Below are 144179 nucleotides of genomic sequence, written 5' to 3' on the forward strand. Positions count from 1 at the left end.
CTAGGCTGACTGGTCAGTATCTACACATGCGGTATGGCATATTAGTTAATGCACTGTTTTTCTAGTACCATAAGTAAGCCTCTATTTATGGGTGACAGATAGCATCCCCTTCCACCCAAGTGACTTCATAGAGCCATTCTGCCAGGGTCCAGGGAAGCTTCCAAGTTGCATCTTCATTTGAAGCCTATTTCACAGTCAAGGATACATCAGAGCCCAGAGCAAGTGGGACATGGATGGCTGATTTTGCCTGTATCTGGTTCTCCTTCCAAATAGCATGGCTTTTCTCAGAAGCAACAATGTTCTTAGTTACTCATACACCTTCTGCCTTACTGACCCTGGTTACAAACCAAGAGCTCTGCTCCATCACTGAATAAAGCTTGAGAGTATGTAGATTGGAGGGAAGCCAATGAAGTGATCCCATGTGTAATCTGAGTGCAAGAGAATGCTTCTCTAGATGTAAATTTGTACTGATGCACAAACACTGGATTACTGGGGGGAGATGGTTCCTCTAGAGCTTCCCTAACCTGGCACCAGATTACAAGTGTGCTGAGCTACTGCAACTGGCAGAAAATTAAAATATTTCCAAGTTACTTTCATTTTAGAGTGTCCAGGACCCGTTCATTTTTTTGTTCCCAATTGCACTTCTAATGAGTTAAAAATTATATTGTTAAATGTTATCTAAATGGTTCTTTACATTTTTCATTTACTGAAAGCTTTCCCTAACCATTTTGATAATATTTTCTACAATATTGTCAATGAACTAAATTCCTTTGTGGCAAATGAAATTTTTGTTTTTACAATTTTTCATCCAAAAGTGTCTTTTTAAAAAAGGCAGATTTCCAACCAAAAATAGTTTGTCTGAAAGGTTTGCCAGTTCTCATCCAGACCTTATTAGCAGTCCATATCCATTAGGAGATGGCAAGACCCATCCCAGGGACTGCAATTGGGGCATGAAGGGAGCAGGGAATAATTCCTTTCCATATCCAATGGATGGAGGGAAATAGTTTCCTCCTCTTTTTTCTTCTCTTTTCCCAGTTCTGGTTGCTCAGAGGATGGCAGTCAGTCCAGGTTTTAAGGGTTTCCATTACTACTTTGCACATATCAGGCTGTGCACCCTAACACCAGTCTTCTGATCCTAGGCCAGATCCAGCTAGGATGAGGCAAAGACTGATGAGACTCAGAGTCTCCTCTGGTGGTATCATGTAGACATGTGTTTGGTGAGAAAACAGGAACACATACCCTGTTGTAGCCTATTCCTCAGTGCAACTTCATGTATGGTATTGCCTCCAAAGTATCAGAGGTCATGCCTGATCTCTGGTGTATGCTAGAGCAATCTCGTGAACAGGCTAACCAACACTTGAGGTGCCTACAGCCCCTGTGGGCATAGGCTCAGTCATTTTCACTGTTCTCTTCTGGTTCAGGGACTACCTCAAGGAGGCTGTTTCTGGGGCTGCTTCTTACCCTTTTATATTGCAGGAGTCCTGTGGAAATGTACAGTCTGGTTAATTCAAAATAATTAGTTACTGTTGAAAGGAATAACATGCTTGGCCTACGTTCCAGAAAAAACTGTTGCATATTGTCCCTCTATACGCAGCAGGGCATATTTCCAGATCACTTCACAGATAAAGCAGGAGGAAGCTGTGACATTTACACCCATCGCAGTATATCAAGAGACAGGGAATAAGATAACAAACATTTCCTCAGGGAGGTATGTGAGGCATTTAAAGCATAAAGGTTGCTTACCCTTCCCTCACAGATTCACAGAGGTTTAGGGCTGGAAGGGACCTCGTGAGATCATTGGGTCCAGCCCCCCTGCTTTAGGCAGGAAAGACTGCTGCGGTCAAACAGCCCCAGCAAGGTGTGTGTCCAGTCTCCTTTTGAAGATGTCCAGGGTAGGTGCCTGCACTGCCCCCCCCCCCCCCCGGGAGTCTATTCTAGAGTGTGGTCACAAGGTAGAGGGAGAGACAGAGAGAAACTCAAAAGTCTCTGGGCAATAATGCTGAAATATCTGACATAAACCCATAAAAGAAATGGAATTAAGGTTTAAGCTAACCCCACTGCAGGGAAACGTTCCCCGCAAAAACTGGGGATGGAAGAATGCTCCAGACACAACTCAAATGAGCAGCTCCATTTTGGGAGTCTTTGTAGCTCAATGCAGCAGTGGAAAATCGAGGCCAGACTATGGGGACTGAAGCTTTTACTGCACTTCTGGAGACAGAGGCCTGCGGGTTTCACAAGAGCATTCCAGAAAACCCGGATCTGCTTCTGGATTTAGAGTCTCATTCACATGACCAATGGGAATGGCATTGCTCTGTCATGCTGACAGAGGGCAGGAACAATTAGCTTTCCTCCTCTCATCAAAAGACTCTATTAAGGTTGGTTGTGAAAGCGCTGACAAGCAAGCAGCTTTAAAACCACTTTATTAATTTAATAACACCCTGAAACTCCCCCTGTGGTTTAGTGATGATGGCAGGCATGATAAATAAGAGAAGTGAGGGGAGAAAGGGTGAAGAGCTTTCCATCTCTGAAGTGACTGGCTGTGCTGAGGGCCAAGGGAGACAGTAACATCAGTAGTGTCAGAAGAAAAGCTCCTGGACAACATGCACTGAGCACTGAAGGAGGGGTTTATCTTAGATCTGCTGATGAAAATGGTTAGTTAAGAGCCAGGTGTTTTTAAATCCCAGTTACCACAGTATCCAAGTATCTTTAATGCATTTAATTTCACTGGGGATGCATCTACACACACATTTGGTCTGAGATCAGTTTACTTGCAAGTAAACTTCTCGTGAATAAATGCTCCCAGGCAGGCACCTATATGTCCAGGGACATGGGAACAGATTTGCTGCTCCTAACAGCAAACTACTCCCACTTCCTGAAGCCCTGCAATGGGCTCCTGCTGCTACCAAGGGGAGCTTGAGGCTCTGGCTGCAACTGCCAGCAGCCAGTAGCCATTTTGAAAAGCCAGCCCCACTCTCTGCTCCCTGTCCAGCTACTTCCCTGGCCAGGAGCAGCATACACAGTGCAGGTGTAGCATGTAGCAGTTGTCTTGTCGCTGCCTCTGCCTCCCCATGCCCCTGCTCTAGCCCCTGCCTCCCCATGCCCCTGCTCTAGCCTCTGCCTCCCCATGCCCCATGCTCTAGCCCCTGCCCCTGGCAGTAACATCCAGGGTCCTGGGCTCCTGCCGGCCACTGCACTGGCCATGCTGTTCTGCCACATCAACTGACATCTGGGCCCTACCAGCTCCCCCCGCCACAGTAACTGCCTCCCTGGCCACATGACACCATCCCAGGGCCTCTGGCGCTGTGCAGCTGACACCTGGACTCCGTCCTGCTTGCCAGACCCCCACAGGGATGCCAACAATGGGATTCTGGATGGCACCTCTGGGGGCACCCTTGTCCTTCTGGGCCTCCAGCCCTGACACATCTGAGCCCACCGAGCTAGCCAGGACTGGTGGCTGCACATTGTGCAGCGCACCTGGGAGAACAGACAGTGGCTGGAGGCATTCGGAATAACCCGGGTCACCTTCCTGGACCTCCTGGAGCACCTCTGCCTGCACCGGGAGTGGCAAGAACACTGCCATGTGGCCATCCCTCCCTGCAGACACCCAGCCGGCCCTTGACCTGCTGAAGCTAGCCATGCTTGCCAGCCTCCAAAATGTGGGCCATCCCTTTGGCATGGGCAAGACCATTGCTAGGCAGGTTGTCTTGGACATGCTGGGGCACACAGTGCTCTCAGCGCACAACCCCCTGGTGGTGGTGGTGGGGTTCATGCCTTGGGATTCCCCCAGTGCAGCGGGGCCCTGGAAAGGACCCACATCCCTGTCACCTGCGTGCTCCACAGTAACTACCCTTACTATAACCAGAGAGGATTTCACTCGGTTGTGCTCCAGGCCATCATCGACCACCAATGTGAGTGCTGGGTAGCTGGGCAATGCCCATGATGCCCTCATGTTTCAGAACTCCACCTCCACCCTGTCAGCCCTGGTGCAGAGCAGGTGCTTCACACCAGGGGTGGTGCCAGACCTGCAGCTGGGCACCGTGGTAATCCTGCCTCTCCTCACTGGGGGCCCCAACTACCCACTCCTGCCCTGGCTTCTGCAGCCCTACACTGGCCAGCTGGATCTCTGCCAAGCCCACTGTAACCAGTGCCTGGGCCAGACCCACACCCTGGTGGAGTGCACCTTCAGCTGCCTCGAAGGGATGCTGGCGCACCCTCACTGCCTGCTTCATGCTCACTGAGGGCAACCTCCCCTAGGTCATCATTGCAGCCTGTACGCTGCATAACATCGGTGAGGACCGAGGGGAGTTCTTTTGTGAGGCCTGGGTGGAGAAGGTGTGGTGGATGGAGGACACCTGGCAGCGGGAACACCAATTGCAGCAGCACTAACAGTGGCGCCTCTCCCCTCCCCACCCCTCCAGGCAAGGCCCCAGGTGAGCTGCACACCTGCCAGTGGGGCTAGGGTACCAGGTGTGAGAGACACTCGCCAACCACCTCCTCCTGCACTGCCCACTGTAGCTCACCTGAATAGCAACCAACGGACCCCCCCCAACCCCACTCACCCCCAGCACCATATTTATTTTAGACATGTCTCAGAACAACATTCCCCTCACATCAAACAGACCCCCTTCCCCCCAACAAACAGAGCTCTCTCCCCCCTCCCTCCCCAACAATAAAGCCTCTCCAACACCCAGCCCACCCACCACCAATAAAACAGCTGCTTCCCTGTTCAAACTATTTACAAGTGAAGTGCTGTGGTTGTGTGCATGCTCTCCCAGCATGGGCAGCTGTAAGGTGGAGGCTTCTAGGAGGCAGAGCCCAGGGACAGATGGCCAGGACACCAACCTCTGGCTGTTCCCCCGCGGATGTGCATTCTGCAGCAAGCCTGGCGGGTGGAGAGCTGACCGGGGGCAATGGTGGCTGCTGGTCCCTGGCATGGGCAGCTCCCCCTCTGGTCTGCCCAGTCATATCTTCGGCATCCCATCTGTCCTTCCAAGCAATATTCTCTGCCTGCCATGTCCATGTGTCTATCATACAGTCCTGTAACGCCATCACCAACCAGTCCAGGAGCATGTCCTAGAAGATCCTGTCCTGGGTCCTCCTGTGCCAGAGCCAGCACATCCGCAGGGCATGGCCTATGGATGGCAGTAACCCTGAGGCTGCATCCCACCTGCCAACAGTGGCCTCTCCCCTGCATGCAGCTTCATGGCCTGCAGAGCCATGAGAAGGAAGCTGTTTGTGTGAGTGCCCATGAACTATGGTAAATTGGGCAGGCAGGCCCAGGCCCAGGTCCAGGTGGCCACCAGCTGAGCCCCCTGTCCCTGCTCGCTCCCCTGGGCCCAGTGGATTGCTGGGTGTTGGCCATTGGCAGCCTGCCTCCTCTACTCTGTTCCCAGGGCAGGACAGGCCAGGCTTCTGGCAGCACCTGCTGCCATGGCTCCAGACCGTGCTGCCCCACCTTTTCCTCCTGCAGACCAGCCAGTCTCCTGTACTGCTGTGAAGCCTGGGGTGCCCAGTTTGCGGGGGGGGTGGGGCGCGCAGGGCTCTCAGACTACAGGGGCAAGGAGCTTCCCATGCCCCCACTCTTCCCCCAGGGGGCCTCTCTGGGGATGCACCCTGGGGCCAGCCCAGCCCCAGCCACACCGCACCCTGAGCATGCCCCTGCTACACGTGTCTCGGGAGCAGCACAAGAAGCTGTTTGTACAGACTGAGGGGTGCCCAACCCACTACACCCTGCTGCTGTTGATGGTTATGTTGCCTTAGGTGCACCCTTGCACCTAGCATGGGATCCTGAGCTTCCATGGTGCAGCAGGCAAGCCCCTGCTACCCCACAACCTCTGCTGCCACCTAGAGGGCTACCTGTGGTTGTGCTACATGTCCCTGCCTACTGCAGCAAAGAACGACATTGCCACAGGCACTGATGCATTCCTTGGTGTGTGAGAGGCCTGTCCTCACCTAGCTTCAGGGGCACAGACTACTCAGAAAAGTTTTTCACTTTCTCCCTCCTCTGTGTGTGCTGTGTGGGGGAAACCCAGGTGGATTTTTTGGATGGTGGGGCATGGTGTGCGGGTCCCTGGAGGAGCTGGTGGTGCTGGTGGCCAGCAGTGACAAGCTTTGGCTGGGATGTTATAGTTGGAGATAGTCCTGCTTTGAGCAGGGGATTGGACTAGATAACCTCAAGAGGTCCCGTCCAATTCTAATTCTCTGTGATTCTCTGTGATTCTATGATAATAAATACATGCTTCATGCCCCAAGGACTTTACAGGGTGCAGACAGAAGTTACATTCGTCAATGATTGGCCCTCTGAAAGCACTGCAGGACATGGCTGCAGACTGATTTAAAGTGGCCATTCATACGGCAAATAACCCTCATTAAATGAGGGATCAGAAGAAGGCACTCCACTTTGGAGAACCTTAAGGAACTTGTGTTTCCTAGAGTTAATTTGTTGTATGATTGGGGCTGGGCTACATCAGCCGAGCTCCACTTCTGGGATTGTCTACAGGGAGTGGAGAGTGGGGTGGGGGAGCAAGCTGTGGACTGCTGTTTGGCTGACCTTAGCTGGAGGTAGGGTGGGTGGATTGGAGACCCCCACCTCATGGCAGCCCTGCCCAGGCTTCTCCCCTTCAGGTCAGGCCAGATAATCCCAGTCTGCAGTTTACTCCCCCTCTGTCCCCTCCCCTCCTGCAGACAACACCAGAGCTGGGAGTTGGGGTGGGAGGCAAATATTTAACTCATCATGACTCTTCATGTAATATGTCATGAGTTAGAGCAGGGGCCTGCATGTCTGTCAGTGCAGGGAATACCTGTTCAGAGCATACTATGTCTTAAACTACATTAGCTACATCAGAGCCCATTTAGAAGAGGCAGTGGAATGCACACGAAAATAGGATATTTTGCATTATGGAGACATAATGTATTTTATTACATTTTTATTACAGATTGGCATACCAGTGAACTGTAAAAGCATAGTAAAAATTCTTTGGCATAGCACAAACTAAATACTTGTGGCATCAGATACTCAAATTGCCTTTTTCTTATCTATAGCATTCATTTTCCCTTTTCTCAGTTAATATAATTTACTAGTACGTAGGTTGGGAGCATGGTTTCATACATAAGTATAGTAGTATTTGCATTTTTAGGTTTCCTGAAACAAGTTAATATTTAACAGACAAATTGGTCTCTAACCCTGCATGATAAAAGTAGTTAGCAAAGGCACACAGGGCTACACATATTTTAAAACTTGTTTATTAAAATGTGCTGGATCAATGTGGACTTTGACATGTTTGTTATTTTTTCATCTGCCTGGAAGTAGAAACTGCAAGTAGTTTGATAGAGGGGCTTAAATATGATGTATTTGTGCTGTAAATACCAGTGTATGAGGTCATATTCAGAGTTTCACTGTAGCAGCCGAGGTATGAAGAAAGGGCAAGGATCAGGTCTTCAACTCACGTAAGTTGGAGTAATTCCATTTAAGTCAATGGGCCAGACCTGCAGATAGTACAAACAGAGGTAGGTCCATGGAAGTCCCCGGAGCCTATTTTTACAGGCTTCAGGATCTGGACAATGTATACTCAGGGGGTCTGCTTTCTTCTTTCTGTAACAGGATGAACAATGTCATCAAAAATCTGTGCTAGAACAGATGCTTTCTTTAACACTGATCCCAAATAAGTCCTGAAGTGGATATGAAGAACATGAATTTGTGCGTTCAATAGTAGGATACTGTAACCTTTCTTCATAACATGTTATGGAGCGAAACCCATGAAACTGTACAAAGGTCCAAACCCTTGTGGCTACAATCACATCAGATAAGACTTTATTCTGTTGAAACTGAAACTAATTGGACAATTAGATTCCACTCCAGTCAGTAAAGGAGGCACAATTTGGCCCAAAGCAACTGATTCCTTTAGATGTCTCCAGACTGCAAGAATAACACAGTTAATTTTGCTGGAAGGGTCTGATTCAGAGTCAAATTAAGTTGATGGAATGACTCTGCTGATTTTAACAGACTTTGTCCAAATAGTGTCCAGAAGTGGACAAATTTCTCTGACTGATTTATTTTTTCCCCATTTATATTCACTCCCATGTTTTCTTTTATTGACAATATTGAATAGCACATTTCCTTGTGTTCCCTTCACCATTTGCATTTGATATAGATTTTATGTACTTTACCAAAAGTTTTGTAAGATTTTCAAAAACTTCAGCCTATATTTTCAAAGGTATTTAGCTTTGTAACTCCCATTGATTTTCTCAGTATGGGCCTAATTTGGTCCCCACTGAAGACAAAAAGGAGCTTTACCTTTGTCTCCAGTGGGACCAGAGTCAGGCCAATGCTGAAGCCCTCACATTCCTAATTAAAAAACCCTCCATAAAAATGTAATTTAAACAACTAGACTCCACAAATACCTACTTGTTAAAAGCAGAACAAATCAAACGCAACAAAACAAAGCTTAACTTGGAATCAAGATTTCAAAACCACCTATCATTATCCATGCTGCAGTTTACCTCTACTTGAATGCAAGCCCCGAAGAAATCAGAAGATAGCATCAGGGCAGCTGTCCTCTTGTACTGGGACAGAGGTTTCCCTTTGTTACAGCAAGCAGAGGGGAGACAAAACTAGTGGAAACTTGCCCTGGGGTCAGAGAAGTGAAGGAATTAGGAACTACATAACCTGTTCTGTCCTTTTGCCAATCCTAGGAAGCCTTTCTGGTTTTTCATTCCAAGAGGGAATGGCTGGGCTTATGCAAAGGGGGTGTTTAGGGTTCAGTGCTGAAACAAGGCTTCCCTGCAATATTCCCCCACTGTTTACGCATGGGGATTTCCTTATGGCAAAAAGGGAAACTACTTGCCATTGGAGGGGTTGGGCTGTGGCCTCAATGGCAGGCAGCCAGAAGAAAATGGCTCTGAAAAGAAGCTGTTGGGCCCCGGGGGGGTTCAACACAGTGACCCTCAAGGCCCTCACAATTGCCCTGATATCCATGGGATTTCTTTGTGCTGTGTTCAGAGGGTTGCATATTGTTTTCACTCTCTTTGGAATGATTAGAAAGAAACACTTCTGGCACTTGCTGGCTCCCGCACACTTTTTTAATGCATCAAGGAGCACCTGGCCCTTAGAGAATGTTTTCTGCTGCTGTAATCTTGGTGGAAAAGCAGTTAGAGATGGAGGGAGGAATTTTAAGGGTTATATTGGGAAGTGCCTGAGGGGAGAGAACATTTTGCTTACGTACATTCAGAAATGGCTGAATGGGATAGCTACAAGTGTGTGATGATAAAAATGCCAAGAAAAGTACTGGTACTAACAGGGGGTGGAGGGAGCGGTTGGGAAAAAGGAACAGAATTTCCTGTTTTCAGACTCTACTTTCACTGCACTCATACTTTCTATAGGCTGGTTCATTTGAGACTCTGTGTGTGTGTGTGTGTGTGTGTGTGTGTGTGTGTGTGTGTGTGTGTGTGTGTGTGTGTGTGTGTGGGGGGGCTGTTCTGCGGGACAGACAAACTCTCCATCAGTGATTTGTGCATAGCTACATTCACAAAAATAGCTTAAACTGTCACTTCTCTGGAAAATAAGGAACAACCACATTTTAGCTTAGACTTACATGTTAGATGAATACTGTACACTACACAAGTCATAGCCAAATTGTGAGTGAAGGAAGCAAGCTTCTTGCAACTGGTGTAAATCATCTCATTGACATCTCACTGACTTCAGTGAACCTATCTTGATTGACACCGAAGTGAGAATGTCACTCTAGAACTTTATTTGCCCCTTAGTGCTCCATGACCTTAGCAATACAGGGTCAGCCCTAAAGTAACTGTTGTGGAAGTCTTGTTAAGAATGGATCCACATCAACCAGCAGCCTGCACTCAGTTCATCCCTCTCAGGGAATGCCTTCCCTGGCTGGTCTTAAAATCCAGTTTTGCTTTTTGGCTTAAGTTCCAACTTGGAAGTACAGTAGCAACCCTTATTACTGGAAACAACATGGCTATTTCAAGGCTTTTAACATATAATACTGTACCTGTTACAGCCACATAAAAGATAACTCATAAAAGATCTTATGTGGGAATGCGGTCTTGATTCTGACTTTAGTAGGGGCATATAGCCCCAGTTAAACACATACAGTGATGCCTGCTGAGCAGTCACAAAATAATGTAGAACTTTTAACTGAGTAATTTTCTGAGGTGGAACAAGGAGTCATGCTACAGAGATCCTGCACCACCTAGGCCAAGCCAAGACAATCCCTCTTGCTGCAGTTTAGCTAGAGCCCCTGGGCTCCTAACTGCACCAGGAGCTTCACCTTTGCCCTGGCTGTGTCTACACCAAAGAGCTTGAGGAATGTCCTCCTTCTTTGTCCCTTGTTGCTGAAGTACCAGGGAAGTGTTACAGCATAGTGCCACAGGTATCCTTAACCACCAAGCCAGAAGCGTAAGCCACAGAAGCCTGTCAGAGCAGGTCATGGTGGTAGTCCCACATTCAATCTATTCTAGCTTTCCAGTAGGTAGTAGGGTAGATGGGGAGCTATTACAATGACAGATAGCAGCAAAGAACTTCTAAAAAGCATAAGTGCCATCCAGGCCCATGAATCCTGCTCCTTAAAGCATCCCTCAGATGCAAACAAGAATGCTGAAATATCTTGAGAGACAGGAACGGAGATTGACAGTGAAGTCAGCAAAAACCCTTTCCCAATTGACTTACCTGGCCTGTAATTCAAGGAACACATTGTCACCCATCCTCCATGGCATGCAGTTGACTTGCCTCCACCCACCTGCTCCACATACAATTTGGCCAGTGCCAGTTCATCCAGGATTGTCTTGCTTTCAGAGCAGGGACCCATTAGAAGTCATGGATCCTCCCTGTTACATAAGGCTGTAGTAGCTGCCCAAGCAATCATCTCACCTATTTGCTGCCTAGCAAGCTTTTAACTCTGAACTATTATCCATTGGGAATGTTCCCTTGAATGTTTGTCATATTCAAATGTTCCTTAGTCCAGATCACTCAGTCAGCACAATAGTTTAGTAACATGTAGCTTCTTATGGTATGAGCTATAACAATAGGCTGCAAACACACTTAATGTCTACATAGATCACAAAAAATTGCTTTGTCTGTGTTAATTGTAGACTTCCAAAAAGCAAGGCCATTTCTCCTGTCATTTATTCCATGTCTGGTTCCTTTATGTCTCAAAATTAGTGAGAAATACTGTAATCATGATGGTTCAAGAAATTTAAGGATTTTTTTGTTATATGTTATTTACTTGCATACCACACATGCCTTCCCTCCCCTCCACTCCAATACTACCTGTCCAAAATTAGGCTGCATGTCTTAAATGGACAAGCTGACCTTTCTGCCCAAAATAGAAGAATGATGACACTCTAAAATGGCTCCTGCTTCTTTTCCTTCTCTTAACTCCAGCAGCCATGTGGAGGGAAGATCAGAGTTCAGCAGGGGCAGATCTGAGAAAGCAGGAATGGCAGGGGAGGGGTGCAGGAAGGCAGCGGAGCAGTTGCATCCTACATCCTAGTGATTCTTGCTTCACCTAAAGTTAAAGCCAACTGCCAGGCTGCAGCAGTGGCTTTTCTATTCAGACAATGCTGAGGGAGTCATTTGACTTCATGGCTCATTATAACTTGATTCCTGCTAATTGCTCTTCACTTCAAAGATGTTAATGCCCATCTCTCCATTTAATGGTTCTGATGTTCTACTAATCAAATTATTTCTTCACCAAATAATGAGTTATCCAGTGGTTATTTCTTCTTTCTTTTGCTATCTGTGAGATATTTCTGGTCTCTCTTCTCCTATTTCAAAGCTTTGAGCTCTTTTTAAAATCCTAAATCTGCCCATGAAGTCTAGTCTTCTGCAGCAGCTACAGTTTCAGCTTTTGGCTGAGTAACCAAGAACTGCTGTGAAAGGGTTAAAAGTGTTTTTTTTGTTTTTTGCCTGAGCTAAAGATTAGGCTGTGTCCCTGCTCTATGTGGCTTTAACTCCAGAAAAAAACCTTTTCTTCATTCTACCTTGCCCAAAACAAGGTGTCTGTCTTAACTGGGGACATGCAGTATGCAAGAACATATTGTATTTTTTATTGAATTAAATCTAATGGTTACTTTCAAAATGAAAACCTGACTTTGCTGAGATCAGTAAGTTATATCATTCTCCAAGGGCCATGTTCTTTCCTCTGATACAGTAACAGGGTCCAACTCAGCAGCTACTAACTTCATGGTAAGACTCTCATTGGCAATTGGACTGTACTTCAGTTCAGAAAAACAGGTAGGCATACACATAATTTTAAGTACATCGTTACATCATATTTATTACATCATATTTATTATATTGGGTATGTCTACATATGCATGTACATTGGATTAAATTCACTGCACAGTAAGCGGGAATAGGCTGGCATCTACACATGCAGGTATTAAAGCACAGTAACATTGTGTGTGGTCTGACCTGGGGCTAAAGTAAGTCCCAAGTCAGTCCACACACACAGTGTTATTGCACAGTAAGGCATCTATACATGTGTTACTGTACAGTAACTAATCGAGCATAAATTTACAAAAGTCGGTATAAGTCGTCATAGTTACTGCACTTTAACACCTGCACATGTAGACGTGCACTTGTACTGTGCACTAATTTAGCTAATTTAGGTTACCTTAAATTTAGGCATATTTCCTTACTGTGCAGTAAATGTGCACATGTAGATGCACTGACTGAGTAGGATTTAAGCATCTGCTTAGGTGCTTTGAATGACTAAAACTGACCCAAGTTGTTTGAGCTATTTTTAAATTATACTGTCCATACCTACACAGTGAACTGAATATGACCTGTAGTGGCACCCCAAAGATGCTGTGCTACTCTGCATAGGCTGTCCCCTTACCCTTAAGTAGGTTGTGTCTCAGTAAATGTCTACATCTGCACCCCTGTTAGGCTGGAGTACAATTTACTTCGCAGTAGGAGAATACTTGTAAATACTTGTAAAATAGTACTTGTGAATAGTACTAATTGCATATCTCATGCTCTGAATCTCACCATATCAAAAACTCGCAGAATATGTGAAATAGAAAATATTTCAAGCACTCTGAATGAAGGAACGAGTTGTGTTCAGGAATCAGACAAATGAATGAGATGCCTCACACACTATCATTTCCATGTACCTAGGGAGCAGTGCAAACACTTGCAAAGTGCCATTAGGTGGGTTGGGCAGCATGACTGTATCATGATATTTGCAGAGCTATAGAATGATATTATTGCAATTTTTGAACTAACACAAACTGATGACAACAAAGGAATCAGAGATAAAGCAAATTTTCCGCTAGAAAACCAAATGTGATTTCAAATTTATTATCAGCTTCATGATCACTGAATCACTATTAGGAATTACTCATCCATTGTCCAACAAACTTCAGAAAGTGAATGCTGAAGTTGTGCAATGTTATAACCAAGTGAAAGTATCAGGATGTCTGAAGATAAAATGTTTAACTCAAAAGATGAATTTACAGAAATATTTAATAACGCTCAGTCAGTCACAACAAAACATGGCATTGAGGTAAAATTACCTTGACTTTTAGCCCTGCAACAACACAGATGGAGTGTTCCATGGGGCAGTGCTGAGGACTACCTTTGAATTAAAAACTATATCCCATCTTTGGACTTAACGATTCAGGGACTTACACAGAGATTTACATTGTATGGCAATACTGTAACATCTAAGCATTTTAATACTTCATTTTTCAAGCCAGTATCCATCTGAACATCTTAGCGGTAATTTAGAGACATATGATGAAAACTTGTTAGGTAAAGGAAATGTAATTTTGGCAGAATTTCAAATGTAGAAGAAGGGGGAGGGCACGGAAAAAAAGAGAAGTGCCAAGCACAGCCATTGTTAGTCTAACACTAAGCTGTCCAACTGGCCAGCTGCAGGCCAAGTGGCTAGCATCCAGCCTGCAGGCCCCTGTAGCTGTCTCTTCAACTGCCATGTGGTGGGGGACGGTTCAGGGGGAAACTGCAGGTCACTGACACTGCCCACACAGTGGCAGGCAGGGGCTGTGGGCCTCTTGGACAGCCTATATGCAGGTGGTGTGGGAGTGTGTACTGCCCATACAAGCCGTGTCGAGAGGGGGCACTGTCATGCTGAGACATGGATGGCCAGGTCTAAGCGCCACTATGGGGTTGAAGTGCCAATCAGATTTAGGATCCTGAGGTTGAAACAACTCAGGAAGCGAGAGGTTCAGTCCAAGAGAGGGGTCTAGGAGTGAGCCAGGTCAAGAAGCCAAGGGATCAAACAGAGTGAGAAGTTTTTGAACAACCTGGGGCAAAAAGCTGGGAGGTCAAAAAGAGAGCAGAGGTAAGAAGCAAGCTAGAGGAAATGGCAAAACAGTCTTGGTCACATTGAGCCTTATTGCCCTGTTCTGGTTGAGGGGTTTGTCTGGGGAAAGTGGAGAGTCAGCTGACCCTGGCTAGACATTGCAATGGCAGAGAGTGGACAGATCCAGCCCGCAGATGGCCTGGGTACTGAACATCTGGCCCGCCGGGCAAAAAGGTTGAGCACCACTGATTTAGGTTCCAAAATCTTTGGGGCATGGACTGTCTTCTGAAAGGATCTTTTAAGGAAAGTGGTTGAGACGATGCACCTGTATCTCTTTAAAAATGAAATGGATAAGTTTATGGAAGGGGTGATATGATAGGACAGGGAGTTCTTGCTTACCAGTCAGTGTGTGTGATATAGAGTCGTGTGCTTGTTGTCCCTGGTTGGGGTATAAAAGAAAGTGGAAAGTAGAAGCTGGAAAGTGTCTAGTAATCCTATGACTCAGGGATTTTGTTGGTTGACAGTTGGAGGGGGAGGGGAAAGGTGAGAGGAGGGGAGTTTGCCTTCCTTTGCAGTATTGAGACATTTTCCCCACAGCTAAGTCTGAGAGGTTGGGGGTGGGAGTGGGTTGACTGATGTGCACTGGTACTGTTTTTGGTAAAGGAAAATCCAGAGGTTCCTGGTTAGAGGATTTTGCTTTCTGCTTATGGATATATCAAATTTGGGATCAGGAAGGAATTCTACCTGTAGGTGAGACTGACACAGACCGTGGTAGTATTTTGCCTTTCTTTTGTAGAGTGGACAGTCCTTTTTCTAGGATCTTCAGAGTATATATGAACCAACTACTTCATGGTTGTTGCATTGGTAGGGAATTGGCAACATCCCTATCTCCTCTGCTTTTACACACAGGCAGTTCTAGGGTACTTGATGGATATCATTCCTTGAAGTTGTGGGTGAAAGTTTGAAGGGGCAATTTGGGTGATTCTTCCGGTTAATGACTGCCTGCAAACATGGGGCTGGACTCAATGGCCCAAGAAGACCCATCCAGTTCTGTGTTCTAGTGGTCTTCTCATGGGATTCATGTAGCACCTACCATCGTGGGGCCTTAATCTTGGTTAGGGCTAACAAATGCTGCCTTAATAATCCTTCTGTTACACATGCAGCTTCTGCAGAATCCACACTGAGCCAAGCACAGAGACAACCATCCCTGTCCCTGAGTGATGCTTTAGTTGAGTGCCTTCAGCAGTGGCGAAGTGTAGCAGGTGCACGGGGATGCATGTGCACCCTCTGACAGGCACTCTCCCTGCTTAGGCGACAGGCAGGGGTGGCAGGCAGGAGCACTGTTGCCCTCCCTGCGAGCACTGGTTGGGGACCCCCCCTATTGTTGATTGGTTGCTGGGGAGGCATGTGCCCCCCCGATTAAGGTGGCACCAGTCGCCCATGGCTGCCAGGTTAATGAGGTAGATTCTTACACCACCTTCTCCTGATTCACTAAGGAGAATCAGGTCCATAGTCTACTTGTAGTTCAAGATTCAGTTGCTGTCATGGTGATTAATGACTGTTTACCCAGAACTCCTGACACGAAACCAATTTTTTTTCCAACCTGCATTGTAAAGGAGTCCCAAAGTGATTTCCCCATATTTATAGTACTGTAGGGACCTCTGCAGGTGTGAACCTTTACTATGAACAAAGATAAAAACATACTCTGAGTGTGATACAGTAGAACGCACAAATGTTGTCACAGTGACAAGAAACTGAGGACACAGGGAACAGGTAAAGGTCTGAGCTGCCACGTGCACCTGGGCCTGCTGAATATAGTGCTGTGTGGGTAGGATATATACTTCTCTACCGCACTATCTCTACATATTGGCAGCAATAGGGCTTCATGGATACTACGCAGGCCATACCAGTATTTGTGAATAATACCCAGCATTATCATTCTGTCTGCTGCTGCTGCTGCTATTTTTAATGCTTACATATTAAGGCAGTGGTTCTTTTTAGACTCAAGGTCCCCCTCAATTGATTCCAGTTCCCACTCAGAAAATGCCAGCTCTTAGTTTTCACTCCTTTTTTGCCTACAGCAATTGTTCTGCTGCAAAAGAATTCAAAAGATCATGACAGGTTGGAATGCTTTTTGACACTATGGATTCCTATTTGAAATCGCTGGGCCTGTCATAGAATCATAGAAAATGAGGGTTGGAAGGGACCTCAGGAAGTCATCTAGTCCAACCCCATGCTCAAAGCAGGACCATCCCCAGCTAGATCATTCCAGCCAGGACTTTATTTTGTGAAACATGTTTGCACACCTAACTGTGCTAACAAGGTGTGGCACCTCACAGTACCCCTGAAAGGATCTCAAGGCTGTGGCACCCTGGGTAAGAATCACTGTATCAAAAGCTGGATTCAACTACCCTAATGCAATTTAAGCAGTTCTTTTCTCTGAGAGACTGCTGAAATCAGCAGAACTCTGTGAGGATTAGGGCTTTACTAAGGTGAATAAAAGGGGCTAACTGCAGCTTCCAGCTTAGGTAGTTAAGTCATTCAACTGACTGTTCTGATGTATCATCCCAATTTATCATGATGACACTTTTCCCAGAAATGAAATATAGACAAATACAAACTTCATAACATGTAGTGATATGGACCTCATGTGACTACTTGCAAAAGGGACCTTTTGTCTTCTGGTGTGTTTTTACCATCAACAATGACCCTCTTACACCCTTTGTAAAATACTTCTTGAATGTTCTACTCCTGTTGCATGTAATTAAAAAGAAAATTACTAGAAGTGCATGAAGATCCTGGCCAGGGTGTTTGCCAAGGCCACAGCAAGCCTGAGTTCAACCTCTGCTCTTTACCTTGTCTCTGTGCCTCAGTTCTCCACATCTATGAGGGGGATCACAGCATTTGCCTGCCTCACAGGAATGATGTAAGGAGATACATACAAGAAACCAATGCCATTTTCTCACAAAGATGACCCACAATGTTTCTCACTGTGATCATGTATATTTGTTGGACCATAACCACAGCCGAAAATAATATAGATGGAAAGATCTGGAAAAGACGTGAAATATTGCCAAGAGCTATTTCACCTTCTGGGTACAATACTGAGCCATAAGCAGGAATAAAATTTCACAAACAGTTCTTAAAGTATCATGAGTCCCCACTGAGATCAATGGAAAAGACTTCTGCTGATTTCAATGCGAGTTACCCAAGAGCTTTATAATAATACACTTTCTGGTGTTCAAATAGCAAAAATAAAGTTGACTCCTTCAGTAGGTATTGCAATAGCCAAAGCTGTAATAAGTAAATGTAGCAGAGCACTGAGGTGCCTGCTACTGGTGAATCAGTAAGTAGGGAGCTCAGCTGCTGATTTGGCAAGAAAAAGGTTGGAGCCAGATGGTTTAGAGTTATGTTATACCCAAAGGGCTTCTGTTTTGTTTACTGTTTGACCGGAGGACCGGGTGAGGCTAGAAGGGAATGGAGGAGGCCTCATTGGGGAACCACGACAGTGTGGGAGCCCCAGCCCTGAGCATGGGCAGCATGAGAAGCCCCAGAGCAAGGGGGCACCGAGAGTGATGAGGGCCACAGGGGAGATGCCTTGTTGGACCTGGTGCTGGCCATGGGTGACAACCTGGTGAGGAGTCTGGGTGCTCGACCACTGGGGCGACAGTGATCATCGCCTGCTGGAATTCACCATCCAGCGCAAGGTAGCAAAGGCCTGCAGCAAGGCAGCAGCCCTAGATTTTAGGAGGGTGGACTTCAATGAGCTAAGGAGAATAGTTGGGGAAGCACCAAGGTCCTGGAGGTGAGGTGAGCCAGGTGTCCAAGAAGAGTGGTCACTCTTTAAGGAGACAATCCTCCAAGCCCAAAGGGACAAAATCCCAACACCGATCAAAGCGAGCAGGAGGGTGCAAAAGCCCCTATGGCTCACCAAAATCATCCAGGAATGTCTCCTAGCTAAAAAGGATGTGTACACCCAATGGAAGGGAGGGGCCATGACCAGGGAGGACTACACTGCAGTTGCTCAGGGATGCAGGGGGGGAGTCAGGAAGGCCAAGGTAGAGATGGAACTGGGACTAGCTACCCAGATCAAGGACAACAAGAAGTCCTTTTTTAAATACATAGGGGTCCAAAAGAAGGTACTGGGTAATGTGGGGCCCCTGCAAGACGCGCTGGGAAATTTGGTCATCACACCAGATGACAAAGCTAACCTATTTAATGACTTCTTTGCCTCCATTTTCCTGAGCAGGGACCGGAACAGCCACCCCCCCTCTGGGCCCCCCCCTCAGGCCCCAGGGGAGGTGCACATAGGCCAAGGGTCAGTGAGGATCTAGTCAGGAAACTTCTGGAGGGACTGGAAGTATTTAAATCAGCTGGTCCAGATGATCTCCACCCCAGAGTGCTGAGGGAATTAGCTGAGGTCATTGCAGGACCCCTGGCACGGTTGCGGGACCCCTGGCACGGTTGTATGAGCACTTGTGGTGCTCTGGTGTGGTGCCAGAGGACTGGAAGAGGGCCATCGTGGTTCCCATCTTCAAAAAAGGGAGGAGGGAGGACCCACGAAACTATAGGCCAGTTAGTCTTACCTCAATCCTGGGCAAGCTTTTTGAGAAAATTATTCTGGCGCATATCCACGAGGGGCCAGCGGGGGAGATTATGCTTAGGGGCAACCAACACGGGTTCATTAGAGGCAGGTCCTGTCAAACCAACCTGGTGGCCTTCTACGACCAGGTCACCAAATCCTTAGATGCAGGGGTAGCGGTGGACGTAGTCTTTCTAGACTTTAGGAAGGCCTTCGACATTGTCTCTCACCCCATTCTCATCAAGAAACTGGGGGACTGTGGTGTTGACACCTACACAGTCAAATGGGTCGCCAACTGGCTGGAGGGCCGCACCCAGAGGGTGGTGGTGGATGGATCATTTTCGACCTGGAGGGATGTGGGCAGTGGGGTTCCGCAGGGCTCGATCCTCGGGCCCGCACTATTCAACATTTTCATCAGTGACTTGGACGAGGGGGTAAAAAGCACCCTGTTCAAATTTGCTGATGACACTAAGATGTGGGGGGATGTGGGCATGCTAGAAGGAAGGAATAGGCTACAATTGGACCCAGACAGCTTACGGGGTGGGCGGATGAGAATAGGATGGGATTCAGCACTGACAAGTGCAAGGTGATGCATGTTGGGAGGAAGAACCAGCACCGTACCTACAGGCTGGGGAACTCCCTTCTCATCAGTGCAGAGGCAGAAAAGGATCTTGGAGTCATCACTGATGCCAAGATGAACATGGGCCAGCAGTGTGGGGATGCAGTAAGGAAGGCCAACTGCACCTTGTCATGCATCCACAGATGCATCACAAGCAGGTTCAGGGAGGTGATCCTCCCCCTCTATGCGGCACTGGTCAGGCCACAGCTGGAGTACTGGATCCAGTTCCGGGCTACGCACTTCAGGAGGGATGTGCACAACATGGAGACGGTCCAGAGGAGGGCCACCTGCATGATCGGGGGGCAGCAGGTCAGGCCTTATGAAGAGAGGTTATGGGACCTGAACCTGTTCAGCCTCTACAACAGCAGGCTGAGGGGGAATCTAGTGGCCTGTTACAAACTAGTCAGAGGGGACCAGCAGGCATTGGAGGAGTCCCTGTTCCTCTGAGCACTAAGAGAGGTGACTAGGAATAACGGTCACAAGCTGGCAGAGGGTAAATTCAGATTAGACATCAGGAGGAACTACTTCACTGTGAGAGCGGCTAGGATCTGGAACCAACTTCCAAGCAAAGTGATGCTGGCTCCTACCCTGGGGGTCTTTAAGACAAAGCTACACAATCACCTTGCTGGGGTCGTTTGACCCCAGTACTCTTTCCTGCCATGGCAGGGGTTGGACTTGATGATCTGCTCAGGTCCCTTCCGACCCTACAACTATGAAAAGCCATGTTTCCCAGGGCCAGCCATGTTTTCCATGGGTCTGTATCTGATTATCTTTAACCTACATCATATCTGGATTGGGAAACCTGTATTTCCCTGGCATGCTTCAGAGTTAAGTGGAAGTCACATACAGCACATTTACCCAACTGTAAACTTTTTAATTTTGAGAAGCATAAATACGAAAGTAATAAAAAACACATACCCACCAGGGAAGTTTAAGCAATAGATGAGAGGAAAGATCACTGAGCTAGAGGAGGCTGGTACACACTGGGCAGCTGGGACAATGAGGGAGGTGCAAACCAGCTGGTTTGGAGGACAAGAACCAAAGGGACCCAAGGCACCAGAAATGCCACAGGTGCCCTACGCTCCTCTGTAGTTTCTGTTCTTTTTTTCCTGGTGCCTTGTCAGTGGGCCAGTACCTCAGCAAACATTCACTCAGTGGATGACAGCTGTATATACTGGCATTGGAGATGTCTGGACTTGCTTAATTTGGAAAGTGAAATTTTCATTCTGTCCCTTTTCATTGTCACAGAATGACTTCTGTATAGAGGGTTGGGTAGGGAAGGAAACAAAAGGGAAGAGGCTCTTTCAGGTCTTGCTGGTAACTACTTCCTCCCTTGCTGCCTGACAGCAATGCCTGGGTCTCACTTAGATTGCAGTGAAGTAGCAGAAACAGTTGAGCACTACAGGTTGGCAGAAGCAGCTGAGAGAAAAGATAAAGGGAGAATGATAGAAATTAGTATCTCTAAAGCAGGAGGCAAGGTAGAGATGCACCTTCCAGACTACCTAGATCAGTTTTTTCCCCCAGAGCAGTTAGGGCAGAAGAATTTATGTTGAACATTATTAAGAGGAAGGACATAAAAATAGGAGAAGTGGTCAGGACGATGAGGGGGGAGGGGAATCCTCTGGAGAGACTGCCTCACTCTATGTGTGTGTGGCAAGAAGTGTGTGTTTGCAGGGGGATATGGCGGGGTACTGAGTCGACTGACAGATGTGGTGTTCAGAAGGTAAATTCTGGAGTGAATAACTGGCCAAGCAGGTTGGTTGTTATTTTCCACCATGAGTTCAGCAAAGCTGGGAAGGGCACTGATCAGCACAGCCACCAAAGCAGAGGCATAGTACGCCAGTGTCCATGTCAGGGCCCTGAATGCATTAACTAATGTGCCTCCTACTGCTGATGGGATGATTTTTGAAGTATGAGCATCTATAACAAGGATTCTATCAGCACATCATATTACTGTATGCAAATTTCATAGATTCATAGATTTCATAGACATTAGGGCTGCAACGGACCTTGGAAGATCATCAAGTTGAGCCCCCTGCCTCAGGGGCAGGAAGTCAGGTCAAATGATCCCAGCAGGATAGGCATCCAAATGTTTCTTAAAAGAGTCCAGAGTAGGTGCTTGCACCACCTCTGGAGGCAGTCTATTCCAGGCCTTGGGGGCTCGGACAATAAAGAAGTTTTTCCTTATGTCCAGCCTGAAACAGTCTAGGAGGAGTTTGTGACTGTCTGACACTTGGGGTGCTCTGGTGAGCAGGTGTTCCCTCAGATCCTGATGTACACCCTTTATATAGTTATAGGGAGCCACTAAGTCACTCCCACCTGATTCAGGTAGGGGAGCAGACCTTGGTTCCTGCCTAGAGCCAGAGCAGGTTATGTGAGGGAATTACATTAGCTAGGCTGAAACACAAAACAGGAGCCCAGAGCATGCAGGCCCAGCATGGCTGACTCCACAAAGGATCCATCATACTGTGTACCTCTTTTGTAGGGACCCTGAGTCAACTGCTCAATGACACACCTGTCTTAGGCACTAAGGGAAGCTGGTGAAATGCCGTGGGTCAGAGGTAACAGCACCCTCTTCTCCCACACCACCTGCTTCCTCCGTGGAAACTGCTCGTGGCTCTCACCCTCAACCACTGCCATGACCTATGAGTTCAGCTTAGCTGTGCTTGGGCTCTGAGGAGATCACAGCACTTGGTTGGCAAGGATGCACTCCTTGGAGGCATAAGGGCCTTTCATGAAAAGGCAGTGGAAAAATACAGCAAGCACCTCCTCTCCTCATTTCTTCTCTTCCAGACCTGTGTCACTTGGATGCATAAACCTTCCATTTGTACTGAAATATTCATTCAGTTTCTTTAAAGGAACTTTTCTTCCCTTAACAGAAGGCCTCAGATATTTTCCCCAGGCAGCTTCTCCAGGGCTGCCTGGCACCAGAGAGTAACCTGGAAAAGCACCTAACAATTTAGGTGTGCCCTGAGCACACCTACATTTCATGCCACAAAGTCTCCTTAGCCACCTCCCTGAGCCTTTTTGTTTCTATGCGCAGCCACACCCACAAAACAAGAATTAAGTGTGCACATCTCCAGGCACAGAGAGGCCACCTAGGCACATAATGAGCCTCAAAAATTCCAGCCAGGGTGTCTATACAGAGGTGGAACAAAATGTGTCTCTCTGTGTGTAAACTTTTTAGGATTATAAAGTCCTAGTGGCCAAACTAATACCATCCCCCCAAAACTTGGCATACAAAAGTTGCATTACTGTAGGGTTATATTCTGGCAAGCAGCCATTTGATGCACAAAGATTATTCCTACCAGAAACATACATAATCTGCATAATATGTACCTTGTGTGTATAGATCATTGTCAGTGAGGGGAGATATTTAGATCCTTTGACCTACTGGACCACCTTCAATTTCATGAGAGACTGACAGGAAATCCTCTCACCTGCTTTCTCTTAGCTGTGCATAAGGTCCTAGCAGGTGTTCAGTGCAGTAACCAATTGTCCATTTCTAAATTTTTCACGCATGTGTGAAACTAGTGTATGTTGGCAAAGCCACTCAGGACTGAAAACTAAAAGCAGAAATTGCCCTTCAAAGTGTGGAAAAATAAAAGAATAATCTAATACGTGAGAATATGGACAGTGGGAAAATTTGGTGAGTTTATCTTGAGAAAGAAGAGGACTGGTAGGTCAGGCAGATAGAAACCAAACCAATGGTTCTTGAAAAATGTTCACTACAATACCTAGAGAAAATGGATGGCAAGGGAGATCAGTCCAGCTCCTTACTATTGTATTAATCCTTCTGTGAAGGACAGGCTGGCTCATTTTTGCTGCTAAGGCATGTCTTACCAACCAATGCATGCCATGATGTTATTGCATGCATTATCTGATTGTCTAGAAGTCCTAGTTACAGACCTCGACCACACTGGCTGCCTATATATGTGCTCAGAGGTGGGAGGAGTGGGGGAGGTGTTTAAATTAGAGTGGTTCCCAGACAGCCGTTCTAATTAAAGTGTTTCACCATCACACGTCTTAAGCCCCCCCACATTTCGCAGTGGCCACAGGCGTGCTTTGGCTAAAGCTCATTTGACAGGGTTTAGTTAAAGCATCCCTGAGGCCATTTTGAAATGCAGGGTACTTAATATACACAATGGTGAGGCGGCACTGGCGCATTCTAATTAGAACACAAACAAGCACATCTATAGGCAGCCTTTGTGCCAAGCGCTCTATCTCTAGGAGTACTTATGACAAAAGGCTTGTTTCTGTTAAACTGGATTCTTTCATATGTACCTCATTCTTAGTATTAGCACTCTCAGTAATGTTACAAAAAACCCCGTAGCTTGCAGCCCTTGCTTAAAGGGAACACACATGAGTGAGCCCAGTTTTAAAACTGTGTACTTAATATTAGGCATCTAAATAGGGCCTTGCACATCATGATGGACATTTGAGCATTTTAATTCCTTTTTCTTGGAAGGGTCTAATAAAAGCTGTGAGCCAGGATTAGTGTCCAGCAGCTGAAATGAAAACCACTCTGAGTAATGTTCAGTATTATTAGCACCAACAATATTCCAAATATCAATCAGAAGCTGTAAAGTCCCTTAATTGTCATAGTCTTCTGAACTCATTTTCTTCCCATAGATCAGGAACAAATCTCCTGGTCTGAAGACATGGCTTAAACCTACTGGTAGGGAAAGGAATCAAAGAAAAGGAGTAATATTACATTGGGCAGTACAGAGAAGTGTACATTCCCTTTCACAATTTTATCCTTTTTTAATGCTGATATTCTATCCATTCCATGAGAAAGAAGCAAAATGTCTCTTTCCCCTGAGCAGAACTATATTAGTGAGTTTTGATATGAAATTCCATTTTCCACAGCAACAGGAGTCTATGCCTAGCACAATCAGACATCTCTATGCAAGGTGAGGTCTACCTGACAAGCCTGGCAATATGGTGAGTTGTTACAGGATGGAAGGGAAGGTCCAACATTGTCCACATAGTTAAGTGATCCTTTTTTTTTGGTCAAAACCAGAACCAACAATGCCCTGATATCTCATAGTCTGATATTTTATATTATTTTTCCATAACTGGATTATTTTTATTTTCCTTAGTTTAAATGATATCTTTTATGAATTATCCATTTCCCTTCTAAAGCTTTTAATACTTTTGTCCATTGTGGCAACAGAAGTACAGATCATATTGCATCTAGCATCTGCAGTAGTTGTGTCAGACATTTCCTTTTGGCCCAGAGAATACTGGGAAAACAGAAGATGGCCAGATTGGTTTTTGCCTTCAGAAATGCGTGATACCTAGAAGGCTGCTCCATCACTGAGATGTATTGTGCTTTTCCTTCAAAGACAAACCATGAGAACTTGAAATGGCTGAAAGCAATTCAGAGAAACAGTCTTCCACCACTAACAAGTGAACTGGAGCAGAGCAGTGGTAGACAGGAGGGTTTCTCAGATATTTTGACTCAGTCATATCATCCAACAACCTTTACTAAAGCAACATTGTCGTTCTCCAACATGAATGACGCCAGGCAGCTCTGCAGACATTCCACTGACATATCAACTATATTCAGTTCCCAGTGTTTCAGGTCATCATCCAGGCTCTGGTACATGCTCACATTGTGCTGGCACCAGTAGTTCTTTCAATTCAGAACCTCTACAGGCAAATTAGGAAGGGTCCCATGTCAGGCTCTCACAATGCCATCTCCCCAGTGCGGACTTTGTAAGGTGATTCTAACTTCCTGCATCTAAAATGGATAACACCATATGAATTTAAGCACATGCTTGTAGACCTGTAATATGCAAAGCAGAGCAAAATCCTGCTCATGAAAGCAATCACAAGGAAATCAGATTTGATAAATAGTTTCAAAACTATTTCATAGATTGATAAAGCATTTAAGTGATGTGTCAAGTCATACAATCAACAAGCGACAGTGCTAAACACAGATTTTTGATTCTCCTACTTTAACACATCGATAATCCTCACCACAATTTGTCACATTATTCAGAGGAAGATCACCTTTTTAAATTTTAAACCCTCGCCATGAAACTGGGCCATGCTTTGGAGTATTCTCAATGATTTAGAAATGTTTACAACACTTCTTATTCTACAGAACATACCTCTATGTTTTTTTCCCATACCTCTTTCTAAAATAGCAGTAGATTATGCCAACAATCCCACTCAGTAACATTCCAACGCCAATGCCCACTGCAATGTAGTGCTCATAAGAATCATGTGCAAAAGAATTTAATGTTAAGTGCTCACATCTCTCCCCATTGTAGCCTGCAAGGCACCTATAAGAAAAAAAATACAAGGCTATTCAGGAAATCTTAAACATGCAACTGCTGTACAATACTTTGAAGTTTGGATACGTTTTAATTGAGTTACCTCTGAAATGAAGAAGTAAACTGACTCCGGATATGAACAGCCTGTCACGCAATCAGAAACCTTTATTTATGAAAGCTGCCAGATGTCCAGATGTGAAGACATCCCTAGCTAGTTTAGGGACTGGTAGCAGTCTTGATGTGGCAACATGTTGAACAGCAAAGGTTAAGTATAGTCATTTTGAGGGTAGGTTTTGCAGCTTGTGTTGAGTTCCATCCTGGCTGACTGCTACCAGTACCTGAGCTTGCTAGTTCAAGGTGAAGACATAGTGATAGTGAAGACATAGTGATATGTCTTCACTATGCTGAAGTTATGCAGACATATCTTTCAAGAGGGAGGGTGCAGGCAAAAGACACTTAGCTTTGGTGATCCCATGGGTGGTTCTAATGAGCATTCGAACCATGGTAGTGTTAGAGAACTCTGCAGTACAGCAGGCACAGGCCTGGCATAAAACCTGCCCCACAACCAAGTATCCCCTTTGGTATCACCACTTCCTTGATGCCTCTCAGGTGGGTCACTCATGAGTACACTCTCTCCACGCACTCCCACACTCTGAAATGAGGCAGTGAAGCCTGCCACTCTCATGCTGTCAAGCTCTCTCTCTCTGGTATGCATGTGAAACATGGCGGGAGGCACCATTGACTTCAGTGGAACTGCCCACATGCTTAAATTAATGTTCCACTAAAGACCATCTAACACATGAGCACAATAATTACATATAACATAAAATATACAAGCTCATCTAACTGTTCTGAGAATGTGTATTTAAAAATGCCATTTATTTACTTGCATATGGGTTTCTTGAGTTCATTATGAAAAGCACAGAGACCATTAATACAATAACTGTGATGATCTTCAAGACAGGATTGCATAAGCTTCAGGAATACAGCTCCTCCTGTATGCTCTGCTGGGAAAGGAGAAAAATGAAAATTACATTTGGAGAAATAAAATTATCTGAAAATATTATTGGAAACATCAATAACGATTAAGTATTTGCAAATGAAAATACCATTGCATGCAAGCTTAATGTGATGTAAATATTGCTGACCATAGCAGAACAGAAATACCAGGATGCTTTAGTGTAGAGCCTTTTCAAACATGAGTTTTAAATAAAATATTTTTTCTAAATAAATGTTCATACACATAGTTCACATCATGAACACCTAGGCTAGAGACAAACATTACACATAAACCTGTTTAAGTAATCAGAAACTGGTTTAAGCCTGTAACACAGAGGTGGGCAAAATGCGGCCTGGGGGCCACATGAGGCCTGCCAGGCCATTCTATCTGGCCTGCAGGGCCCCTAAAAAATTTAGAAAATTAATATTTATCTGCCCTGGGCTGCCTGTCATGTGGCCCTTGATGGCTTGCCAAAATTCAGTAAGTGGCCCTCTGCCCAAAATAATTGCCTGCCCCTGCTGTAACAGAACAGATGTTCAGAGCACATAAACCAGTGTGAAAATGGCTGAAACCAGTTTGAGATAAACCTGACTGAATGTAGTGTCAGACTTAACTGATTTGGATCAAACCAGTTTATGCAATGTCTGTCCCAGACCCCTTCCTGGTTTAACTTAAACCAGAGTCCCCCAGCATCCCAGATGCTTTGAAGCCCTGGGCAGGGCTCTCTGCTCCACAGCAAACCTGGCTCCTCCTCTCTGCTCCTTAGCTGGAGCTCTAGCAGAAACTGCAGGTACAGTAGTATCTGGCTGGCTTTCCCCTGCCCTGCCCCCCACCAACCACTCCCTGCTCAAGCAGGTATTCCCCCCCACCTCTCTGCCACAACATGGATCAGAGCCAGCACATGCTTTGCTAGCTGATACAGAGAGGTGTCTGTGTAAGGCAGGCAGAACAGTGTCCACTTAGGGCTTTTTGGAGCTAAAAGAAGAGTTTTAATTAATGAGAAAGGCTTTTGTTTTCTTGATGGGCTGATAAGCATTGTGTAACCCCCTGCTGTGCAAGTAAATACTGTGTAACTCCCTGCTGGTTTTGCTGGCAAGGAGCAGCAAGGGGTAGTGCGGGGAAACCCCTCTCTAATCAGAGAGTCCTGCTGGGGCCTGGCCATGCCCCCCTCAGCTCAGGTAAGCCTGGCCAGGTTACACTAACCTGGTCAGATTGAATCAATTCAGGCTCAGGCTTAACACCGTTAAGACATTAGGATCTTAACAAGCCCAGGGACGCATAGTTCAATCTCTCAGTCCATGCTCCTAGTCTAACTTGGTAGGATTGTTTTTAATCAAAAAGAGAAAATGCTATTGCATTTTTGTACTCCTATCAGTGCATTGCAGTGGTAAAGCAAACAAAGCTTTTCTTCTCAGTTTCTGCAAACTAATATTTGCCAAATGTTCAACCACAGCTCCTCAGCTTCCACCAATGGCAACCATTATTTTCCAGTGATCTCTCATCCATACACAAGTTATGATCAGAATTGCTTAACTTTGAAGAACAAACAGATCAGGTGCATTCAGTCCAGCAGGGCTGTAGGTATGCTGCTGCATTAAGATGCCTCAAATGACTAGCTGCTTGCTCCCAATAATGGTAATTCAAAATCTGCAATTGCATAAATTAGATTTCATAGATTTCATAGACATTAGGGCTGGAAGGGACCTAATAAGATCATCAGGTCCAGCCCTCTGTCCAAGGGGCAGGAAGTCAGTTAGGGTCAAAGGATCCCAGCAAGATAGACAACGAAATGTTTCTTGAAACTATCCAGAGTAGGTGCTTGCACCACCTCTGGGGGGAGTCTGTTTCAGGCCTTGGGGGCATGGACAGTAAAGCAGTTTTTTCTTATGTCCAGTCTAATGGTGTTGCAGGAGTTTGTGACCGTTGGACCTTGTCATCCCCTGGGGTGCTTTGGTGAGCAGGTGTTCCTCCAGGTCCTGATGCACACCCCGATGTACTTATAGGCTGCCACCATATCACCCCGAGCCTGTGTTTCTCAGGCTGAAGAGTCCCATAGCTTGCAACCTCTCTTCATAAGGCCTGTTCTCTTGCCCTCTGATCAGGTGCCTGGCTCTCCTCTGGACTCTTTCAAGCTTCTCCATGTTCTTCCTAAATTGTGGGGCCCAGAATTGGATGCAGTACTCCAGCTGTGGCCTCACCAAGGCTGAGTACAGTGGAAGGATGACATCTTAGGGCCCTTCTTAAGGATTTTTTGATCATTATCTATTGATACAAGCCAATTGCCCATCAAGAATAACTGGGGGTGGAGGGGGCTGAGATGGAGTGCCACCACTTAACGTCCCATGTTCTGCCTCTTGCAGGGAGTGGGGTGGGGGAGCCCAGGCCAGCAGCACTGGCCTTGCCTCTCCCACCCTCAGTCCAGTCTTTGACATGGCTTTGGAATCATGGTGGTGCTCCCCCATGCTTAGAGCACTCTGATTGGCAGTTTCCATCAGCACCCAGTGCAAATAAAGCATTACAGACAGATAGACAGGCAGACTTAGGCTTGTATAATATTAGAATGGTAGAACTAGAGGCTAAAGGCCTGTGCCTTGGGATGTGAGCAGAGCAAAGGAAGGGAAGGCTCAGTGGCTTAGCAGTCAAAAGATATATATGCATTGCAATGGATTCACTTCCTGATTACAGGAGTCATTGATTGGGTGGAGTTATTTCCAGGGAATTGTTTTAGACATGTGTTTTGCAAGGGAAGTTTAGGTTCGATATTAGGAAAATTTTCTCACTAGGAGAGTAGTAAAGCATTGGAACAGACTATCCAGAGAGGTTGTGGAATCTCCATCCTTGGAGGGTTTTTTGACTTGGCTAGAAATAGCCTTGGCTGAAATGATCTAGTTAGGGATGATCCTGTTTTGAACAGGGGGGTGGAATAGATGACCTTCTGAGGTCCCTTCCAACCCTAATTTTGTATGATTCTATGGTTTTACATGGCTGACTGCACTTTAAACTAAATATATACACTGGCTTTCAGTTATGACCCCAAGAAAAGTGTCATCATAAACAGAGACAACAATTCAGCTTCATAGTGACTAAGACATCGTACTCGTTTTTCAATGAACAGAAATCTTCTGTCTGAGTAAGTTCTGAGTCAATGCACAAGTGCCATACTTTTGCAGCCTGCATTCTTAGAAGCTATAGGTGAGATGTAAGTGCGATGTCCTCCTGACCCCTTGTGGTCAGTAAGCCCATGACATAATTCTCAAGCATAACACTATTAACCCACATTTCCTGACCAAATTCCAATTCAAGTCATTCTTCTCAGTCTGGCTAACTCCCTCCATGCTTTTGTGAATTCTTCCTTTTCTCTTCCTATTCTAAAATGCTCCGGAAGGCTATTATGTGACATTAAATGGCTACTGTCTTATGAAAGACAAACATCTTCAGTTTAAAAATGAACATATAAAGGGCTAGATTCAGTCTCAGTTTCTCAGTGAGCAGTATTTTTCTTATGGGATCACTCCCACTAAAGTCCAAGCTACTACTCAATGTGTGTAAGGATGTCGAATCTGCCTTCAAGTGTAAAGAGCTTTGGAGTCTTTTAGGGAAAAGACATATATGAAGGCTCATATATATAGTATCTTATTCTTTGGTATGTATGTGTGGCTTATTCTTCTCTTTCAGGAAACGTTACTGAGGTGGAAGGAATATACTTTATCTTAAAGTGAATCCATTTGGGGGGTGTGAGGAAGAGGGCTGGGAGAGGAGGGGTTCGGTGTTGACGCAACAACTTAAGCCAGTGGGCCTAAGCCTGAGGAAAATGTTGTCTCATTTTTTAGAGATTAGAGGGTGATATGTCCTATAAACCAAACCCAGGCTGACAGGGACTAGCCAAACCATTAAATGCTGTCAATGACAAAGTCTACTCTGCAACTTGGTTTTGCTCTGCTAGCATGACCACACACCTTGTTTTTGCCAGGACAGTTGTGTTTTAAACATCTGCCCCAGGCATCCCATCAGTTTGGGCAAATGAACACCTTTTCCCCCTTTTTAGTGGGATGCCTGGCATGTGTGTTTAACATTGGACTGTCTCAACACAAATGGGATCGTTCCCAATGAGCATCTCATGCATTCTGTCTTCCCTCCACTGTGCCGTCTTTGTTACTCTACATCCCACCCCTCTTCTCAGCCCCCACAATTCAGCATGCTCAGCAGAAGCAGGAGCTCAGAGACAGCTAAGCATGCGAGAGAGCAGCAGGGGAACAGTGTTGCATTTCACACTCGGGAAATAAGGTCACCCAATCTTGCACCCGAGTCAGCCAAAAATCTCTGTCTTGTGTAGACAATGTCCTCATCCTCTGGGTCACAGGCAGTGGCATAGTGATGTGCCCAGATGCTTGAGAGACAGGGGCAGTGATGACTCCCTATTACCACTGCACTGCTGGCATGATTGTACAGAAGACAGCAGCAACCCCCCAACCGCCAAATTCATTCTAAGAGCCCCAGTCATCCCACCCTAGTTATGCCACTGGTCTCAGGGGCACTTTTTGTCACCCTGTAGCAAATTTTTGGGCTGACTTAGGAATTATATTGATCAACTCCATCCAGAATGAGCTGGTTCCAGGCTTGCAGGCTGAAAAGACCATCAGCACAGAAACCAGACTATGGAGGACAGAAAAAAAGAGAAAAAATAGAGGGAATATATTCAGGTTTTCAAAAGAGGCATGGAGCACCCACCCATGGGGGGAAACATTTTGTAAGACAATGTGCTGTGTAAACAGAGGAACCAGAGGCACAAGGAACCAAGATGTATTCATGTTTTCTTCCAACTCTTCATTCAAACATTAATTCAGAGAAACTACAACACAGTGCAGCAACAGATACACGTGAAGTTCATGCCTGTGCTGTCTCCTTGTCAGGACCATCACTGAGATTCAAGCCCTGGGTACTTAAGTCAAACTCAACCCACAAAATCAGCAGTTAGGCAAATTAGACTGCATAGAAGGATGTGCATAGAGACTGCTTCTCTCAGGCTCTCTCAGGACAGGGAGTTACAACAGTTAAGCTCTGCCTTTGAATTTAAATTTCTTCTTATTTGACAGCATGTACTACATTCATATTGGGCACATAGGATAGCTGTGCTACTGGTGTGTATGTATTTATTTGTTAGATTTATTTGCTGTCTTCTGCCCCTCTCCCTCCCCTCAAAAGAAACGACTCAGGGTAACTATTGTCAGTATTCACTTAAAACTGTGGCGTACGATCCTATAATAATTCAAATACATAGAAAACAGATTATTAACATTTACAAATCTATGTATAAACCGCCCTGAAATCTCCAGTTCTCTTTATCTAAACCAGTTTTCAAATTATCCATATTGGCCAAGAGGTGGCACCATCCCACTTCCCTATCATCATACTAAACCTACTGCTTTCCATATACTGCTCCTACTGCTTTCCATATATTGAAAAGTACAAAATTGATACATCACACCTATTATTGTTATTTTAAATACATTTAAAACAGGAATAAAAACATGGATAGGAAATATTTTGAGACAAAGCTTGAAAAACGAAGTCTTGTAATTCAGGGGCCCAATATTAGACTTTCTCTGTCTTTCTCATTCGTTCACATGCGCGCGCGCACACACACCAATAGAAGATTTGTCTAAATAAGGATGCAAGAATATGTTTTTATATCAAGATGAAAATATTAAAAGCACTAATGCACTTGTCCCTAATTTTCAAATATTTAAAATAAATTTAATATCTGAAAAATACTTTCTAATCCAATACTAGGATTATTATGCTAAATTAAATATCGTATTTTCGATTTGGATTTAGGAAGACATCAGTATGCCCCTTAGATCATATAAAAAGACAATAGTCAGTAAAGCACTGTATGTTTATCCATATGTGCATCACACAAAGAAAGAAATTTGGCAAGATCTAACAAGAAATCAGAAGGATGATAACTGGGGTAATGAATGTGACAAAACTGGCAAATGTTGCAGTGTGAGAAAGCCCAACAAATTTTCTGTAAAAGAAAGTAAGTGCCTCTGCTGAACCATTACCATGTATCACGTTCTCTCCTGTGGTTAAAAGTACATGTCAACTCACAAACACATATTCATATAATATCCTGAAACATTTCAAGTGCCACAAGAGGTAGATTTGTTTAAATGAATTAAGAACACCCAAGATCAGCTTCAGACTGTAATGTCCTTAGCTGAAATTACATTTTTCAGGAATCCATCATTTCTACTAAACTAACTTGGAATGCTATTGCTAGTAAGTACATCAAAGGACTCTTCCTTTTCAATACAACAGTTAGCTCATATGGGTGTTGTCTGAGTTAGGCTGTGTGTGTGTGAACAAACCAGCATCTCTGACTGTTCATGGACCAGGGCAGTTAACTCACTCATCATTGTTTCACTGAGAAGCTGGCATAGCCTCTATCCCTTTCATGTTCCCCCAGCACCAGTAAGAGAAGAGGTCTGTCCCTATTCCCATTCTGAAAAAAGCCAGTAAAACTCCTTAATGCTCCCTAAATTTGCTGCCTGCAAATGCAGGTAGCAAATTTAAGCGGGATTGCTTACTGCACAGTAATGAACGTGTAGACATGACTCAGGAGCAAGTTTGCTCCCTGGTCTGCCCTTCCACTAAGGGGTTGGCCTCAGGCTAGCCCCAGGGTTCTGGCCTAAGAGCCTCTCCTGCCCCAGGGCTGGGTTGCCACACCAGCCCTGGGCCACACCAGAAGGGAGGCTGAGGGTGCTCCAGGCTGTTTCCCCTGGGCAGGCTGCAGCCTAGCTTTGCCAGCCTGCCTTTAGCCCAGCACTGCTGCCTGGCACCACACTGCCCAGGTGACCAGGCAGGCAGCTTCTGGCCGGAGGGCCAGTGCCACCTGCCCACAGCCCACCCCCAGCAATCTGTCCTGTGCCTGCAGGTGCTGTGGGGCATTGCCCCTGCTGTACAATTGCCAGTCCTGTGCCGTGCCTCTATGCTGGGTGCTGCAGGCAGCTGACCAGGCCCAGCAGAATATGGACAGCCATACAAGGGCCCAGAGAACTGGCATGGGTCACTGTGGAGAACAGTGGATTGCTGTGACCAACCACAATTATTGGCCCAGCAGTGCCTGTAAGTCCAGGCCCTTTATGTGGCAACTGACACCCATCCTTACACCTTGGGACCCAGTCTGCAGCTGGGCCGTCTACAGCAGCATGGGCAGTCTGACTGAGCCGCTGCCCCGGCCTAGCATTTTCAGTAACATGTCACTGGAGGAGGGCCCCTCAGGCATCCAGCACCCTGTTCTGCTGAGTTCCCTGACTGTAGTCTCCACTAGCAGCTCAGGGAGCCCTGGCCAGCACCTGCCTCACCAACTCCTCAGCTCCACAGCCAGCCACAAGGCAGGGCTGGCCATGACACCACCAACGGCCAGCAGTGCCAGCTCCTCCCTGGGGGCAGGCCAAGCCGGATGTCTCCAGAGTGCATCCCACCATCGGATAGATCAGAACCACACATCATCACCGACAGCAAGGACAGAGCAGCCACACCAGCCCTGGCCACGTGGTAAGGCCCACACTGGGGGAAGGGCCCTCCCTGCCCTAACCCCAGCTCCTGCCCCTCATCCCTACCCAGCCCACCCACACTCCCCTGGCCCCAGATTTCCTCCACAGAGCACACAGGGAGGCAGGAGATAGTGAAGAACTTTACTGAGCAACCTGTGCTCCCACAGCTAAGTGGGCACAGGCCTCTCACATGCTGAGGAACACGATGTTGGTGGTGATGGCCTCTTTGGTTGTGGGGGGCAAGGACATGTAGCATCGCCACATTAGCCCTCAAGGCAGCAGCAGAGGTTGTGGGAAAGCCCAAACTTGCTCCCTGCACTGTTGTAGTTCAGGGTCCCATATCAGGTGCACAGGTGCACCCAGGGAAACATGATCATCATCATCAGCAGGATGTAGTGGGTCAGGCTTCCCTTGATCTGCACAAACAGCTCCTTGTGCACTGCCCATGATGTGCAGCAGAGGCACGCTCAGGACACAGTACCAGCACACCAGCGGGCTGGCTCCGAGGTGCCTCCCCAGAGAGGCCCCCAATGGGGAGGACATGGGTGTGGACTGCTCCTTATTCCAGTTTTTTGGGAGCCCCACCAAGACAAGGTACTATGGGCTGGGTGGCAGCACAGGACAGTGACTGGCCTGCAAGAGCAGAAGTGGGGGAGTGGGGTCTGAAGCTGTGGCAGCAGGTGCTGCTAGGAGCCTGGCCTGTCTCAGTCTGGGAATGGGGTGAGAGAGGTAGGCTGTCTGCAGCCAGCATTCAGAGGTCCATTGATCCCAGGACAAGGGTCTTGGTGGGTGACTGCCTGGGGCCAGACCTGTCTGGCTGAGTTACCATGGTCCCTGGACACCCATTCAGGCCTGATCTCCAATCTAAGGCCAGGCAGCACACAGCCTCTGGTACAGAACATCTCATCCGAGAAATGTTGCAAACTCTCACAACCCACTTTTGTCTTATGGCTCCACAGGTGCTGCAGCTGCACACAGGGGAGAGGCCACCCTTGGCATCTGGGATACAGCCTCAGGGTCACTGCCACCCACAGTTGGGGCTTTGTGGATGTGCCAGCTCCACCAGAGACAGATGCAGAACCACACTGTCACACAGACTAACAGAAGTTTAGGGCTGGAACGGACCTTGTGAGATCATCAAGCCCAGCCCCTCCCCCCCCCGCTCTGGGCAGGAAAGACTGCTGTCCAGACATCCTTCTTGAAGTGTGGTGCCCAGAACTGGATGTCTCCTGCAGCAGCTGGTGGTGGAATCAGAGGTCCAGCTGTAGGACTCAAGGGCCTTGGAGGCAGAGCTAAGGAATGCCTGAAAGATGTGGTCTGATTCAACTCTGATTTGACCAGATAACCACCATTTCTCACAAAGCATCTCCTAGTAAATTTTGCAGAGTAAATTGCCAATTCCAACATGGTATTTGCTTGGGAAATAGTTTCCTAAGGGTTTGTTATCAATGTACTTTTGTGATGAACTTCCCTGGTTCGGCATTTAATTGCTTTTCCATCTATTGGAAATGGAGCCTGTAAAAATGGACTGGATAAATGTGGCCAGTGTCACATAAGATTCTTAAAGTACTTTCCTTCCTGAAATATTGATTCTAAACTTTGAAGGGTTAAACCTTATAAGAAATAGAGGCTTTCTTGTATATGGCAAACCTTGTGTGAAACTGTATGCTCCCATGTATGTATACAATCCCTACAGCTGTGAGAGAAAACGTCTAACTGAATGTGCATGTATCCTGTGTATATACACATCTGCAGCAGGTACAAATGGAAGTGATATAAGAATACACATGGGTGTGTTCATGCAAGCAAAACTCTTGTTTGTAAGAATCTGGCCTTATAATATAATTGTCTGTGAATAACACTGACAGTGTTTCAAAGAGAAAAGCTAATTTAATGAATTGCAGGACAACTGCTATAGACATCTGACATGTAAGAGGACTGTGATTTTTCATTAACTACATATAGGGGATATGTCATAGGGAAACATACTACCAGATCATAGCTTATGCTTACACTGATAAAAGAGGGAACTGCATGTAGAAAAAACACAGGTCAAGACATTATGATCCTTTTTCAATAATGTTAACACTTGCATGCACCCATCACTCATGTTACAATGACTAAGGTTTGTCAACAGCAGCAGTGTTTTAACTCTTTATGAATGACGGTAGGAGGAAAATAATCTCACTGACTGACTGAAAACCCCTTTAAAAACACCTTAGATGACCTACTATTACTATAATATATGTAAACTTTAAAATTTCAAATAACATTTAAAAATTGCATATTTTAAAATCCATTCTTCCTTTACAAGCCTGAAAAGTTGTGAGTTCAAGATCTCATTTCCTAAAAACAAGTAATTGTATCACTAACGCCTGAAGCAGAACCAAGATGAGAGCTTTCAAGGGAAGCACAAAGCTCTGTACTTGGCATATAAATAGCTTCTTAAGGTCATCTTTAAATTGACCTTTGTTAAGAAAAGAGCTCATCTACTAAGAGAAGGCAGAGGTTGTGCTAATCAAAAGTGAAACTGGAACACATAAAGAAGCTTTGCAACAGCAATGATAAGTTCTTAATTTAAAATTATAAGTACATCATCTGCCTTCTCACTTGAGGTACTTACAAATTTAGATTTAGGAAAGAGATGATGCAAGTTAGAAATTGAATAATGATTAGGAATGGCATAAATGACCTTCAAGAAGGCACAGAATCTATCCTAGGGAGTTACAGAATCCTTCAAAAAACTGTTTATTGTGAACTAAAGAGCCTTTCATTTCAGTCACCAGTTCACTTATGATGTGAAAAAATAGTAACTGAAAGCTAATATCACTGCAGGGGTTTGGAGTTGCAAGTAAAATAAGGTGTTGGTCCAAAAAGTATTTTAAATGCAGATACATTTTTATATTCCAATAAACATTGTCATTTGATGCTGGCTAAGTGACAGAATGACATTAAGATAACCACATGAAACCAGCTAAACTAAAAAAAAAGGCTATTTTTTCAGTCTCTAAATAATTATTTGATGCAATACAGAGCAGAGTAGAAATACCTTCTGCATCCTTTTTTGTCCAATTATTCCACAGTTCTGTGGTGAGTGATGAAATGGTAATAGCTGCCTCTTCACTCAATGCCACTGTTGCTGTATAATACAAATACATATATACTTTAACACTTAGCATATCTACACATAAGACTTATGCTATCTGTACAAACAAGTCTGCTTAATGCTGTTAAGATGTACTAAATTTAAATAATGAGAGTTGTCATATTTTTCCCTCCTTAAATGCCTTTTCCACAGCTTTAGTTGTTGTTTACTACTTGTAAACTCTCAAAATGCCAATCCATGCTTTTATATACCCTGTTGTAATCATCATGTATTGGACATAGCTGGATATCTGCAGTGTGATGTACAAAACATATATATTTACTGACAGCCATTCTATTACTAGCCATTCTTTTTTAAAAACAAAACCAAACCTAATTAATCTAAATTTAAAGCATGTCTTCTAAAAAATCAGCAAAGTCAGAAAGCATGCTGAAAATAATTTTGCTTTGGAATAATTTAAGCTTTTTTGTATTTTTTCCACTGCTTGTTACAAAATACTACTTTTGAACAAATATATCGTTCAAAATGATCTTACATCCATGAGAAACAAGAACAAACACCCAACAAACCTACCTTTTAGCAAAATATATATTAGCACTCCAAATGCCATAGCTAGCAGCAGCTTAACAACCCTTTTCCTTTCTTCTAGCCACGTAGCTAGGTAGTTCTGCTTATCTGTGCTCCCGTGTCTTTTATGTACTTATATACCATGAAGCGTCATCTGCTGTTCTTACCAATTAAAAAAAAAGTGCAACTGGCAATGACCTAGAGCCTCAGGGAAACCACACGTTTATTTAGGAAACAACCATTGTCTGACAATGGGAATAAGCTTTATGTTGAAGTATCTGCTTCCTGTTACCTGTGGGCGTGATTGTTTATGCAAGGATGCTATTTTCTGGAGAAATTTAGGATTTGTCAGAGTAGAGAAATAAGATGCAGAAACACAGAAGCTGGTGAAACTAAATGTATCCACGTGCTGTAAACATATTTCCTATGTGAATTGCATCTTGTTATACTACTTTTAGAGCGGAGGGCTGAGTCAGTGTTTAAAGCATTGGCACAGGATTTTGGAGAGAGAGCTCCAGCTTTTGATTGCACCATAGATTTCTTCTGTGACCCTGGGAATATCATTTAACCTTACTGTGCCTGTAATACTGTGAAAAGAAATATTTTAAAGACTATGAGGTATTCAAGTACCAAAGTAAAGGGGATGTTATGTTAATTCAGGCTGGTGGGTAATAGCAAGTGTGCTTGGGATGAAGTGAACTTAGGTTCATGAAAGCTTGTACTCTCTCTATGTATATCTCATTTAGTTAGTCTATAAAGGTACATATTTACACTGTTTTCTGACTGCCTTCAGACTCACCAGGCTAACTACCTCCCCCTGGTCTATGGGAAACCAGACTTCACTGTGGCTGGTTGGCATGGTAGACAACTTTTATTTGGGCTAAATGAGTAAATGGGCTAAGTTAAATATCTTTTTACTTGGTGATAGGTGAAACAATGGCAGGGCCAGTGGCCCTGTGCAAGGCCTGGGCAGAGGCTGAGCCATGTGTGTCAGAGGGCTTCCCTAGAACCCAGCCAAACAAATGAGGGCTGAGACACTGAGCGCATCTACACGAGATGCTAAATCTGCAGTAGACAAATTCTACTGCACATTGGTGTGTCACAGCAAAAGCTGTGCTAATACACTAATGCCCAGTAGAATTAGTTCACTGCACATTCACATTACCAAAGAGGTATGCACTGGTGCTACTGTTCAGTAGCATTGGTTATGGTGCATTCAGTTAGCACCTGTTATTACAGCTACTAAACTTAATGCACAGTAACTATGGCACATTAATGCACGTGTACATGTGCCTACTTTGTAGGTATCTGTGTCAGTGTGGGAAGAAATGAAAAGCCAGAAAACATAGCAGCACAACCCAGGCAGGAAGCCAAAGAGTGCTTCTTCTGAGGCAGAGTACTGGCTGGAAAGACAGTCTTGGAAATTATTGGCAAGGAGACTGCCTCCTTCTGTTTGTTTGTACTATATTGAGCAGGACTTTTTGAATAACTTGGGGCACACCTATACTTTCATGGGGTTTCAACTTGTGTACAGTTTGGATAGTTAGTACTGTTTTCTATGTGAGTGGGTAACCTCGACAAGACATTACAGTCCAGGAGGATTATTGGATCGAGTGCATTTTGCTTTTCATACACACAACGGAGAATTAATCCTACCCATATCCACAACAGGTACATCCCCACGAGTGAACACATGCAGTTTGTGGCACTGCAAAACCACCTGCAGTGCCACAAATTGCATGTACTGCATATGCACGTTTGCCACAATGCTAATTAGCATCACAGCATTTTTTTGACAAAAAACACTCTCCTCCCCCCTCCCTCCCTAACAAACAGACCCTCCCATTGCCTCCTTCCCCAAGAGAGCCCCTCCACCACCGACCACTCAACATTTAAACACCCTCTTTCCTGTGCAACTACTTACAAGTGAAGTCCTGTGGTTGTATGCATGCCCTCCTGATATGGGTGGCCATGGGGTGGGGGCGCCTAAGGGACAGAGCCTGGGGACAGATAGCTAGCACCCGACCTTTACCTGTTCCCCTGTGGGTGTACATGTTGTGGCAAGCCCTGCATGTAGGAGGCTCTCCCAGGGGCAACAGTGGCAGCTGGTCCCCCGGCACAGGGAGCTCCCCTTCTGGTAGCCAGTATCCAGGGCCAGCATGCAGTCCTGACCCCACTGCAGGCAGCTCCAGTTCTGCACCTGGGTGGAGCCACTGAGCTACAGGCCTGGGACCAGGCAGGGGACCTGGGGTGGGGACTGGGGCACTGGCTGTGGGGATAGCACTGGACCTCTACCCTGGCCCATGGTGGGGGCCTGCTACTGGGCAGTGGGTGGCTGCCAGGGGGCAGGCAGGGCTCAGGTCAGGGGCAGGGCAGCAGGCAGAACAAAGGTGACTGCCAGGGACAGGACAGCACCAGCACCTGGCAATCATCCTCTGTGGCCTCTACTGCCCTGGCCATAACTGTGCTGTGCTCCCACAGGGCCTCCACTCGCTCATGCCCCAAGGCTAGGAGCTGTGGCCACAACCAGTTGTGCTGGCACTTCCACATCTGGCCTGACAGCTCCTTGTAGACATGGGTGTTGGAGCACCTGCCCTGTATGAACTGGCACTGCACCTCCACCTCACCCCACAGTGCCAAAAGGTCACCAGTCTCCACCTGCAGCCAGTTGGGGCCCCAGGTGGTGGGATGTGGCATCGGCAAAGATGAGACCATTAGGTCTCCTGCACCAGCTCTTCAGGCCTCCTTGCCCTGTGCTTCTGGGCCTGGGCAGCTGCCTTCAGCATTCAGCACCCAGCACAGGGGCATGGTGTAGGACTTGCAGCCATGCAGCAAGGCAATGCCCCACAGCACCTGCAGGCTCTGGGCAGGTTGTTGGGGGTGGGCTGTGGGCAGCTGGAGCTCACCCTGGTAGCCAAGAGCTGCCTACAAGTATGCCTGGGTGCTGACAGGCCTGGCAGGTGCCTGGAGCAGCCTACAGGACTGGATGGCACAGGCCTGGCAGCTATGTGGCACTGCAGTGCCAGGCTGTGGCACTGGGATACAGGCAGGCTGGTGCAGCTGACCTGCGGCCTGCCCAGGGAGACACAGTGGCCTGGTTTGGCCTTAGGCTGCCTGCCTGTGTCCGAGGGCTCCGAGCGCCTGCAGGTTTTTAAGAGCCTGGGGATGGAGCTGGGACAGAGTTGAGCCATCCCTGGGGCAGGACAGGCTCCCAGCCCTGGAGCTATGGGCCTAGTCTCAGGCAGGTACCCTAGTGGTAGCACTGACCAGGAGCAAATTTGCTCCCAATTGGCATCCACATGTGCATTATTGTAGAGTAATTACTTGCAAGTAAATGAGTGTTGTCATTTACTGAGCAGTAAGCATGTGCACATGTAGCTGCGTACACTTACTGCAAAGCAAGCTACGCTGCTGCGCAGTAAAGTGTCTCATGTAGACATGCCCCTATTAATAAAATATCCTCCTGCTTCTAAAATCTTGTAAAATACAAATGGAAAGTATTATAAACTTACTTATTTGGCACAATGTTTTATTAGTTGCCTTGGTTTACCATATTTTTTATATAATATGGGTGCATCTACACATGAAATTAGGGAAACAAAACAAACTCTGGTGCTGTATGAGCCAGGTCAAACTGCTCCCAGGTGCAGCATCTACATGTGGATCCAGGGCAGCAGCAATTTGAGCCAAGAGAGAGCAGGCCCAGTCTTGCAGGGAGCACAGTGAGGGTCAATCCAGGGCTCCAGATGGCAGCATCAGGTAGTCGAGGGATTGGCTGGGGCACAAGGGTGGTGAACCTGAGGTGCTACATGGCTAGGTGGCAGACAGGAGTTTAGCCGCCACCCAGTCATCATCTACATGTGTGTTTCAGCTCAGTTAATTACTCTACCGCAACTATACTATCTTATAATGAAGTGAATTAGTATACTGCACCTTAATACTGGTGCACGTGTATATGGGTATATGGGGATACTTTACTGAAGGGTAAATTAGTCTACTTCCCAGAAAACACATTTGTAGATACACCCTGATGTTAGCAGAAATTTTTATTTATGAATTTTCACTTATGTACCAATATGCATATTTAAAGAAAATATCAGGTATATGCTTATGTTTATATTTTAAAATAGTTATCAGAAGAAAAATTAGTACAGAAACAGTTTCTGAAGTATTTTTATTTTATAAAGTACAATTTTGTTGAATGGAAGAAAAATTAAGCTTTTCCATCTTTTTTTATGCAAGCAAGCTACAATCTACCGGAAAACATCAATGGCTCTTTAATAAAGTAAACGAAATAAAAACTCAACTGAGATACATGGCATGTCTACATGAGCTGCCACGTTGCAGGAGTAACAAGCTACAGTGAAGTAGCTTGTTGCTACAGTGATGTAGCATCAGTGGGCATGAACTATGATGCCACTGCTACTGCACAGTAGCTCATTGCTATTTCCTGTAGGGGCAGAAACGACTTGTGCAGCACCAGGATTGTGCAGTACCAGAGGTTAATGCACAGTCATTTAGTAGTTGCTAAAGCAAGTACTAAATGACTGTGCAGTAACAACTGTACAGTAGGGTGCATGCTTAGACGCGCCCACAGAGATGTAAACATTGGCCCAGTCTGACTTCCTTTGGCTGAAGCTGGAATAAGCCCTGAATGTTAGTACTGCACAAACTCATAATCAAAATGGCTCATTACTGGTATTTATTGGTATCCTAATTTTGCTTTTACACTGCACTGAAAAAACAAACAATCATGAACATTTTTATTCCCTCTCTTAACCCAGACAACATATCCTATTTTCTCAGGTTTACCTTTTTAAACCAATGTCTTTCAAATATGCTCCTCTCTAATGTGACAATTAAAGTTATCAACAAGAATCTCACAGGAGCAGGACTGGGATTTACATCAGGGACTGAGAACATAAACCTGTTTTCAGGAGGCAAGAGGGAGAGTAGTTCTGTTTTAATTCCTGTATTTCATTTCTGATAAAGTTTGTTCCTCTTTTTTATTATGTTATCAATAACGCTTAGGAGAATAGTGTTATTATATACATATTTATATAGGGCCTGATTATCATAAACGGTTTATGCAGAGCCACTTTAAGGGATCAGGACATAATATACACCAAGCATGCTTAAAAAGAAACATACATTGCACTTTATTTTTATCAATACATTTGACTAAGATTCTGGATATTGAGAGAAATGTATACTGGCCTCAGTCTTAGTGCACATAGCTCCCACAGATTTCTGGGTGTACACTCAAGGTCAGAATCTGGCTCAGTATGTGTAAGCTTTTGTTTTTATTTTGTTAAACATACTCACTTAATGTAAGCCCTTTTCATTTCAGCACTACCAGCAAGTCAAATCTTAGATTCCAATCTCCCGTTCTTTGTGAATATAAAATTCTTGCTCACAGCAGCAGAAGTTTTGAATTTCTAAGGAACTCAAGTTAATTTTCAAAAGTGCATATGTGTTTTAGAAGTATAAGTCCCACATTCAAAAGTGAAATAGCCCTGAGAAGCCTAATTTCTACTGGATTTCAGTAAGATCTGAGCTCCTAATAAATGGAACCTAACCTCCAGTCACGTATGGCACTTTTACATACCGGGGATGGGGCCCAGCATTTAAAATAGAGTGGCTCTGAGAGCCACTCTAATTAAAGCACCATCCCATCTCCTATGTCAGCATCCCCATGCTTACAAATGGCAGCAGGGGTGCTTGAACTAAAGTTTGTTTGACAAGCTTTAGTTCAAGCGTGCCTGCCACCATTTTTAAGCATGGGGACGCTGATATACAAGACTCAGGAGGGCGTTGGAGCGTGGTAACTGCCAAGCTCCAGCAGACTCAATTAATCAAGTCTGCTCCAATGAGCTGGCATTCCAGCATGTTGGAGTAGCCTCCACGTTCATGTATCAGTGCCCATAGGTATTTTTTTAAATATTACTGTTTGTTCTTTATTTTAATGTAGATTTACCCACAGAACAATATAGGTGAAAGCTGTAGCTGTGATTTCTTTTACTCCCAATTCAGGAATAGGAAGTAACATAAGATATTGTAACATTTTGTACATAATCCCATTCCAATATTTCACATGAAAAAATAAATAAAATGTAGAAATAAATAATTTGTAGTAAAAATAAATGTTTTGCGTATCAATAAATAGAATGACTTTGATTTTTTTTAACGCAGCAGTTATTTTCTAGAGGATGAGTTTTTTAGCAACAAGGAGCGTGTTCTTCAGTAGCATTGCAACAGTCATGGGCCCTACTCCTCCTGGTACTGCAGTGATAAAGCCAGCTTTCTTCTTCACCTCTGACAAAAAAAAAAGAAGAGAATGATTTTCTGTAAAATTAGTTACAAACTATAGTTTTTCGTTAAACAGCCCGAGATATACCTTGTATATAGGTAAGCTTGGCAGCCTTCAATTTTCTTTTTTTTTATAATTTCAACAGCTAAAATCAATGCTTATTTTTAAGCATTTTCTTGATTTTTATCAATTTAAACTTTCAGGGTTGCACAAAATTAGGGTGTGGGGGCAGACAAGGTAGTAATGACAGCATACTGCTAAAAGCCTTATAAAATCACATCAAAATATATAAAAGTAAACTTCCATAAATTAATAAACCATACCTGCTTTAAATCATTCTGTTCATTCATCACGAAAGAGCCAGGCAGGCAGGGACCAGAAGAGGAGGGCAGTGGCACTCCAGAACTCTGGAAACACATGGAGAGGAGGTGGTTGCCCAGCATGGGGCAGGAAGCAGCTCCCCACAGCTTCAGGCCCTGCCTGGTGCGAACCAGCGGAGGGGCAGCCTACCCCCTGATCATGGCCTCTTGCCCCTCTGGGCATCATGGGATCTTGGGGGCACCCCCGCACACCCTGCTCCAAGCACATGGGCTGGACTGGACAGAAGCTCTGGGAATGCTGGGAGAAGCAGTATAATCGAGGCAGGGCACATGGGGGTGCTCCTTGGGTTCAGATGCTACTTCCATGCTGCCCAGAGGGGTGGGAGGCTGTGGCCGTCAAGTGACTGGTCCGCCCCTCTACTGGTGCCTGCCAGACAGGGCTCACCCACAAAGGGACCACAGGGAATGGAGAGTTGCTTCCTGGTCCCAGGCTGGGTGGCTGTTGCCTCTCCCAGTGCTTCCAGAGCTCCTGCCTGGCCTGGCCCGGCCCAGCCACTGCATGATCAGGGCAGGGTCCAAACTCCTGGACCCCAATTATGAGCCCCAATTATGCAGGGGCCAGCCCAGGCTTGCTGGGAGTTTGGCTGGGACCTAGGCAGAGCAAGCGACTGGTGACACAAGGCTCCCAGCTGCCAATAGTGCTGTCCCTCCAACCTGCCCTCTGAGCACAGCCCCCAGATCCTGCAGCAGCTCCCCAGAGAAGTGTGCAGGTGGCTCAAAGTGGGCTCCCCCTACTCCACCTGCAATGGCTGCCGTCTGTGTGCGTGTGTGTGTGTATGTGTGTGTACATGTGCAAACATGCATGCATGCTGTCCCAGTTTTTTTTTAACATCTCCTTTCTAGAACTTTCAGTGTTTACCAATGGAAATATTTTTCTGTCGGTCTGTGAGTGATGGGTCAAATCTATATTTATCAGTGTTTATCAATAACAATCAAATCCTGCCAAACCCATACACAGGGCATGATTTGACTGTCACTGGATGCATCTACACAAGAGTTTACTGCAGAGAAGACTAATTAGCTCTTCAGTAAATCTTGGCTTCTACATGTGTAGGGCTATTAGGCTGGAGTAACTAGTAAACTCCGCAGCAGGATAGTACTTATAAAAACAAATACTATCCTGCTGCAGAAGTTTTAACTCCAAAGCAGCACACATGTAAATGCTGACCCAGCTAGCTGGGGCACGAGAGTATTTCAGTACAGGGGATGCCTACCAGCCAGCCCCACAGTAAGCTACCCTCTTGCCCCAGCAAACCCCTCCACAGCACACTGAGCCAGGTCAGAGCAGTCCCAGGCTGGCAGGCTGACCCTCCCATGTCCCTTGCCAGCAAGAGCTGTTCTGACCCAGCTCGATGTTCTGCGATCCCAGCCACACATGTAAACGTGATGCTGGGAGCAATAAACTCTGGTACGGTAAGCACTGGAGTTTATTACAACACATTAATATGCACGTGTGGATGCTCACTGAGAGGCAGCCATCCTTGCAGTACCACCAACAGTTTCTCTCATGTAAGGGCCCCATCCTCCGCTGTGTCTATGTAGAGTGCCTATAAAGACTTAAGTCAAAGAAAATGCTACAAGTACATCAACAATCTAATAAAAAAATTGACAGGATAAACAAGGTTGGGGTGTGCCTAGATTACTCAGGGAGGAATACTAAAAACAAACATCCATGGCATTAAAACAAAATCCTTTAAAGGAGTCTAATGACATGGAAAACATGGTAAGCATCACATGTTAAACTTTTATACTATGAGATAAGATTTCTTGAGACAATGTGCTACTCATTTATCATTTTTTCATAAAATGTAACTGGAACTTCAGGTTAGCCACTTACAATGGAATTGTGTTTAACTGACTTAAAGCCCATCAAGTGAAAGAATGGGATCAATAAATTATCTGCTTTTGTGGTTATTTTGCCTGGCAAGTCTCTTGCTGCACTTCATTGATCAGATTAGGACAGGGTGCTTGGGATGTTTTTTCAATTGTATTCTTCGCTAAGCCCATGTTTCCTTAAGAGCTGATATTGCTAACTCAAGAATAATTTCCAGAAAAATCAAACCATGCTTGCTTCTGCCAAATACATGAAAGGGAGAAAGTCAACTGAAATTGTGTCACTGAACCGGACTCCATACAATGTCTGAACTTTACATATGTTGGGGGGTAGGGGACAGGACTAACAAAAGCATTGCTTTTCACTGGACCAAACTCAAGCCAGGTGCAAGTAAGGATATCTCTACTTGAATCAATAATAGACCATTACATGAGATTCCTAGATATTGAGGGCTACAAGATGAGGCAATCAAAATGTGGGGAAAATAAAAATCACTTAACAATGTTCCAGATACATTTCTTTTAAATGTCCATGGTGACCCATTGGCAAGTAAGACAAGTGATCTTAGAAAAAAAAATTATCAAGAGAAAAAATGAAAAGCTAAATATTAATTAATGTGCTATTTAAAAAATTCTTTTGATCAAATGAAAGTTTTCTCTGCATACTGTTTCTTCAATTCACAGGGAAGGCCTGATTCTGCATCCACTAAAGTAAAAAACAAAGTTCCCATTAAGTTCAATCATGAAGGATCAACTAAGGAAAAATATATCAGTGGTAATGAAAACCAAAATAACTTTAAATTACTCAACATATGAATGTCACCAGTCATGTTATTAAAAGAACATAGAAAGATAAACTTGATTTAATTTAACAATCATTTTAGACATTAGAATGATAATATTTAGGTTTAGAATTAGACCATCTTAGAAACACAAATTATCTGGTGGCTTTTTAATAGTATTATAATTTGATTAATTTACAGAATTTGGTATGTATTATTTTATTTTCCCAGATAAATATCATAATTATTTAAAGGAACTGTGCCCATGTCTGATATTAGCACATATCAGGACTGTTGTACTATTTCAGAAGTAACATGATATACATTAAAATAAAACACTATTTTAATAGAAACAAATTTGTTTCAAATCAGTAATATTTTAGAATTATTAAGTACATTCTTGGTCATATATTAATGACAAAGAGGTACAATCCACAACCTGAGGAAGTTCTTGAACAAAAGTCTAGCAATGTAAATCATGCAGAACATTCATTATTATACCGAATCTTTACGGAAATCTGCCTCAAAGTAGGACACAGGCTTCTTTTTATATTGGTTTACATATAATCATCAACATATAGTTTATTTGGAAAGTCCAAAGACTAGGTGCCTAAGTGTGCAAATAATATCCTGTAAACATAAGTGTGCATTTGCAAAATGGTAATTTGAGCCTGGTAAGTCCCTAGTCAGAGAAATAAAAATGAGCATGATGAATGCATATTTTTTTCAGACAAACTTAGATACTAGATTTATACATTTGGCTCTTAAAGTTCTAAACAGATTTGTATAGCATAAGAGTCCAACATACAGTTTGAGATAACATTTATATATGACAAACCTTACAGTATTGAACAAGGTATAGCACTGTCAATTACTTCAGGTTATTTCATGTCCACTTTTAGATTGTGTAGAAGCTTTCTCCTCTGAATGTCACTCCCCAAAGACTGCTGAAATACTGTCCTAAGCATTTGACAGCCTGGAAAACAGCCTTCAAACCGAGTGCCTAAGAGGGGTTAGTTATTATTTTGCAGCTTCTTCAAAGCCTTAAAGAACTTTCTTTGATTCTTCACAAGAAATGAAATGCAGGTAATTTCCTTGACAAACAAGTTAATCTGGTTTGGAAGTACTCTTTATTTCTAGGTTTCTCTACAAGTTAAACACTTCATATGCTCAATAGGGGCAATCCCTCATATTAAGGACATGTTTAAACTTGCAAGTTGTTGTGGGTCTTGTGAATTTATTTTAAATAATCAATAACAATTGTTGTCTAAGCAGTGTATCCACACCACACTGCAATCAATCAATTGGCACCATCATTCTTTATAGATGTTTCCATGAGTTTCGAGCTCAAAACAGTGAAATCAAAACAAAACAAAACAAAAGCCTTTGAAACAGCTTTGAAATGAAACAATGGCACTGGAAACGTTTCAAAAGTTTTGAAACATTTCAAGTTTCAAAGTCAGGCTTACTTGGCCTCAGCACTGGTTCTAGCCAGCAGCACCAGCCTCCTGTCATCTGGCAGGCAGATAGGGGGCTCACCCATGCCCCTGGGAGGGCTGTGGGGGTTGTGTTGGATTCCTCATGGGGGTGTGGGCCCCTGATTTGCCTGCCAGATGACAGGAGGCTGCTGCTGCTGGCTAGAGGCAGCACTGGGTGCAGCCCACACCCAGCACCAGGAAGATCGGTGTTGCCGCTGGCCCTAGCTGGCAGCAGCAACCTCCTGTCATCTGGCAGGCAGATTGGGGAGCCGCCTGCACCCCTGGGAGGAGTCAGCAGAGCCCTGCAGCCTTCCTGGGAGTGTGGGGGGCCCCCAATTGGCCTGCCGGATCACAGGAGGCTGTTTCTGCTGCCTGGGATGGCACTGGGTACAGCCCGCACCCAGCACCAGGAAGACTGGTGCTGCTGCTGGTCCCAGCTGGCAGCACCAGCTTCCTCTCATCCAGCAGGCAGACTGGGGGCCTGCCCACACCCCTGGGAGGGCTGCAGGGGCTGTGCTAGACTCTATCCCAGGGGTGCGGGCCTCCATCTGCCTGCCAGATCACAGGAGGCTGGTGCTGTTAGCTGGGGCCTGCAGCAGCACCAATATTCCTGGTGCAGGTTGCAGAATAGCCTATGGGCAAAATGCCAAAAGAGCACCAAAACAGTGAAACAGTTTTGACGAAACAAAAAGGAACAGTGCTTTCAAAATGAAACAAATCTCGAAACAAAAAGCTGTTCCGTCAAAACAGAAGTCAAAGCGGAACAATGCTTTTTCGCACAGCCCTATAGTATTAATTTTTTTTTAAACAAGTGCTTGGCAGAGAACCAGCATTCTGGGATTCTTTCTGCAGTGCATTATAAAGTACATAAAAGAAGGAACTGAAATTGTGGTATCTGAGATCACACCACATAATCCTCATGATTCCTTTGCACATTCCAGACATTTGAGTTTCCAAATATCTTAGCACCACCCAAATTAATATCAGTGAGTCTCTCACAGTGATTCACCAGGCCTTGCACCATGAGACAGCAGAAGTGCATCTTCTTGTTGGCAAAGTCTATGATCTAGAGCAGAATGCAAAGAATAGGTTGCCAAAAGTCTGTCTGTGAAAAGCCATCAGAGGCCTCTTTCGTATCGCCAAGTTTTGTGACACAGCAGAGCAAAATCTTCCTCATAGTACTGCAAACCTCAATGATAAGAGCCCCAGTAGCTGATCTGTGAACCCCAAACTGGTATTTACAGACAAATAGCAACTGCAGGTGGCAATGGCAACATCCTTTGCCATGCTGGCAGCAATTCTCTCATGCTAGTGTTCCTCAACTGAACTTCCAGGCTGAATTGCAAGCTTAGATTTCTAAGAAAGAACCTTTTCATACTGAAATTCTGCCACTACTGTTTGCCATCCAAGTTCTGCATCATTCCATCCAGGGCTGACCCTAGGAGGGTGTGGGGCCCCCTTAAGAAAGCCAGGTGGCGCAGCCTGCAAAGTGGGATGGAGGTTGCAGCCCTGGCCCTGGCACTAAGGGTGCTACTACTGGTGCAGTCTACTCCAGGGGGCTGCCTGCAGCATGGGGCAGCCAAGGTAAGGGCCACACTGGGCAGGCCATGTTGGGTCAGAGATGCCCTTGTGGTAGCAGACCCCAAGCTGAGTCAAGTTGTGGTGCCTGGTAGCCTTGCAGGGACTCGGGGCCAGGCTGTGCCATAGGGCAGGTGCTAGGCAGTACTTCTGCCACAGCCCTCAGATGTCAAAGTGTAGGGCCCCCAAAACATGGGGACCAGGGCAGCTGCCATACCCTAGGGACAGCCTTGATTATGCCATCCCACCAGTTGCTGCTATTTGCTAGTTCCTGAATAAGTGCACGCCCAAGTGCTCCAATTAAATGCTCTGTAGAAATGACTGGTTGATTTCATTCTCCTCCTCTATTATTTGTATTGCTGTGTTATCTACAGCCCTGCTAAACCACTTAGTTGCATTTAGTTGGTCTAATGAAAGATATCACGTCTACCCAAATAAACTTGCCTGTCTATGTCCTTAGACCAACATGGCTACAATCAACAACCCTGTGAAACCACAGGGGTGGTCTGCCTCCATAATTCCAAATGCGTGCACATTGTCCTGGTCATATTAATGGCTGTCATGATTATGGCACGTGGATCACTGTCTTTCCTAACACCTACCAGTTATCTGAAAATGGTACTGATCAATGTAAAGTAGGACAGAAGAGGAACTACGAAAGCTCATTAGCTTCATAGTTTCATAGATGTAGGGTCAGAAGGGACCTAAGTAGATCATCAAGTCCGACCCCCTGCCCTGGGCAGGAACAAACTCATATGACCCCAGCTAGGTAATTATCAAGCCTCCTCTTAAAGACCCCCAAGGCAGAAGCCAGCATCACCTCCCTTGGAAGTTGATTCCAGATCCTAGCCACCTTGACTGTGAAGTAGGGTCTTCTAATGTCCAGCCTGAACCTACTCTTAAACAACTTAAGGCTGTTATTCCCTGTTACTCCAGGAGGTGCTCTGGGGAACATGGTCTCTCCCATTCCCCGCTGGTCCCCTTTGGTAGACGGTCACCAGGTCCCCTCTCAGCCTTGTCTTGTGAAAGCTGAACAGGTTCAGGTCCCATAGCCTCTCCTCATAGCTTGATGGAGTCCCAGACTTCCTGTAGCTTCCAATAGTTTCCCCACAATGTGCCAGGAGAAAAATTAGAGAACATAGAGTGGAATGGTAGATCACAGTACCATGGAATATCTACTCAGAACACTAAATATTAATCTGAACAAAGCACAAAGCTGTGTGGATACAATGATTAAAAGGAGAAGAACTTAAGAAGGCATAACTAAGTGATATGGATGCACTTCAGTTTGATACATTTCTATAACTACAATTAAAGCAAACAAACTAGTTTGGAACAAACTTCTCAAGACATACCTTCTAGAAAGAGTACATTTTAGGAGGGAAAAGGAGGTTTATATTCCTTGTTAACTTTGTGTGTGTTTAGTTTACCATATAATCTTATATTTCATATAGATAACACCATCTTCATATTTCTTATGAAGAGAGGCTGAGAGCCATGGGACTCTTCTGCCTGGAAAAGCGCAGGCTCAGGGATGACCTGGTGGCTGCCTGTAAGTACATAAGGGGTGTGCATCGGGATCTGGGGGAACGTCTGTTCACCAGAGCGCCCTGAGGGATAACAAGGACCAGCGGTCACAAACTCCTCCAAGGCTGTTTTAGGCTGGACATAAGGAAAAACTTCTTTACTGTCTGAGCCTCCAAGGCCTGGAATAGACTCCCTCCAGAAGTGGTGCAGACATCTAGTCTGGACTCATTCAAGAAATGTTTGGATGCTTATTTTGCTGGGATTGTTTGACCCTAGCTGACTTCCTAACCCTGGGGCAGGGGGCTGGGACTTGATGATCTTCAAGGTCCCTTCCAGCCCTAATGTCTATGAAATCTATAATCTAACGACCACTTGCTGTGGAAGGTGAGAGACATGAGTCATTCAGTGAGAGACATAGGTCATTCCGTTTTTCTCACTGCTCTCCCTGGAGAAAACAAGTCTACAGATGTTCAGGATTTTTCTTCCAAAGGAAAAATACCCACTCCCAGAAAAAACAACTTAGGAGCAAGCACAGTTAAATCACTCCCGTAGAATTTCTTTTGGGGAGACTGAATTTATGTATAACTTATCCTTCTGAGAGAAGCTGCAGCACCATTCTTCAATATCCTGGTGTGTTTTGCTCCTACCCACCTATCTCTCTCCCTGCAGAGACAGTGTGTCACTCAGGCTGGACTCTACCACTCCAGCTAAGGATGGAGCAGAATATGCCCCCTTCATAATTCCACAATGTGCTACAGGGAGACACTGGCTGACTGAACAATTTGGGGCAGCCAGTCAGGACAGCCCTGTGCACTACTGCCATCTGTCACCAGGCAGACTGAGGAAGACTGCAGAGCATGCTGAGATGTGTCAGGGCCCCCTGGCTGTGCAGCATCAGCACTGCAACCTCTCTGCTCTTCAGGGGCCCAGTATCTGAATGTCTGTTCAGGCATCTCTGTTTCTTTTCCTGAGAATTTTCCCAGGTCATTTGAACATTTGTATATAGTCATGGGCTCATCAGTGGATAGCATGTTCCACAGTTAAGAGCATCAAGCCACACAGGAAAGAGTGTGCAGATTTTAGCCAGTTTTTCAAAAGCCATTTTCAGAGACTTAACATATCTTCTTTACAAGCACTTTGCTGGTTGAGGCACACCAGTATTCTAGCGAAATACTCCTAGCATAGAACTACAGAAGAATAGGGCTGGAATGGACCTTAGGGGTGCATCCAGACAAGCATGTACATGCCTCTTGCAGCATCTTAAGCCCCTTTGACATGCTTCAAGAAGCGCATGTAGTAATAAAAAAAATTCCCCGTGCTGCAAATTTATAGTGTGGGGGCAAAATTAGGTACCTGGATATCCAGGGGACAAAAAATACCCTAGGGAAAAAAGTAGGGCAGGATATGGTCCCTGGGCAACCAAAGGCTCAGTCCTCCACAGAGACATTCCTGTTAATGCAGCCCAGTATGTTTGTGGCTATTTCTTTTCTTTTTTTGCAACAACAGCACACTGTTGGCTCATATTCAGCTTCTGCTTCACTGTAAACAGGGTGGCCATATTATTTTGAAGGAAATCTGAGATGGGGTAAATAAATCTGGGACAGTGGGCACCACACAGCCCTCCCCCCCAGCACCAGGCTCCCAAGAGGACTGATGGAGGAGAAGTGTGTACAGCACAGAGGCCTACAGCCAAGCTCCATTCCCCACACACAGAGGCCGAATCGAGTTTTGGAGTGGCAGCTGTGCGGCACCTCCCAGACTGCCAGCCCATGCTGCACAGCCACATAGCTCCTCTTCACTATCACAGACAGCCACCTGGGGCTGGCACATGCAGTCCAGGTATCAGCACTGGCTGCAGCAGCAGAGGATGAGGATGCCAACAGGAGGCAACCATCTCAGCTTGATCCACATAGGTGCCTGAGCCCCAGCCCTGGTCCACCCCATCCCAGCTGAACCCTGCCCCAGTCGGAGCAGTGCTCAGCCCACCCTACCCACTGCCCCAAACAGCTTCTAGCCCTTGCTCAGGAAGAGCTGGGTCAAGTACTTGCAGGTGGAGTGGTGCCACCAATCCAGGACTTTTGCTTCAATTTTAGACAACCAGCCAGTATGCTGGGATGGCCTGTGAAATCCAGGACTGTCTTGGCCAAACCAGGATATGTGGTTAACCTAACTATAAATCCCAGGTCTTTTGCAGTACTGCACGCCAACCAGTTATTTTATCCCAGCTCAAAATGTAGGACATTTCTCTTTGTCCTTATTGAATTTGATTTATTTAGGATTATTTTCTAGGCCAGTCTAAATCCTAATCTTATCCTCTAAAGCAGTGGGGACCAACCTTTTTGGCAGGCATGCTACAAATTAAGCTCCACACCCTCCCCAAGTGCCATCACCCCTGCCTGATGTGCTGCAATGTTTTCTGCTCTCTACCTTATCTTCCCTACCTGATCTGCTTCATTAATTTCTGCTCCCTGCCCTCTCCCTGATCTTCTGTGTGCCACACAAAGAGGCTACCTGTGCCGCTTATGACATGTGTGCTGCAGGTTGGGCACAACTGCTCTAAAGTATCTGCAACTTTGCCCTGTGTGGTAATGCAGCTGACAATATAAAAGTGTCTTTGCATGAATAGCGCATTCTAGCCCCCCTCTACTACAAGTGAAATCAGCTATTGCAGCAAAAAAAATGCAGTTTGCTGAATACAACATTGGCACTATTAGCTTTTGCCAGTGCAGCTATATTGGTCAAAAAAATCACAGCTCACAGCACCTGCCTAACACAGCTATGCCAACAAAAAAATTGGGGTCTGACATTTCAGAGATGCTCAGGAGCCACATATCTTTTTCCCTTTAGTAGCAGTTGTCTTCTGTTCAAAAGGGAAGGTCCACACATAACAGGACAGCCAAAGTACATGAATTTGCCTGGTGCTGCTCAAATGTCCAAAGGTTCCCTTGACTTGCAAGACCTGAATAAAGAGTCCACTGGTTATTCAAATTGTGAGTGCACTGGGAATTTTGTTTAGGAGGGATTCTAGTGTGATTCACCATGCAGCTTTTGCCACTGATTACCTGCCTGTATTTCTGCTGCATTTGTGCTGCCTGGAACCACAGGCCAGCTTTTAACGCCACCAGCTACTATAGATCTGTACTTGCAGATCTTGCAGCTCCAGCTTTTGTGAACTAATGGGGGAGTCTGAGTGGAAAAGGCAACAATGGTGAACCTTGATGAGAACCATAACTAATTTTATTGGCCCCAAGAATGATGGAGCAGTTCTTGCTGGGGAAAACATTGCATTTGCACTCTCCCAAACAACAGGTGGACCATGACTATGTATGGATCCCTGTCTGCGGCAGCAGCTGATCCTCTGAAGATTTTTGGTTGCAGGTCAGCACACTATGGTCAGATAGATGTGGGGGAAACTCCAGACTGTGCAGTGGCATTTGTGGGAGTGGACTGTCATGGCCACCTGGGACAACAAGCAGTAGTGGGCAATTCTGCATGTCCAGGGGCCTCCTCATAGATGTCTGCACTAAGTTTGGCCCAACCATACAGCAGTGGATGATGATGATAAAAGTGCTCTTATCTGTGGAGAAGTGCATTGCCACTGCTATATGAAAGCTCACAACCCGAGATAGCCTCTGGTCTACAGTAAACCATTTTGGCATGAACAAGTCAACAGCTGGAGAAGCAGTACAAGTGTACCTGGCAATCCAGTGGATGATGGCCTCAAGTATCATATACTTGCTGATCCACAGGAGGCTGTGGATAGATTTGCCAGCCTGAGTTTTCCCACTGTTTAGGGGCAGCCAGAAGAACACATATTGCGACCATTTCCCCTGTGAACTTGAATTCATCAACCAGAAGGGCTACTTCTTGATCATACTTCAGGCACTTGTGAGGGCAGGGGGAGAGAACACATAAGAGAGCAAACAGCCCCTCCCCTAACCTGCACCAGGGCATTCTGCCTAACGCAGCCAGCAGCTTCTAAGCCCAGGAAAAAGCCTCTTACCTCCAATGTATAGCAGCAGTAGCCCAACCACATGGAGAGGCTGACCACACATGTGATCATAAGAGCAGCCAGTCAAGGAATCAGGAGGCTTTTGGTGTAACTATTCAAGCAGCTACATCACTGCCTGCCTGCCTCCCTGCTCCAATCATGCTGCTCTCCACCTTCAATAAGAAGAAACTAAGGCAAGCCGAGAACATCTCATCCCAACCATACAGGAACCCACCATGTTGACTGGCTGATGCTAAGCTCAGCATCAGATTCCCTGCTGATTGGCTGGGAGCCTAGCAGAGCAGAGCAGAGCAGCACTTTTGAAAAACGAATTTCCTCCCTGCCTGTCAAGAAACAACAGGTGGGGGGGACAGATGGCTGCTACTGCTGTTCCTGACTCTTCCAGTGATGCAGGGGGAGGGCGGAAGTGGGGGGATGGCAGAAGCCTGAGCTTTACAGCAGTGATCAGAGGCTTTGGGAGCAAGGCCTCTGCTGCTGCTATTAAACCTGGCCCTAAACCTACCCCATCAACCAGTCAAGGTGTGTGTGTGTGTGGGGTGGGGGGACACTATGATCTGGGAGTGAAACTGGGAGCCCTGCCACAATCAGGCTACAATATTAGTGACCTGGGCCTGTGACTTAAGCCAAGGGAGGGGAAGAGAGCAACGCAGAATATATAAACACCCAAATGACTTCTGATCACCTCTCTGTTCACTCATGAAGACGAGAATACTTGTTGTATTATAAATGTTTTCCTGAGCCAGAAGAAACATTTTAAACTATCAAAAAATAAAACTTCTAAAATTTTAAAACCAGTTTTGGACAGCCATCTTAAATATCTTCCATCTGAGATGGACATTCATTCCTCTTTCCCATTTTAGAGCATCAGAAGCTTTAGTTTGTAACTGCATCTTTCAAATATTGTCTGTTCCAAAAGAAGCAAAGTAAAATTAAAAACAAACATATGAAACAAATAATTCCATTGTTTCAAACCCAACCCTAGGGAGTGGAGCACGGAATATAAGATATTACATGTGAAGTGACAATTGAAAGAAGCTTCCACCCACCCTACTGTTAAACTTTATTAACACCCTAGAAGATCTCAAATCAGCTTACTTGATTAATGTAAGCCACATTCATATCTCTCTCTGATAAAAGTAATTTACACTTGGATTGCCCAACTGTAAATTAATGTCCAGCTCTTCATCCTGGTGTCAGTTTGCTATATTAAGGATGGTGTGACAGTAGGGATGGCAGGGCTTGAGGAAGGGTGGCAGGATGTAACCATGTCACATATGAAATGGACACTGTATTAGTAATTGTAAATGTCTGACCTCAAGCTTTAAAAAATACCAGAGGATAGAAATAGGAATTCAGTCAAATAATAAGATTAATATACCAAATAAATATATTCTTTTCTGCCATTATAATGGCTTGTTTCATTTCTTAATTGCCCAGCCAAGTAATTTGAAAGTGTGATATATTTCTAAATACTTCATTTTGCAGCCTGTACAGATCAGATTGCTTTGTTTTTATTAATGATTTAGTGAAACTTTCACCGATACTAATGAACCAGCAACAATTTCACTTTGGCAATATGAAGCTAAATGTTACATGGAACTTTAGTGGCATAAACTAAGTTAAAGTTCCTCCCTCTTTCTGGGATCTTCCCTCACCCCAGGTAAAATCCTGAGGAACAACCCACAGCAGAACCTGTTGAGACGCATACAGTAAAGTAAGATGTCTGCATTACTGAAACCTTGAATCATGACCTGGCCATCTGTATATAGCTTTATATTTCTTTCAGAGTACCAGACAAACATTAAAAAACCCACAAGAGACATGTAGCAAATTAATTTAGTGTGTTACATTTCTGAAAATTATAGTGAATTTTACATTTTCATGGTTTGTGGGACTTCCCTCTTTATCAGTTTAAGTTCTGAATGTTAATTTTTGTTTCTTTTATCATCTTTTTCTTTTTGTTATCCAAAGCAGAAAATAAAGAGAGTTTGGTTAGAACTGTATATCTATAATAATGTCCTATCTATTGCTTATCTTACTCATGCAACTATCCAAATGTAAAAGATTTCTCCAATATAGGGAATGTCAAAACTCACTTGCTCTACTCATGTGAATAATTTCACAAACTTTGATAGATTTATATATATGAATAAGACAGGTTTTCCCCACCAGGCACCAAATAGTATTATAACCTTTTAAAATTATATTAATATAATTAGGATTCTAGACAGAGAACTTACAGGTAAAAATTTTAGAACATATATTGTTTTACAATGTGGGTTTATTTCATGAATATCAAAATAAGAAACTATGCCATGAACCAGTAATAATGTGGGTAGGTCCTGTGTGAGCTTCCCACACACAGCGCTGCCAATAAACTCTAATTTTGAACTGCAACAATCCTGCTATTCCAGTCTGGATGGCCTCTTGAGTCGAGATTTTTAATCAAGTTATATTGTGTAGTTGTTTCTGAACACAGAGTACACAATAAGAAACTAAAGCGAAGTCACAAATGACCAAGGGTATATTGATGTAAGACAAGACAGCCTGGAACAATCAAGATTTTCAGAAATAAATTCACATATGCCAAATCTTGGCACACAGAAAATTTCTAAAGTGAAAATTGTTAATGTTTTCAAACATGAAGTTAAAGTCAAAGTGCAGAAAAGATCTTGATGACAGCAGCTTAACTAGTGGTGATGTAAGACATGCTATACCCAGCTGGAGTCCCTATGCCAGCAGTAGCGTGGGAACTGCTCTTTCTTTCTCAATGTTCCTGGGGCATAAGATACCTAAAGGGGGCAGGGAAGTCTGGTGAGAAGACAGAGCCACAGCCTTTCACCATCACTTCCAATACATCTGTCAATATAGCTGGCAGGCTTTTTGTACTTAACAAAGCAGGTTCCTTTAAAACATTCATATTTGTTAGTATATGAATTGAGCCTAGATACGTTAATTTTTTGATTGTCCAGTGTCTGTCTTAAAATGAGAAAGGGTTTATCTGATAACTTCTCACTGACCTTTATCAAATAACTTAAATCCTAAATATAATTATTCAGCAGTTTTCTATCAAAAGAAATATTTTACTTACCGTCAAAGTCCACATCGCCTACTAATTTGGTCTTCCCTGTAAGAGGGTCGTGAATGTGGTTGATTCCTACATCAATCACAGTGGCACCTTCTTTAACCATATCAGCTGTAATCAACTTGGGAATACCTGAAATCATCAAGATTTATTTGATTAACAAAACCATGCATAAAAAATACGTTATCAGTTCTCACTTATAATAAAAACAGAAAACATTGTGTTAGTCTCTCAGTATCTTTTTTGTCTTATGTACTGTACATAGAAAATATTCAACAATTATTTTGTGGTCTTGGATTTGCATTATGAGGGTCAGAAGCAAAGCTGCTCCCAAGACTTGAGCCTAAGAGAGTAAACATTCCATTAAGCCATGTAAGATACTAGCTCTACAGTAAATTCTTTCTTCTTTTATATTTTAACATGCATCTTACCTTTCCTTTGCTGATTTCTTGTTCGAGTGAATCGGTAGCTGTGATGGTCCAGGAAACATTCATAGATTGTAAAGCCAGAAGGGACCTCAAAGATCATTAGGTCCAGCCCCCTGCACAAGGCAGGAAAGAGAAGTGGGGTCAGGTGACCCCAGCAAGATGACAATCCAGTCTCCTCTTGAAGATTTCCAGGGTAGATGATCGCACCACCTCTGGAGGGAGCTTATTCCACAGTCCGGACACCCTAATTGTGAAGAATTTTTTCCTAATGTTGAGCCTGAAGTGGTCTTCCAGGAGTTTGTGACTATTATTCCTGTTTCTCTGCAAGGGCGCCCTGGTGAACAGATGTTTACCGAGCCCCTGATATAACTGTAAATTCCTACCAAGTCCCCTCTCAGCCTTCTCTTTTTCAGGCTGACGAGTCCCAGGTCCCTCAGCCTTTCCTCATATGGCTTGCTGTGCAAGCCTCTAATCATACAGGTGGTCCTTCTCTGGACACTCTCAAGTTATACCATGTCCTTATTAAAGTGTGGCACCCAAAACTGGATGCAGTACTCCAGTTGGGGTCTCACCAGTACCAAGCAGAGTGGAAGAATCACCTCCTTGGTCTTGCTGGAGCTGCATTAATTGACGCATGCATGCATGCATTGTTTGCCCTGCTGGCAACAGAGTCACATTGCTGGCTCATATTCATACTGTGGTCTATTATTATTCACAGGTCTCTTTCATTCAGAGTGCAGGTCAGGTTGATGTTGCTAGGCCTGTAGGTGTGAATTCAATTCTTGGTCCCCGGGTGAAGCACTTTGCATTTCTCAACGCTGAACTTCATCTGGTTCTGACTGGCCCAACTTGTTAGCCTTCTAGATCCATCTGTATCTGTAGCCTGTATTCAAGCGTGACCATGCTTCTGCATAACTTGGTGTCACCTGTGAACTTGGCCAGTGAATTCTTCCCCTCCTCAACCAAATCATTGATAAAGATGTTGAAAAGTACAGGACCAAGCACCAACCCCTGTGGGATACCACTGCCTACTTCTCACCAAGACAACCAATTCTGTTCATTAGGACTCTGGGTCCTACCTACCCCAAAGCCAGCTTTGTACCCACCTAACTGTCTCGCAGGTAAGCCCACTATCTTCCAATTTTCTTGTTAAAACATTGTGGAATACCAGTTCAAAAGCTTTTTGACCAACAATGTAGACAAGGTATACAACATCCACCACTTCTCCCTTATCCAGGTGGCAAGTCACCTGATCGTAAAAGGAGATGAGGTTGGTTAGACAAGACCTGCCTGTGATGAAGCTATGCTGGCTGCCATTCAGAATCATACCTTCTACAAGCCTATCAAACATAGACTCCTTAATTCATTTTTCCAGGATTTTCTCTGGGATAGAAGTTAGGCTAATTGGCCTATAGTTACCTGGGTCCTCCCTTCTCCCTTTCTTAAAGATGGGCACAACATCGGCCCTCTTCCAGTCCTCAGGGACTTCTCCAGAGCACCACAAGTTTTGGAACAGTTTCACCAGGGGCTCCATGATGATGTCAGCCAGCTCCTTCAGCACCCTCAGATGGAGTTTATCTGGTTCTGCTGACTTGTGTGTGTCTAATTTTTGTAATTGATCACACACCAGTACTATGGTGAAAGTAGGGCGGCAGTCATTTCTGCCCTGCTTATTCTGGCATGATTTTCCCCATGGCCCAATGAAACACTGAGGCAAAGCAGTCATTCAGGAGTTCAGTTTTCTCCTGAGTGTCTGTAACCAGCTGTCCTGAGTTGCCGAGCAGCGGCTCCACACTCCCATTTGCTTTTCTCTTGTTCCCTACATACCTAAAGAAAGACTTTTTGTTGCCCTTGATTCCTGTTGCTAATCTAAGTTCAGCCGCCACCTTAGCCTTTCTAATTTGTTCCCTACAAGTGTGGGCTATTGTTTTATAGTCCTCCTTGGGGCCTGTCTATGCAAGAGGCAAGAATTTTTTAGGGTGGTATCTTATTGGGCCAACTGCATAGTTGGAAGAGATCTTAGACAAGATTTCTTCCTCAGAGACAGTCTCATTTAGTGGTGGATGAACATAGGAAGTAGTTGGTTTGGACCTGCATCACCACAGGTAACTATACCCTCTTGAGCACCCTGGGGTGCTATGAATCCTTTTAAGGGTGCCACATAATATTAGCACTGCTAGAAGTGCAAACACCTACACCAGTCACAAGATAAACCCAGAGATTCCAAAAGGAATGCATAGTGTCAAAAACATTTTGACCTGTTGAGGTCTTAGAATTCTTTGAGACAAGTTTGTTCCATTATGTTTCCCTAATCAAAAAAAAAGTGAAAGCTAAAAGCTGACATTTTCCAAAGGCTGTCTTGAGTGTAAAAAGTTTGAGAACCACTGACTTAATGTACAGCATCATATGCGTAATGCTGCTGTTATATGCTTTCCAATTTATAGATTCATAGATTAGGAAGCAGATAATAGATAAACTGGCAAGACAATTTTGGACTCAAATGCTAGTGATATGTAGTAAGTAACTTTCTCTCTTCTTTGCAAAATGTGGAAACACCATTAATAACACTAAGCTATACTAAAGTTTGACCAAGATCTGTTCAGCAATGAAGAATGGCTGGTTGGGGCTGAACCTGAGTAAGTCAAGGTTACTCAGAAGGCCAAAGTAAACACAAAGGAGTCTGAAGCAAGAAACAGTCTTTGACTGAAGAAACACACCCATAATTTGTAATTCTGTTCACAAATTAGGTGAATGCCTAGATTCCTTACTGATATTAAGCTGTGATACTAAGCTGCCACAACGCAACCGTGATAAAAAAAAGAAAAACAAATGTCACTATCTACGACTAGTAAGGAGAATATTCATCATCCTGACAGATGATGACCTGGCCTAAGTAATACCTACACCTCCTTCAGCCTCTAGCTGGACTACAACAATGCAGCCTACTAGGATAAGAAGCTTCAGCAGTAAGAAATACAAACAGGTATAGAATAGCAGGTCTCTTCAGCTACTGTGTTAACATAAAACTTTTTCCTGGGTCACTATGAAAGATCCTGGTAACAAAATTCATTAAAAAAAATAGGGAGCAAGCAAGAACTCTGCCTTCATATCTAACTGTTACAGCAGTTCTGGTCTCTACTCCCAGTACTGGATTGTTTTATATTAGGTAGTTAGAAACCGTGTAGGCAGCAAGAACCAGGACCCAAGACTTCGTCCTCCCAAATGAGTGTTATAACCAGTACAAATCTACAGAGGCAGATTACCATTTCCTTGCTCTTCTTTTGCTCCTATGACTCAAACTCTTATGGTATTCTTACACATTACACTTAACATGCTAACAGCACTTACCACACAAGTGTCCAAGTGTTAAAACAGTAAAGCATGTGCTAAATGTCATCATGGCATAGTACCATTAGCCTTTTCCAGAAAGGAGTATCACCAAATCGTATTACCTAATGTGTTAAGCTAATGTCCAACTGCTCCACAGAGATAATATGATCAGGAGACTCCTGTGTGATAGGAGGTGGGAACCTGATAAGCCTCCTGCTTTCACTGCTCAAGAGAAAACTGGCTGTGGTGTGGTAGGGCAGAGCAGGAACTACAAACAGCTCTGGGGCTTCAGCGCCCCACACTGCATAGAAGCCAGTTCAAGGCCCCCATGCAGAGTGGGGACTTGGTCCAGCTCTTGTGCGGTACCACAGTTGCTCCCAGCCACTGTAGCACAGCACGCTAGAGACTTGAACTAGCTCTAGTGTGGTGTAGGAACTGGCTCCCTTGCAGTGCTGGGCTCATTCCCAGCCCTCATGCCATACTGGAACCTTGAACTGGCTCCAGTTGGGGAGTGGGGAAGAGGAAGACAGACAAGCAGCTCTTTGTCCAGCTCCCAGCTTCCTTACCATATTGGGCCCTTGAAGTGGCAAGGCTGAGGTGCTATGTGAGGGAGTTGGGGAGTGGGATTGCAACAAGCAGCTGTCTGTCCGGCTTACAGCCTCTTTAATGCACCGAAGCCTTGAACTGGCTTCTGTGCAATCCCAGAGCTGAGACTGAAATGCATCAGCTTTTTGGACTCAGCCCTGGGACCCCACCAGAGCTGGTTCAAGAGCTGGTGGGGTACTACGATTTATTTTAGATTATAGTAAGCATTAATGTGCAACTGCTCAGAAAACTTTCTAAGTTATATTAATACGATATAAATATAACATATTAAAAATAACATGTAAGAATAGCCTTAGTGGCACTGTGGCACAGTTTCAAAGGAAAGCGGAAAGATTCCCCTCACCCAGACTATTTTATAGCCTAGTGATTAAGGGCTTTCTCCTAGAAAGAATTTGAACTTAAATCATCTGCTTTCTGGGTAGGGTGACTCTAGAACGTGGATCTCCTACCTCCCAGGCAAGCACTTTAATCGCTACATTGTTGGTCAAAAGGTAGGTGGCGCCCCCCACTGATTTTTTACCTGAATTCAATGCTGTTGATATGAGTTGCTTGTTTTTTCCTGCTTAGCTTTGCAAGGACTTAGGCAGAGCTGAGGTGCTTCCTAGGAACAACCTGAATTGCAGTGAAATTTAAGTAGGAATTAGGTGCTGTGATGTGCCTGAGCCCTCCATCTGAATAACTCCTGGACATGTTTAGAAGCCCTCACTTAAATACTTAAACAACTCTGCCATCCAAAACGAAGAAGCTTAATATATGTAGTAGGTAATGAGTTTTGTAGCGATTGGTCCAGGGTCACTTTGAATCACTCTTTGGAATTTAGGCACCTAAAATCCCCATAAAGGAGTTAGACATCTAGGCTAGGGACAGATATTCAAAAAGCCTGAACTGATTCAATCTTTGCAGGTTAATTTAACCTGGCTAGGCTGAATCCATTTTTAACTGTACAGACATCCCAGAAATGCAGGCACATGCCTGCAGTGGCTCAGGCTAGAAGCTGGGGGGCGCTAGAGCAGCCCCCCCCTCCTTTCTACAGTGCTGAGCTGAGGGGAGTGTGGCCGGCTCTGGCAGGACACTCTGATTGGGGAGGGGTTCCCCCCCCGCCTCCCCCACCAGTCAAGGAGGGAACTGATAATACAGTGTTTATCACCCCTAACTCAGTGTTTATCAGCCTATTAAGAAAACAACACAGGGACATTGCCAGCTACCTGTTGATTCTGTCTTTTTCCCCCATCTGCCACAGCACGGACCTTAGCCAGTATGTGGTCTGCTAGCTAATGCTGAGAGGTGTCTGTGCAAGTCAGAAGGGATGGGGAGGGGAGGGGGGGAGCAGGGGGAAGCCAAGCAGACGTCTGCAGTTTCTGCCGAGCTCCAGTCAGAGAGCAAAGGAGAGGGGCCAGCTCTGCTGTGGAGCAGAGAGCCCCGCCCAGCGCAGAGAGCATGCTGGGATGCTGGAGGAGTCTGGTTTAACTTAAACCAGCAAGGGGTCTGGGACAGACATTGCATAAACTGGTTTGATCCAAATCAGTTAAGTCTGATAATACATTCAAATAGGTTTATCTCAAACAGGTTTCAGCCATTTTCAAACTGATTTATGTGCATTGAACATCTGTTCTATTACAGGGTTAAACCAGTTTCTGATCACTTACATCAGTTTGTGTGTAATGTCTGGCTCTCTAGTCTAGGCTAGGGACAATCTCAATGTGGCCTGTAGTCTTTGACTTTTGGGAGCTGTACACTAAGCCCTTATAAAAAAGACTTTAAAATGGACCCAACTAGTTGGGTAACACATAAACAATAATAAAAAGTCCCAAAATTAAATAAGTAGGGATATTTCCCAATGCCTGCTTTACCTACCAACTGTGAGGAGATCAGCTTCTCAGTTACTATTCCTAAAAATGTTTACTTTTAAAATGAGTAAATCTTCTAAAGATGTGGTACGGAACACATGGAGTGCCTCCTATTTCTTGCACATCACACATACGGAATTATCACAACTGTAGTCTCACCGCAAAAGCAAGAGAGAAAAGTAAGGAAGAAACAGGTTCAGGAACCTACAGCCTCTGCTGTACTAGCAGCAGAACAGGTCAGGAACACTGGACCATCCCAGGGAAAATGACGTCTGGATATTTCCCCTGAACTGCGAGAAACTCACTGGGATTACAACTTCATGAAATGTAGTCTCTCCCTGAGCTTCCACTGGGTCTATGCAACTCTATACCACACCCAATACCGATCTGTGTGTAGTTTGCATAATTTTGCCTGAGGATTTTTCATCACGCCAAGTATACCTCATGTTGTGAAATGAGTGTTGTATAATATTCCTTTTATAAGTACCAAGAAGAAAAACTAAGAGGAAGAGGTACTGATGAATTGGTACTAAATAGTTTCATTGTAAGAACAATTTTTGCAGTGTTCTTGGTTATTTTGTCTATGTGGGTATCTATTCTGCAAGAACAGACTGTTCAGAGCTGCTTCAGAAGCTATGTTAGATCCTCACACTAAGTCTTAATGTATTAGTAAGAAGCATTACTTAGAGGAACATTTAAGAAAACAGTTCAACAGCCATTATTTTTTTCCATTAACATAATGTGAATTCTAGTTAGGCCTGCATTCATGTGAGAGCTGAGCTTAAGACCTGAACTTGCTTGCTCTTAAATTGGCACACTAAGGAACTAGCACATTTAACCCAGGAACACTTGAAAAGGAATGATAAGTTTTAGACTCTATCAAGCTTCTTCAGCCAGAAGAACAGTTAGCAAGGCTTGGGGTTAAGAATGTGGAAGAATGACTTAAGTCCTATATGCTCTAAGGGGGACTTGAAGAACTGCTGTTGTAATTGTGTTTTGTTATATTTTTAATAGATATTTGAAATAACCGCATATGTTGCACAAAGTCTGAACTCTTTCTCTTCATTTACAAAAAGTTAAATCTAAAACCTAAGTATTTTTGTTTACATACTTTCAGGAATATCAAATCACTGAACCTTCAAGTTTGAATTATAGAAACTCCATTCTTTTGGCAAGTACCCTGTTTATTTCTGCATACTGCAGTCATATAAAGCAGAGATGAACAATACATATATATATTATTAAAACACCTGCATTAAATTTGCCAAGGTTGTCCTTCATTTGAACAGCAAGAAAGACGTTATTGTTATCTGACTATGGCCTCTAGCTGATATAAGGAAACCCTGCTGTCAGAATCTGAATGACTCACTACTGTACATAAAATGTTTTAGTTTACATAATTATACCTGTATAACCTGTGCACTGACTGGTTCCCTTTCTGAGTTCACTCTCAAGTCTCCCTAAGGGAAAGGTGTCATATGTGATGAGACAACAGTTTATGAATCTGCAAATCTGAAAGGCAGAAACAAAAGGCCAGATTTCATCTTAATTATAATAAGCAGACCCACTGAAACACCTGAGAGAGCATGAATGCCACCTAATTAGATAGCAGGATTGGTATGGTGTTGTAGCAGTGACGGTCCAGGGAATATATGACAAGATTTTTTTTAATAACATTTTTACTGGGCCAACTGTGTAATTGGGAGAAGTGTTTAGACAAGCTTTCTCTTCCCTAGAGTTGAAAAATGGCACTCTGTGTCCAAGAAGTTGTCTAACACCTCTCCCAACTATAGTGTCAATCCAATCAAATATAGCACCCCCCAAAAACTTTACTTTTCACCTACTTAGATGATATATTTAAAACAGCTAGTGGTATAAGAGTTGCAGAAATCAAGCACTTTGCTAGGTTTTAACAGCTGCTACTGTAGTATCAAGGATACTTAGTATTACCTGAAGCTACGACTATAATGTCTGCCAGTTGGGTATGGATCTTCAGCTGCTCTTTTGGAGTGTATCTGTGAGTAATTGTCACTGTAGCATCACCTGTAATGTACAAGAGTTGAAGTTAATTGACATTTACAAAATCATTTTCCAGAACTTATTAACTTGTGCAAATGATTAATTACAGAGGTGGCTAACCTGTGACATGCATGCAACAAATGGCATGGATGGCCTGTGTCTGTGGCATGGAGCAAACTGGGAAGAAGGGATGCAGGACAGTGGCAAATAGGGTAGGAAATGGAAGCAGAGCTGCATATCTGGCAGGGGAAGGGACTGGAGTGACACTTGGGGAGGCCTTGGAGCTAATTTGTGGCATGCCTATCACAAATGTTGGGTCCCACTGATTAATTAGACTTTGATGGATTAAAACAGTAGGGACAATTATATACATTTTTCTCATTTGCTACTAATTGCCAGGACAAAACTGGGGTGTAGTAGACTCTAACCTGAATGGAAGAGATTTAGGCCTGTCCTAGTAAGTCAATATTATCAAGTGCAGGAAATGTTAATGCTCTTGGGCAACTGGCATGTGTAACAGAATTCATACAAAAATAAGTAGCCTCCCAGGTGAAGTGTTATTACCACTGATCTTAACTTTCTTGTAAAGAAGAGAACATTCAGTTGTTTGACATACATTTGTGGTATACTTTCAACTTTTTTATTTTGGACTGCAAATAAAAGACTAAGCGTGTCTTCACTTCTTTAGCATTCCAGGATGCCAACATTTTAAGACTAGAATCTGCACTGTTTAAATATGTCCTTCTTCTCTGGTCTGATGGAAAGATCAGCAGAGGCCACAGAGAAGATAATTCCATAAAATAGCTGTGGTGGACTGTACTATTTTTCTGATTACATTAGTTCCCATTCCCTCCAGGAAAAGAACTAAGGGGAGGCTGATGCATCATAGAATCGTCAAATTCAGAGCTAAGAGGCTGACACGTTTAATAGGGTACCTCTGAAAGACAAGCAGTCCTTGTGACAGGAAATCTAAGTAGTTTTTTTTTTCCATTAGAGTAGAAGGAAAGGTTTGTTTAAAGCTGAAAAGTGCTTCAATGCCAACTTTCATCAAAGAGATTTCCTTCAAAGGAAAGAAACATCTGCTTGTTTTAAAAAGCCCTATTTTAATCATGCATATAACCACATAGTGCTTTGAAATTATGAAAAAGATGAGTGAATAGAGAGGAGTGGGCCATAGGAATCAGCATTCAGTGCAGTGGTCATAGGCTTTGTACAAACCTCAAATAAGGGAGTATTTCTTTTTATCTGCGATTATGTTAAAATAGCATCTGCTTCTCTCTACATCACTACCTCTGACTCAAGAATAAACGTGGAGAAAGAGCTCTTACTAATATTTTTGTGTGCTCCTGCTGAATCATCCTACTTGCTTGAAAATTTATTAGATATCTAGAGAACATAATCTCCTCTGTGACGAAACCATCAATGTCCTATCAAATGGATCAGACAAGGAGGTGTTGCCATCTACAGGAGAAAAAAAAAGATTTCTAGAAACAAATTATCACAGCTGAATCAAACTCAGGAATCCAATGCCAAAATTCAGATTTGTTAAGAAAGAGTTTGTACAATTTTCCAAATAGTTAAAAGAAGTAGATTCTCATCAAAGAGATTCCAGCTTTTGATAGCATACAATTGGATAAAGCTAGGAAGGAAAATTCTCTCAGAGTACCTAGGACTTTTCACTCATCTTTTTCTTCTATTTTTACAAAATAATTTAAAGAATCTATGGATGCCATCCAGTTTAAATCTTCATCATTTTGATTATTTGCATTTAACATTTCTATATTTCTTTAGCGTGTGTGTTGCTTACTTCTTGGATTTTTTTGGTGGAAGAGTACTCACTTCAGAGAAAGCCGCTTTGAAGAGATATAAAATGGTGATTTAGGTGTAATGAAGAACAAGAAATGTTACATCAGGAGTTCATAAATATTTAAAGTATGGCTCTCCTCTGAACGTGATTGTAAACAAAAGCCTGTGAGGTTCTATGTTTACATTCTGAAGTGAATGAAGAACAATATTTTTAAATTTCACAAATAAATCTATATCATATACATAAACAATATAATATTTTCCACCTTCACACTCTCCTTTCAGCTAGTCAAACAAGTCAAGCTGTTTCCCGCCCCCTTCTCACATATCAACACCAGGAAACCTGATGAAAACTGTATCTGGTTGGGCTATAAATCCTCTTTAATAACACCCAGAATACACCTCAATGTATCTAGAAAGGACTGGTAAGAGTGGCTTGTGGACATGATTGTTGGTTTGTTGACTTGGTGTGGACAGGTAAAGAAATGGAAGAAGGAAACGGCTACTGTAGAAAGTCAGAAAGATAAAAGAATTCTGATTTACATCTTACTCTTTGGAAGTCAGGTAGTAGGTGGTACTTGGGTAATAGGTGGTAGAGTCAAATATGGTTTAATTCAAATTGTAATATTTAAAATAATCAGGAAAACTGTGCTCTTTGAAAATTGTTATTAATAGGAACAAAGTTTTACAACTAGTATCATTTATTAATTTCCATTTTATCTAAATAGGATATGTTCCATTTTTATTGCAAGAAAAAAAATTAAAGGCTTACCTAAGTCACTAAGACTTCATTTTCCAGTTAAAGACATAGGGTTTTAACAACATTTTAACTTTCCATTTTGATATTTTAACCAGAGGTTTCTCAGTTTTTGTTTATAGCTCGTTTGCACAAGAACATGAGAAAAGCAGATATTCTTATGCATTTCACCTTTGACTTGAGATGGTGCCTTCACTGAATTTCTCAAGAAAAACATACCAGCAATAATAGTTTAATCCTTAATGTAGCAGGGCCATTGTCAAAATAGGGAAAAACACCACACATAAAATTAGACCTTCAATTTTTTTTAAACGGAAAATATTAAAAGTTATGGCCATGTTATAATTATTACCTGGATTTAATAATAATTAGAAAATTCAGAAAAGCTTCTCATAGCAGCTTAAACTTTGTCTCCTTGCTCTAATTAATAAGCATGTTGTTCAGCAAATAATAAAAACATAATATATAAAGGAAACTTCATTTGACTGCAAATATTGTTACAGATTACAAATAGCTCTTAAGCCTTTATGTCTACACAGTGTGTATACAAATTATTTGTCCTTTTCTTTCTGTTTTATTGTCTCTGTATAGGTTAAAGTCTTAACACATAATTTCATATTTCCTGTCTATACTTTAGCCCGTATTTTTATTTAAAAATTAATACACACTAATATTTATAGTTAATGTATTTCAATACATATATAAAGCAGCAACACTGCCCTTGTTTTACAAGTCCCCCGCACTAGGGACCTAATTTTTCGCTATGCTTGGGGTGAACTTGAAGGAGGCCAATAGAAACCAACATCACTAGCAGCCACTGGGTGCATCAGATGCAGCTAGAGATCAAAGTTCCTCTAAATAATATGCTGTGCCTCAATGATTTTCCCCCCAGAATCACCTAGCACAGCACCAGCTGTGCAGAAGCAATCCAAGACTATTCTGCTTGCCTACATGCCATAAGGAAATCCCTGCTTTTGCCTATGGGGTCAGAGTAAAGGGGCCACAGCATAAGACAGAATCCAGTCTTCTGTCCCTGTAATTTAATCTAATAAAAAACTGTTATTAGGTATGGAGGGAAATCATTCCATGTGATCTATTAGAAATAAATTACAGTAATATCTTAGAGTCCAAAAGGCAAACGTACAGTGTTCTCCAAGGCTCCTACATAAGCCAAGTAATGAGTCACCTAATTACCAAATTAGTTTTACTACTTTTTGTTAAAAAACATAAAGGAGGGCCACTGAAATAGCAAAGAAATGCACAGAAATACAGGAGGAAATGTAAAAAGTAGTCAGAATGAAAAGTAGTAACAGAAAATAGATACTGTTTGAGAGAAACAAAACAGGCAAAAAAGTTGTATGGAGCACATAGGCCACATCCAGATGAGCATGGCCATGAGGTACTGCATGTTCAGATACAAAGGAGCAGCACCCAGTGGCCGGGGGGAGGCAAGCATTGATCCCTGGATATCCAGGGATCAAAAAAACCCACGGAAAATAAAAGCAGAGGGGACAGCATGCACCAATCAAAACTTGAGCCAGACCAGCTGGAGCCATGCTCTGGCTGCAGGCCAGACTCCAAGAAGCAGGATCATTGCTGCTGCAGCATTAGGAGGCCCCCAGGATCCTAGGCAAGGCTCCTGAAGCCAGCCAGCCCAGTGCTGGCCCCAGCCTCTCCCGCCCCACCTGAGGTAACTTGCCATGCACCAGAGGGCGCATGACACAAGTGTTCCCTGGGGACAACTAGTGGTAGGACAAGGTATGATGCTGCTAACTGTCCCTGGGGAACCAAATGTCCATGCTTATGTGGATGCGGCCATACAGGGTAAACATTCAAAGACCAAATAAAATAATGCTTCCCTTCTACAAGGCTTAACTGGATAACAATATATTATGTAGGGTACAGGAGGGCTGTGTGAAACTTCAGTCAGTGATTCAATTCAAAGAAGATTCAGCCCAATTTAGTGGCTGAATCTCCAAATCTGAATCGGATCAAGGGACCAATAAAAAGGTCCAAATCGATTTGAAGCTCTCTGGATCTTAGGAAAAGATTCAGAGAGTTTTGATGATTTAGGCAGTCCCCACTACTGCTGCAGCAGGGACCTGGAGCCAATCTTGAAGCTGGTAAGTAGGGGGCAGGGGAGAGGGGGCTGGAGGAGTTGGAAAGGGACCATGGGGAAGACCCCTGCCAGGCCCCATCCCCTGCCTGCTCCCTCAGCCCCACCCCCAACAGCTGCCCTGCCCTGCCTGCCCCAGGTCTGTCCCTTTAAGGAAAAAAACCCTGATAAAAACCCAGTACTCACCAGCTCCTGCAGTGGCTTTGGGGGGCTTGTGCAGAGGCCCCCACATGGCACAGGGCAGTGGGGGGCAGCAGGGATCACCCCCGCCAGGCAGGAACTGGTGAGTTTGGGGGAGAGGGGGTTTCCTTAAAGGGCCAGAGTTGAGGTGGGCGGGACAGCCATGGGGAGGGGCCTAGGGCAGCAGGGGGTGCCAGAGCCCCCCCACGCAGCATGGGGCAGTGGGGATCGCCCCCTGCCTGACAGCACCCAGTGAGTCGGGGCTGGGAGAGCAGGTGGGGGATGGGCCTCTGTGATTCAGCTGAATTGATTCGGGACAGTGATCGAATCACCGAATTGAGTCACTGTCCCTCGAATCGGCTGAATCTAAAGTGACTACTAGCTGCTTTACACAGGCATACAGTATAGCATTAAATACCACATTTTACTTGAATACTAAGGTGACAGATATTCAAATTTTGAAGAGAAAACAGGAGATGGCAAAATCATTCACTGGTCATAAAAAAAATGTTATCAGCTTAATTTTAATCTAACATATTATGTTTTAAGAAAGTTGCACAAGGGAAGTTTTATTACAATGTACGCATATCTTTGCAGTGAAATAATGAAATAGGTAGAGTCTGTATGAGGAAATTTAAAGAACTGAGTAAATACCAGAAAAAAGGTAAAACCAGCCCTTTGTTTTTTCACTGGAAATTCTTGTGCCATGAAAGGGTCAGTATACAACTATTCAGTTGTTTATGCAGTTATCTAAATGCTACTTCTTTTTTCTGGTATGATTTCAAATATTCCGCATCTGTGACAAAAGTGACAACGCTGGTAGATGAATAACAATGTCCAGGAAATAGTGCCCACCTACCAAGTTCACAACAGAACTGAGGAAGATTATAATGAAGTACAACAAGTCTGAAAGGTACAAATAAACTCATGGGGCTGTTTCTACAAACTTCACATGGCTACATCTGTTTAAATTAAATATCAATTTATATCAGGGGAGAATAAGCACTAATCCAATTTACGAGTAAAAGAAAGGAGGTTATAAGACTCAACTGGCTTGAAAGATAAAGTACCTGTGAATGAGTGACAGTGAGTAAACAAAAGCCCTGAGGTGCCTTACATGGTGGGCAGGAGAAGTCAGGAGAAGAAAAGCAGCTGGCATCAACAAACAGGGAAAGTGAAAGGAAGCAACATGTATAGCATGGCTGGCTGGCAGGGCTGCAGCTGGAGGCCAGAAGGGAAGAGAAGCAATCACCACACTTCCAGAGCAGCATCTCACTCCGGACTGGAGGAGGTAGGCTGCTCAGAGTTATTTCCAGCCCCAGAGAGGAGCGGGGGGGGGGGGGGGGGGCGGGGTCAATTCCCTGCAAGCCGCATTGGGACTGTGAATGCTCATGAGTAAGACGGGGTAGCCCTATGCAAAGCAGTGACTGGACTAACTGATTTTTTTTGTTGTGATTGGGACATGAGAGTCTGACCCCAGGTGAAGAGGACATGGACTGAGTCTGACAAAGAGACTGAGAGCAGTCGGGGTGTGTTTTGTCTTTTTTGGGGGATATTTCAGGGCAGGCCAATGCCAGTCCTGGAAGGGTGTGCACCTAACCAAAGCCGACGGTCACCCTGGTGGCCGAGGGCAGAATAATAAACCAACAAGCAGCATTAAAATCTGGCCACAGAGAACTATGAGTGCCACCTGGAGAGACTAGTGTAGGGTAAAGGGGAGCGCCACAGAAGAAAACAAGGATTGAGACCAGGTAGGATCACCTTGGGCATTACCTCCTAGCAATATAATATTAAAGTCGTGGCAGATGAGAAATATAAGACCAACTTCCTGGCAGATCAAGTTATCTGAAGCCAAGGTCCACCCTATCACCGCCTGTAGGAAAATGAGCTCAGGGCAGTGGCAGCAAGCCCTATAACACCTACAGCTGTCACAGTACCACATACCAAAACTGTATTACAAATCATGACAAGCTAATTTCATAGCAATTATTTTTGATTTTATAATGACCCAAAGAGCATCAGATCACTAATTCTTCTGAAATTTCTGCTAGTTGTAAAGTATTGTATATGAGTTCTGAAAATCAAACTTTGCTACTCCAGTTAAATCAGCATTGTAAATAGAAACTTAGAAAGTTTGCCCTATTTAATTAAATTTCATAGCACATAGTATAATGATCTAATTCTTCTTCCAGGGCAGTGAATGGCAAAAATCTTACTGCTTTTCATGGGAGCAAGGTTGAGCCTGAAGTTATTCCCTGATTATGATAATTATAAACATGCAAAGAAGTTTCAAATATCAACCTTCCCACAGAGGCTGAATAGAAAAACTAAATATATGATTAGTACAAAGCTTTCAACATTTAATTACATTAATAATATGTCTCACTATGCTCCTATTAAATATGACTGAAATTAACCGCCACCCATGTTTGCCTCATTTATAAACAATACCTCTATAGTTTCTAACATTGAACTGATGTTGCAATATCATAATATCTTATTTAAGAGTAAGTGGCATTTGTTACTCTTTCTATATTACAATTATAGCGGCATATCTATGCCGCTATGATTAAGGAAGCATCAGTATTTCCACTATAATCTCTTATTTTAATGAAGAGTGCAATTGGACCATAAACATTTCCCTCAAACTACAAGTTAACATAAACCTTGAAACTGAAAAGTTATTTTGGTTTTCAGTCATAAGGAGGATTTGGTTTTTCCTTTTACAAATTTTAATAATCACACACTAGAAGAAACAGGTCTAAATAAGGGAAGAGTGAAGATAGTGAAAAATGTACATAAGGGGTAGACCCAAGAGACTAAAAGAGTTATAATGCACTGTGTAGCAAGGAGCTTGGTGCTCCTACTACTTTAAGGGAAGGCAGGTGCAGGAGAAGCAATGGCCAATCAAGGGCGCCACATGGAAGGGACTGGGCTTGCAGGACATAAGCCCAAGGCCTGAGCTTGGCAGGCAGTCTGACCTAGAAGCCATAGAGAGAGTTGATCCTGAGCATAAGCACTGGAGCAAGGTTCCTGATTAACACCTGAGCTGGGGTAGGCAAAAATTGATGGTTTAGGGATTGAGACTGTATGGGCAGTGGAGGTACCAACTGGCCTGAGAGCAGGGCCAGGGCCTGAGGGATAGGAGCCAAAGCTGAGAGGCAGGGCCACAGCCACAGAGGGTCAGAGACCCGTAGCTCATGAGGGGCAAGAACCGGGGTCAGGGATCCATAGCTCGAGTAAGCAAGAAGCAGGGTCTAAGACCCGTAGTCCAGGAGGAGTGGAGTCTGTTGGAAGACAGAGAGCCTGAGTCCAAGATGGGCAGAGAATGCAGACCTAGGCCCAAGAGGGGTTAACATTTGTCAAGGTATAGAGGCCTGAGCCCAGGAGGGGCCAGTATAGTTAAAGGCACCAGGGATAGAGGCTCCAACAGTGGCAGAGACCATTTCAGGTACAGAGGCCTGTATTGAACTTCTCAAATATGAAAAATAAGGCTGAAAATTTTGCAAATATTTTCTTAGGATCTCTGGTATGGTATCTCCTAAATAAAAATGGGCAAATAATTCTTACCCAAATATTTTAGGAGTTATGAAAATGTTGTTTAAGTATTGGTATGATGATGTTAAGGATGAGCTTCATCTTTTGTACATCTTTTATTCTGGGTCACTTTACTAATGAAGTTATTACAACAAATAATAACAGTCTCGGACATACCTCCAGGCCTTTCGTGCCCTCCATCAGTATGTAAAAGCATTGAAATAGGCATTCCTACATGCTTAGATCTTCCAGCTACAAGAACATTTTTTCCAAATGTCTGTATTCCTTACAAGAAAAAAAATAAAAAACATATTAAACTTGTTTGAGAAACCTAAAAAAATCTGTACATTTTAATTAGATCTGTCATCAGTTTCAAACAGCAAGTTTTTACTTAAGGAAAGTTTCTCTCAAACATTAAATTGGTGAATTAATTAACAGAACTATGAAATCACCATACTTTTGAAACTACTCTTTATTTTTTCCTATTGTATAATTAAAATAAGTTGATTCAAGAAAGATTTTTGTCCATAAATTTATCTTTTTACAGCTTATCACTAATATTATTAATCTTTACAAATAATTAAGCATATTTAAGCCTCAGTGAAATTGTAGTATAGGTATTTGGTTTCAGTATTATAAAAAAGGTACATATTATATCAAATCACCATAAAAATGCATTATAAACTACAACAGAGGGTATGTACTCTATATAATAACTATTCTCTGTGCGCAATTTTTTGCATGTTTCCTAGCCTCACGTTTCTTATTCTACAAGTAGAATGTTGCTTCTTCCTTCTCACTGTTCTCTAAATATTCTTTTAACCATTTCTTCTGCAATCAATCAGATATAGAACCTAGCCTGTATTTTACCATATAATTTCCTTGACATTTATATATGCTTTCTCAGCATCATTAACCTTTATCCCCGACAAACATTTCAATAAAGATTAGTTTCCTACCTGTTCGTTTGATAATTTCCCAAACAGCAGCAGCTGTGGCAGGTATCACAGAAGGCTGATCTAAACAAAGTCGTCCAATGTTGATAACATGAAATCCATCAACATCTTTTTCAGGAGCAACAGCATTGCAGACTGTTCTCTCATCTATGTGATCTGGAAGATTGTCATTTCAAAATTATGATTCTTCTCAGTTGTCAACCAAAGTGGGCTATCCCAATGCTTTAATTTCAAGGAATGCAAAAATCAAGAACACTTGGTTCAGAAATTATACCTTTTATTAGACCAACTAGAAAATTGCAAAAAAAATATTTTTTTCTGCAAGCTTTTGGAGTCAAACATCCTTCATCAGGCTCTGATAAAATTAAAGATAGTAAAAAGTCCCCACTGGTAGAAAATAAACTTCATTTTTGCACAGAGGGAGTTGGAGATGGAAAATCTGTCTCCCTCGGTCCATAAGAGTGTCTCTGTGACTTGTTGAATTGCTCTTTGTTGTGTAGATCAGGTATCATTCCTTCCCTGGAGTGTCAGATGGCAAACAGGGAGGTTTAATAATCTTTCTTGTTGTTCTGCAATGAAGTTTAAAATCCAAAATTGGCTAAAATTCAGCATCTTCCAGGTTTCAGGGACGTATTTGCTAGCCATGTTGATCTAATGCAAACAGTAATGCAAAATCTAGAACTCTTGGTTCAGAAATGATCCCTTTTGTTAGATCAACTAGGAAATTACAAAAAAAATAAATTAGAAAGATTTTTTGTGCAATTTCCAAGTTGGTCTAATAAAAGGTATAATTCCTGAACCAAGAGTTCTAGATATTTGCATTTCTTTTTGTCTCAGACCAACACAGCTACCAAATACATCCCTTATTTTCCAGGTAAATTTCACAAATTTTATGCAGCTGAGTAATTTGTAGGGTCACAAACTTGTATGCGTTAAAACTAAACTGCATTTTTAAATTCTAATTAAAATCGACTTTTCTAAGCCAAATGCTGAAAGCTAAGTGATACCATTTTTGATGCTCACAGCATTGGGGCCTTATGGAAGATACTAAAAACATATACCAAACTGAGAATAATTACCACTATCAAACACTAATATATAAGACAAGCAAATAGGACAGTTTTTTTCCCTGAAGTTCTTCACAAATTTAAGTTACCATATGGAACAAAGACTTCATAGAAAAAAAAATGTGTTCATCCAAGAAACAAAGGATTTAGGGCCAGATATATTTGAAAAGAACTTGGACACCTAACTGCAATTACATTAAAAACTCTTCAAATGTACCTCAAGTTTTACTTTGGCCCCAGAACTTTTTCTTGCCCCCTCTTTAAAGATACAGTGCTTACCAAAGCCCAGTTTCAGGCATAACAAGTATCACTGTAGGATACATATAATGGAAAGGAAGCAGTGCTTCCACATGTCCAATCTAATACCCAATCTACAGGAAAGTGGGAAAAAAAACAAAGAACAAATAAAGGAAGAGAAAACTTGTCTACAACAGCCTTCAATCCTGACTTTTGGTGCAAAATTTATTTTGCTTTTTCTGTGGAAAAATAATGTGGATTTGTTTTCCATATTGGAAACAAAAAATAACAGAAATAAGGAGACATCAGAACTGTTGGAACTTAACAGGCAATTAGGAACATATAATTAAGGTGTTTTAAAATAGTGAGAATCATATTAGACATTATATGTTTTAACAGAAACTTATACAATATACACATTAAAGTGTATATGAATATGGAGATAAAAGAGGCACTTTTATGTTTAACTTATCCAGAAAGGAAAATCCCTCTTTGATTCCTAAAATGAAAGACTGATGGCAGCACACACAGATCATCGAGTCCGATCCCCTGCCATGGGCAGGAAGGAGCACTGGGGGGGTGGCAGGTGTCATAAGACCCCAGCCAGGGGCCTATCCAGTCTCCTTTTGAAGATTTCCAGGGAAGGTGAGAGCACTACCTCACTGGGAAGCCTATTCTAGGCTCTGGCCACCCTTACAGTGAAGTAGTTCCTCCTAATATCTAACCTAAACCTATCCTCCCTCAGCTTGTGGCCATTGTTCCTGGTGACTCCGAGGGGAGCCTTGGTGAACACTTTCCCCAAGTCCCTGCTGCTGGCCCCTGATAAGGTTGTAGGCAGCCACAAGATCCTCCCTCAGTCTTCTCTTGCGGAGACTGAAGAGATTCAGGTCCCTCAGCCTCTCCTCATAGGGCTGACCATGGAGGCCCTCAACCATACGAGTGGCCTCCTCTGGACCCTCTCTAGGTTCTCCACATCCTTCTTGAAGTGCGGCGCCCAGAACTGGACACAGTACTCCAGCTGTGGCCTGACCAGGGCTGCATAGAGGGGGAGCAAGACTTCTCTGGACCTGTTAGTGATGCCCCTGTTGATGCATGACGGGGTGCAGTAGGCTCTGCCTATTGCTTCGTCACATTGGTGACTCATATTCATCCTGGAGTCAATCATGACTCCAAGATCTCTCTCTGCCCCTGTGCTGCTGAGAGGGTCAGCCCCTAACCTATAACCATAATGTTCCCTCTCCCCAGGTGCCGCACCCTGCACTTGTCCTTGTTGAACCGCATCCTGTCCAGATCCACCCACTTCTCTAACCTATCCAGGTCTGCCTGGATGTGGTCCTTGCCTGCCGCTGTATTCACTTTACCCCACAGCTTGGTGTCATCAGTGAACTTGAACAGGGTGCTCTCCACACCCTCGTCCAGGTCACTAATGAAGATGTTGAACAGCACTAGCCCAAGGAACGAGCCCTGGGGGACTCCGCTGCCCACACCCTCCCAGGTCGACATCGACCCGTCCACCACCACCCTCTGGGTGCATCCCTGGAGCCAGTTTGCCACCCAAGTGACCGTGCATTTGTCAATGCCGCAGTCCCTCAGCTTGCCCACCAGAATTGGGTGGGACACTGTGTTGAAGGCCTTCTGGAAGTCCAAGAAGATGACAACGACTTCCTCCTTCACATCTAAGCTTTTTGTTACCTGGTTATAGAAAGAGACTAGGTTGGTCAGGCAGGATCAGCCTGGCACAAACCTGTGTTGGTTACCCCTCAACATCACTTCCCCTGCAGGGCTCTCACAAATGTGGCCCTTGATAATTTTTTCAAAGACCTTCCCCAGGATAGAAGTGAGGCTGACTGGCCTGTAGTTGCCAGGATCTTCCTACCTCCCCTTCTTGAAAATAGGGACCACATTGGTCTTTTTCCAGTCCTCAGGGACTTGGCCCGAGCACCAGGAGTCCTCAAACAGCCGTGCCAAAGGCCCCGCAATGACACCTGCCAATTCTCTCAGCACCTGTGGATGAAGGTCATCTGGGCCTGCTGACTTGGATACATCTAAACCCTCCAGGTAGTCCTTAACTGGGTCTGAACTAACAATCAGGGGACTTGCATCCATCCTGGGCCTCTCTACGCTGTCACCCGAGAGCACCCCATTGTCAGTGGACAGGAACACGGAGGCAAAGAACTTGTTGAAGAGTTCTGCCTTCTCTTGCATGTCCGTCACCAACTGCCCTGCCCTGCCTCGTAGGGGTCCAATGTTACCCTGAGACTTCTTCTTGCTACCTATATACTTGAAGAAGGACTTTTTGTTATCCTTAATCCCAGAAGCTAATCTAAGCTCCAGTGCTGCTTTAGCTTCTCTTACCAAATCCCTACAAGCTTGGGTCAGGGAGGTGTACTTCTCCTTTGTCCCTGCCCCCTGCTTCTACCGCCAGTACGCTTTTTTCTTTGCCCTCAGGCCAGCCTGGATAGCCATGCTCAGCCATGAAGTTTTCTTGGACCCTTTTCCCACCTTCCTGCGCAGTGGAATTGTGTCCTGCTGCGCCCCAAGGATAGCCTCCTTAAGGAAGGACCACCTTTCCTGGACCCCCATACTAGCTACACCCTGGGCTCCAAGTGCCTCCCTGACTACTACCCTGAGCCCATTGAAGTTGGCTTTCCTAAAGTCAAGCATTTGCGCTGTGCTAATTACCCTCCCCACTTTTCTCTGAATAGCAAACTGGATCATTTCATGATCACTGTCCCCTAGCCTCCCTTGTACTAGCACCTCCCCCACCAGGTCATCCCCAGAGGCTAACACCAGATCCAGTATGGCATCTTCCCTAGTGGGGACAAGTACCTCCTGCACAAGGTGTAGGTCCTGTATGCACGTCAGGAACCTTCATGAGTGGCTAAACCTGGCCGACTGCTCCTCCCAGTTGATGTCAGGGTAATTCATATCACCCATGACCACAACATCCTTTGCACACATGGCCTCCCCAACCTGCCTGGAGAATTCCAGATCCAGCTCTTCCTCCTGATGTAGTGGCCTGTAGTAAACCCCTACCACCAGATCCTTCTCCCCCTGCTCTCCTTGAAGTTTGACCCACAGGGTCTCAGTTAAGCCTTCCTCTGGTCCCATTTGGAAGGTAGAACTGGTATACTGTTCCCTAACACAGAGTGCAACCCTCCCACCTTTTTTCCCCTTCCTATCTCTTCTAAACAGCTTATAGCCCTCTATGTCTATGTCTAGTTCTGGACCCCTCTGTCTCTCCTCCAGGCCCACTCCAAGATGTCAGGTCCTCTGTATTCTCCTGGATGGGGCCAAGAGCACTCTCCATGCCTTTGGCCCCATCCAGTCCTGTGCTCTATTCCTGGCCCCTCTCTGGACCTCTGGACCCACCAAGTCCCTGCTTTTCTTGGCTCCTCTCTGGACCTCTGGACCCACATGATCCCCTGGACCCACATGGTCCCGTTCTTCCCTGACCCTTCACTGGGCCTCTGGACCCATATCAAGTGCTTTTCTGTCAGGGGGTGCTCCCCTAGCCTTTCCCCTCTGCAAGGTCACCCACAAAGCAGTGGGAGCTGACACTTTCTGGCACCCTCATCTGCCCCTGGAGTGACCCATGTGTGGCATTTTATTGAGGCTGCCCCACCACAGGTAGCCCCACCACACTGACCAACTCTAGTAGGGTGCAGTTTTAGGTTTTACCCAGAACTGGTCTTCCAGCCTACCTGCTCTTGCTCAACCTTCTCTGAGCTCTCTCTAGATATCCAGTTCCACTCCTGGGCTGCTAACCACAGGGCTCTTTGACCCTAGCTCCATCTCCTACTTTCCAAGTCCTTCATCTCTGGCCACAACTTACTCTTAGACCCACCAGCCAATGTCATTCCAGAGCTGATCCCTTACTGTCTCTCAGCTGTGGCCTTCACCATGGACCTCTGTGCCTTTCCTAGACCCTGGTCCCACCTCCAAGCCAGTCAAGACTCCAGGATGTCCCAGCTCTGGCTCTCTCTCGCAATGGGTTCTTTCACCCTTTGGCCCCTCCTGGGTCCTGGACCCAGCTTAGGCCAGTTACGGTTCTCAGAGTCAATCCTCTGACTGTCACCCCCCTCATCTCTGTGGGTCCACCTTCTCAGGCCCCTCCATGAGTCACTCTCCCTCTCCCCGCAGACCCAGACCCCTCCCTAGGTCTTGCTACATAGCACCCTTCTTCCCTGGGCACAGCTGGACCCTCAATAGTCCCCTGTACTCTGCTCCACTAAAGGGGTACACCCAGACCCTCCATCAAGTCTTTCAGACACTCAGCCCTTCTCTCAGGGCTAACCTGGCCCCTCAATAGACCCATCAATACTCAGCACCTCTCCCAGAACTCACCTGATCTTTCATTAGGCCCCTGTGCACTCGGCCACCTATCTCTCCAGGCTCGTCTGGCCTCTAAACTGGTCCCAGGCACTCAGCCCCTTCTCAGGGCTCTGCACCCCAGGAACCTCCTCCATCCTCCAAGTTCCTACCCAAACCTCCAGATGTCTATGTCCTTGCTGGCACTTGGGAGCTGCAGCCTTGCTGCTGGGTGATATTCCTCCACTAGTCTCCAAGATGTTACCACCATCCCTGCTCTCAGGGTCTGGCCTTATACCCTGTTTACACACAGCCCTCATCCAATCAGGATACTCCCTTGCAATCAGATGACTCCTTTGATCAGGCCTAGCCTCACCTACCAGCCCAAGGGTCAGCTGACTCCCCAGTTAGCTCTAACCCTCACCAATCCCTGGCTCAACGGGCTGTCTGACCTCTGAAACTGGCAAGTACATCAAGTGCCCTGCCACAAGTATTTTTGAAAAGAGCTTATTCTTTTAAAAAGCAAGTATAATTCAGATCTAAGACAACTTTGATAAGACTTGACTTTAAAAAATATGAAATTTGGAGGGATCTGTTAAAACAGTCTTTAAAAAAAATTGCTTATTTTCCCTAAGTTAGGCTTCATACAGATTTTATAGATAATAGTTTGGGGAGGGTTAGATGGGGTTAAAAATGGGCCCTGATATAAGTTGACGTACAAGGAGGGGCAGGCAGGATGGGGGGCTAGCAGGTGGGCTTGGGAGTTTACAGGGAGGAGGGGGATGGTTGGCAGGATCAAAGAAGCTCTCCAATCCTGCTAAACTCCCCTGGACTCACCCAGCCTTTTTGTGATACTGCTGAATCACCTCCAATCCTGCAAACTGTTCCTGGGGTCAGTTTTAATGGCATGTATTAGTCCCAGGACCTTGACTGGAGTAAGCTGGGGTGGAGGGGCTGGCAGCTTGGTGGTGGGCTTGGCAGAATCAGGGGAGCTGGTGGCTCTGCAGAGGGGGTTTGTGGAGATTGGGGGGGCTCTCTCCCCACTTGGACCAGGAGCTATTTTTATCTCCATGACTGTCTCCCACCCCAAGATGAACAACCTCCCTGCTGAATGAATCCCCTTGATTCCCCCTCCCCCTCCCCCCAACCACTGGGGGGCAAATGCCAATAAAACCAGCCCTGGGAACAACTTGCAGTATTGGGGAGGGTTTTGCGAGATCAAGGTGGGGGGTGGGGCAAGCTGGATACTCCTTGGTGGGGTGGAGCACTTGTCTGTTTGGGGGTGGAGGGAGGAGCCAGAGGGCTAAAAATAGCCTGGTGCCAGATCGGGGGCAGGAAAAGCGCAGCTCAGAGCTGGGGCTAGTGGTTAGGCCTTCCCAGCCTAAGGCTGCACCGGGAATGTGTACAGAAATTTGGTTAAATTGGTCTACTCATACCCATTCTAACTTAGCACACCTCCAACGTACAGTTAAATTAGATTGGGTTGGCCATTTTTTGACCAATCTAACTTTCCTCGAACTTCTGTCCAGTTTGCACTTACATCAACTTAACAAGGAATCTAAGTGTAAGGTCCACACATGGATAAACTAAGTTAGATCAGGTGGCTATTTTTAACACAATCTAACTTCCCCCTAATCACCCCAAATGTCTGTTTGTACCCAAAGGTAGTCAAAGATAAACTGGCTGATGGTTTGGTGGTTCTGCTTTCTTTCAATCCTGGAACAAGGCAATTTCTTGTACAAAATAATTATTCACCACCAAGTTCCTACTTTCCTGCTTCTACTTTGCAGAGACAGATACTCTCTCTTTCATTTATAGATGAAGGAGCTCTTGCTCTACCAAGATTTCTTCACTAAAATATGTCTTACAGAATCCCAGGGTAGGGGAAGAAAGGAATGATCCTGGAATGGGAAAGAGGCAAACTATCACGGAACAAGACTATATCACCATGTCAAAAGTAATGACCTCAAACGATGCACAGAAGGAAACAAAATTATCCAAAAGCAAAGAGGGCAATTCATAGAATCATAGAAAATTAGGGTTGGAAGGGACCTCAGGGGGTTATCTAGTCCAACTCCCTGCTCAAAGCAGGACTATCCCTAACCAGAACATCCCAGCCAAGGCTTTGTCTAGCTGGGTCTTAAAAACCTCCAAGGATAGAGATTCCATAACCTCTCTGGGTAACCTGGTCCAGTGTTTTACTACCCTCCTAGTGAGAACGTTCTTGCTAACATTTAACCTAAACTTCTCTTGCTGCAACTTGAGACCACTGCTTCTTGTTCTGTCATCTGTCACCACTGAGAACAGTCTAGCTCCATCCTCTTTCAAACCATCTTTCAGGTTCTTGAAGACTACTATTCAATCCCCTCTCAGTCTTTTCTTTTGTAGGCTAAGTAAGCACAGTTCCCTCAGCCTTTCCTCTCAAGTCATGTGCTCCAGCCCCCTAACCATTTTTTGTTGCCCTCCTCTGGACCCTCTCCAACTTGTCCATAGCCGTTTTGTAGTGAAGGGCCAAAAACTGGACACAGTACCCCAGATGTGGTCTCACCAGTGCTGATTAGAGGGAAATAGTCAGTTTCCTTGATCTGTTGGCAACACTCCTACCAATACAGCCCAGCATGCCATTAGCCTTCCTGGAAACAAGAGCACACTGTTGGCTTATATTCAGCTTATTATCCACTGTAACCCCTAGGTGCTTTTTTGCAGAGCTGCTGCCCAGCCAATCAACCCCCAGACTGCATGGGACTCTTCTATCCTAAGTGCAGGACTTTGCATTTGTCCTTATTGGATCTCATAAGATTTCTTTTGGCCCAGTCCTCCAATTTGTTTAGGTCACTCTGAATCCTAACCCTACCCTCCAGCATATCTACTACTCCACTCAGTCTGGTGTCATCTGTAAACTTGCTGAGAGTGTACTCTATGACATCTTCCAGGTCACTGATGAAGATACTGAACAAAACTGGCCCCAGCAACAATCCCTGGGGCACTCCACATGATACTGGCTGCCAACTAGATATCGAGTCATTGACTACTACCCTCTAAGCCCAATGCTCCAGGCAGTTTTCTAACTCCCTCAGCACCCTCTGAAAGTTAAATAGCCCTGATTCACAAAAATGATTACTTTAGAGCAGTGGTTTTCACCCAGGGTGCCAAGGCATTCTGGGGTGCCTTGAGATCCTTTCAAGAATGCCATGGGATGCCACATAATGTTAGCACTGTTAGGTTAGCAAACATGATTCATAAAATAAACCCAGAAATTTCAGATAGAAATCCATAGTTTCGGTCTTTCCGAGTTCTTTGCAGCAGAAACATTGCTCTATTATTTTTCTGAAGTAAACAAAGTTGTAAAAACTGGGTGCATCTACGTGCACTCAAGGCCATCCTGGGGTGGAGGGGGGTGAATTGGGGTGACCGCCCTGGGCCCTGTGCTTTAGGGGGACCTGTGGAGCTGGGGAAAGCGGCCACGGCAACTCTATGCCACCGCCACTGGCTTCCCCTGCAACCACTCACTTCCCCTCCATCCCTCTACTGCCGATGCACCACTGCTGATGGTGGCAGCAGCTTCTTCAGGTGCAGGGCACATGGGATCGGGGTGGGGTCCCACACTGGCTGATTTGCCCTGGGCCCCACACCCTGCTCGGGTCGGCTCTGCTGCACCCCACTGTGCAGTGGGTATTGTGTAGTCATTTAGTATTTGCTTTAGTAAATACAAAGTAACTGTGAAATACCCACTCCTACTGAGCAGTCCTGGTGGCACATGGGTCGTTTTTGACCCTACTGAACAGCAGCAACGAGATACTGCTGATGCTACATCGCTGTAGTTTGTCACTGTAGTGGCACAGCGTCTAGTCTAGTGGCATAGTGTCTAGATGTGCCCACTAAGAGCTAGTATTTTTGAAGGGTGCCACAAGTCTATCCAGGGGTGTCTTGAATATAAAAAGGTTGAGATCCACTGTTTAAAGTATCATATTCCCCTCCAGAAAGGTCATCTTGAAGCCATCGTCTTGTATATTATCCAAATGCTGTACTAAAGCCAATTAGGTGGCTGCCTAAAAGAATATGATGAAAAGTATCTGATATAAACAACAATTACCCATCATGTTTCTCTATTTTCACCTTCCAGGTTCTTCTCTTGCCCTTAAAAGATAATTTAAGCAAATTTTGTGAATTAAGAAACTTCCACCTCTCTTTCTTCAAAGCACACGTATTGTGGAACATTGGCATAAGCAAACATAGAAAGTAATTTTAAAATGACAAAACTGCACAGTATTCAACAAGTTATATTTGAAACCTCTTAGAGAAACACCATACGTTTAAATGGCTTGCACATATAACTCTGATATATAGCTTTTAATGTTTCCTTATTTACACACTCTTTAGGCAACCAAATAAAATAAATAGCAGAAGAAACCCTGTAGCCAGACCCCACACTGAAAAGTTAGAGAGAGTCAGAGGACGATTAATTTTAGAAAGAAGGTATTCATGTATTAAATTGCTGTTGGAAGCTAACCCAGTTTAAACTGGGGTTAAACTGGTCTAAGTGCATCACCATCACTGATTTAACTAGATTGTCTAAAATAAAATTAGATGAACCATTGCAACTCTCCTAATATAGAGTAGCATAAGAATATAACAAGTGCCATACTGGATCAAACAAATGATCCAGCTAGCCAAGTATCCTGTCTGCAGTAACGACAAGCACTAGATGCCTTAGGGACAGTATATGAACAGAGCATATCTAAAGTGTTCCATTTCCTGTCATACCCTCCATGGCATCAACTTTCATTAGTTTGGGAATGCCAGAAGATACAACCCCAAAATACAGTTACTGTAGTTATAACATAAAACATGACTGGTCTGCAAAATTAGTGCAGTGGCCTAAGACTAGCAGCCTGATATCTACACTGAAAAAAAAGACTACCACAAGTAACAACCAATAACATACTGGTTGACAATCTTAGAAGAATAGCCAAGGACAAACAGGAAAGGAGAGTTAACTCCTGGAGGTGGTCTCTCCAAATCAGTGCAGAGACAAACTGGTCAAGCTATGGAGTGGGGTGGGAAACTGTGCAGGCTATTACCTATGCTATTCCTGTTCTGAGTCTACACGGAGGACATCGGAACAGAATCTGTCAGTATGGCACTCTCTCACCAGCAGTAAACTCACAGGACATTTTTAACAGTCCCTCAACACCTTGAATCTGTAAATATTTTGGCTTCTAGTGTACAAACAAAGCAACATCTCTTGAATTACAGGTGAGCACATACCAAACGATCCTAAAAGTAAATCATCATTCAGTTTATCAGATTTTTCCTCCTTACTTACACTGCCATCATGTGGCCATTTTACTTTATTCACTGAAGGCTGCAGAAATGATGGTCTGTTATGACGTGTATTGTTACAATATCACTCCAACACTATCATGACTGTTATGGACTAATACTAATATTTTGTAGTGTTATTACTTTCCAATCACAGAACAAAGAATTCTACAAACACTAAGCCTCTAAACACCCTACTCTGTATACGAGATATGATTTATCTCCCTTTTACAGATGGGGAAAGGATGGCAGAGAGCAAGACTCAAAGGGAAAATGAAATGAGAAAACTTGATCTAGCACAGTCATTTTTTAATTATAATTTGTATTACAGTAACCCCTAGAAGATCCAGTCACAAATCAGAGCCCTATTGTGCTACGTACTCTCTGCACATAAACCAAAAATACAGCGTTTGCCCTTAAGAGCTTACCATCCAGGAATATGAAGAAACAATAGGTCAATACAACCAAAAGCTGGGGAAAAACTGTGGGGACTAAACCCATTAGGTCTTTACAAGGACTTAGATGCCTAAGTTTGACTCTATTCCACCTTGTTCAAGTCCTTGAAAATCAATTAATGCATCTACTTAACACATTGTCATCTTACCCTTATGTCTGAGTAACAAAAAAGCAGTGAGGAGGAAGATTCCACACCCACCTCTTCTATTAAATTTTTCAGGGACTTGGGCAGGTTGGAAAAGGATTGCACTTTCATACTTAACCAGGCAAATTTTTTAGGAAAGATTTAATGAGAATACAGGAGAGGCTCTAGGGATTTTTGCACACATCTCATATCATGCAAAGGAATGGCAGGGGAAAAAGCATGAAGGCATCTGAAGGAAAATCAAAGTAATGAGAGAAACATTCTGGCCTGACTGATACAATGCAAGTTCTAGGGTCAGCTATTGGATAGCTTATAAGACATGATAAACAGGATGGAGCTATTTCATAAAGTGAAGACAAACAGTTTGATGAGGTGAAGAACAAGGAATTCAGAAGGAAAGCAGTAGGCAGTGGCACAGCAATAAGCCAAGAATTTTTCCTTTGTGGCAGTGTTTTGAATACATTAAACATATTTAGAGGAGGATGACATTTATCAAGGCTGGAAAAAATATGTTGTAAGAGTCAAGATGTGAGATGTTTGGATAAGAATGTTAATGGTCTAGACAGAGGAAAGGCTGAAAGTTAGAGCTGTTCAGAAACAAAAAAAGTTTACATCTGGCTTTGATAGGGGGGCCTGACAAAAGGGCAGAATTCAAGATGATTCGAAAATAATGTACCTGGGTGACAGGTATGATTATTTCTCCATGATAATAAAAAAGCTGGTTTGTAAAGAGGTATTTGAGGAAAAAAGATTAAAAGCCTCAATTTAACCCAGTGATTCTCCACCAGAGTGCCATGGTTGAGAACACAATATATTGACAGTACTATTTTGTAGTATAGAAGATACTGTAAACAACATGAAGAAAAACTAGATGGAATCTCAAAGTTTGCTGTCATCTATGGTTTGGATGAACAACTTAAGCTTCAATACAAAAAAAATTACTATTATTTAATTTGTGAGCTGTGAAACAAAGCCATCCAGATTACATGATAGGTGTAAGCATCATGTCAGCCATCCTATTACAAACCTCACTTTCCTCAAATGAGTCATCTCCCAAAAGCCTGTCATGCTATGAGCTTGTACATAAAATGTGTTTACAGTTTTTCTCCCTTAATAGTGTTAAAATTTGCATATAAAATTTAATTGCTTACCTGGCAGAGGTAGTTGGACTAATATACCACTAACTTTTGAATCCTTGTTTAACTGGACAGTCAGATCTAAAAGTTCTTCCTGAGAAATGTCTTTAGGCTTCAGAATTATCTCACTATGAATACCTGATAGAAAGAAAGTCAAACAAAAGCCACTTTGTGTTTTCCTGCTTTTCCTAAGGTGAGCTAAACTATTTGAGGTGAAATTCTCAAAAGTGATAAAAAATTGTCTTCAATGGGCGTAAATGCTTTTTAAAAGTCCACCTTTTTCAACAGTTTGCACATACAAATAATTTGTAATCTTACAAATGAATTCAGAGGAAGTTAAATATCTCACTTCAACACATCTTAAAAATTAACGAAAACAAATGTTTACAAAAACAAGATATGCACTAGTTTTCATAGGAATATACGCCTGAAGATTCTAAGTAAACCTCTAGACCAGGGACAGACATTGCACATAAACTTGTTTAAGTGATCAGAAACTCGTTTAAACCTGTAACAGAATAAATGTTCATTGCATATAAACCAGTTTAAAAATGGATGAAACCAGTTTGAGATAAACCTGGTTCAATGTAGTATCAGGCTTAACTGATTTGGTTTAAACCAATTTATGTGTTGTCTGTCCCAGACCTTTTCCTGGTTTCAGTTAAATCAGAGACCCCCAGCATCCCTGCATGCTCTCTGGGCTGGTGGGGCTCTTTGCTCCAGCCGAGCCAAGCTGGCCCTGCCCCTTAGCTCCCCAGCCCAAGCAAGAGCAGGAAGGGGCAGAGGTCTGGCCAGAGAGGGGTTTAATTCCTCCCTCCCTGTGCCACCAACAGGGACCGGAGCTTGGTCTGCCTGGTACTCCCCGCTTTCTCCCTGCCCAAAATAGGCCCCCAGCTGTCCCCTCCACCGGAGGGAGGAGCAATAACCCCTTCCTTGCCCGGCTGTGCCTCCCCCCCGGCCTCCCCCACTTGGCGTTCAGCTGGCCATGTGCCCCCCACCCCCGCTCCACATCTGGTGTGCTATGGTACTTTTTTATTTAGGTAAATGTGCTGTGGGGCAAAAAAGCTTGGGAAACACTGCATTAGTGCATTGTGGCAAAAGCCATGCTAACATGCTAATGCACAGTATAATTAGTCTACTACACATTAGTATCACTTAAAAGACATGCACTGATGCTACTGTGCAGTAGCACCAATTACTGCGCATTAAGTTACTAAACTTAATGCCCAATAATTATGGCACATTAATGCACATGTAGATGTGCTTACTGATTCATGAACTCCCCTCCCTTCAAATTCTAGGACCTGAAAAGTAAACTCTTACATTTGTTTTAAATGTGAAAATAAATAAATCCTAGAATGGCTTGCAAGGATTAATAGTAACTGAAAAGTGAAATTACTTCCATTTGTCTGCCTGTATTCATCTGACCTTTTCAAGGCATGCAAATATTGGACTGCCAGAAATCTTCCTATATGAAGTTGAGAAGCCATAATCATTTCAGTTTGTGTTGGTCCCTTATACATTTCAATTTGTGTTGGCCCCTTATGTGCTAATCTCTGAGGAAACAGAAAGTATTTTTTTCTAATATTTTTTTTACATAACAAAGATTTATTCTTTGAATGCCAAAGCTACACTTGTTCCTAATAGTCATATAATATGAAAAATTTACTTTGTTTGCATTTTGACTGATTTTTTGCAGCATGATATACTTCTACATTTTACAGAAGTCATACATGTTGAAGGAGCAAATTATGCAATATGAAGCTAAGATGTTGTACTATATATTTTAACAGGATAACATCTTGTGCTTAATATCAAAATACTACTGTACTGTTCAGATAAACACATACCGACATATGCAGCAGCTTTTATCTTGTTTCTTACGTATGTATGACTGGCTGGGTTGTCTCCTACTAAAATGACAGTGAGATGAGGTCTCTTGTTCCCAAGGGCTATCCATGATTCTACATCCCTTCGAACTTCCTTATGGACTTGTTTAGCAAGCTTAGCTCCTGAGATAACAGTTGCTTCATCACTATAAAGAAAGAAAGTGAAAGATTAGAAACCACAACAGGTGTTAAATCTAAAATTGCATAATCAGAATATTTAAAATACTGATATCTATTGTGGTCAATGAAAAACCAGTCTATTTCATTCAAGTATCAAAGCACTTTTAACCCTTAAAGAGATGGAAAGTTCCCAGTATACACCTAACGGTAGCTCAGGTGAGCTTGGAACCATCACCACTTCTATGCACTGCAAAATGGCCCTGTCCTCTGGTGAATTTCTGGAAAAACATGGGATTGTGGGCAAAACCGGAAATGCTTCTTTTCTACATTCTCCTAAGTTTATCCAGAGTAAGGAATGACCCTGCCCCAGATTTTGTTCAAGGTTATTTGAATTATCCACACCACTCTTAGATCTAGATGTTGCCATTTCTTTGGTTTCTTGAAGACTTGTTGAAATAAGTCTATGTTTGACAATTTCAACTCAGGCTCAGTACCGATAAAACATGAATCCAGGGCAATCCACCTGCATAAACAAGTACCATAGATGGCATGGGTAGCCCCTGTGTGAGGCACATGGAAGGTAATCCATGGAGTTGAAAGTAGAGCAGCTGATTGGGAGGGGAAAGGAATTGGGAAGCACTCAGAGAGAGAAGAGGATTTAATTTGTGACATGTCTGCTAAAAAGGTTGGCTCCAATTGACATAAGAGATGCTATTTCACAGGATAAAGCAACTCAGGAAACGGACATCTAACAAGCATTGAGTCTGTTCCACATACAAAAAATAATTATATTATGAATTTTTTCCCTCATTTATAAAGCTTATAATGTTCATGCATTAACAGCTGACAGCTGTCATCAGTTCTTAAAATATGCTAAATTATGAAGTTGAGGTTATAGGTAGTATTAGCAATGGTAGAAGAAAATTGTTGCCACTCTATTCAAACTTCTTATAAGCTAATTTGTTTTACTTATCACTGTGGCAGGGGCACTGAAGTGCCTGCTCCTATAGAAGGACAGGTGTTGATTGCCGGGGCAACCGCAGGGGTCAGCTGACCAGAAGGGGGCAGAGCCTGGAGTATATAAATAGCCCAGGCTGAAGCCTGGCAGGCAGTTCCCCTCTGGCAGCCAAGGAAAGTAGAGCTCTGTGGAAGCATGCAGAGTTGAGAAGCCTGAGGAGCTTATGGACAAAGATACCAGGTGGAGGCAGCCCTGGTAGGGAGTTGAATGAGAGTTAGCCAGGTTGCTTAGAGTATATGTTGTAGTCCAGGGGCTTAAGTTTTCTGTTTGTAGTTTTATACCACCAGAGGACCGGGTGAGGCTAATAGAGGTTGGAGGAAGCCTCAGTGGGGCTCCACGGCAGGGTGGGGACCCCGGTGGCAGGGAGGGCACGGTACTGAGGGGCATTGACCCCAGCCCTGCGAAAGGGGCATGGTGGATTTAGGGGCCAGGCACGGCTACGGCCACCTGAGCCCCAATTGTGAGGAGTCCCAGAGTGGGCACTGGCAAGAAGCCCAGAGGGTGTTTGCATTAAGCCCTAGGGAGGGCATATAGGAATACAAGCCCCAGGGAGGGCACACAGGAAGAGAAGCCCAATTGCGAGGCAAAGCCCCAGGGAGGGCATGTGTGGGAGAAGCCCCAGTCAAGGCGGAGCCCCAGAAGGGGGTGCATAGGCAAGGAGCCCAGGGAGGGCATGCGCCCAGAGGCGAGGAGCCTCAGGGAGGGGTGCACAGGCAAGAAGCCCAGAGAGGGCACGATATTCAGGGGGCATTGGCCCCAACCCAGGGGGCACCAGCGAGTGGGTGCCGGCTGCGTGACAAGCCCAGGGGGCGCCAGTGTGGGCGCAGAAAGGAAAACCGACCAGATAACATCCGGGACATCTGTGAAGCTTGGGGCATGGTACAGGGGAGGTTGAAGCCATGCATTGCCCATAAGGCTGGAGTGCACCAAGTCACTCCATACAGAATAGGGGCCAGGATAAACAGAGCACCGTGTCCAAGGGGACAAAAGGCAGCCTCTGTTATAAAATTAGATAACATCAAAGACATGGCGGGCGAGACAAGGGTGCTTGATCGCCAACTTGGCATGGTAGGGGGTGCCAGGAGAGATCACGGCCGCTCCTAGGTCCCCACGCTGTGACAATCACTAACAGACTTTTTCACAGTGCTTTACATCTGGGCCAGCAGGTTGCAGTCCATCTCAGGCACTTATTACATTTTTATACTTATTTTCAAGCATATTTTTGTTTGTTTCTTTGCAAAAAAGCTGAAGGACACATCATATTCAAAATAAGGGGGTTTTTTTGTTATAGGCAATTCAGCAAAACAAAATAAAACAAACTTGCATCAATGCTCTGGTCTGGAGAAAAAAATCTGGCTAGGCTAAACCAGTTTGTAACAATACAGACATCCCCTCTGGACTGATAAAACGCAGGCACATGCCTACAGTGGCTCAAGCTAGAAGCCAAGGGGATCTAGAGCAGCCTTCTCTTCCTTTCCATAGACCCTGGCAGGACACTGAGATTAAGGAGGGTTTTCCCCCTCCTGATCAGACCAGCAAGGAATACAGTGTTTATCACCCCTAATTCAGTGTTTATCAACCCATTAAGAAAACAACTAAGGGACATTGCCAGCTACCTGTTGATTCTGCCTTTATTCCGTCTGCCACAACACAGACCATAGCCAGCATGTGGTCTGCTAGCTAATGCCAAGAGGTGTCTAAGTCAGAAGGGATATGGGGGCAAGGGGAAGCCAGGCAGATGCCTGCAGTCTCTGCCGAGCCCCAGCCAGGGAACAGAGGGGAGGGGCCAGCTCTGCTGTGGAGCAGAGATCCCTGCCCAGCTCAGAGAGCATGCCAGGATGCTGGGGGAGTCTGGTTTAATTTATACCAGCAAGGGGTCTGGGACAGACGTTGCATAAACTGCTTTGACCCAAATCAGTTAAGTTTGATACTACTACATTCAACCAGGTTTATCTCAAACTGGTTTCAGCCATTTTCAAACTGGTTTATGAGCACTGAACATCTCTTCAGTTACAGGTTTAAACGTGTTTCTGATCGCTTAAACCGGTTTATGTGTAATGTCTGTCCTAGCCTTTGTGACTGTCAGTCCAGCTAAAGGGAAAAGAACCCTACTGGAAGCCTACTAGCAATTTGCTCCACTTGATCAGAAAGACAGTAGTATGATTCTAAGCAAGATTCCCTCTCTCTCACACACCTGATTTCCTCCTCCTGCAGGAGAAATACTTTTAAGATATGTATGATATGATATGCATAAGATATGTGTTAAGATATGTAGCAGCATAAATGGAGCCAGATATAGCTGGTTTTCTTCTTGTTTTAGCCATTTTCTTTCACTGTATTGTATGTGGAATTCTACTTATCCTTAGTTACTGAAGTTAGAGTACAGGACACGTGTATTTCATTCTTCTCATTTGTCAATAGTTTCACTTGGCTGTAGCTCATCCTGTATGTTATAAGCTTTCACAATTATATATTTTTAGTACTGTTTTTTCTTCACATACTCATTATGCCTAGCAAATACCAATGCTCACCTATGCTTAGGAATGCCACGTATGTTTTAAGCTGTGGACACACCTACACAAGATTTTTACTGCAAAGCTTCCTAATTAGCTCCTCAGTAAACATCTCAGCATTTACATGCTTATTAGGCCACAAGAAATGAATAAACTCCGCAGCAAGTTAGTACTTGAAAATACAAATGCTATCCTGATGCAGAGTTTTTTCATGCACAGCAGCACAATATCAGTTAAGTCAGGAAGGCAGACAGCTAGTCAGGGGGTTGGATGTCCAGTAGGCTGGAAGAGGTCAGGAGTCTGCTGGGGGATGGGGAGAAAGCATGACCTGCGGTTGGGTAGTGGGACAGGTGTAAGCCACAGGTGAGGTGGGATGCAGGGGCAGGTGCAATCCACAAGGGATAGGGTAGCATGTGAGACCCATGGGTGGGGGGGGCAGGCACAACTGCAGGTGGGATGGGGGCATGGCACAGGCTGGAATGACCTGTGGGTGGAGTAGAGGGGGCCGGCATGACCCGCAGGTGGGGCAGGTGTGACCCATGCATGGAGTTGGGTGGCATGCACGACCCATGAGTGGTGGGGGAGCAGGTGCAACTCACGGGAGAAGTGAGGAGGCAGGTACAACCTGCAAGAGGTAAGGGGTAGTTGCAACCCATAGGTGGGGTGGGGGAGGCAGGTGCAATCCATGGGTAGCACGAGCGGGCAAATGCAACCTGTGAGGGGTGGGAGGGCAGGTGCAAACTGCAGGTGGGGCAGACCAAAAGCAGCATGTGCTCAGCAATGGAAACCAATTATGAAGTTGACTAAATTCAGCCAACATGGTGCATGACTATAAAATGTGTGGGCAAACACGCTCATGGAAACCTACCAGTTCCAAATTCAATAACACAAGGCTCAATAGTCAAGTTCCAGAACTAAACAGGTTCAACCACCAGCAAGTATCATCCCTTCCAGATCCATCAACCTGGGGCTTCAGATACTTTTTAAATCCAGGGAAACATCCTACCTGCAAGCCCCAGGCCTGGAGACCTTGGGATTCAGATGCCCCCCAACAAACCTTGCTTGACCTTAACCAAAAAGCAGCCTATCTGAATAATACATATGATAATGCCCATTAGGTGAGTCTTCTTCACTGCTGACTCTTTTTCAGGTTGTGGTGAGCCAAGTTTTAACTTCCTCTTCATTTCCACAGGCAAACTCTGCCTTTCCTTCCCATTTCCTATGATTCACATTTCTTCACTAGCCTTAAATGCCTAGCAAACATCACCAAACAAGGCCCCAAACAGTTCACCCAGAATCCCTGTTGCCCCCACTCTCAGCCTGGTGCATACAATTAGTATGTCCCTGCTCTCCATGAAGTGAAACCAGAGCAGGTTACCCTGTACATCACCTGGTTGCAGTCATGAGAGGGCATGTTAGCACACGGATCTTTCTGGGGAGAGTGGGGAGCACGTGTTACACACACACACACTCTCTCTGAAGAGTGCTGAGCTGTGGGGTCACCATGGCTTGAATTGCTGCTGACTCTGGTGACACCCTGCTCAAAGACCTGCATGATAAATCCATGAGCTTTTGGCTTTGGATTAATACCATGCATGGTTTGTACTACATATAAGTAGATGTGCCAAAGCACTGCTCAAAAGTATGTTTATGGAGTACCTGTACTCCAGCACTTTCAAGTACTTGCAGCTACTTTCTAAAAAAGTAACATGCATCCATTTTGGATGAGCTAAGTGCATGGCTACCATGTGCAAATTGCTACAGTCATGTTTAATTTCAAAATTATTGCTTTCAAATTTGCTCCTCACTTCAATGTGCTCATGGAGAGCAGGGTTTGACAACAGGGAGATGCAGAAGGGGCTGTGAGGGGAAACAAGTTGGGGGAAGCAGAGAGCAAAGGGGCTACCTGACCCCTCAGATTTATTTCCCTGCTGTAGCAGTGGGAAAGGGACAAATTCAAGCCAAACCTCCAATAATAGAATTATTGGAGAGGGGTCATTTTTAGGGGTGCACTGATATTTTGGGGGCTGATAGCTGATATTTAAGGAGGCATATCGGTCGATACGAATCCAATTTTAGATACAACTGTGTGCAGCTTGTAAGTCTGTTGTGGTGGAAGGGGACAAGGGAGGGAAGGGGCGTGGGGGGGCAAATAAACACCCCCCACAGTGAGGGAGGGAGTGGGCAGGGACAGACACTGCCTCGCTGAGGTGGGGTGGGTACAGGACAGAGCCATGGCTCATCAGGAAGGGCAGCTCTTGCTGCTGTGCACATGCTAGAAGGACACTGGGGGGCTGTACCCCTGGATCTGTGTGGGGTGGGTGGGCTGCAGCTGCGGGCTGCAGCCACAGCTGCATCAGGGTCTTCTCAGCAGGAGCTGGGCTTGGGGTGGGTGGAGACAGCACTGGGAGAGGGGCTACAGAGGGGGCTGCAGCCACCTCAAATTTCAACATAGACCACCCCCTCCCATAGCGCTGTTTCCACCTGCGTAGCACAGCCTTTGTTCAACCTCCCGCCTCCACCTACATGCTGGAAAGAGCCGGGGCTGTGCCAAATGGCAATGCTGGGAGCGGTGCTATGAGGGGGTAGGGGCTATGGGAAAATTTGCGGTGGCTGCAGTCCCCTCCCAGCACCACCACTACTCCCCGCCTCAGCCCAGCCCTCACCAAGAAGAGCCTGGTGCAGCCTCAGCTTCAGCCCACAGCTACAGCCTGCCTACCTCACCCCACACAAATCCAGGGGCACATGCCCCCCCCCCCCCCCATGCCTCTGCAGCGGGAACCATTTCCCCCGCCCAGCGAGTTGCTACTCTGTCTTCCACCCCAACCTGGCTGGGCAGTGCCTGCTCTCTCTCTCCCCTCACTGAAGGGGACATTGATCTTCCCCCCCACTACCCTTCCCGCCCACCACAATAGACTCATCAGCCACATGCTACTGGGCTCTGCTCCTCGCTGCCTGCATGCTATGGTGCAGCTGTGCACCCACACAGGCATTTTTGGCCACAGTATCAGCCACTTCAGGCCAATTTCCAATACAGCCCATTTTCTTTATATTGGTACCGCTCCAATATCAGACTGATGTATGGGTGCACCTCTAGTCATTTTATAATCAGTACAATATACATTATATATTTTCTAATCTAACCCTATTGCCTACATGTGAACACATCTTAATTACAAAAAATAAAAACCCTCAGATTATAATAGCAAAGGTACAAAGAATAAACATCTTGAATCTAACATGAGCAAATTTATTTATTTGAATATTAAGAAGTAATAGGGTTGTACTTGTTAAGTGTCGGTGCAGGAAAGGAAAAGAAATCTTCATTTGTAGGATTGCTTTACAATGAATCAGACCACTGCTGGCTATTTCAAGGGTTTTTACTTTATTATTCCTTAAACTCAATGCTCTATCTGACATTTTCTTTTTTTATTTAGGTTTTGTCTGATACACAGAACTAGTACGTTAGGACAAGAGAAACATTACTAATAATATCTTGGCCTTACATAGCTTCAGTGGAACTAGGATTTACTCTGGTAGTCCAGGAGTAATATACAAAGTCAATATATATCAGAAAGCTGTACTATTAATCTGATTTGTACAATGCATATTTCAACCTTTGGTTTAAAATTACTTAAAAGGAATTTGAAAGAAAAATAGTGACTTAATTTCTGCTTTTTATTATATTTGGTGAAATAAATTGCTTAGTTTCTTGTGGCAGGAAAGGACGCACTTTTTTTGTCCTAATTACTCCGCACATTTGATATAAAACCACTCCCCAGTTTCTTCTGTAAATATACGTGAAGAAAAATGAAAAAATCCCAATGCAATATAGAGTCATTTTTTCAATACCAGTATTTAAACAAAACTTTCAAGAAGGAACACCAGGTACATCTACACGTGTCCCTGACCGTACAGTTGTTACTGTGCAGTCTTGCACAGTAACCACAGTTACTGCCCAGTCCCAGCGGCGCACAGATCTTTTCCAACTCTACACTGTAGTAGCAACAAGTTACTGAGCAGTAGCATCGCTGTCATGGTTTGTGTTCGCGGATGCCATGTCACTGTAGCAACAAGCTATATCACCATAGCTCATCACTATGATGACATGGAATCTCATATATGCACCCACTGTCAAGGTCTTTGGATTAAAAAAAAAAAGATGGATTTTAAGTAGAGGTATGCTGATTTTAGTCTTTTGAGTTCAATTTCTTGTTTTGGAGTCTCTCAGTTGAAAGAACAAGGTATTTATTTAGAAAAACCAATTATTTCCTCTAATAGTGTAGGCTCTTTGTTCTATTGCAGTTACTTATCTATCAGACACTTTCACTTTAATTAAATATGCTTGGAAAAGAAGGTACACTAGGAGCCCTGGCAAATGTTAGAATTACGTTTCAAACACATTAACTTTACTATAGATTGTAACATGCTACACACACACCCTATTATTGACACACTAAACAGGGCAAACCAGCCTCAAAGATGCTACATCTTTACAGCTGGCTCGAATCAAACCTTAAATTGAACGTTTAATATTTTCTGGTCCAACTCAGCTGAGTGCCTAGATTATCACGGGGCAGGCCCGAGTCTTTAGAAATTGACACAGGAACCCAAGATAAAGAAAAGCTCTCTGATCTTGGGTCTCTGCATCTCAGGCTTTTAAATAATAATACCTGCAGCCTAGCTGGGCAGCACATGGCAGTTTTAAAGCCTCCAGGGAGGCTCTCCTCATCCTGGTTTCCAGCACCTGGTGATTTTATAAACCCATGTGTGAGGATTTAAAGGGCCAGAGCAGGGGAAACACATGGGCCCCCCCTGCTTGGCACTTGCAGACCTGTGCCCCAGGTTTCCCCTGCAGAAGCGGCTTAGGGCAGGCACATGTTTAAAAGGTGCACAGTGGAGGAAACGTATGGGCTACCCCCACTGTGCATTTGCTGACTTGGCCCTGGGCAGCCCTTGGGCATGGATTTGCAAAAGCCAGGCAGCAGGAGCCCATGAGCTTCTCCCTCTCTGCACCTTTAAATGCATACCCTAGCCATGTGTGACATGGCAAGACATGTGATTATGGGGATTAGATCCCATTGTACCATCAAATTAATACAAAAATTGTCGATAATTTAAGGGACAGTGAAAAGCACTAAAATCAAAAGAGACTATAGATACATGCACAGTTTTCTATGAAGATTAAGCCAAACTGAATGCAAGTTAGAGGTGTGAAGGGTTAAACGAGTCACCATTTAACCAATAAGCCCAGTGATAACCAGTTATTTTACTGGTTATAATTTAGTGCTGGGTAGGGTGCAGTCCAGCAGGTAAGGGGCAGGGGGAGGGAAGCTATGCTGTCCCTCAGCAGGAACCAGAAGATGGCAGGGCAGGAAGGAGGGAGAAGCGAGGAGGAGGGGTGAGGGGGAACTAATACCCATAGAGCCTATGAGGTTAAAGAAAACCGTGGGAAGCCTAATGAGCTATCAGTTAAGTAATTAGCTGCTCTTTCAGGAACAGCTCCCAGCAGCAGCCATATCTGAGCTGCTGTGTTATTGATCAATCGATATAATTAGAGGAGGTTATATGAATAATGTTTAAAAATATTTACATCCCTAATGCAAATGAATAAAATATTTTAACATATTTTGTATTATTACTTGACAATATTCCTTTAATTATCAAAAACAAGTCTAAGAACATATGGGGAAGGACACAGTGGTGAATTCTGGAAGATGGAATCTCTTCTCTCTGCTGGTCCTAGAAGAGAAAAGAGAAACCAATAAGCATAAACAAACTGCTTGGTATCCTTGCATAACACACCATTCAATTTGGAACCTGATAATCTGCTTCAAGGCAACTATTTAAATGAATGATGTTTTATTCAGAAATACACCACTGTTACCATTGCTGTATTCTGGAAATTCTCATGATGAAGCATTTTTTTTCCAAACATATCTAAACTGGCAACTTATGAGCCTCTCACTAAGTCTACAAAATTGTTCCAAGTGAGCCTTCAAAATTATAGTGGTTTAAGCAAAAATTGTAAGCCAATTCTTCGATTTTCATATCAATATGAAAATCAGAAGACACTATTATTGTTTAATATTCAGGAAAAGATATAATTCTTCCAAAATGTTTTCCATTTGACACATATTTTAAGATTAGTCTATATCCCTTCCCATCTGCAGAAAACATCCTGGAAAAACTGCAAAGAAATAACTGCACTGACAGCAAGAAAACCGTAACTTCTAGTGTTCATCTAAAATAGGAAATGTATGTTGGTTTTTGGTATTACTTTAAGAACATGCTTTCTGCTAATTACTTGCCCATGACTTATAAAACAGACACTTACAGAGCACATTCCTTTGAATATGTGACTTGTTAATACTAAAAAATGATAAGAGAGATGGTAAGAAATAGGCTATTGAAAACACACACCACACACATGCATGCATTACTTGCTTTCATATAAAAAAAGCCATTCAAAATGAGTTCATCTTCTCATATGACACCATAGGAAAGTAAATCACTTAAGTAAAATAGAAAGCATGGGCTGCTGCTGAAAAATACTGGGACTTTCTGAACTTAAGTAGCATGACCGCTTGCATGTGACTTTTTAAAATACATTCTTCTGAAGAAGCCTAGGTTTACCTCATAACTGAGGCAATGACTTGAAAACTACAATAGTCAGCAAATACGGTCTGTCCTTCATGACATCTGAGCTGAAAAAAACCCATTTTATCTCAGTTGGCCATTTAATTCGAACTGATGAGTACCTTCAGGGTATTGTTTAAATAGAAAACTTACACTGAAAATTCTAATATATTGCCATCTTTCTGCAGCACCACGATACTCTCAAAGTATTTTCTTCCTTTTAACGTAAGAAGGTAGGATAGGGTGGCACCTCAGAGACTCATTGGGTCAGAAAGGCTTTCATAGGCAACAACCTACTTCATCAGGTGCTGAAATGCTTTCTCTTACAAGCAGTTTCTTGGACTTTTCAACAGGAATGGGATGTTAAACAGTTTTGGTTTTTTTAAAGCATAACAACAGTTTAACACTTCCTGTTCAGATCAAAACCTAAACAACTGACTCCAGATATTTAAACATACATATTTTGTAACAATCTAGACATGCCACAAAAATATCAGCTCTTCAGAAAAGGAATATCAAATTTCACTTGTACACCCTGAAGAAGTCATTTAAACCTCACCATCAAAGAAGCCCTTCTGTTAGGCTTTAATCTACACGGGACAGCTGTGCTAGTGATAGGGTAAAAATGCCCTCCCATCCCATCCTGCCCCATTCCATCACAGTTGATATGAGAGGTGTTTTTTCTGCTTGCCTGAAACCTTTTCCCAAGTAAAGCGAGTTAAACCAAAAAAAGCTACTTCAATACTGGACAAAATGTATATAGTCACTATACTAATGTAACTAAAACAGTTTAGGTTCTGCTAAAATAAAAAAGAGGTCCATGTAGACAAGGACTCACTTCTTTTTAAAATCTGGAGAAAGCCCAGAATGGGGGGAAATGTTCTCTTAGGTTTGGAAAGCATGTGTAATTTCACAGCACTGCTAAACACACACTGAGTGTTTCTTGTTGTATGTAATAACTCCAAAACAGTATCAGAGAAAAAGGTGAGTGGGGAATCAGAGAAGGACTAGAAATCTAGGAGCTCTCATGCATTCGATTCTGTCCCCACAGGAACCGTTTCTGATTTACCCTGGCATGAACCAGGGAACGCCATTTGCCAATGCCAGTACTTAAACTACAGGGGTGTAGGTTGTAGCCGTGTTGGTCTCAGGACGTAGGCAGATGAGGTTCTTTGGGTCAATCTGATCTCTTTTATTAGACCAACTTAAATAGTTGGAAGAAAAATTTTTGGCAAGCCTTCAGGTTTAAAAACCCTTTGACAGGCTAAGGAAGTATCTGCAGTACCTGGATGGCACAAAGAGTATTTAAACTAGGTGGTCAGAGTGCCTTTTTTCAGGGCCCCCAAAATTAGAGCACTGGCAATGCTCCCCATGTTATTATACGTCTCATAATATTCGATGCGATTTTGGGGGTTGGGTTTCTTTGGGTTTTTTTTTCTTTCAGCCTCAATGCCTCAGCTGGGGGAGTCAGAAAGCACAGGAGAATTTGGCTTCCGTATCAGCCGTCCAAGCCTGGACCTAGCAGAGGAGCCGGGAAGGACAGCAAGCCGGGCTGAACACCACCTCCGGGCTCGTGTGCAGCGACAAAGGACGCCGGGCTTGGGTCCCCCAGTCCTGAGGGCCTTCCCCGGCCTGGGAGCGGTGTGGCCCAGCCCCTCCCCCTGCGCGCTCTGCAGCCCCAACGTTCCCCGCAGCTGTTGGCAGTTAACCGCCGCCCGCCCAAGCAACCGGGCTGGGCCGGAGCTCGAAGCAGGCCTTGCGGGGGTCGTACCTGGCGGCGCTGCGGGCGGCGCTGCTGCTGCTGTAGCCGGCGGCCCTAGAAACTCCGGGCAGCGCGCTCCATCGCCGCAGCCGGAGCAAGCAGGAGGGCAGCACGGAGGAACCGGCGGCTGCCGCCATGTCTGCCCCGCCTCTCGCCGCAGCATCCCTCCGCGCAGCTCGGCGGGAGGAGCCGGCACCCGCCCCGGCCACGATCGGGCGGCGCAGCCCTAAGGTACCGACTGGCCCCTGAGGACAGATCCCGGGCGGAGGAGAAAGGGGAGGCATCTGCTCTCGGGGGCAGCCGCGATGTAATGAAAAGCCGCCGAAAAAAGGGGCGAGGCGGGAGCGGTGACCTCCAGGCGCACTTCCCTGCCCCGGGGCCTGCTGTTTACATGAGGCTCCTTATTACTGCTTCCTTTCCCAGAGTCGCTCTTGCCACCGTTACAGGTTGTTAGCAAGGAACTGACCATGCCAAAGAGTTAGAATGTCTTCCAAAAATGCGAGTTTCCTAACAAAAGCGTAATTGACTGTCGCCTGTCAAGCCTATTGCTCGGAAACAGCAGCTGGGAATCTTTGGTGACACATAGGGGTGCACATGTGTCCCCCCCAAGATTAGCCACTGCCAATGCTGCCAACAGCACCTGTGGGCAATCACCACTTGCCTCCCTGCTGGGGCTGACACCACTGGCAGCGTCTGCATGCAGTTGCTGATCACCACGGGCCATTGCCAACACCGCCAGTGGCATCCATGGGTGGTCACAGATCACCAGTCGGCACTCGCCATCCCCGCTCGCTGCCACACCACAACACCGCCACCTGTGGGCAGTCACTGTGCCCCCCCTCCCCAGCCTCGGGAGGCACTGGATGCTCGTGGCTGGGATTACCTGTGTGGTGTGTTTCACTCCAGATCTAACAACGGTTTCATTATACCCTGTATGAACCTGTCTCTTTGCCCTTAGCGCTGTAGGCCAACAAATTCTGGTTTTAGACAATGCTGTGCCCCCCAATCATTTGCATCCCACACAACAAAGGAGAAAGATGAAGAACACAGCTCCACTGAATTCCCATTTGCAGAGGGACTTAGCTGCCTTAGTCTGGCCTCTTTTGCACAGGCCGGTTTGCTGTGCTGAGCAAGCCTGCACTAGGCCCACCCAGGAAACGATTTGAATGGACAGGGCTCAGCTCATGCAGCATGCTGCAGGCCAGATGTAATCAGTTGGTGGGGGGGGATCCAGCCCATGGGTTGTGTTTTGCCCACCCGGCTTTAGAGAGGTATTTGATAAGACAATCAGCAAGTATCCTTCCTTCACTGGTGGTTGAACCAGGGATACCTGCAAGCGGTTTTCAAAGCACTTTGTTTTGTTTGTTTTTGTATCACAATGTTAGTAAATTGGTGCATGTGGGGAACTCCATGGGGTGCTGGAGCTTCATGGGCCAGTTGGGATGCATCAGGCTGGCCACACTTTTGTGTGCCTCCTGATCATCTGGGAAGGACAGAAAGGTCCCTAATTAAAGCTGTTTGGAAAACTTTATTTCTGACTTGGACCCTGGTTTCATAACTCTGGTGCCTGGTCCTGTTCTGTCTCCTGGCTTCCTGGTTCTTGGTGTTGGCTTGATATGACTTAATCAGCTTCCAAACTTCAGGTCTTACTGTTGGATCTGGCCACCTACATCTTTGCTTAACAGAAATCATGAAATAGTCAAACCCTTAAACATAGGATGTGTAAAAAGTAACCACCAGAGGGCAGCAAATACTTCCTTTCATGTAATCTGCTAATTAAATGTCTTTAAGTCAGCAGTGTTTTGAGGCACGGTGCCAAAAACATTTCAAACCTCAATGTTGGCATACCAAGGGCAGATGGTGGAGGAGCCATGAGGGGCCTGATCCTTGTTGTGGCAGTGCAGCCTGGGCCCCTTCCCTGCAGTCCACCCCGAGGCACATGCACCAAGCAAAATGTTCAAGTGTTGTAATGCTTTCGAAAGGCAATCCCTGGCACAGGTGCCAGAGTGTGTCAACCTCTGTCTTAGGCCCTCATTTTTGTCGGGCTGGAACCTCCTTGTACCTGGGATGATCCAGGAACTATAGGAGAAGCAAGGGATTTTTTTTCATGGTATGTTTTACTGGGCCAGCTGGATAGCCAGGAGACATGTGTTAGACAAGCTTTTGGGCACAAACTGCTCTTTCTCAGATCTTAAAAGAGATAATCAAAACAGACCCTAAGTGACATATGAACAGTTCTTGTGAAACACTCTTGATAAACATTATTGCTTCAAAAATCAAAAACCGTATGAAGGGCACAAAAATGGCATTTAAAAGGGCATGCATGTCCATTTTTATATAAGCATTATTAAGTTTAAAAAAAATAGAGAAAAATCACAAGAAATTAGGCCTGCAGATAACATTGCTAATGCTATAAGAACATTTCCCAAAGGACCTTTTTGATAGGTTCTGGCAGAATAGTATAGCTAAACATGCTTGCAGCTGGAGATCACATGGCATACAAAATATCTGAAGATTTCCAAAGTAGCAAATAAATCTCAAGTTCCTCCACAGAAAGTGAAATACAACTATACAGGCAGTCCTCAGACTTACAAGACAATTGATTCCTGAAAACCGAGCCTTAGGTCGAAAAGCTGTAACTTGGAACCAATTTTCTCATAGGGCACAATATTATAAATGGTGGATTGGTTCCTGACCCAAGGCCCAATACCCTATTTGCACCAAAAATATCCCAGAATTTTATACGCAATCAATTATAGATGAGTAATATAGCTACAATTATGTATTTATATTGTAAATAGCAATCATATAGATTTGGAAGGACTTTTTTGAGGTGACTGGTGGACTTTTTGAAGGGCTCTTGGGTTGGACTTTTTGAAGGGTTTGTTAGAAATATTATTAAAAATGCATTATCAATAGCTGTTAGCTCCCATCAATAGTTGTCCTTTGAATAAGTACGGCTGCCAGCCTTCCTTGTCTCCCTAATGAGAGAGGGAAGGGGGGGGGGTTGGGAACTGAAGGAAAACTCTAAGAGCTCTCTTTGTTCTGCAAATTTACTATCTCTTTGTTACAGTAAAGCATATACTCCTTAGCGTTCTCATGTAGATAAGAGTAAATTGCAATTTTTAATGGTCCTGTCCTTGGGGCAGAGAAGGTTTGAACTTTTGGTAACCTAAAATACTTTCTGAGCAGGCGCAATCAGCTAATACATATTAAGCCTATCCGCCCCGCATACTTAAGTAGTTAATTATAATACACATGGGATGCATGATCTGACGTATTCTCATGCATGTTTGTATGAACCGGAAATGAGTTGTAAGAGTTCCTGCTTCTGTACACGTGCCAGAAGAGAGGGGATAAAAGCCTGCTAATGATGGTACTCAGGGGCAGAGGGTTTTGATCTTTTGTCTTCTCCCTCTGACCCTATTTGCAAATATATACCTTTTGTCTCACCAACAATGTGTGCCTAAGAATTTGTTATTCAATGAGCCTCCAAAGAAAACGAACCGAGAGAGAGTTTTTTTACTTCAGCCTGGCGCCCAACGTGGGGCATTCTTTGGATAACTCCGGAGTTCGTCGGCACATCGTCTCTGCCCCCCTGGGGGGTTTGCGCGCCGAGCCTTTCTTTTTGGCTCGCCCTGAGGGGGGGCTTGAGGTGTGAGCCGGAACATCCGGAACACTAAGAGCTCCTATGCAAATTTTGGTTTTTTTTGGAGTCTCCAGGTACACATTTTTGGCTTTGGATCGAGATCTCTGGGGTATCTGAGTGAGTATACGAACTCCCTTTGCCCAATTTGGTTCTGGGTCCGGAGCAGGAGGTGTGCATGTGCTCATGGTAAATCATCTGCTGTAAGGGACTTTTTGGTATTTGGTGTGCCTTGGGTGCACTTTTGTGGGCAAAATGGGTACGGTTAGCTCCCGTGTAGAAAACACGGATACCCCTCTAAGGTGCTTATTACGTCATTTTAATAAATTTGCAAGGCCGGCCGATTACGGAATAAAAATGAAAAAAGATGATTTAATTAAGTTCTGTCAACTCGAGTGGCCAACATTTGGGGTCCACTGGACCCCGAAAGGATCCTTTGTGCTAAAAGAAGTGATAGCTATCCATGAAATTGTTATGCAAAATGGGTATTGGAATCAGTTTCCTTATATTGATTGTTGGTTGTGGGTGGTTCAAAATCAGCCACCTTGGATTAAGAATTACTTAGTAAAGTCTCATGTGATGCTTGTTAAGAAAAAGACTCGGGGGGGGGCGCCTGTACTTCCTGAGTCTAATGAGGGGGGGGATTCTGAATTGGCTGAGTACCGGACCCGTGCTCCGGTTGCCCTGTCGGGTAGCGAAGATGAGTCAGACGCCTCCTCGGCATCCAGTCCTTCTGCACCACCGCCCCCTCCCTTAGAGAGACCACCACCGACGTACCAAGGCATACCTAATGAGTTAGAGCGTGAGCCTCAGCCAAGTGCCTCATCTGAATCAAGAAATAAGGGTTATTATTTGCGCAAGCCTGTAGAGTCACAGCCGGTGCTGAACTGTCCGATGCGAGAGGTTATTGGGGAAGGAGGCACTGCAACTTTTGTCTACACCCCATTTAGCACTTCAGATTTATTTAACTGGAAGAATCAGAGCCCCTCTTTTCGTGAAGACCCTGAAAAGATGAGGGATTTGTTTCGATCCATTGGGCAGACTCATCGACCCACTTGGGCTGATGTCCAGATGATGCTCCAGACCCTCCTAACCCCGGAGGAGAGGAGATTAGTGTTGGGGACAGCAGAGCGTATTGCGACAGCCAAAGTTGAGTTAGAGGGTGCTGCTGGTCGTACTCTGCGTGATACCTTCCCTGTAGAAGAGCCGAGATGGGATAATCACACTGCCGAAGGCAGAGAGCTGAGTGCACGGTATCTGGGAATTATAGTGGAAGCAATGGGAAAGGCAGTGCCTCGGGTTACCAATCTGTCTAAGTTGTATGAAGTGAGACAGGGAAAAGAGGAGGATCCCTCAGCTTTCCTTGGGAGGCTGTATGAGGCATTTCGCAGGTTTTCGGATCTGGATCCAGAAGCCCCAGATAACCAGCGCATGGTAAATCTTATGTTTATTGGTCAATCTGCTGCTGATATCCGTAAGAAGTTACAGAAAACTGAGGGAGGTGCTGGGAAACCGATTTCAGAGCTGGTGGAAATTGCATATAAGGTGTATGGGATAAAAAGGCTCAGCGACAGATGGCAGCACTAGCAGCTGCTATAACTGGAGGGAACTCTGAAAAGGCTGGGATGCAGAAGGGGAAAGGAGAAAGAGTGGGAGCAGACGTTTGTGCTTATTGCAAAGAGAAAGGACACTGGAAAAGGGAATGCCCGAAGTTGAAGGAGAAGAGAGAGAGGGAACCGAGAGGTCACCTCATGCGGGCAGAAGACAAGGGTGAGGATTCAGAATGAAGGGGACAGGGATCTAAGACCACTACCCTTCGGGTTGGAGCCCGAGAAGATCCCATGGTAACCATTAGGGTTGGTGGCAAAAACTTTGAAGCCTTGGTGGATACTGGGGCTACATTTTCAATGATTCCAGAAAACCCCCCCTGTGCAGGAACTAGTGAACAGCATGTACTTGTAGAAGGGATTGAGGGAGTGCAAACCCGACTCCCTGTTTGTAAACCACTCCTCACCAAAGTGGGAGATCATTTGCTTGAGCACTCCTTTGTGTATTCTCCAAGTTGCCCGGTTGCACTCCTTGGGCGGGACTTACTCACAAAATTGCAAGCTGAGATCTTTTTCAGAGACGATCAGATGGTGGTCCAGCTACCTGTCAAGCAGAGCTCGAACTATCAGATGGCTCTCCTGGAGGACCGATGCCCTGCAGTAAGTCCAGAACATCACATGACTGGAGTAGACCCCTCAGTATGGGCTGATGGAACCCCTGCGCGAGCTAAGTTCGTCTCCCCGGTAAGGATCGTACTCAAGGATGGGGAGGGGCCCGTTCGGGTAAAGCAGTACCCACTCAGCCGAGCGGCCAGAGCTGGACTCAAGCCGTTAATAGAGAAATACAAGAGGTACGGATGGCTAGTGGAAGGGTCTTCACCCTATAACACCCCCATCCTTGGAGTGCCGAAGGCAGATGGGGTCTCATACAGACTGGTCCAAGACTTACGGGCAGTAAATAAGAAGGTCCTTTCAGACCATCCTGTAGTCCCGAACCCTCACACGATTTTGACACAAGTACCGGGGGAAGCTGAAATATTTTCAGTGCTAGATTTGAAAGATGCTTTCTTCTCTATTCCCCTTCACCGAGACAGTCAAAAATTGTTTGCTTTTGAATGGGAGGATCCAGACACCTTCCATAAAGCCCAACTCATGTGGACAGTTCTCCCACAAGGATTCGTAGCAGCCCCTCATATTTTCGGACTTGCCCTTCAGAAGGACTTGGAGGAGTGGAAGGGATCACACCCCGCAGTGACTCTCCTCCAGTATGTGGATGACCTGCTAGTTGCAAGCCCAAACTTGCAGCTCTGTGAGGAAGCCACCAGGTCACTCCTAAACACTCTGGGAAAAAAAGGATATAAAGTTTCTAGAGAGAAAGCCCAGATATGTCAGCCTGAAGTCACATTTTTGGGATATAAGCTCTCAAAAGGAGTCAGAGCCCTAAGTGCAGATCGCATACAGGCAATCCAAGGTCTAACCCCACCTAAGTCACCCAAGGAGCTGCGGGCATTCCTAGGGCTAACTGGGTTCTGTCGACTATGGATACCAGATTATGGTGGGAAGGCTAGACCACTATATGACTCACTAACTAAGGAGAGTCTCACTAAATGGAAATGGAATAAAGAAATGCAGCATGCCTTTGATCTGCTTAAAGCAGCATTAACCCAGCCCCCTGCCCTGGCCATCCCAAACAGTAAAAAGCCATATCGACTGTATGTTCATGAGAATCGAGGGGTTGCATCAGGGGTGCTGACACAGCCATCGGGCCCGACCTGGAGACCCGTGGGATATTACTCAAAGGTTCTAGATCCAGTGGCACTCGGGTGGCCAGCCTGTCTTCGGGCTGTGGCAGCCACAGCAGTGGTTGTTGAAGAAGCCCAGAAGATAGTCATGGGTGCGGATATGGAAATACTCACTCCTCATGGAGTTCCCCAGATCCTAGGGACTGAGGGAGGGAAATTTCTTAACCCCTCCAGACAATCACGGTATGAGATATTTTTGCTCTCTAATCCAGGACTTACTTTCAAACATACTACAGCCTTAAACCCTGCAACCTTGCTGCCGGAGCCAGGAAAACCGATGCATGACTGCCTTGAGGTCCTAAATCAAACCACACAGGTGTGACCTGATCTTGCTGAGGACCCAATTGAGGACCCAGATGTTGAATACTTCGTAGACGGCTCCAGCTCTGTCATCGATGGAAAAAGACGAACAGGATGTGCAGTGGTAACCTTGGATAAGGTAGTATGGAGGGAGTCATTGCCAAGCTCATGGTCGGCACAGGCCGCAGAACTCACTGCGCTCACCCGAGCATTACAGCTGGGGACAGACCAGCGGGTTAATATATACACTGACTCTCGCTATGCTTTTTCTACAGTCCATGCACACGGACTATTGTGGAAAGAAAGGGGTTTTATTACGGCCTCTGGGAATAAAATTGCTAATGGCCCCCAGATTATCAAGCTACTAGAGGCACTCCACCAGCCTAAAGAGGTAGCAGTCATTCATGTGCGGGCCCATGGGAAGGCTGCTGAGGAAAAGCATAAGCTTGGAAATGCAAAGGCTGATTCAGCAGCAAAGGAAGCTGCATTTATTGGGGGAGAAGCGGAGGAGGTATCCAAGCAGGCCATGTCCCATGCCATATGGCCAGACATCCAAGATTTAGTCCCACAGTATTCCCCTGAAGAAGATAAATTTGCACAAAGAGCTTGTGCAGAAAAGAACTCACAGGGGTGGTGGATGGTACCAGGAGGGAAAGTCATGATACCCAGGCCATTGCTTCGGGAGGTGCTGCAACAGCTCCATGCAAGAACCCATATGGGAGGCTTGGCCATGGGTGATCTAGTGATCCGCCAAGCAGTAGCTCCAGGGCTATATGTAGAAGCTCAGCGCATTGCTACCAAGTGCATCACATGCCAGAAAGTAAACCCCCGAAGGAAACCCCCTGTGCCAATGGGAGGTAGACCCTGGGCAGCGTACCCTGGACAGGCATGGCAGATTGATTTTGCCGAGCTCCCACGGTCCGGACATCACGGGTTTTTACTTGTCATGGTAGACCAGCTCTCTGGTTGGGTCGAGGCCTGGCCCACCAGGACTGCCACTGCGGCTACAGTAGTGAAGTATTTGTTGCAGGAGATCATTCCACGGTATTCCCTGCCTGAGTCCATTGAGTCGGACCAAGGACAACACTTCGTGGGAAAAGTGGTTCAAGGAGTCGCGCAAACTCTCAAGGTTACTTGGAAATTACACACACCATGGAGACCACAGAGTTCAGGACAAGTGGAACGTATGAATAGGACTTTAAAGACTTTGCTCACCAAAATCTGTATTGAAACACGTCTTAAGTGGCCTCAAGCATTGCCGCTCGCCCTTACTTGCATTCGAAACACTCCCCGACGGGGCCTTAAATTGACCCCATATGAAATTATGTTTGGCAAGCCGCCTCGAGTCTTACCTCCTGGGATGCGAGAGAATGTAACTTTTAAATTAGGTAATAGTGAGCTTCATATGTACGTTATTGCTTTGCAGTCTGTCTTGTTTTCTCTTCACAGGTATGCAGCCTCCTTTCAGCGCCTGCCTTTAGACGTACCGGTACATGACTTCTCCCCGGGAGACTGGGTCTTGGTGCAGCGGTGGAAAAAGGAACCTCTGACTGAGAGGTGGAGTGGCCCTTTCCAGGTACTTCTAACAACCCACACCGCTGTAAAGATTGCTGGCCATGACCGTTGGATACACCATACCCGTGTGAAACGACATCCACAAGCGTCAGAGGACAACAACTCCCAAGACGAACTCACTCCGGAAGCTGAGTCGTCTTCGGAACAAGAAGCCAGCAAGTGGAGCTGTGAACCTACTGGTGATCTCCAAGTGCGCCTGAGACGGCTTAATCAAAGTTCAGAAAATTAGTCCAGAAAGTAAAAGGGAAAATATGGTGGGAATTATAATGTGCCTTGTTGTTATCTGCATAATGAAAGAAGCAGGATTGCATAGCCTTAGCCACTGGCCTATGCCCCCGCTTTCCCAAATTACTCCCCCAGGGACAAATTTGTATGTTGATATGATGGAGAGAATTGCAAGTACTTTTAATCTTACCAACTGCTGGGCCTGTGGGGGGCTCCAAGAGGCCGGAGAACAGTGGCCTTGGAGGGCTTTTCCTTTGGCCCCAAAATGGTTAGTCAGTGACAAAGCAGATGTTAAGAGTACTGGTCAAGAATGGAATGAGAACCACAGCTGGGATCTTTCCCAAGTGGCCTTGGGAGAGTACTGTATTAGCAGTAATGGTACAGGAAAGAGGTTAGGACATAGTCAGTGTACATGAACATTAAAATGGGCCCGAGTATGCAGCAGGTATGCTGATCAATGGAATTCTGCTGCCGTTAGGCTCCCAATCTCCACACAGATGCAAAATCTCAAAAGGACAAGAATATTACCTTTCGATCCTGACCCTACCAGATGTCAGGCATATGAAAAGACCCGAGGCGAACGATTTACCTACATTTATAAGTGGCAATGGGCACACCTGAATGGCACAGTGGCAAGGTTTAATGCATATTGGAGTGCCTTAAATGACACAAATGAAATAACCAAGTGCGAGTATAGGGATAAAGATGGCGTATAGAAATGTCAGTTTAAACTGAGTAACTATCACACTGGCCCTTTAGGGCATAAAGGCACCAAATACTATCCCCTTCTTTTCCACAGCCGTGACCCCCTAGCCTTGGGAGGGGAACACAGGGCCCTAAAAGGACATTATTGGATTTGTGAAAAGCGTGCCTATACGGTCCTACCACGAGGGTGGACGGGAACCTGCTATATTGGAGTAATTGTACCATCTTTCTTTTTGTTACCATCTGAGGGTGGAAATAAGCTGGGAGTCTCTTTGTATGATGATTGGAACAGGGCCAAGAGAAGTATTGATGTAAGTTTGACACAGGGTGGCTCCCAAAAGTGGAAGGAGGATGAGTGGCCTCCTCAGAGGATTATTGAGTATTATGGACCAGCTACATGGGCTAATGATGGAAGTTGGGGCTACCGGACACCAATATATATGCTGAATAGAATCATCCGGTTGCAGGCAGTCTTGGAAGTAATTACTAACCAGACCGCCACTGCTCTCGAGTTGCTGGCTCGACAAAGTTCTCAGATGAGGGAAGCCATATACCAAAATCGAATGGCTTTAGACTATTTACTCGCAGAGGATGGCGGAGTCTGTGGAAAGTTCAACCTTTCTAATTGTTGCCTCCAAATAGATGATAACGAGAAGGTGGTCTTAGAGATTGCCAAAGAGATTAGGAAAATAGCCCATGTACCAATACAAACGTGGGAAACCACATGGAATAAGGACTGGTGGTTTCAATTATTTGGAGGACCCTGGTGGAAAAAAGTAGGGTTTGTGCTTTTGTGTGCTCTAACTGGTTTGATTTTTATCCCTTGTCTCATTCCTTGTCTTACTAGATTGATAACCACCACAGTAGAAGGAATGCAGGTTGCAGCAGTCCCTCTAAAAGCACAGACTGTAGCAAAAGTCATGGTCCTCAGAAGAATTCCTTGTAATTATCTTGATATGCCCAAATGAAGTAAAGATCAGAAAGCATCTTGAGGGGGGAATATTGTTAGAAATATTATTAAAAATGCATTATCAATAGCTGTTAGCTCCCATCAATAGTTGTCCTTTGAATAAGTACGGCTGCCAGCCTTCCTTGTCTCCCTAATGAGAGAGGGAAGGGGGGGGGTTGGGAACTGAAGGAAAACTCTAAGAGCTCTCTTTGTTCTGCAAATTTACTATCTCTTTGTTAGAGTAAAGCATATACTCCTTAGCGTTCTCATGTAGATAAGAGTAAATTGCAATTTTTAATGGTCCTGTCCTTGGGGCAGAGAAGGTTTGAACTTTTGGTAACCTAAAATACTTTCTGAGCAGGCGCAATCAACTAATACATATTAAGCCTATCCGCCCCGCATACTTAAGTAGTTAATTATAATACACATGGGATGCATGATCTGACGTATTCTCATGCATGTTTGTATGAACCGGAAATGAGTTGTAAGAGTTCCTGCTTCTGTACATGTGCCAGAAGAGAGGGGATAAAAGCCTGCTAATGATGGTACTCAGGGGCAGAGGGTTTTGATCTTTTGTCTTCTCCCTCTGACCCTATTTGCAAATATATACCTTTTGTCTCACCAACAATGTGTGCCTAAGAATTTGTTATTCAATGAGCCTCCAAAGAAAACGAACCGAGAGAGAGTTTTTTTACTTCAGGTTCTTGGCTGGAGTCTTTTCAGGAGTCTTGGCTACAGGTTTTTCTGGAGTTTTGTCCACTTTCTTAAAGAAACTATCCAAGGAAGTTTGGACAAATGTTCTCCAGGGAGATGGGCGATGCAGTGAACTTGTTCGCTGGTGTGGCATCACGTCGGAGTTGAAACTGACATCAGAAAGTTGAAACAGGGTGTCAATTTATAAAAGTTTTAAGTGAAAAACATGGTAACTCGAAATGTTGTGAGTCAAGGACTGCCTGTATTCATGAGGGAGTGACTGGTTTCAGGGGGGGCATAAAGATATAGAATATAAAGTTATCTGTCTTCAAAAATCTTTGTCTGTTTTTCATGTAATCACCAGGTGTCAGTTATCTCAAAAATACATATAGCAATTGGACTGACCAGTGAACATATGGGATCTCATTTTATAATTGTTTCTTAATTGATTTTCTGCATTTAACAATAATAAACAATGCAGGCACTACTTTAAGCCAATGGTTCTCAACCTTTGGGACTTGAGGCACCCCTCCCTAACTTTTGTGAATTGAGTGGCACCCAACTTCAAAAATGAATTTTTATATTATAGTGCTTTCTTCCATACACATGGGTTGAACAGTAAGTGTATGGGATCATCCAGGCAGGGACAAGCCTGAGCCAGGCTTACCTGCTTATCTCCTCGCACCTCATTCATTTTCTCATACCTCATGGCTAGGGACCTACCAAATTCATGGGCCCCGGTGACTGATTACACAGCTGAAATACTGTCCCCTCCTCCTCCCCCACACACCAATTTCATGGCCGTATCACAGCTGGGGCTGCCATTTTGAAGGCAGAGCAAAGCAGCCCCCCTATGCCTTTGATTGGCTGAGGGGTGCTGCAAGTCCCACCCTTCTCAGGCATTGATTGATTGCCATAGCTTAGGAGCAGGCAAAATACAGCCTGCAGGCCAGATCCAGCCTGCCAACTGAATGGATCCAGCCCACAACTGCCCCTTCAGTGCTCTACATTGGGCTGAGCCCCACCTGCTCCCCCTGGGGCACCCAGCTCTGTACTCCTGCTAGCCCCAGTCCCAGCCAGCACTCGGGTTTCGGCAGGACTGTCCCCAGTACGGCTGCAATGAGGCAGATGTCCCTGTGCTCTCCTCACCTTCAGCAGGAGCCATTAGGCTAAAGCTTCTCCCCACACCTGGGCAGGGGCAGGAGTGGAAGGAGAAGCAGCCACTGGAGGCAAAGGGAGCACAGCAGCACTTGGCTGGCTGCTGCTACACTGGGACCAGCCCCACTGGAAGCTGGCCGGAGCCAGCAGGGCTGTGTTGCTCCCTTACCCTCTAGCTGTGACTCTTGCTTCTGCACTGCACTGTGTCACTCTGGGTGGGTGGGCAGGGGGAGGAGCTTCAGCTGGACAGCTACTGCCCAGTGCATGGAGATCCAGCTCCAGCTGCTGGCCACCTTCTACCCTCTCTGCCCGCCTGCAGGGGTTGCTCATCGTGGCGAATGGGCCAAGTGGGTGAAAGGTGGCTGGGAACTAGAGCCAGAGCTTCATGCTCTGGGCAGGTTCCTCCTGGCTGAAGCTTCCCACACACCTACCCAGAATGGCATAGCAGAGGCAGGAGCAGCAGCAGCCACAGCTACAGGCAAGGGGAGCAGAATAGCACCACCAATGCTGGCCAGCACGTGGTTTCTGGTGCGGCTGCAGCCGGCCAGGTGCTGCTCTGGTCCCCTTGCCTCCTGGTGACAGTGTGAACCCAGCCAGCTGCAGCCACACTGGGAACAGCCAGGATCTGGGCTGGGACTGGGACAGGTAGGTGTGAGTGGGAGCACAGCACTGGCTGCCCTGGATGGGTCTCAGCCCCACGTGGAGCACTGCAGGGACAGCTGCCAACAGGGCAAGCTCTGCTGCATGTGCCCCCTGCCTCCCTTTCCCTCCCCTCACCCCTGACTGGCTCCCAGACAACCCCCCACCTAAACACACACAATCCCTCCACATACCCCCATACACTCCCCTCCTTCCCCCATAGCTGGGTCCCAGGCAGCCCCCCGCCCACACATGTACACACCCCCTCCAGACACCCCCTGCTCCCTCCACAGGACAGGGCATGCAGGGAACGGACTGCTTCTGTCTTGCTCCCGAACACTGCTTCTCACTAACCCAAAGCCCCATAGGGAGTTTTGGTGAGTTGTTGTGGGGGATGAGGGGTGACCCCTCCCATTCTGAAGATAGAGAGATGGAAACTTTTCCTGCCTCTCTCTTCCCCTTGCCCCCCACTTCAGGAGATGGGTAGTCTGCCTTTCCCCCCCGCTTTCCTCCCTCCCTCTCCTCCCCACACCCTTCTAAGAGACAGCTTTTTTGCCAACTTTTTGAACATAGCCAGTTCCCCACGCTTTTTCACAGGGAACAAGCTATTTCATTGGAGACTGCCAATTAAAACAATTTCTGTGAAATCCATGAACTCATGTATTTGGGAGGCAGAGCCATCGCCAGGGGTATGTGGGGCCTGAAGCATATCAGCCTGTGCAGGGCTGGGGGGTGGCAAGTGGCTGGAGCACGAAGATGACGGCACGTGGCAGCCGCAGCAGAGCTGGCGGTGTGTGGCAGCTGCAGCAGGGCCTGTACAACACTATCTGTGGGGCCCCCCAAAGCGTGGGGCCTGGGCTAGTTGCTCCGATTTGCTGCCCCCCATCCCCCTCCCAGGGCCAGCCCTTTTGGTAGGTCCCTACTCATGGCATCCTTCAAAGGGTTTGGCGACACCTGGGTTGAGAATCCACAGGGCAGAAAGTGGATCTGGCTAACTATAGGCCCATCAGCCTGACTTCTATCCTGGGGAAGATTTTAGAAAAATTTATTAAAGAGTCCATCCTTAATGGACTGGCCGACGCCAACATCCTAAGGGATAGCCAGCATAGGTTTGTTGCAGGTAGGTCTTGCTTGACCAATCTCATCTCCTTCTACGACAAGGTGACCTATCACTTGGACAAGGGAGAAGAGATTGATGTCATGTAATTTGACTTCAAAAAAGCCTTCGATCTGGTATCCCATGATCACCTCTTGAAGAAACTGGCCAACTGTGGCCTTGGGTCCACCACGATCCACTGGCTGGGAAATTACCACCTCAGAGGGTGGTAATTGACAGAAGTCACTCATCATGGTGCCCTGTGACCAGTGGGGTCCCCCAAGGCTCTGTCCTTGGACCCATATTGTTCAACATCTTCATTAATGATGTGGACATTGGAGTCAGAAGTGGACTGGCCAAGTTCACCGATGACACCAAACTTTGGGGCAAAGCATCCACACCAGAAGACAGGCAGCTGATCCAGGCTGACCTGGACAGGCTCAGCAAATGGGCGGATGAGAACCCGATGGTGTTTAACACCGAAAAATGCAAGGTTCTCCACCTTGGGAAGAAAAACCTGCAGCATCCTTATGGGCTCAGCAGTGCTATGCTGGCTAGCACTACGGAAGAAAGAGACTTGGGGGTCATCATTGACCACAAGATGAACATGAGCCTGCAATGCGATGCTGCGGCTAGTAAAGCGACCAAAATGCTGGCTTGCATCCACAGATGCTTCTCAAGCAAATCCCGGGATGTCATTCTCCCCTTGTACTCAGACTTCGTGAGGCCGCAGCTGGAGTACTGCGTCCAGTTTTGGGCTCCACAATTCAAAAAGGATGTGGAGAAGCTTGAGAGAGTCCACAATTCAAAAAGGATGTGGAGAAGCTTGAGAGAGTCCAGAGGAGAGCCACGCGCATGATCAGAGGTCAGGAAAACAGACCTTACAATGACAGGCTGAGAGCCATGGGGCTCTTTAGCCTGGAAAAGCGGAGGCTTGGGGTGATCTGATGGCCACCTATAAGTTTATCGGGGTGACCACCAGTATCTGGGGGAACGTTTGTTCACCAGAGTGCCCCAAGGGATGATGAGGTTAAACAGTCATAAACTACTGCAAGACCATTTCAGGCCGGACATAAGAAAGACTTTTTTTACTGTCAGAGCCCCCAGGGGCTGGAACAGTCTGCCATCGGAGGTGGTTCAAGCACCTACATTGAACGCCTTCAAGCATAAATTGGATGCTTATCTTGCTGGGATCCTATGACCCCAGCTGGCTCCCTGCCCTTCGGGCGGGTGGCTGGACTCAATGATCTTCCGAGGTCCCTTCCAGCCCTAATGTATATGAAAAAAAAGAAACCAAAACTTTAAGCACTTGGTAGAATTCTAGGATAAAATGATGCACGATTATCAGATTCTTGCAAGGATTCAAAAGTTACTTGCAGTGTATCTTATTTATTCTCCGGAATGGCTTTTCTGGAGATTATTTCACCTTAATAATGCCACCTTCCTTTTATATTATTCAAGATTACTAATTCGCTTGTGTGTTACAGTAATGGCAGCAATGATCTGTCATTGATGTTTGCTGATAGAAGAACAGGGAAAAGCTGTCACTAAGTAAATACACATCAGAGTTCATAACTAGTTCATGTACTTGCAAGAGATTATTTAATTTACATCCTACTAATTTCTGTTATCTGCAAACCCGTATTCACTTGTCATTGATTTAGCTTAATAAATCAATCTGAGGGCTCAAGATTTCTGTGAAAATACTCATTTCCAAATTAATTACATGGCTTTGCTATTAGAAATAGCTTACTATCTGGGAAGGCCCCATTGCCATATCTGTTCAACTCATGATGCTCAACATGCACACACAGAACGGCTTCATCACATTGTTTAGTCTGTATGTGCCTACCCTTCAGGCTTTCAGCAAAGACAAAACCATTCTCTACCAGCAACCTGAAGAAGAGATTGAGAAAAACTCACAGAAATTAGACCATTAATGACTTCAGTGCAAGAGTTTGATGTAGTTTTAAGAACTGGCCTCCTATTCTAGGCAAACACAGAATATATGCATTACCAACACCTACTTTGCTGGGAAAATCCAAAGATATAATGGAAATACCCAAGAGCAAGGCACTGGCACCAATTAGATCTAATACTGACCAGGCATAACTATCTGCCTACTGCGGGCTCAGGATATCTGCCTACCAGCTCCCTGCCACGGTGCACACTCTCAGGGGTAGGGGGGACCCCTGATCTATACGTGGGGTGGGAGCGGGCACAGGCTGCCCACTGCAGGCTTGGACTCCCACACTGCTGCCCTCCCCTGGGGCTTCTGCATCCCAGTAGCCCCAGCTCAGTGCTGCAGGGCAGAGTGGAGCTGTGCAGGAAAGCTGCTTGCTGCTGTGAGCTCCACGCTGCCCTGGCAATGCACCCCCTGCATGCAACCCTCTCCCCCACCTCCCCCTGCACATGCAGGGGATGTGTTGCCATGGCAGCGCATGGCTCGCAGCTGCAAACAGCTTTCCTGCATGGCTTTGCTGTTCCCTGCCACACCAGGTCACACCTGCTGGGCTGTGGAAGCCCCTCAGGAGGGCAGTAGGGTGGGAGCCTGAGCCACAGCAGGCAGCACGCATCTGTCCCACACACAGATCTGGAGTGTGCACAGTGGCAGGGAGCCAGCTCCATTTCTTGCCTCCCGGACAAGCCACCTGTGGCCCTGTCCCACTCCCTGCCAGGGGCCTTCAGCTCTGCATTGTGGCCCCAAACCCTATACACTTCCCCTGCCCTGCCCATCTCCTTCTTTCCCTCCCTCCCTCCCTATGGGGGCCGTAATACTGCCCCAAACTTACCTGCGGAAGCTGCTCTCTAGACTGCGTTGCAGCCATGTGCATATACATGCACATGGTGCCTCTTGTCTAACTGCCCTCCTCCGCTCCCCTCACCAGCCCCTTGCAGGCTGTAATTCTGCCAGAGTGCAGAAGGCTCTTTGCAAAACTTCAAAATCCGCAGGTTTCTCTGCTAAAATGAGAAATCTGCAATTTCCTCCAGTAAAGTGGGAAATCTGCATTTTACTCCGTTTCTCCATGGGAAATGGAAAACTTGGATCCCTGTTCATCTCCCCATAAGTACCATACATAATAATTACATCAACCCATGAGGAACACAGTGCCATACAAATTCCAGGGAGAGTTCTTTATCTGTTTAACATAGAGGTACAAAACCTAGTGCCACCAGGCCTGCAGTCTTTAGACCAGATTCACACCAGGTTCTATGCTTTTAGAAGGCAGCAGAGACCTTGGCAAAGAGCCCCCAGCAGTGGAGACTGGGATGTTTCCCACAACCTCCTCTAATGAGGTGTGGGACTTCAAGGGGAAAGGAGTGCAGCTACTCCTTGCTAAATGTTGTAGTTACGTTCCTGAAAAATGTGACTTAAAGCAAAATGATGTTAAGCGAATCCAATTTCCCCATAAGAATTAATGTAGGGGCAGATCCAGGAGGCTGTGGTGGTATGATTGCACCCTGATTTGATTTCTGCTTCACAGTTATGCCTGATCAGTGTTAGATCTAATTGGTGCCAGTGCCTTGCTCTTGGGTATTTCCATTATATCTTTGGATTTTCCCAGCAAAGTAGGTGTTGGTAATGCATATATTCTATGTTTGCCTAGAATACGAGGCCAGTTCTTAAAACTACATCAAACTCTTGCACTGAAGTCATTAATGGTCTAATTTCTGTGAGTTTTTCTCAATCTCTTCTTCAAGTTGCTGGTAGAGAATGGTTTTGTCTTTGCTGATAGCTTGAAGGGTAGGCACACACAGACTAAACAATGTGATGAAGCCATTCTGTGTGTGCACGTTGAGCATCATGAGTTGAACAGATATGGCAATGGGGCTTTCCCAGATGGTAAGCTATTTCTAATAGCAAAGCCATGTAATTAATTTGGAAATGAGTATTTTCACAGAAATCTTGAGCCCTCAGATTGATTTATCAAGCTAAATCAGTGACAAGTGAATAAGGGTTTACAGATAACAGAAATTAGTAGGATGTAAATTAAATAATCTCTTGCAAGTACATGAACTAGTTATGAACTCTGATGTGTATTTACTTAATGACAGCTTTTCCCTGTTTTTCTATTAGCAAACGTCAATGATAGATCATTGCTGCCATTACTGTAACACACAAGCAAATTAGTAATCTTGAATAATATAAAAGGAAGGTGTCATTATTAAGGTGAAATAATCTCCAGAAAAGCCATTCTGGAGAATAAACTGTACCATAAGATATACTGCAAGTAACTTTTGAATCCTTGCAAGAATCTGATAATCCGGCATCATTTTTATCCTAGAATTCAACCAAGTGCTTAAAGTTGTTATTCTCAACCTGAGTGTCACCAAATCCTTTGAAGGATGTCATGAGTAGGGACCTACCAACAGAGCTGTCCCTGGGAGGTGGGAGGGGCCAAATCGGGGCAGCCGCCCTTGGCCCCACACTTTGGGGTGCCCCATGGACAGTGTTGTACAGGCCCTGCTGCAGCTACCATGCACCGCCAACTCCACTGCGGCTGCTGCATGACGCCAGCTCTGTGCTTCAGCCACTCGCCACCCCCCAGCCCCTCCTGTGTAGGGAGGAGGAACCTGGCCCATCATCAAAGGGAAGTGGTGAAGGGTAGTGCCTGTGAAAGAGCTTGCAAGACTCCTCCGGGCTCTCTCTAATTCGGTGTTATTCAGACCAGCAGTGGGGTGTCAGAGGAATAGCATGTCCTGGGCAGAGTGGGACAGGAATATTATGCCAAATACCAGAAAGCAGCAGTAGTATTACCTGTTATGCCTTTGGCTCCCCACACTCCAGCTCCTGTTGCTGCAGTGTAGATGTAATCACAGGCCTTGACTGGGGGATGGGACTCCCTTGCACTCAGGCTCCCTGGGGGCCATGTCCTATTCACAACCCCCTTCTCTCCCTCCTCCCCACCCAACAGAAAAGCCCTGACTCCTGTGGTGCACCCCAGGGTGGTTGACCCTTAGATCTGTCCATGTCTAAGTCTAAAATTTACTGACATCAAAAGATTCAAATCTTTGTATGAGAAAGCCCAGACTAGATTGCAGCTGTTTTAGAATCCAGAGACTTAATGTAATCAGGGTGTTGGTGTTATAAGCATGAGGACAAGTACACAACATCATTTGCTGTAGTGTGTATTATTTATTATAAACCACAGCAAAAAAGCCACTTCATAAATACCTTGTTATGATATAGTACTCACAGTCACAGGATGTTTATAGTACACTTTTCTGAATTTGAAACATTTACAATTTTGCTTATTACTTCCTTTTATAAACAAATCTTTCCAGAGCAGTGAGGGATAGAACTTCCTTGGTCTTGAGTTCTTAGGGAGTGACTAATGGAGACCCTGTTTAAAAATTAAACTAGAAAACTGCCTCAATATCAAGTTAACAGGAACTATATGAAAAAGTACCTCTTGAAGTAATGAGAACTCCATAAAAGATGGCCTTAGACTTGGCACCACTGTTCTTAGTTCCCACAGATGTAGGCCTTTGGTAACTGGATTAGAAAGCAAATGTACATATAAATCTTTAACAAAACTGTAGCGAGATTTTGATCTCAACTACAAAAGTGTAAATCAAGAGCAGCCCTAACCATGGTTGACTGGTGCTTCCTGATCCTGGGGGGAGGGGACACCAGCAGCTGATCATCAACCAGGGTGTGGGAGGGAGGTCCCCCAGTGGCCAAACCCAGAAGTGCTGCTAGCACTTTTCTCAGTGCCTTCACATTGTCAGCAGGGGCACCAGCCGTTGCCCCCCACTCACCGGCTGGCAAGGGCCAATCTCTACGTGTCGCCTATGGCCCTAACCAAAAGAGTGCAGGCCAGCATTCCATTCACCATCTTCTAAACAAGGGCACACGGTTGGTTCATATTCAGCTTATTGTTCACTGTAGCCCCCGAGTCCTTTTCTGCAGAGCTGCTGCTTGGCCAGCCAAGCCCCAGCCCGTACTGGGATTGCTCTGTCCTCAGTGCAGGCCTTTGCACTTCCCCTTATTGAACCTCATTAGATTTCTGAATCCTAGCCCTACCCTCCAGCATATGTACTACTCCCCACCTCTGCTTGGTGTCATCTGAAAACTTGATACGGGTGAACTCCATCCCATCTTCCAGGTCACTGATGAAGATATTGAACAAAACTGGCCCCAGGACCAACCCCTGAGGCACTCCACTTGATACCAGATGCCAACTAGATATTGAGCCATTGTTTATTACCCTCTCAGCCCAATGATCCATCCAGTTTTCTATCTACCTTACAGCTGTTCATCCAACCCATCCTTCTTCAGCTTGTCTGCAAGAACACTGTTCCTCAGCTTGTCTGCAAGCACGCTGTGGAAGATGGTATCAAAAGCCTTGCTAAATTCAAGGTATATCATGTCCACTGCTCTTCCTGAATTCATAGAGCCAGCCATCTCATCATAGAAGGCAATCAAGTTGGTCAGTTATGACTTGCCCTTGATGAATCCATGCTGACTGTTCGTAATCACCTTCTTCTTCTCCAAGTGCTTAGAAATGGATTCCTTGAGGGCACCGTCCGTAATTTTCCCAGGGACTGAGGTGAGGTTGACTGACCTGTAGTTCTCCAGATCTTCCTTCTTCCCTTTCTTAAAGATGGATGCTATATTTGTCCTTTCCCAATTGTCCAGGACCTCTCTGGATTGCCACAAATTTTCAAAGATAAGGGCCAGTGGCTCTGCAATCACATCAGCCAACTCCCTCAACATCCTCTGGTGCATCCCGTCTGGCTCCATGGATTTGCATATGTCCAGCTTTTCTAAATAGTCCCTAACCTGTTCTTTCGACACCATGGCTACTCACCTCCTCTCCAAACTGTGCTACCAGATGCAGTAGTCTGGGAGCTGACCTTACCTGTGAAAACTCAAGTGAAAACATGATCTAATTCTTGCAATTTTTGTCTTATCCCTATTAATTGTTTCATGTCAAAATTTTACATGCTGAAATTATCCCATAAGTACTTTTGTGATAAGTTTTGATATGCTGGCAGAATTAAATGTAATGATCAATTTTAAAATCTTATAGTCTAAAATAGGATTTCCATTTGTGCAATACATTTTTGTTTATAATGTACATTTAGGTTTTGAAAACTCCTTTTTTATAACACTGTGCTTCACAGGAAGACAATAACTAGCCTTCCCAGTCATTGGCCTTCATGCAGAACCTATATAAACCTGAACATCTTTGATGGAAAGATATTGAACTCAGATATCTAAATATCCACACAACAGCAGCCTCAAACGTAGATCAGCCTTCACTTTTAGAGGCAGCTATTAAAGCTGTTCTCATTCAGAGCCCTTGAGCAGATGCAGATATTCAAGATTTAGGGTAAAAGAAAGGCACAAATCTAGGTTTATAATTCTTGTTAAAAGTGACATTCTGCTGGTCTATACAGGAAGTAAGTGGCAAAATTATACTGGTGCAATTATGGCTGTGTATACACATTCAAATCATCCATGACAACTCTCCCAGGTTGGTTTTCCTCAGAGAAATGACCTGTCCAGAAGTTTAGAGAAGCAAAGAGCTTGCAGAGTGGATGCTGGGCTGCCAGGTGTTCCTAGAGTATGCAGTCCAGAGAACTTTGCAGTCTTTTTTAAAAATTGAATGTAGGCCAGGGTCTGCAGAGTCAGGGAAGGTGCGGGTGGGGTCTGTGCCATGCACAGAACACTCAGTCCTGCAGCCTTTGCTCTCCCCCCATGCTGTGCTGGAGCCCAGCTAAGGCTGGGCACAGTGTATGCTTTTAGGCTTTTCAGTGGTAAAGAACACAAATGATTATTAAACTTGGTGTGACTCTGGATAAACCCTGAAACTTTGTAATCATAGGAAAATAAGATAAAGGACATTTGCCATAGTGTCAAACCTGTCAATTGCAATGTAGATAGCAAAGAATCCTAGGGCCCAATTTATCACCTGTGCAATCCACCAGTTTTAATTGGGTAACTTTAGGAATGAATTTGACTTTTAATATAATATAATAGAATGCTTGAGACTATGTTTGTAATACAACTTTAGCACATCAGGCCTTGCAAAGGAAACAGGAAGGTTGGGGGATGAGAGTGACGGTTCCAGGAAATGGTTCAAATCATGAGAAATTCCAATGTACATGCTAGTAGATGACAAGATGATCTTTAGTATATGAGACATAATTGAGGAGAGATACCCAGCCAGTTAATGTGGAACACATTTTTAAGATGGCATGTTTCTTAGTATAGGGCTGTCCAACATAGCAGGCAGGCAGATGCCTGTCCCAAGCAGGCAAAAAATGCATAGAAATAGCCATTGAGGCCATGCATCTGAAAATGAGACTGTGAAAAATTGACTTAAATACAGGCAGACAAAATAGGCGCTTTTACACATGCTCCAGGGTTGGGGTGGAAAGTGGCATTTTAATTAGAGTGGCTCCAAGAGCTGCTCTAATTTAAGTGCTGCCATGTTTTCTGTATCAGTATCCCCATGCTTTCAAATGGTGGCAGGCAGTGCTGACACATAGGAGGTTCACAGGGGTGCACATGCATCCCCTTAGAGCATTGGTGTACACCCTGACAGGCTGCACTCTCTACTTAGGCAACAGGCAGGGGGGCAGGTGGGAATGCCAGATATAGTGCCATGGTTGCTTCCAGGAGCACCACAGCTACTTCCCGGTTGACACGATTCCCCTGCAGTTGGTGAGATTGGCTGTGGGGGGGACCCCCCCAGGGGGACCCCACCTCAGTCACTGACTAGTTGCGGGGGGGCACGTGCCCCCCCCCCAACTAAGGTGGCACCAGTTGCCCATGGTGGCAGGGCACTTGAACTAAAGCTCATTCATTTATAAGTACAGGACACTGATACACAAGACACAGGATACTCCTGGAGCACAGCAATTGCCACACTCCAGCAGACTCAATTGAATTTGCTCCAACACACTGGAATTTTAGGCCATCAGGTCAGCTTCTCTGCTTGTGTATATGTGCCCAATAAAACTCACTCTACAAAAAAAGATGGGTTACCAAGCAGGAAAATGTAAAGATCAGAAGAAGAGAGACTTGAAGGCAGGTATAGTTAGATACTTTGTAAAATGTATTGTTTCCTTACTTTTGCATTTTTTCTCAATTAGACAAGAGCAAAAAATGTTACAGAAAGGATGAGAGGACTAGGAGCAGCTGTGAAAGGAAGCTTGGAGGCCATGGTGCAGATGCCTTGAAGTCCTCTGTGAGGTTTTAACCCATTTGTGGCTACAGGGCCAGAGAAAGGAGAGTGAGCACTGCAAGGGCTGGGAAAGTCCATAGAGTTCTAATCCCATTGAGGCCAGTGAGCTAAGTGGAGGGAGAAAAACATTTTGGGGGGAAGGGCTGAGTGCGTATGTGCATGCACGCACTGCCCCTGTCCTCCCCCAGGCAGGAATGTCTGGAGGGGGCAGGGAAGGGAGAGGGAGAGGAAGAGGGAATGGGGCTGGAACCAGATGGGGATCGGGAGGGAGTGGAGCTGAGCTGGGCCTGCAGCCCGCTGCACCCGTGCAACTACTCCTTCCCTTGGGCCTGGTGTCATTGCCCAGAGCCAGCAACAACAAACCCACTGCCCCACAGCCCAGCCCCGGCCCTGGCCCTGGCCCTGGCCCCAGCTGCCTCCCTGCACTGGCCTTGCACCAGGACAGGGCCCAGAGTGGGGACCGGAGCAGGGCCAGCCTCAGCTGCACAGCTGGAACAGAGGGGGCAGAGCTACCCGGGGCCCCCATGCCCACCCTGCCAGACCCTGCACAGCCAGGGTGGGGCAGGGCATGGGATGGAGCCGCAGCTTGTCCAGGGGGCCCAGGGAGGGGGTGGTGGCTTCCAGCTTTAGCCTAGTGGAGTGGCTGCTACTGATAATTTGGGACCAGAATAAGGGAACCCAAGGCTGAAGGCTTCAGCCAAAGTAAATGGGCCAAAAAACAGAGGGTTGAGGCCTAGACAGGTGGGGCTTCCTGGACCAAGTGGCTCTACAGAAAAACTACGGCAGAACAACACCCGTGTCAAGCTTGGTTGGAGTTTGCTGTTCCAGTAAAGTAGGGCTCGATCAAGGTAAAAATACTATGCTGGGGTTCTGGGACCCTCCTGAAGGGCTATTTATCCCATCAAGGTATGGCAGGTAAAACCAGATGGAAGTTTGGAGAAGCTGGAGTGGGGCATATAGATAGACTGATTGCTAGGGGCATTGCTACTACCTGCCACAATGGAGGGTATATTTTGGGGTCTATTGTCTGAATTGCAGTGCCACAAAGTTGTTGCATAGCTTCTGCTAGGATGAACTACATGTTTATTATGGTAATGATGCTCTCCATTTTGCAAATATGGGCTGTATTTGCTGGTTTAATAAAGAGGGAGGAGATAGTACCTTAAAGTGTCTTAAAGGAGTAGAATCAAACTACACATTCATTAATGTGCAGTAGTTAGTACTTGTATAACCAATTACTTAATAAATGTACACTAACCAGAGTTACTGTGCATCAGTGCTGGCAAACACCTTTTTAGTGATATTGCTGCGCAGTAGCCTAATAATACTGCACAGTAGTGTATTAGTGCTGTCCGTGCTGTGATGCACTACTGTACAGTGTTACGAGGCTACTGCACAATTAGCATCTCATGTAGACATGCCTTGTAACTTAAAAGTAGACCAGAGTGGGCTATGAATCTGTTCCCTGAAGTACAGAGGGAATGAAGTCATCTAGAGTTATAGAGGACACAAATTCAAAGGGAAAATAGATTAGGTGCTTTGTTCAAGGCTCTTTCTCTATCTGGGAAATATTATTTGACCTGTCCTTAATAGCCGTACTTACACTGTTAACACGGAATATACAGATGATGAAAGACAGGAGAAGTCACAGTTGCAGCTGTCTGTCTTATTATCGCCATGTCTTGTAGAAAGATCTAAAGGTTGAAAATATGTCTTTGTAAATATGTGAATTCTTATGGCATGAAACAGTAATCAATTTAAAACAGAAGCATTATGAGCACTTGTGGTGCTCTGGTGTGGTGCCAGAGAACTGGAAGAGGGCCAACGTGGTTCCCATCTTCAAGAAAGGGAGGAAGGAGGACCCAGGAAACTATAGGCCAGTTAGTCTTACCTCGATCCTAGGCAAGCTATTTGAGAAAATTATGCTGGCACACATCCATGAGGGGCCAGCAGGGGACTGCGTGCTTAGGGGCAACCAACACGGGTTCATCAGTGGCAGGTCCTGTCAGACCTACCTGGTGGCCTTCTACAATCAGATTACCAGATCATTAGATGCAGGGGTAGCAGTGGACATAGTCTTCCTGGACTTCCGGAAGGCTTTTGACACTGTCTCTCACCCCGTTCTCATTAAGAAACTGGAGGACTGTGGTGTCGACGCCCACACAGTCAATTGGGTCGCCAACTGGCTGGAGGGCCGCACCCAGAGGGTGGTAGTGGATGGGTCCTTCTCAACCTGGAAGGACATGGGCGGTGGGGTTCCGCAGGGCTCAGTCCTCGGGCCTGCACTGCTCAACATCTTCATCAGCAATTTGGACGAGGAGGTAAAAAGCACCCTGTTCAAATTTGCTGATGACACAAAGATGTGGGGGGATGTGGGCACACTAGAAGGAAGCATCAGGCTACAATCAGACCTAGACAGGTTGCAAGAGTGGGCGGATGTGAATAGAATGGGATTCAACACAGACAAGTGCAAAGTGATGCACCTGGGGAGGAACAACTGGCACCGTACCTACAGGTTGGGGAACTCCCCTCTTGTCAGCACAGAGGCGGAAAAGGATCTTGGAGTCATAATTGACTCCAAAATGAACATGGGCCAGCAGTGTGGGGAGGCAGTCAGGAAGGCCAACCGTACCTTGTCACGTATCCACATATGCATCTCGAGTAGGTCCAAAGAGGTGATCCTCCCCCTCTGTGCGGCACTGGTCAGGCCGCAGTTGGAGTACTGCGTCCAGTTCTGGGTGCCGCACTTCAAGAGGGATGTGGACAGCATGGAGAGGGTCCAGAGGAGGGCCACTCGCATGATCAAGGGACAACAGGGCAGGCCCTATGAGGAGAGGCTATGGGACCTGAACCTGAAAAGAGAAGGCTGAGGGGGAATCTAGTGGCCTGTTATAAACTAGTCGGGGGGAATCAGCAGGCATTGGGGGAGTCCCTGTTCCCCTGAGCACTGCCAGGAGTGACCAGAAATAATGGTCACAAGCTGGCAGAGGGCAGGTTTAGGCTAGATATCAGGAAGCGCTACTTCACGGTCAGGCCAGCTAGGATCTGGAACCAACTTCCAAGAGAAGTGGTGCTGGCTCCTACCCTGGGGGTTTTTAAGAGGAGGTTGGATGAACATCTTGCTGGGGTCATTTGACCCCAGTATTATTTCCTGCCATGGCTGGGGGTCGGACTAGATGATCTACTCAGGTCCCTTCTGACCCTAGAAACTATGAAACTATATTTTAAGTTTAACTTACAGCTTCTGAAAACCATGTAAGTTTTCCAGTGGAGGTGTCTTTATTGTGTATAGAAGACTAATCCCAAGCATAGAATCATAGACAATGAGGGTTGGAAGGGACCTCAGGAGATCATCTAGTCCAGAGGTTCTCAAACTGTGGTCTGCGGAACGCCACTGGTCTGCAAGCTCCATTCAGGTGGTCCACAGAAAGGTGACCTAAGGCTAAAGCTGACAAACATTACCAGAACTTTGCTCAAAAAAACAGGTACATTGATTGCATTAGAAAGGTAAGACTACTGATATTAAAATATGAGTTGTATGTTTTGATTTTTAGAACCAAAAAAAAAGTTTAAGTGGCCCATTGAGACCCTCAACAATTTTCAAGTGGCCCATGAAAAAAAAAGTTTGAGAACCACTCATCTAGGCTAACCCCTTGCTCAAAGCAGGCCCATCCCCAGCTACATCATTCCAGCCAAGGCTTTGTCAAGACAGGCCTTAAAACAGGCCTTAAAAACTTCCAAGAAAGGGGATTCCACCACCTCTCTAGGTAACCCATTCCAGTGCTTCACCACCCTCCTAGTGGGAGTTTTTCCTATATCCAACCTAAACCTCTCTTGCTGCAACTTGAGACCATTGCTCCTCCTTCTGTCATCTGCCACCACTAAGAACAGTCTAGCTTAGGATCAGGCAAAGTTTGGTCCACAGGCCAGATCTGGCCAGCAGTGAACTCCATTTCCCAGCAGCCCCTGTCCACATAGCTGGGCCAGTCTCCATGGAGACCCCAGCCTATGTGCTGTGATAGTGCAAGGCTGGGGTTGCTGTGGAGCTGCTAGGATCTTGTGGCAGGGCCAGCTTGGTCTGGGGCCAGGGCACAGCTACAATCTGCATCCTGCATGCTCCAAGCAGAGGCATGCAGCCAGTGGATCATGGCTGTGCCCTGGCTTGGGACCAGGCTGTCACAGCTGCAAGGAGCCAGGGCAGAGCTGTGATCTGCCACCTGCATGCTCCAGGCAGGGGCATACAGGCAGCACATTGTGGCTCTACCATGTCTCCTTGCAGTGGTGACAGCGTGATCCCAAGCCAGGGCAGTGGCACAATCCGCTGCCTGCACACCCCTGCCTGGAGCATGCAGGTGGTAGATCGTGGCTCTGCCTTGGCCCTGGACCAAGCTGCTCATGCCACAAGTTCCCAGTGGTTCTGGAGCAGCCCCCTGCCCTGCCCTGCCACGTGCCCTGCCATCGTGGTATCACAGAGCAGTGGTTGGGGTCTCCATGGAGACCAGCCCCAGCCAGGCAGGGAGGGGCTGCTAGGAAATGGAGTCCAGCTTCTGGCTGGTTCTGCCATGTTGCCCACCCCTGGTCTAGCTCCATCTTGTTTTGAACCCTGCTTGAGGTAGTTAAAGGCTGCTATCAAATCCCTCCTCAGTCTTCTCTTGTGCAAACTAAATAAGCCCAGTTCCCTCAGCCTCTCCTCATAAATTACATTCCCCAGCACCCTAACCATTTCCTTTGCCCTTGGCTGGATTCTCTCCAACTTGTCCCTAACTTTTTTCAAGTGGGGAGCCCAAAACTGGACACACTACTCCAGATGTGGCCTCACCAGTGCAGGATAGAGGAAAATAATTACTTCCCTTGATCTGTTGGAAATACTCCCACTGATGCAGTCCAGTATGCTCTTAGCCTTCTTGCCATTGAAGGCAAACTGTTGACTCATATCCAGCTTATTTTCCCCTGTAACTCCCAGGTCCTTTTCTGCAGAGCTGCTGCTTAGGCAGTTGGTCCCAAGCATATAGTGGTGCGTGGGATTCTTTCATCCTAAGTGCAGGGCTTTACACTTGTGCTTGTTGAATCTACTGAATTTACAGTGGAAGTGGAGTGTGAAGGAGCTCCTTTAATCTTGTAGGTTTACCTGCATACCGCTTACCCTGTTGCTGACTGACTGAACGGCCCCAGTGGCCCTGCTCTGCTTGTTGCTGACCAGCCACGAGGCAAAAACCATGCCATATTTAAACCATGGTTTTTGCCTCCCTTCCAGTCAGGAGTGAGCAGCAGAGCCCCTCTGCCAATCAGCAGGAGGAGGGGGGCACACAGGTGTACCTGAAAGATTAAAGGAGCTGCCGTGCATCCCACTTCTGAACTGAATTTGGTAGATCCCTGCCCATGAGATTTCTTTTGGCCCAATCCTCCAATTTGTCTAGGTCATTCTGAATCCTAGCCCTACTGTCCAGCATATCTACTACACCCTGCAGCTTGATGTCATCCATGAACTTGCTTAGGGTGTAATCCATCCCATCTTCCAGGTCATTAATTAAGATGTTGAACAAAACCAGCCCCAGGGCCAATCCCGGGGGCACCCCACTTGATACTGCCTGCCAACTAGATATCCAGCTATTGTTTGCTACCCATTGAGCACAGCGATCCAGCCCACTTTCTATCCACCTTGCAGTCCATTCATCCAACCTGTACTTCCTTAGCTTACCTGCGAGCATGCTGTGGGTGACTGTATCAAAAGCCTTGCTAAAGTCAAGGTATATCACATCCACTGCTTTCCCCACATTAAGAGAGCAGGTCATCTCATCATAGAAGGCAATCAGGTAGGTCAGGCATGACTTGCCCTTGGTGAATTCATGCTGACTGTTCCTGATCACCTTCTTCTCCTCCAAGTGCTTAAAAATGGATTCCTTGAGGACTTGCTTCATGATTTTTCCAGGACCTGAGGTGAGGCTGAGTGGTCTGTAGTTTCCGAGATCTTTCTTTTCCCCTTTCTTAAAGATGAATGCTATATTTGCCCTTTTCCAATTGTCCGGGACCTTTCCTGGTTGCTACCAGTTTTTGAAGATAATGGCCAGTGGCTTTGCAATCACATTGGCCAACTCCCTCAACATCCTTGGGTGCATCCTGTCCAGTCCCATGGACTTGTAGCAAGAAACCGTTTTGTCTGCCCCCCTCTCAAATGTGAAGTTCCGCCATATGGCAAAAGCCCTTCTTTTAGTATTTGCCCTCTTTTGGGGATGCTTTCTCTTTTCTACCTTTCCTTCCTTCCTCTCTCTTTTTCTTTTATCATATATCATTATTATTTTTATATAAGGTGTATTTGTAGTGCAAATAGAGCTTGTAGATGCTTTTACAAATGTACTTTAAGTTTAGAAGTAAGTTGTACCATGTAACAATGTTAGCAAGAGCAGGAATCTCTGTATGGAGCAGATCTCTGAATGAATCATGGTTGATTGTGTAACACAGTAGCTAGTCTGGATAAGTATGTTAATGTGTGGTAATTAACACCTACAAAATCAGAGACCAAGGAGAAGAAAGAATCAATAAAAAACCAGGAATTCTTAGAAACTTCATTGTTAAAGGTACAGAAGCCCCTGTTTGAACTAATCAACACTGGAAACAGACCCTTGGGGCTGAAATACCCCCTGATCAACCACTTCCAGAGCTCTATTAATCATGGCAGGGAATCAATCAAAATTTATCAACAGACTCCTGAGACTGCACGTATGTATGGATGTGACCCCTGGGGCTGACAGCTGCCATCCAGCAGATACCAAGAGGGATGTCCCTTGAGGTCGACAACCCCGGGATTGGGTAAGTCCAAGAATTGAGGAGTCACCAAAGTCTGCCAGAGAGGGATAAAAGGCAGCAAAGAATGACCCCCAATGGCTCCCTCTTTGACCTGACCAGCACCCTGCCTGTCCAGCCAGAAGGACCAGCTGGCGACCCCCTTCTGTAGCAACATCACTGAAAGAAGCCTCGACTGGCCATCAACAGTGGACTCCAGTGCTTGGGGATAGGTATATCTTGACACCAGTGCTTAGTGTTCAGAGCTAGCTACTGCGAGTGTGTGCGTGTGCATGAATGTGTATGTGTTTAAGCGGATCAGCACCAAGGTTTATGGTCTGACTTTTGCATCCGTTCAATAAACTAAAATTTTATGATGATCCTGTGAGTTGATGCTTTGTAGCTAACAGACTTGTATATGACCAGCTTTTCTAAATAGCCCCTAGCCTGTTTTTTTTTACACTGTTGGCTGTTCACCTCCTCCCCAGACTGTGCTGACAGGTGCAGTAGCCTGGGAGCTGACCTTGCCTTTGAAGACTGAAGTGAAAAAGGCATTATGTACTTCTGCCTTTTCCTCATCATCTGTCACTAGATTGCCTCCACCGTTAAGTAAAGGACCCACACTTCCCCTGATCTTTGTCTTATTGCTGACATACTTGTAAAAACCCTTCTTGTTACCCTTCACATCCCTTGCCAATTGTGCTTTGGCCTTCCTGATTTCATCCCTGCATACCCAAGCAATGCTCTTATACTCCTCTCTAGTTGTTTGTTCCACTTCTTGTAAGGTTCCTTTTTGTGTTTTAGCTCACTGAAGTGTTCCCTGGTACATCAAGCTGCTCTTCTGCCATACTTGCTAGTCTTTCTGCACATCGGGATGGTTTGTTCCTCCACCAGGTCCCTGGTTGGTCTAACACTTGCACCAGGAAGTTGTCTCCAAATCTCTCCAAAGACTTCCTAGACTGCCTGCTTCCTAATGCACTGCTGTATTGCCCTTCCAGAAGATGTCAGGCTGATTGAAGTCTCTGATTAGAACCAGGGCCTATGATGTGGAAGCTTCAACTAGCTGTTGGAAGAATGTGTCATCTACCTCGGCCTCCTGGTCTGGTGGCCTATAGCAGACAACCACCACAACAACATTCTTGTTGCTCTTCCCACTAACCCTAACCTCAAGACTTTCAATAGGCCTATCTCCAGTTTCATACTGGAGCTCTGAGCAATCATACAGCTCTTTTACATAGAGTACAGCTCCTCTTCCTCTTCTCCCCTGCCTGCCCTTCCTTAACTACTTGTACCCATCCATGACAGTACTCCAGTCACATGAGCTCTCCCACCAAACCTCTGTTATTCCAATCATGTCATAGTTCCTTGACTGAGCAAGGACTTCCAATTCTTCCTGCTTTTTTCCCAGGCTCGGTGTATTCATGTACAGAAACCTGAGGTAACTAGCCAATTGCCCTACTTTTTGAAGAGGAATAAGGAAGCTTCCCCTGTTGCCCCCTCCTCCATGTGCTTCCTCCAGGTCTCCTGCTTCCTCACTTATCTCAGGGCTGTTATCTCCATCCCCTGGTGAACCTAGTTTAAAGCCCTCCTTGCTAGGTTAGCAAGCCTGTATGCAAAGATGCTCTTCCCTTTCTTCATAAGGGGGATCACGTCTCTTCCTAGCAATCCTTCTTGGAACAATGTCCCATCCCAGCCTCCCATATGGGGACTGGGCTCTGGGCCCAGTATTGCCCATACACACCAGAATTAGGCCCCAGGGCCCAATGCCCCCATCCAGCCCTGCACCCTGGGATCAGGCACCCAATCCAACACAGGGGCTCCCCATGGGTCTGGAAACTTGGTATCAGGGGAGTGACTCCACCACCAAATTTTTGGATCCCGGGGAAGCCCCACAGAGAAGATGATATGGTACCATGGGCCAAGTCTGGTCCATGAGCCAGAAGTAGAGCACTCCTGCTCTTGTTCTTTCCAGTTCAGTGCTCTTCTTCTGGTATCTACTACTGCTACCTTTTGGGACAGGCATGAGTGGATTCAGGAGGGGTGCTCTGGTGCACTTGCACCATCCTTTGATTCCTGGTCTACCCAAAGTTTAAAACCAACTGTCTGGCAGTAGCAGTACCATTTTTAGTTAAGAAGTGCTTGACTAAAATGGAGTGGAGTGACTTTACTTCATGGCTCATTATAATCCACCTGATCCCTTCTAAACTCTGCATTCCACAGGTGTTAACAACCCTCTTTTCTCTGAAATGGTCTTGATGTTCCACCAGTCAAGTTATCCTTTGTCCCACAGTTCTACTGTCTGTTAGCTGTTCCTGTTTCACAGCTATGCAGATGGTTTTTAACTTATTCCAATTAAGTTATATATGTTTTTGCTTCAATCAAACAGAATAATACAGCCCTAGAATCCTATTGTATTAGTAAAGCTTCTAGTTTATTTTTACCTGGAGAAAAATATGTGCTATTTTATGTGTGATAATACACCTCACCATATTCACCCCCTTTTCAAAATTCTAAATCCACCCTTGGAGGCAGAATACTGAGATATGGCACTTCTCAAGTTATTATCTTATCTGTAAGATAACAACACCTATTTTAACTGGCTAAGGAACCATTAGTGAATGAAACTTTGATTTGAAAACTGACCAGAAAAAGGAAAAGTGAAACAATAAGAAGTGAGAGGTTTGAAGGGGGAAAATATAAATGGGGATAGGAGTCCCAAAGGGAAGGTGGAGAGAATTTTCTTTTTATTTATGGCCCTGTGTGATGGTGCCAGGGAGATATATATCCTCCTTTTTTCCCCCATGTAAATCTTTGGGACCCATACCCACTCAGTGGCCTTCTAATGATGGTTCTGCCATACAGAGTCAATAGATCTGCTACAGTCTAGCAAATCTGGGCCTTTTATCTTGGATATTAAGGACTCATGCTTTAACATCCACAGATCTTTGACAGATTCACTGATGTTTGCTGGTCCACCAAGGGGCATGTATTTTACTTTCTTGGTATCCAGCATATTCTATACAGTATAACAATTCTGTACAACACTTTAAATCTCCAGCAGAGGACGCTGTGTGACATAGGAAGATTCTATTGTCTTGACATGAAAACTCATGCTTTTATCTATTTTGTGGTCCCAGATTTTGTGCCTTCTGCTTCTTTTTTTTCATAGTTGGTCGTCATGCCCTGTTGTTATTCCAGAAGTTCAGAAATGCAATCAGAGCTGAAGTTTCCTAACACCAAGACAAAGTGTTCCTCAACAGGAAATAAAACTCTTGATTGGCTTATTTGACATCGAGGGACAGGAAACCCAACATTGTGCTCACCAATTTCACTGTCAAGGACAGAAAGCAAATGACAGATGCCAAGTCCAAAGAGAAATCATTAAGGCCTTAATTTCTGTAGTTCAAAAAACTATGCATATCATTAGACACTGGAAATTCAGGAGACCTCTTCAGAATAGTGCACCTTTTGATTTGCAGATCTGGTTCTGGGTACATGCTTTTGGTAAATATGTCCAATATCTCTCAAATTCCTAAGTTTTATCATAGATCTCTTCACTGCTAGCTGCTCTGCTTCTTAATTCTGTCCCTAGCATTTCCTGCTATTTCTGTACTAGATAGGACATCTGTGTCTGATAAGAAGTAAAATACTAGCATGAGGTACAAAACCATCTGAAACTGTATTGTCCTAACAAACTCCTGTTGTACTTATTTGTGTTTGAAACAATACATTTGTCCTGCATTTCTCATTTCCTGCTGCATGTTGTGTCATCTGCTCAGAAGGGGTTGCAAGTATTTTGCGTCAATAAAGAAGGAGGCCTGTCACATGATAGCTTTTCTGGTGCTGAGTGACCCAGAGTAGATGACATGTTACAACAAGAAATGCAGTGTGGCATTTATTTCAGTTCACTGAGAGGTAAACCACATCACAGAAGTGTGTTGCAAACCTTATGCATATTTCCATACAGCCACATCCTACCAATAGAATGAAAGCTATTTTTATTTACGTGGTAATCTCTGTTCAGTTAAGATTTAATGTAATAGTTACTCTTCATTCTCTTATACTCAGGTCCATTTGAAATGCAACTATGCAGCCATGCAAGCAGCCATGTAATTGTAGATAATTTTAAAATTAGGTTGCGTAATTTTGAATAAACGCAGGGCCCAGGTTTTATTCAGAAAATGTTTCTGTCTCATTTAATTGTGATGATAATCCTCAAAATGTTCCAAAATCAGCAATCAACCAAAGAAAGAAAAAGGTGAGAAAGCTGAGAAAGTTTCATGCTCATCTTTGGCAGTCCTTCATAGTTGAGGGCGATTGTCTTCCATGATTGCTTGTCTCTTTGTTTCTGAAGATGGTTGATAAGCATAGGCAGCAAAAGGTGGGGCTGCTAACAGGGCTTAGCCCCCACAAATGCAGGCAGCGGTAGGGCTGCAAGGCAGTCCGGCTGTGGGCTTCCAGCAGCTGCAGCAGGGGTGGGGAAGGGTGCACAAGCAGTGGAGAGAAAGGCAGTAGGGCTGGGGCAGCCTGGGCTTGGAGCAGGCACTGAGCTACAAGCAGCTCATCTGGAAGGTGCAGCTCCTGCTGCTACACGCAGCCCAGGAGGCACGGGGTGTGTGCGACCCCAGATCTGCGTGGGGCAGGGCAGGCTGCCACTGTGGGCTGGGGTTGGGTCTGCGCCGGGCTTTTCCCAACAGGCGGGTGGGCTGGGCCAGGCAGTATCAGTGCTGAGAGGAGAAGGCTGTGGGTGACCCAGCACTAATACTGAACATTGCTAATTCTCATCTTTCTAGATGTCCTGGCATTGTGTTGCTTAAATAGGCCTTCGGATAATAAATACTAAAGATAACATACATGTAAGTGTTTACACTGCAAGTAATATCTCTTCAAAAGATCTGTGAAAATATGCTGTTGGGAGGAATATTGCAGTAACAAGGCAGTTGTGATCAATATCTGTGTAAGATCCTGTTAATTACCATCTTCACCCATTTAGCCTCAGGGTCTATGCAGACTTGCTAGGTATTCTTTAATGTTGCTCAGGCATTGAATTGACACTTTGTTCAGAATAATGTTAATATCTTGAGAAAATGAAATAAAAACTTCCAAGAGTAGACTAAATATGACTTCCAGGCCTCCTTTTTTACATGCATTGGCTTCACTGAAGTGGCACAAGTCTAAATAACTGCATAATTTGGCCTGGTGGTTCATTTTCAGGAGGCTTCATTTTGTCCATGCCTAAATGATACCTAGGCACTAACTCTGATCTAACTTGGCTGTTTTTTCACAGGGATATCACTGTGGCTTCCTTGATGTTACTCCTCATTCACACTGGGGTGCATGACAGCAGAATTAGCATCTCAGACAAAAAGATCCAAGTCACAGAAATTTATGTTCAATGTTACTCATGTATCTATTGTATTGCAGAAATACCTGTGCATGCCTGATATGGAGACTCTCTCTCTAAGGATGTGCAGCTTTTAAGATCATATTCTGTATCCTAACCATGGTGATTACAAAATGTGGTAAAAGTCCAGATATCTCTGTTCCTTCCTTTGGTGTTTCCATACAGCAAGACCAAAGAGACTACCTGGCCAAATGCCACATAGCTCTCTAGAAGGAATAGACTGACATTTTAGTATCACTTCACTGTGTATGACCCATGTAACATACAGCCACCGTGTACTTAGAGTAACTCAATATGCAATCACTGGGGAATACAGAGATTTGTTTTTTTTCACCTATGCTCGAGTGCCAGGAGGAATTCTTTAGCTACATAACTCCCTTTGACATGCAGGTATGTCAGCTGGTTGGTCAGTGCTATCTCATCCCCAAACACATAGGAAGTGATGTGCTAGGACCAAGAGTGAGCTGGAATAAGTTCATCAATCATGTTTCCTCATAACCTAGCAACTAGCATTATGATTCTCTTTTGGTACCTGGATTACAGATGTGTCAGTAAGTTGGCTACTGATAAAAGAGGCAAGAGGCAGGTCTATAGCTGCTCTTTTATTTTTTATACCCCCAAACCACAAGATACACCTCTATCTCAGTGAACTTTTGGGTACTTCTGGAAACACAATAAATTCTCATCAATACCACCTGGAAAGACTCAGGAAGGAGAAGGAAAATGACATTCAGGTCAGCAGGTCTTCCTGGATTTGCTGAATCCTCCATTATTCCCTCTAGTTTATACCCTGGGGTTTTTATATGTGGCTCTCTCTCACAAGCATTCTCTAATTGGTTTATTTACATTTTCTTTGTCTCACTAAGATTTAGGGAACAGCACTAAACCAATTCATTCATAGCGTTGTAAAGGATCAGTTAGCTAGAATTTATATCCCTGTGAAAATTACAGGTGGATGAAGGGAAGACTTACTCTCTTAACCATTTTGAAAAATTACTTACTATCTTCCTGTTATCTTTTTCCCTTATTTTATAGTTTCCTGGGATAAGACTGACTTTGCTTTTACTACTTTTCTAAGGAGCTTAACAAAAATCTATTATAATAGAACTATGCCTAATACATTAATTATGTCAATTAGTATTGTTGGCATTCTTATGCCAGAACTATAATATACTATGTTTGGACCATTGTCTTAAGGCTTTCTTATATGTTGTTTCTAGCTAGGCGTTTTGTTCTGTCTAATTTGACCCCACCAATGGTTTAGCCAGACATATTAATTTCTTCATTTTACTCACCAAACGTGTTGTAATTTCTGAAGCAGTTCATTTTGTGATCATTAAAGAACATGCTTAAACCACACTTCTGCAGCCAAGTTGAATGCTCTTCCCCCACCCTTCAATGGCCAAAGCTGGCAACAAGTTAATAGGTTAATGTAGCCTGTGGCTGCATAACGCTTTCATAATGCTTTCAGCCTTCTATAGTCTGGATGACACTTCAGCAGTTTTCATGTGTGCTACAGATCTCAGAAGCCTCAGGGTGGAAACAGATGTCATCTGACTTCTCATATGTATTGCCTTAAAAATGTTTAAAGTAGCACATACACTGAGCAAATAGAGGTCCTTACCCTTTGTTGCACCATATGACAGAAAAAAATCAGTGGCATAACAAAAGGTTATTTCAGCAGATGTATATTAGTTTGTGGCACTTTCCCTGATCAACCAGCCCCATGGGGCTGGCTGGGCAGGGAAAACCCCACTTTCCCCACTGCCCCAGACCTGTGACATGGGTGTGGGGAAGTAGAAAGATCACATGGCCCCTTGTCCCACACTGTCAAGGTGTGTTTTGCCCAGTGAAGTGGATCAGCTATGCTGTCACACATTGGGGCACAGCTGAATCACTCCATTAGGCAAGGTTTATTTCTAGCCTCAGTGATCAGGGAAATCACTGGCAGTACAAAGAATCCTAAACTCCTGGTGGATTCACTAGATCTGCTGTATCTAGATTCTGAAGACTGAGAAGCAGACAGCTACACTTCTTATCTCCTAAGCATGTAGGGCTGGAATTCCATATGACAGATGCCCTCTTGTAAAGCTCCAGTCTAGTGGAATATAGGAGCTCTATCAGTTAAGTACCTTCTGCGGAAATGAACTCCTGCTCCTCCAAAACAGTTTGTTCTCAGGTAATGGCATGTGCCAAGAGGTCTGCAGAACTCCTAGAATGGTAGGAAAGCAGAATAGCTAGGAGGAGAATGGCTATCTATAGGTTAAAAGAGGGCTTCATTCTTTAAGGCTGTTAATTGTGGCTCTCATAAGGCATATATCCAGCTGGCTACTGCTTTGTAAAATCCTCTGTTTCCGCTTACATAGCTTCCAGCGTGTCACATTGTGAGCCTTTGGGGATGATTTCCACATTGGCCAAGTGCTTTGCTGACAGTAAGCCTGGGGCAGATTAAAGATATTTACTGACACCATAGTTCTTCACCCGGAATCAGCTCTATGAAGGAAGGAAAGAGGGGAATAGTGATAAATAAGGGACTTAACTAAGTTATATGAATACAACCAGTATCAGTGCTATAAAAAGAGTAAGGAAGGGATACAAATGCCATGCTTCCAGGTTTACACCAGTCTCTGATGAATAGGCAATTAAAATAATCCATTATGAGGCAAGTGGGCGCATTGACACATGCCCTTTAATGTGAATTAGCCTATTTTAGTGCATATTAAATTGTCACAAAAAAGTCTGCTTTCACTAATGTGTGTTAAAATAGGTTAATGTGCCTTTTTCTACTACCTGACAGTGGAGGTACTAAATTTAATGCACATTAGCAAACACTCATTAATGAACATGTAGATGCACCCTCCGAATGCTAGATCTGCCAACCCTGGGGATTATGCCCCACTCTTTGAAGTATCCAGCACTACCAGAGACAATACACTAACTCTCTTGAAAATTTACAAACCCTAATTTACAAACCCTAATTACCACAGTCTTCCTGTGCCCAGATGAGCAAAGATGTGAGGTATGTGGTGCTGCAGACCCACCTGAGGCACCAGACACCACACATGCAGTAATTCCTCATGCTGCTACTTTGCAGGGGGGGGAACTCCAGGAGATCCTGTGGTCAAAAAAACTCACACCAAAAAAAAAAAAAGCAGGGCGGCATATGTGGCAGCAGTGTACACCATAAAACTGGAGCCTGGCTGACTGGAGCCACGTCCCAGCTTCTGGCCAGGCTTCCTGACATGGCTGCAGCCCTTAGAGCCCCCCAGGACCCCAGGTAAGGCTACTGGGACCAGCATAGTGCTGGCCCCACTCTCCCTACCTGACCCAGGATAACCTACTGCATGCCAGAGTATGTGTGGCACGAGTATTCCTCAATATAAATATGAGGAACTGGAAGTGTTAGAACAGTCAACATTAGGACTAAACTGGCATAGCAGAGACTTAGGGAGGTAATTCATGTGACTGCAATATTGATATAGGAAGGTACAGCTTGTTCAAGAACAGAAAAGGGGAAAAAGGAAAGGTTTCACTTCTGTGTCAAGGAGGCACACACTTTGTGCTGAAAACCAGTTTGGTATTGGAGACAGACCTGTTAAAAGTATCTGAGTAAAGAAAAAGGAGACAAGAACAAGGGGGATGTTATGGTGGGGGGTTACCATAGAACATCAAAGAAAGATCAACTGAGTGAGGTTATCTGGGTGAAATGTCAGCCAAGAAAAATGCAGGACTTGGTGGCTGTGAAGGATGTTACTCAGACATCTGTTGAGGCAGTAATAAAGCAGGAAACATAATTCAACAAGGTTTGGAAAGTCTCCAGGCCAGCCTTCTAAAGCAAAAAGTGGAGAATGCAGTGAAAGGAGTTTTTCTAGATTTGAGTCTGGCTAAAAGGGCCTGGTTGAGACTGAAAGTGGAAGGCAATTTGGAGACAGGGATCATGAAACAATTAAATTCATGTTGATTAGAAGGGAAAAGAGAGAAACAAGAAGCAATGGATTTCATAAAAGCAGGCTTTGGTGAATTGGGAGCTTTTGTAGATAAGAACCTATGAGGAGCAAGTCTAAGCAATAAGTTCAGGAAAGTTGACAATTTCTTATTGAAACATTATTAAGGGCATAAGTACAAATGATCCCAATACATAGGCAAGCTAGAGAGTGTAGTAGGAGACCAACTTAACTAGGTTATAAGATCTTAGGGCACTTTGACACGTGCTCTGGAGGTGGCGGGGGAAGGGGTGTACTTTAATTAGAATGGCTTGGAGAGCACTGTAATTAAAGCACCACATCTCATCAGCATCCCCATGCTTAAAAATGGTGGCAGGGTGCTTGAACTAAAGCTTATTCAATGAGCTTTTGTTCAAGCCCCACCACTGCCATTTTTAAGTGCGGGGATGCTGATACACATGAGACACATGAGGCTGCTGGAGCGCTTTAATTACTACACTCCAGCAGACTCAATTAATCAAGTCTGCTCCAACACACTATAATTACAGCACGTTGGACCAGCCTCCGTGCTTGTGTACAGGCATCCTTAATAACTTGAAATTGAAGAAGAAATCATACAAAAAGTAGAAAATAGGTCAAATGACCAGGGATCCCATGTCAGCCAGGATCAACCAGGGTGCTGCAGAACCTGGGGTGCCTGGAGATCCTTGCAAGGGTGTTGCAGGGTGCCACACAATGTTTGCACTGTTAGGTGTACAAATGTGATTCACAAGATAAACCTAGAGACTTCAAATTGTAGTTCAGAATATCAAAAACATTCTGACTTGATGTGGTCTTTCTGAGTTTTTTGCAACTGAAAAATTACTATACTATTTTTCTGAAAACTAAGAGCTGGCCCTGAGTCTAATGCCTTCAGTCTAAAAATGCTGATAACCACTGTCCTACATCACTGCAAAATCTTCTGCAGCCTCAGCAGAAGGGAGGGAGAAATAGTTATTTTGGGGGCTTTCTTCCTATTGCCCCTGCTCTCATGGATGAAGGATGTCCAGCAGATTCACCACAAAGATGAAGTAGGTCCAGCAGATTAACACTGCCTGCAAACAGATTTGAAAATTGGTTCCTTTTACTAGTTAATTTGGCTAGGAGTTGAGTTGAAGGTTCTGTGTCTCTTCTGTGATGGCTAAAATTGCTAACACTGAAAGCAAGGTGAGGTGCAGCTTGATGTGTCTACGGCCTGTTTCTGAGCTCATTTGCCCCAGTGGCTGTGTATACACATGTGCTTAACTGCAGCGTAGACTAAATAGCTGTGGAGTAAAGTATCACCATCTACAC

General features: G+C 45.0%; 1 protein-coding gene across 8 annotated transcripts; it reads right to left on the bottom strand.

Moving 5' to 3' along the window:
• Window positions 1–23890: 23890 nt before the first annotated feature.
• Window positions 23891–106950, bottom strand: LOC149870974 (bifunctional methylenetetrahydrofolate dehydrogenase/cyclohydrolase 2, mitochondrial-like). 8 transcript variants are annotated; one of them, XM_090031938.1, is made up of 10 exons: window positions 103194–106950; window positions 91094–91278; window positions 89259–89381; window positions 76573–76725; window positions 75791–75898; window positions 67149–67241; window positions 58994–59119; window positions 26657–26777; window positions 25627–25779; window positions 23891–25232 (listed from the first exon to the last, which is right to left on the bottom strand). In XM_090031938.1, exons 1-10 carry the CDS (start codon window positions 103466–103468, stop codon window positions 25178–25180), a joined length of 1392 nt encoding a protein of 463 aa, XP_089888064.1. In that variant the 5' UTR covers window positions 103469–106950; the 3' UTR covers window positions 23891–25177. The 8 variants fall into 8 exon arrangements, 7 of the variants coding, with proteins under 7 accessions (XP_089888064.1, XP_089888057.1, XP_089888063.1 ...); XM_090031936.1 differs by lacking the exons at window positions 23891–25232; window positions 25627–25779; window positions 26657–26777 and adding exons at window positions 44190–44317; window positions 44636–44719; XR_016440165.1 differs by lacking the exons at window positions 23891–25232; window positions 25627–25779; window positions 26657–26777 and adding exons at window positions 44254–44317; window positions 44636–47231.
• Between the last annotated feature and the right edge of the window lie 37229 nt (window positions 106951–144179).

The sequence above is a fragment of the Crocodylus siamensis genome, chromosome 2 (assembly GCF_052110815.1).
Source record: "Crocodylus siamensis isolate JL-2025a chromosome 2, ASM5211081v1, whole genome shotgun sequence".
Classification (NCBI taxonomy): Eukaryota; Metazoa; Chordata; order Crocodylia; family Crocodylidae; genus Crocodylus; species Crocodylus siamensis.

Coding starts and splice junctions, on each gene's coding strand:
- LOC149870974 (XM_090031938.1), bottom strand. CDS start 103,468: ATGCCTCCCCTTTCTCCTCCGCCCGGGATCTGTCCTCAGGGGCCAGTC. Junction 76,726..89,258: donor AGTCCAACTACCTCTGCCAG/GTAAGCAATTAA, acceptor ACAATCTTCCAG/ATCACATAGATGAGAGAACA. Junction 25,233..25,626: donor TACTGCTATTTTAGAAAGAG/GTATGGGAAAAA, acceptor TATCCATTTTAG/ATGCAGGAAGTTAGAATCAC.